Below are 141,415 nucleotides of genomic sequence, written 5' to 3'. Positions count from 1 at the left end.
CTAATAAATTGGTTAGTCTCTAAGGTGCCACAAGTACTCCTTTTCTAGATGATACAGTTTCTGCTGTTCTTCCATTGCTTTTTGGATTTCAAGCTTAAGTTTGTCCACCTTTGCCTTAGCTTAGCTGTGGTGAGCTTCTTTGGCTCTTTCTGCAGCTTGCTTGGCTTGGCATATCTCACCCCTGCACTAGTATGATTTGAAACCCAACGCTGTCTGAAATGGATCATTTTGAAAAAGCAGCTCCATCAGGCTGCGCGTCCAGGCAGAGCCGGCATGTCTGTGCAAACTCAGGCTGCTCTTGAAGTCCTTTCCCCCAACTCATCAATAGATGTCAGGGCAGAGCCCATTCAGGCTGGCTGACACCTGCCTGCACGCCCTCAGGTGAGACCGGAGCAATCCATGCCTATGGACTGAGCCCTCCTGAGCAAGTCCTCTGTGTCTGTGACATTGGGGTGTGTGTGTGTGTGTCTGGGGGGTTGCCAATTTTGGTTGGACCTATTCCTGGAGGTTTCATCACATGACAATTTTTAATTAAAGAGTAATCTTGAATTCCTGGAGACTCCAGGCCAATCCTGGAGGCTTGGCAACCCCCAATTGGGGGTGCAGTTCAGCCCCATGTTCTCCCCCGACCCGGCGCAGGTGCCTCTGAGGAGATGGGTCACAGGGGGAAGGGCAGAGCAGCTCCCTGCACAGTGTTAGGTAAGAATAATTAAACATGAGGCAGTTATGCCAGCTGAACCGAAGTCAGGCCAATAAAGGTTGCTGGGAAAGTCCCTGAAGGAGATAAGCAGAATGACAGAATACTTGTTTAAGTTGCCGGGAGTGAGATGGGGGAGACCTGCATTCCTGCTTTTTTGTACCAGATGAGAACGGGTTTGTTCCTGCCTTTCTGTTCTTAACTCCTTGTCTCCTGTTGGACACCCACACCGATAAGGAATTTGGTGAGGCATTAGGACTTGCTGAGAGCTACATGCAACCGGGGGCTAGGAATGCATGGCTACCAGAGAAAGAGAACTTTTAACTAGCATAGGGGGAGGGGTGGGCTGCTGTGTGAATAATCTGGGAGGCCACGGACCTGTCTCTAAAAACCTACCACTTTTACCTAAAGGAGCAGCTGGCTCTCCTTGGAGAGGGGCCGCTCTCTACTGTTGTGTGCGCTCCTCAAGGAAGAGCTTGTGCTTGGCCCTTGCCGGTCTCTCTCCGGTCAGACAAGGAACCCTGCCCTCCGGGCTTCCAGGCCTCCACGACGGGATGAATCAAAGCGCACAGAGGTAGGGGATTGCGGGCAGCGGCCATTAAAGGGGGAGGGGGAAGAGGGAGGCGGGCGCTGTGGTAGATACAGTGAGGGGGAGGCGGATGCCAGAGCCGTTCCACAGCGGGCCATGGAGAGGTGGGCGCCGTGGCGGTTACTGAGGGGAGCGGTGGGGGCGGGCGCGGCGGCCGTTGCGGGGGAGGGGCAGGCGGGCGCGGCGGCCGTTACGGGGGGAGGGGCACGCGGGCGCGGTGGCCGTTGGGGGGGAGGGGCAGGCGGGCGCGGCGGCCGTTACGGGGGCGCTGTGGCCGTTAGGGGGGGAGGGGCACGCGGGCGCGGCGGCCGTTAGGGGGACGCTGTGGCCGTTACGGGGCAGGCGGGCGCCCCGCTCCCCTCAGCAGCCGGTTTCCCGTCGCACGCCGCGGCCAGACTCACGGCGCTGCCCGGCCGGTTCCGTCTTGCTCCGCCTAAGAGCCGGGCGCCCCGAGTAACCCCGGCTGCGGCCGCTGCCCGGCCTGGGGTGACCCCGCGCCCGGCTGGGCTGGGGGGGCCGGGGCGCTCCCTGCCAGTGGCCGAGGGGACCCCCGCGCGAGGGCGGGGCGACTAGCAGGTCGCCGGGGGAGGGGGAACATCTGCCCTGGCCGCAGTCCCAGGGCGTGGGGGGCAGAGGGGCTCCCCCCCCCTTTCCGGGGGGGCGCAGCTCAGCACCCGCTCCCCGAGAAGCGCCCCCCGCGCTGGGCCGGGGCAGGTTGTCCCCAGCTGCTAAGGGAGACCTGCCCCCCTGCAACATCCACCCCCCCCCCCGCCCCCGAGGCGCTACTGCTGCGCCCTGGGTTCCGTGTTTAAAACAATCCGGATTCGGTTCCTGTGTCTACACAAAGCCTCCGAGCCCGCCCCAAGTGCCCCCTCCCTGCTGCTCTGACTTGCCCTGCCCGAGCCCCCCGCCGTACGCGGCCTTTCCCGCCTTTCGCCGATTTGTCCGGTGTTTGCCGGCTCTGAGCATCCCCTCATTTACCTTCCTGAACGTCGTGCAGGTGGACGGCCTGCAAAGAAACAGTGAAAATAGGGCTGTCAAGCGATTAAAAAAAACAATCGCAATTAAAAAAATTAATTGCGATTAATCACAGTGTTATACAAAAAATGGAATACCATTTATTTAAATATTTTTGGATGCAGTCTACATTTTCAAATGTATTGATTTCCGTTACAAGGTAGGACACGAAGTGTACGGTGCTGACTTTATATTTATTTTTGATTACAAGTATTTGCAGTGTAAAAAACCAAAAGAAATAGTATTTTTACATTCACCTAATACAAGTACTGTAGTGCAATCTCTTTGTCATGAAAGTTGAACTTACAAATGTAGAGTTGTGTACAAAAAAAAAAACTGCATTCAAAAATAAAACGATGTAAAATTGTAGAGCCTGCAAGTCCATTTAGTCCTACTTCTTGTTGAGCCAATTGTTCAGAAAAGCAAGGTTGTTTACATTTGCAGGAGATAATGCTGCCCACTTCTTGCTTACAATAAAAAGAAAGGGAGTACTTGTGGCACCTTAGAGACTAACAAATTTATTTGAGCACAAGCTTTCGTGAGCTACAGCTCACTTCATCGGATGTAGGCAGTGGAAAATACAGTGGGGAGATTTATATACACAGAGAACATGAAACAATGGGTGTTACCATACACACTGTAACAAGAGTGATCAGGTAAGGTGAGCTATTACCAGCAGGAGAGCGCAGGGGACGGACGGACGGACCTTTTGTAGTGATAATCAAGGTGGGCCATTTCCAGCAGTTGACAAGAACATGTGAGGAATAGTGGGCGGGGCGGGGGGGAATAAACATGGGGAAATAATTTTACTTTGTGTAATGACACATCCATTCCCAGTCTTTATTCAAGCTTAAGTTAATTGTATCCAGTTTGCAAATTAATTCCAATTCAGCAGTCTCTCTTTGGAGTCTGTTTTTGAAGTTTTTTTCTTGAAGAATTGCCACTTTTAGGTCTGTAATTGAGTGACTAAAGAGATTGACGTGTTCTCCGACTGGTTTTTGAATGTTATAATTCTTGATGTCTGATTTGTGTCCATTAATTTTTTTATGTAGAGACTGTCTAGTTTGGCCAATGTACATGGCAGAGGGGCACTGCTGGCACATGATGGCATATATCACATTGGTCGATGTGCAGGTGAACGAGCCTCTGATAGTGCGGCTGATGTGATTAGGCCCTATGATGGTGTCCCCTGAACTCAGAAGTTACCTACTACAGGACAGGCCCAACAAAGAAAATAACAGAACGCCACTAGCCATTACCTTCAGCCCCCAACTAAAACCTCTCCAGCGCATCATCAAGGATCTACAACCTATCCTGAAGGATGATCCCTCACTCTCACAGATCTTGGGAGTCAGGCCAGTCCTTGCTTACAGACAGCCCCCCAACCTGAAGCAAATACTCATCAGCAACCACACAACAAAACCACTAACCCAGGAACCTATCCTTGCAACAAAGCCCGTTGCCAACTGTGTCCACATATCTATTCAGGGGACACCATCATAGGGATACAGACTAACATGGCTGCTACTCTGATTCTTGTTTACAATGTCACCTGAAAGTGAGAATAGGCGTTCTCATTGCACTATTGTAGCCAGCGTCACAAGATATTTTCATGCCAGATGCGCTAAATATTCATATGTCCCTTCATGCTTCAACCACCATTCATGCTGTTGACGGGTTCTGCTTGATAACAATATAAAGCGATGCGGACCGATACATGTTCATTTTCATGATCTGAGTCAGATGCCACCAGCAGAAGGTTAATTTTCTTTTTGGTGGTTCAGGTTCTGTAGTTTTCACATCAGAGTGTTGCTTTTTTAAGACTTCTGAAAGAATGCTCCACACCTCGTCTCTCAGATTTTTGGAAGGCATTTCAGATTCTTAAACCTTGGGTTGAGTGCTGTAGCTATGTTTAGAAATATCACGTTGGTACCTTCTTTGCGTTTTTGTCAAATCTGCTGTGAAAGTGTTCTTAAAATGAACAACATGTGCTGGGTCATCATCTGAGACTGCTATAACATGAAATATATGCCAGAATGCAGGTAAAACAGAGCAGGGGACATACAATTCTCCCCTAAGGAGTTCAGTGACAAATTTAATTAACATATTTTTTTTTAAATGAGCATCATCAGCAGGGAGGCATGTCCTCTGGAATGGTGGCTGAAGCATGAATGGGCATATGAATGTTTAGCATATCTGGCACGTAAATACCTTGCAATGCTGGCTACAAAAGTGCCATGCAAATGCCTGTTCTCCCTTTCTGGTGATATTATAAATAAGAGGGCAGCATTATCTCCTGTAAATGTAAACAAACTTGTTTGTCTTAGTGATTTGCTGAACAAGAAGTAGGACTGGTGGACTTGTAGGCTCTAAAGTTTTGCATTGTTTTGTTTTTGAGTGCAGTTATGTAATAAAAAAATCATCTACATTTGTAAATTGCACTTTCACAACAAAGAGATTGTACTACAGTACTTGTATGGGGTGAATTGAAAAATACTATTTCTTTTATCGTTTTAACAGTGCAAATATTTGTAATAAAAATAATATACACTTTGATTTCAATTACAACACAGAATACAGTATATATGAAAATGTAGAAAAACATCCAAAATATTTAATAAATTGCTATTGGTATTCTATTGTTCAACAGTGCGATTAAAACTGATTAGTCAAGATTAATTTTTTTTCGGTTAATCATGTGAGTTAACTGCAATTAATTGACAGTTGAAAATATTAGTTGAAAATATTAATAGTTGTTAGTAGCTTTAGCAGTCATGTCTCACAGTATTTCTAGTATAGCGCTTCCTGTTTGTATTGCCATATTAGTTTTTAATGCTAAGTGCTTGTTTTTATCTTACCTACTATTCTGTGGGAACATATGACTTCAAGGTGGACTGATTTTCATCATCCTGCAAATACTGAATCCATCATCCTGTAATCCATCATCCTGCAAATACTGAAGTTCACACTTTCCTCTTCTATTAATTCGTTGCATACACAGATGTTGATTTTTGTACTGAATTGTTTATACATCTAATTGCATATTTTAATTTCATAGCCTTTTATGTATGCTATATATTTTGTTATGGCACATTTCAGTGATGTTCTTCATTCTGACAAATTTATTGTTCTTTACTGCTAAAGTCAAGGATTTTTTTTTTTTTAATGAATATACTATTACCCCTTTGCATTGGTTGTGGGGTGGGCATAGTGATGATATTATTTAACATCTTCAAGTAATGTCCCTGTGGGTGGTCCACTTTAGTTGTCGGTGTGTCCCTGTGCTATTGATGGGAGAATTTCAGCAGCAGACCTGACCCCCACTATTCCTTCTTAACCGTCCTCGGCCAGAGATGGAGCATGGAGTTCCCAGCGGTGCCCCAACTCAAGCTCATTTTAGGTTTAAAAGTAGTTAGAAATAGTTAAAAACAGTTCATAGTTATTTAGTTACTTTTCTCCTTCTTCTGTTCTAGTTAAAAAAAAAATTCTTTCTGAGAGACTGTTAGGGTCTATACCTGGGGCTAACTGTCCCTTTTTCAACTATGCCTGGTTCACCAGGATTTAAACGCTGTATCCTATGCCAGGATGCTATCCACGTGTCAGGTAGCCATTCATACTGTGTCCGCTGCCTTGGTGAGTCGCACATTCCCCAAAAGTGCGCTCACTGCAGTAACCTGTAGGCTAGGCGAGACAGAGATCTGTGCCTCAAGCTCATTCTTATGGAATAATCTCTCTGCCTGGCCTTTGACCCCAGGCAGCAAACCCCCTCTGGACGAAGATCCCTGGAGACTTCACCCTCTGCTCAGAGGAAGGCTCACTCCTCAAAAAAATCATTGAGGAAATAAGTGACAACTTCTCAGAGAGAGCTGACCAAAAATAAATGTTTCCCAGCCAGGTCGCTCTCCTTAGTACTGACTGCACTGTGGCTAAGTACCTTTGATGCATCAGGATCCTCTGGCACCACGCATAGCCTCTCCATCCTCCAGTGAGGAAGAGGATGATGAGGAAGAGGGCATCTTCTCCTCACACCACTCTTCACCTATCTGAACAATGCCAACCTCTGGAACCCTAAGATCAAGGTCCCAATATTGACAGTGGTATGGGCATCCATGGATGGGCCCACTCATAACTTTCCCCATGCAATGGCCTCACTGGGACCCTTGGGCCGCCTATAGAAGACATTATAGCAGACCACCCAGTCCCTATAGGGTGAGGATTAGATAGCTGGCACCGAAGGTGGAGGCAATGTCAGAACCCCCAGAGGAAACAATGGTAGACAGGGAGGAGACGATAGAGTAGGACACCATACCACCTACTCATAACTCCTTGTCCTCACCAGATGAGGCCACAATGCCCCCACCTCCTATGACTGCTGATGATTTCAAGCAATTTCAGAAACTATTCAAATGGGTAGTGGAAGGTCTAGAGGTCCCACTTGAGGAGGTATCTGAAACCCAACCCAAACTCCTGGAGATTCTCCAAACTTCGTTCACTTCAAAATTAGCACTGCCTATCAATGATGCGCTAATGGAACCAGCCAAAAATATGTGGAAAACCCTGGCAACCATTCTGCCCACAGGCAAGAGGACTGATACAAAATATTGCATACCCTCTATGGGCATGGACTTTCTTTTTTCCAACCCTCTGCCAAACTGTCTTGTGGTGGAGGCTGTGAATCAACATGGGAAACAACTTCAATATAAGTCTACTCCCCAGGACAAGGAACAGAAGAGACTTGACTTTTTTTGGCTGCAAAGTTTACTTGTCGGCAACCTTGCAATTTTGAGTGGCCAACTACGTGGCACTATTGACAAAGTATGACTATGACAATTCCATTAAGACAATTAAATTTATTAATGACATCCCAGAGGACAAAAGGGACCAATTCAGATCCCTGGTGAATGAAGGTCAACTAGTTGCCAGAACTGTGCTCCAAGCATCCCTAGATGTGGTGGACACAGTCGCAAGATCTACAGCCACTGCAATTGTCATCCACAGGGCATCCTGGCTCCACTCCGCGGGCCACTCAAAGGAGTTACAGTCCACGGTGGAGGATCTCCCCTTTGACAGAGAGAAACACTTTGCTGCAAAGATGGACAAGGTCTTCCACACCATGAAGGAATCACAAGCGACCCTCAGCACGCTGGGCATTTACACACCTGCAACGAAGAGGAGACAACACAGATCTCAACCATACCAACGTAACAGATATAAACAATTTGCCCAGTAATGACAGTACGAGTCACAATGCCAGAGACAAAGACATCAGAGACGACCACCACCTCAGCCACAATCCTCAACATCGCAATTGTCATCTGCGAAACAACAGTTTTGAGGGTTGGTGGAGGGTCTAAACAACCTCCCCTACCCAACAGTGCTGACAACACCTACCACATCGCACTTTGGCCTCCGTTTATGCCCCTTCTACCTGGTGTGGGCGTCCATCTCTAGACAAGTGGGTCTTAGAGATTATGCGTTCTGGCTACTCCATCCCATTTACTTCCATTCCCTCCCATCCAAGCCCCCTCCCTGTCTCTCTTCAGGGACCCTTCTCACAAGCACCTTCTACAACAAGAAGTAAACCACCTTCGAGATCTAGGTGCCCTGGGACAAGTTCCTCCACAAAACAGGAGGAAGGATTTCTACTCCCACTACCTTTTAACCCAGAAGAAAAATGGAGTATGGAGACCCACTGTAGATCTCAGAAAGCTCAACAAGTTTGTGAGGGTCCAATGATTCAGGATGGTCACACTGGCAAAGATAATACCAACACTGAAATGGGGGGACTGGTTTTCAGTCCTCGACCTTCAAGATGCCTACTTCCACGTAAGAATTTATCCCACTCCCAGGAGGTTTCTCAGATTTACCCTGGGAACGGATCATTATCAATACAGGGTCCTACCTTTTGGTCTTTCCACAACATTGTGAGTATTCTCCAACATTCTCGCAGTAGTGTTGGCACATTTCCACAAACAAGGGGTAATAATATTCCCCTACCTGGATGATTGTTTACTAAAAGGCCATACTTGGGCAGAGTCATTTGATATCACTCAACGGACAATCATTCTCTTTCTGAATCTAGGAATACAGATAAACAAAAATCAACCCTAATTCCTGTACAACAATTGGACTTCATTTGGGCCCACCTTGACTCTACAGAAGCCAAAGCATCAATACCAACAAAGAGATTTTTGACCATAACCAGCCTCATCTCTTCAGTGATGAATAGTCCACCTATCAGCACGTACCTGCCTCCAACTATGAGGTTGTTGGAGACCCCAGGGCATGGCCACTAGTTAAGTCGAGGGGATGGAAGGCCATAAGGGTCGAGGAAGTCTCCCTGCTGAAGGCCTAAGGGCTTCTTGTCAACCCCCCTTAATAGAACTCAGGCCTGGCTGGTTTGAGTAAGCTCTTTTGCTCTTAAAACAATGTTGCAGTTGTAGATAATGCCACATAGTGTAAGGTTTGCTGACGCCAAGTTAAAGATAACAGGAGAGACAGCTACAAGGCCAGACAGGATGTGCTGGTTGTTTAAGTTGCTAGGAATGCTTGTTAGAGGTTGCAGGAAATAAACATTGTTGTAACCCATATAAGGAAGGCAGAGTATTTGTGCAAAGCTTTGATTGGCCGATGTGTAGTGCAGTAGCATTAAGGAATATACAAGTGTGTGTAATGACTTGCTCTGGTGTGCAGGATTTGAGATTTCTCTCCCTGTACCTTTCTTTGGAATTCCAAATAAACTTTTCTGCTTCTCCATCCTGTTGTGTTTATTGGGTGACGCACACCGGGCAATGAACCACTGCTGTTGTTTTGCTTCTGGGCACTGGGTGCCGGCAACAAGGTCATATGGCGACAACCACATATGTGGTATGGCATGCGCATCTCTACATGTGCTACATTCAGGGTTGGCTCAGAACTTTATACATACCACACAAACACAGCCTAAACAGACGCCTGACAATGCCGACCAAAGACAAAGACACTCTACCTTGGTGAACACAACCCAACAATGCATGCTCATGGATTCCCTTCACTCAGGACCTACTTTTCATGATGTTCACAACCGCTACCTCCTTGATTGACTGGGGAGCTCACCTGGAATGTTAATAAATTCAAGGGCAGTGATCTCCCCTAGAAACACAATTACACATAAATCTACTAGAACTCTGTGTGGTTTTCAACCAATGTCTCCACTTCTTCCCCTTGATAAGGAACGAGATGGTACAAGTAATGACCAACAACATTGCCTGCATGTTCTATATAAATCATCAGGGAGGAGCCCAATCCCACCCCCTATGCACACATGCCATAAAACTGTGGAACTGGTGCATTTGATACAACATCAGCATCTCAGCCTCCTATCTTCCAGGCTGTCAGAACACAATAGTGGACACATTGAGCAGACAATTCTCCCAGAACATGAATGGGAACTGAACGATGTAGTCCCACAAAACATATTTCAACAATGGGGCAACCTATCCATCAACGTATTCACGACATCACAAAATCACAAATGACCACAATTTTGATCAAGAGCAGGTCTGGGACTGCGATTGCTAGGGGATGCCTTCCTCCTCAAATGGGATACAATACTTCACTACATGTTCCCACCAATACCACTTCTATCGAAGGTTATTCACAAAATACATACCGACAAAGTGAAGGTCATACTGATAGCCCCAACATGGCCACAACAGATTTGTTATGCTTACCTACTGTGGATGGCTGTCTGTACACCATGCACTTTCCCACTTTGGACGGACCTCCTCTCACAGGATGCCGGCCAGGTTCACCACCCAAACCTGGAGAGACTTCAGTTGAAGGTGTGGCTCCTACATGGTTCCCTCATGGGGAACTAGCCTGCTCGGAACAGGTTAAACATTTATTACTATACAGTAGGAGGACAACCACGCATAAGACTTACCTTCAGAAATGGAAGAGATTTTCCATATGGTGTCAGGTCAAACATGTTACTGCAATTTCTGCACTTGTGCCCTTGATCTTGGATTATCTCTTGGAGCTAAAACACTTGGGACTATCTACTACCACAATCAAAGTGCATTTTGCAGCAATTACTGTGTTCCACCACAAGATCGATGGAGCATCGTTATCTGCACATTCAATCACTAAATGTTTTCTAACGTGCATACAGAACATTTACCCTGAGGTACGCGCACCCTCGTCAACTTGAGATTTGAACCTGGTACTACGCTGCCTTACTGGGCTTCCATTCAAACCCTTAAGGATGTGTTCATTGACTCAACTATCCGTGAATGTAGCATTTTTAGTCACTGTCACTTCGGCCTGTCACCCCTCGGGTGAGACAGCGGCTCTTATGGCACATCCACCATATTCTACAAGGACAAGGTCACCTTGAGACCATATCCAGAATTTGTACCCAAAATATCATCCTCCTTCCATATAAACCAACCAGTCCATCTTTCTGTATTCTTTCCCAAACCTCACGGGGAGTACACATGATGCTGTACTACATACCCTGGATGTACCATGGACTAGCGTTCTACCTTGATAGAACTAAGCCATTCAGAAGATCCCCGGTTTTTTCATTTCTGTCACAGAATGCTCTAAAGGATTGGCTATTTACACACAAAGACTATCAATATGGATCTCAGGGTGCATTCACCTCTGCTACCAACAAAACAATTTACAACAATCCCCAGCAGGGTTCAGAACTCATTCTACCAGATCTATAGCAACCTCAATAGCCTTTCTGAACAATGAACCACTCAAAGACATATGCAAAGCTGCTGCCTTGGCCTCTGAACATACATTCATAAAACATTACACAATTGACCAGACCTCAGGCTCAGATACACTTCTAGGCCTAGCAGTACTATCTTCAATCACCCCTTCCATCCACAGAGGGCACTGCTCTATGGTCACCTTAAGTGGAGCACCCACAGGGACAAACATCTCGAAGAACCTCAGTTACTGCAGCAGGTGAGTAACCTTCTCTTACTGTTTTCAAACTCTTATTAAAGTAAAGGGGGGAATGCGTAATAATCAGTGCAGATAGCAACTCTGCCAAAAGCGGATGCATCTTTATCTTAGTATTAAGTTGTTGTCTTGTTTTCAAATTATGTGTTGTCCTTTCTTGGAAGGGCATGGTTAAGGGTAGGAAGGCCTCTCATCCTGAATTAAACCAGATGGTTATCTTTTTGAGAGGTTTGTTCCCTGTTCAGTCCTGGGAACAAAACCAGATCTGATTTTGTCTGGTATTGGGTGGGGGACGACGGACTGCTCTCTCTGGATTTTAAAAATGGCACCCCTCTGCGCTGTGTTACCTCACATGTGGGGCAGGGCACTCTTAAAAATAGTGGCCCCCCATGCGGCATGATCTCGTACGCACCATGCATATGAGGTCATGTTGGCGGGGCAGGTGGTGTGATCGTAAAGATGATGGCCCCCCATGCGGCATGACCTCACACGCATGCTGCCCCAACTCTTCTTGGAAGTACCAGAGTGTCCAAGAATTCCGAGAATAGTGTCCATGGGAGGTGTTAGTTGCAGTGTCCTAGTAAATCCTGTGATTTCTATGAGTGAGTATTACAGTATGTCTGGTGAATGAGAAGAAATAACCATAGAGGTGGTTCAATAAAAGATATTACCACACACCCCTGTCTCTAATAACCATAGAGCTACACAGTTCTAGAGAGGACCAGGCTATGCTGTAAGGGGAACTAAATAAAAAAGGAACTTCCTGTTCTCAGCTGTTTCCTCATTTGGAAAACCCAATGAGGTCTGAGTCTCATTGTGTACTGAGGGATTAAATCCTTGATCTCTTCTGGTAAAACCCTGAGGAGATCATGTTCTCCTCCCCCTCATGTGCTGGCAAGAGCGGTGAGTAGGGGTGTCTGGGATAAGAGGAAGGAGATGCCCCTGCAGCGGCAAGAGATCTCTGTCAGGAGGAAGTTGTGCCAGTGACAAAGGGATCAGAGCCTGAACCCTGCATAGGGGAGGTCTGTGCAGCTGAGTCCAGCATAGTTCCCCCAGCCCAGCCAGCTCCAGGGCAGCATTCTGGTGGGTGGGAAGGACCTGTGCACCTGAGTCCTGCAGGCTCCTCCCCACTCAGCCAGCTTCTAGAATGTAAAGAGGGGAGGTCTGTGCAGCCAGAGCCCAGGAGGGGCCCCTCCAACCCAGCCAGCAACTGTTCTGCAAAACATTTTTTTAAAAAGCCTTGTGAAACGCAAAAGGCCTTAAGTATCAGAGGGGTAGCCATGTTAGTCTGTATCCACAAAAACAATGAGGAGTCCGGTGGCACCTTAAAGACTAACACATTTATTTGAGCATAAGCTTTCGTAAAGTGGGTTTTTTACCCACGAAAGCTTATGTTCAAATAAATGTGTTAGTCTTTAAGGTGCCACTGGACTCCTCGTTGTTTTTACAAAAGGCCTTGTCCACACACACAAGGTGTAGTGCTTTAACAATACCAATACCAATATAAAGTGGTACAGCCCCACACCCTCCCCTCCACCCCCAGTCATTATTTTGTTACAAAAGTGCTTGTTCTTATGTAGGAAAGATGTACCAGTATAGTTATACTAGTGTAAGGAAGCTATATACTGGTATAACTGTCTCCATATTAGGAGATAACTACATTGGTAAGAAATAACACCACCAACTGAAATAGGTATAAAAGTACGGTATCTGTGTGTAGACTAGGCTTACGATCATGTCTACACTAGAAAACGTTTGCAGAAACTGGCAAAGCCTCCTAAAGTGCTTTTGCCACTATAGCTCAGACTAATTTTCCTCATGAAATAAACTATCTCAAACCAAATGGCAATTAACCAGGATGTTCAATGAAATAATTATAAAACTTTAAAACCATCACAACACAAAAAACGAAAAGCAAAGAATCAATCCTTCTCAATTCAATTTAAGCTTTTTTTTTTTTTTTTTTTTTTAAAAGCCTGTAAAACAATATATAGAAATAAAATGAGAAAAGGTAGGACGAAATTGATCCATTTAGGCCATAAAGAACATTAATTTCACAAAATTAATTTTTATTTCTGCTGCTGACCAGGCGAATAGAGCAACTACTCTTATAACTGAAATATTGAGATTGTCTCCACCAGAGAGCCTTGGCCAGTGAGCCTATGAGTGGAGACACAGCGTACACCAACAGAAGGAGTTTTTCCGCAACCATGTCTACCGCACCGCCTCAAATAACACTAGCTACACTATCAGAACCACTGTTCTGTCGGTGTTGGGGTGCCATTTCACCCATGTTGGCTGGGTGTGTGTGATTTTTTCCACTCACTCCTAGCCAGTATAGCTATGCTGGCAAAACTTTGCAGTGTAGACTAAGCCATCAGCACTACACATGAAATATTTGGCCCAGCTTATTAAACTCTACACTCAACTTGATGGCTTTTCTCTGTCTGTAATGTGATAGCTTTTGAACACCACATCTGATTAATTCGACAATATCAGGGAATGTTCTCTGCCTTGATACATTTTGGTGAAAATCAGAAAAATAGAAGGAGGAATATGGGTACACATGGAGCCCCTGGCATATGCTTAGCAGGCCCATTAACTTTTAAAAACTCTGAAATTATCTATAGATCAAAGAACCAGTTAATGGTTGCCATTAACCACTTCGGGCATAACAACACTCCCATTAGTATGTCCCAATGGAGTTTAAATATTGACACCCTGAATGACTTATCACCCAGACAAAGGAAAAGAAAGAATGGTGGGGCAGAATTGGAAGGCATGGAGGGGACAAAGAGCCCTGGACATGCGGGGGACAATGTGGGACCCTGGTATGGGGAATGGAGGCACACCGACCCCCAGGCATGTGGAAGTGAGGTGGCACGCTGGGCCCCTGATATGAGCGAAGGATTGGGGAAGGTTTATAGGGAGTCCCTGAAATAGAGTGGGATGGGAGGGGGGCACAAAGGAAGCTTGGGAAAAGGAGTGGAGGGATGTGTGTGCAGTGAGCTTGGCCAACAGAAGCAATGGAGTGTACCTTTGAGCCAATGAGGCAAAAGGCTTCTAAGCCTAGCTTGAAGGTGGCCCCTTAGTTCTCAGATCATAGAATCATAGAAATGTAGGGCTGGAAAGGACCTCAAGAGGTTATCTAATCCCATTTTTCTCAACCTTTTTTCATTTAAAGTTGCCTTTGGAAATTTCTAATGGAGGTGCAGACCCTTTTGGAAATCTATTGTCTCTATATATAGTTGATTTCTGTTTTCAGTCTAAGTCTTTTGCAGACCCCTTACACATAGTCTGAGGATCACCAGGAGTCCATAGACCGCAGGTGGAAAGCCACTGATCTAATCCATCCCTCATGCTGAGGCAGGACCAAGTAAACTTAGACCATCCCTGACTGGTGTTTGTGCAATCTGTTCTTTAAAACCTCCAATGATGGGGATTCCACAACTTCAGTAGTAACCTGTTTTGGGCCTTAACTATCCTTGTAGCTGGAAAGTTTTTTCTAATATCAAATCTAAATCTCCCTTGTAGAGTAAGCCAATTGCTTCTTCTCCTGTTTTCAGTGGACATGGAGAACAATTGATCACCATCCTCTTTATAGGAGTCCTTAGCATATTTGAAGACTATTATCAAGTTCACCTTCAGTTTCTTTTCTCAAGGCTAAACGTTCCAGATTTTTTAGCCTTTCCTCATAGGTCAGGTTTTCTGAATCTCTTACCATGTTATTTATTTATTTTGCTGTCCTCTGGCCCCTTTCCAATTTGTCTTAAAGTTTGGTACCTAAAACTGGACACTTTAAGAAAGTGACAGTAAATGAAAAAAATGTAAAATATAACACTGTAGAAATGACAAAGTTTCAAAAAAGAGTAGCTAATAAGGCAAATCTTTAATCCACATGAACAAAAAATGGATTGTCTCTTTCTCAGTGTCAGTGTATCTCCCTTCCACACTAGCCAACCGCATCCTTTGAAAAGGAAAAGCTGGAAAGCTGTAGAGGCCCTCCATATCTCATCATTGCTTATTACTGAAAAAGAGTTAGTAACTCAGAGCTCTTCACTGGGTGGGGTGGGGGGAAAGGGAAGTTCCTTATTCCAGCATGTTCCTGTTGTAACAAGCAGACTCCAGGTGGTAGAGTTTGCTTTAAATGAAAAGCTTCCTGCTGAGAACGTCTTCAACAGAATAATTTCTTCAGTGTGACTGGTTGAAAATGGAGACGAGCTATAAAGTACCCTCCTCATTTGATGATCATTTTTTACTGAAAAAGGGGAAGTAGCTCAGGGCTCTGATGTGAATGAAGTAGGAACTTCTTTCCTCCAGCTGCAGACACAGAGCAGTAGAGTTTGCTTTAAGCTCAAAGCTTCCTGTGAAAGCTTCTAAAAAATTAATTTATTTGGTGCAATTGGTTGAAAACCAACTATATTTGAAAAGCGGTGGGTCCCTTGTAGAAAAGGTGTTTCCTGAGTTATGGAAGATTTTTACCCTACTAGAATCTCTTTGTTCCCCAGTCTCTAGAAACCATCAAGAAGAAACTCCATCAACTCAGAGACTCAGCGACAGTAAGAGGAACCGTCGGAGTTCATAGCTAGAGAAATAAAACTGTACGGACTAATCTCCTTTTAGTCACCATTCCGCCTAGTGATATTTACATCCAGACTTGCATTTCACACTGCTGTGCCTAGCAGAATGGGATCATGGTCCATGAGTAAACCTCCGAGGCACTGTGGTAATAAAAACTGCATTACATGTACACTTGTTGTAATAACTGGGGCCAGACAGGCCTACACCAACTGTGGGAAAATGGCTAAAATTTTTATAAAATATTCTAGGCACCTATAACAAATGCTAATGGGAAACAGTTTGAAAGGGAGACAGACAGATTGGGTTACTCAAAAGAAACAGGCCTTCTGATCTAACTCAAAGAGCGTGTAAAGATCATGTCTGGTAAACAAGAGGAATGTGGGATCAGTGGGGAAGCTTTTCCACGCAGCCACAGTTTTAAGTTTGTTTTAGCTACAAATGAAGTGAGTTGTAAATTCTTAGCTTTATTAACCTGTGAAGGGTTTAACTGTTATTTTGATAGCATCTAATCAAACAAGATTTGTAAATCCTATAACTCTAGGATTCTGTTAAGATTGTGTTTGGTAAACTGGAAGAGTGTGGGATCAGAAATCAATGGACCAAAATTAGTTAAGATTAATGTACATACTCAGTAGCTGAAAACTCTGGCAAACTAGCTATTGTTGTCCAAGTGTGTTTGACCTTGTTTTGGTTGGGCATGCAAAGCCATCTGCTAATGTTCTTATTTGAAAAATCAGAGGCTTTTATAATTTTGCTTGATAATTATTACTGGTTTTGAAATCTTTTTACAAATGCTTTGTTTCTCATTTTCTTTTGTGTATTTTAAGGTTTGTAGTTTCTCTAACTGGTAATAACTTTGAACCTTCAACATAAAGGCATTTTTAAGCAAAATGCAAAAGTGATAAAATAAAGTGTTTTCAATTGTTAAAGGTTAAGTTGCTAAAGCAAACTTCTGCTCAGACAACATCATGAGTAGCTCTTTTTTAACTGAATGCCAGCTGAATTCAAAGCTACTACTGCATTGACTATACATTGAGATTCAAACCTTTGGAAAGGGCTGTTGCAGCCCCCAAGATTTTTGTGATTGGAAAAACAAAACATATCGGTGGTTGTTTTTGTGTATGTGAATCAGCACAGTTCTAGTGATTCAGATTAGATCTCGGGGCGGGGTGGGGGGCTAAATTGCCTCAGTTGCCGTGAAATGTTGGTGGGCAAGGTCTATCATAGACTAAAATGTTGGTGTATTTTAACTATCTTTGGGTGTAGCAAATGGCTCATGGATGTACATGTGGCTAAGGAACATTAGCTGGCTGCTTCTTTTTAAAAGGAGGAAATATATAGGGGTAAAAATGCCACTAGGGCTAAAATTTCTGCAAGTCAGGAAATTTTACCACTTGTGCATGACATTTTCACGGTTCATGACATGTGCAGCTTTAAATATGGAAGAGGTGGGGGATGGGATTGGGAGAGTTTTTTGATCTTTACCCAATCTGGGCATTCAGTCAAAATGTGATAAGAATAGTGTGTTTCTAAACATCTCAAGACAGAGAACAGCAGCACTGCTAAAATTGTTTTAGGTGTAAATAAAGTGAGTTGTCAGTTCTTATCTTTATTAACATGAGAAAAGTTCATATGTCATCTAATCAAAGAAGATTTGAAAATCCCAATTTTGGGATGAGGAATTTGCAAACCTTACAATACAACCAAGTACCTTTTCCTTTTTTCTGTTTCTCCAAGAGCTGGGTTGCAAGTAAGAGTCAGCATGTGAGACAGAACTGCATTTTCTATCTTTGTTGTTCTTTCCTCTTCCTTTTTCTGTGCGTTTATCTTGTTCTGTCTTCAAGGAAGCAAGATCAGACTTTAACAATAGAAACAACAGCTCCAGCCCATTTAATCTAACTTCTTCTCCTTTCCCCCCCCCCCCAAAAGGAATGTTGTTACCATCCATAACACCATCCAAAGGACTTCTGAACAGAGTTTCCTCCTCCCCCCTTTTCTAAAAACATTCTACAGCTAAAGGAAAAATGGAATAAGGGATACAGTTGAAACGAAAGCCTTGCTTAATACTTTATATTTCAAATGGCTTAACTGTTTTTTTCTTTTTTTTTCTGTTCTTTTCGTAAAAGGTTAAAAAACTTTTAATGCTGGTTATTGCCATGGCACTTAGCAGGCTGAAGGTTACTGGCCTAGTGGATAAAGGGGAAGCACTAGACATGACATATCTCAGTTTTAATTGGGCTTCTGACACAGTCCCAGATAACATTATCATGTGTAAACGAGTGAAATGTGGTTTGGATGAAATTACTATAAGGTGGATGAAAAAATTATTCAAAGAGTAAAAATTACTCAGAGTAAATGTCAATGGTTTGCTATCAAACTGGGAGGGTGCATCAAGTGGGGTTCTGCAGGGGTCAGTCCTGGGTCCAATACTGTTAAGAAAAGCTTCCTAGCTAGAAGGGTAGTTTAGCTGTGAAATAATCTTCCATGGGAAGCTGTGGAATCCCCATCATCATAGGCTTGTAAAAACAGGTTGGACAAACACCTGTCACGGGTGTTCTAGGAGGTTTATTTGGTCCTTCTTCAGTGCAGGGGACTGGACTGGATGACCCTTTGAGGCCCCTTCCCGCCCTACATGTCTATGATTCTGTGAAATGCAAGTGAGAAATTAAAGCATCCTATGTTATGCTTAGGTAGTTTTATCTTTGGCATGTATAACCTTGCGATTCCAGTTGTGAATGCAAAGTCAGTCTAACCTCCTTACAACTGGAGTATTAATTAGATTCAACAAGGAATTTTGGGGTTATTTACTAGAACTACCCCTTTAAGTTATTGCTTCTGTAAAGTTTAGTTTAAGGTAAAAATCTTCCAGGCAAAAGAAACAGTGAAAAAGCAAGAGCACCAGCTATACTTCTTGGTGCGCAGCTAAGAGCTTATTGTACTCTAAAAGAGGAACTAAGGCCTTGTCTCCACTTAAAACTTATGCCGGCATCAGTATGTCAGTCAGGGCTGAAAAACCATACACCCTCAGCAACATGGCTATGCTGACAAAACCCTCAGTGTGAACACAGCTATGCTGAAAGAAAAATGCTGCTAATGGCATAGCTAATGCTGTTTGGGGAGGTGTTCACTTGCCATCAGAAAAACTTCTGTCAGTGTACATTGTGTCTACACTAGGGGGCCATCCTGGCTCCAGCATAGACTGGAGTGTAGACAGCGCTATTTTTCTGACAGTCTCTGTGAGGCTATGGAAGTGAGAGTGACAGACAGCATTGCTTTTAAACTAGTCAGTGCAATCTAAATTTCTCCCTAGCTGAAATGGGAAATTAAAGATTGCCGCCCTCTGGCCAATGTCTTCAGACAAAAGCACCAAGGGAATTCGTAAAGATTTACTCCATACCTTGGTTATGCTAGCATGGTTTGGAAATTACTACTCACTAAGTAAGAGATGGCTTAGCAAACACGCACCCTTGTCCAAATGATCGATGTGAAATGTAAAATAAAACATGTCTTGCTTGAGTTTTGAGGGTCAAAACCTTTTAGATCTGAATGTGACAAATACATCCTGTAAGAGGAACAGTTAAATCTGCATATGGGAGAAGTTCAAACAAAAAGGTTTCCATTGAATAAAATTCTGTTAATTCAGACTCATGAGAAAATTGGATACCCCTTTGAGTGATGCCCCTCAAATATAGAGAGATTATGTTACAAGGGAAGCTCTTTGGGAATCGAATGTCATTTTTCTTTCTCTTTGTACAGCAACTAATACAATGGGATCCTGGCCCATGACTAGGACTTTTGGGCTCTAGGGTAATACCAATAAATAATAATAATGTTCATTAAAAAGCAAAAAAATAACTACCTGCAGGAGTGCAATTCTGATCTGATATTCCTAGGTGCCATGACTAGTCCAAGAAAAGGCAGAATTGAGGTAACATCACCTAAGTGTGGAAAGGGTTCACTAGGAAGAATAAAGGCGCACAGGAAGGAAGAAGGCTTGATCTGGGCAGAAGGCTACAAGCAAGAAATACAAAACTGAGGGCTCTGCTCTAGTCATCAATGGGCAGAACCCAACTGATACTGGTGAAAACTGGAAGATGGAAATGTGGGAGGACACAGAGCCCCTTTCATGTGTGTGGCAGGCCCATCAGCTTTCAATAACTCTGTTTAGTAGGGAATCTGAGAGCTACTTGTCACTGCCCCCCAGTAAATACCTTTGTCCCTCACACAGAGCTATAAACAAATATGTTTCCCAGGTCTCCGTTTGTGTGATCGGAAGAGAAGGGATTTCTTAGATGATGGAGCCCCTGTCCAGTGCAAGGTTACAGAGGTTCCACCACCAGGACCACAGCTGAACTGTGACCTCAGAGAGAAGCTGCAGTATTCACGGCAACTAGGTAAGTTGTGTGTGGGGATGCATGTGGTGTTGGGGAGCATGGATAGCACAGTAGGGAGGGGAGTCCCTGAGGCAACCTGTATGAAATCATCAGCACAGCATTTGGTTGTCTAGTGGTGTGTGAAGGGTGTGTGGTTCCCTGTTCCTAGTAGAGTCGTGAGGTCCAGGTGTGTCTGTGTCTGTGTGGATCCCTCTAACGGTATCTTTATCATCCTTTAGACCTACCTGGACCTCATCTTTCTGCTCCTCATGATAAGGGGAATGAAGGAGACTAGGATATAGTGGTCTTGCTCCATAGGTTTGGCTTTACGGTGAGTGGTGAAATGATCTGCACTGTTCTTCCTGCCGGGCTGTGCTGTTTCCTTGTCTGTCCTCGCTCATTCCTCCCACTTCCTCCCGCTCCTCCATCGTTCACCAGCCTTTCCAACTTTCCTTCTTCCCCATCAATAAAATAACCACACCGCTTTTTTGGGAGGTGCCTTGTGCATGTGCAGCTCCTTCCACATCCTGGATAGCTCACTTCATGCCCCTCCAGGTAGCCAGGCTTTGCCCCTGGCTGTTCATTCCGTTACTGAGCGGTGAGGCTATCGCAGGAACAGCATGTGCTGAGTGGGGCTCCCTTGTGGATCCAGGGGCTTGCTTCAGTGGCCTGGGTTGGGGCTAAGAGCCCTGTAGGGATGGGGAGCTTTAAGGGCAGGCTGAGTCTGGCATCTCTTGCTGTGTGGAGGAGGTTGGGATAGTGGGAAAATGGGGTTCCTCCCCCCAGAATGCTGCATTGACAGTGATGGCTTTGCCCTTTGCTGCTCAGCTTATGTTTGAGTGGTGAGATTGTGGCCAGAGCAGGCAGGTGCTGAGTGGAGGACACGTGTCATTTCAGATGCCAGTGACGTTTGAGGAGGTGGCCGTGTACTTCTCTGAAGATGAATGGGCTCTTTTGGGTGAAAAGCAGAGGGAACTCTACAGAGATGTCATGCAGGAGAATTACGAGACTCTCCTCTCATTGGGTGAGCAGTTGCTATAATCCCCATAGTGTAGACATGACTTAAATCTTCTATGAGGAACATAGCCCATTTCCCACCAGACAATACGCTTGCCAAAAGATGATACTGAATGTTTGACAACCTATATGGATTATGTCTTTCCTCTTCATTCCAAGATTTTCTTTGCTGTTCTTTGTTGTTAAGTGATCAATGTAGGATTCATACAAGGTTCATGCGCTTGGCAACATTCAGGGCACACCCGGAGTGTTGGTATAGGAGCTGTGCACACACAGCTCTTCTCAAGGGCATGAACCTTGGAATCTCGCCCAGATGACATGAACCGTGGGAAGCCTCCCAGGACTGGGCTCAAGGCCCGAGAGCAAGGAATGCGGTAGATAGAAATTGGTAAATAAGAATGTTAAACAAAGCCAGTGTATTCCTTTTATCTGTTGGAGAATGTAATGCGCAGGGGGAGAGAAAGAATAAAGGGGAAGGTGGAAAGCTGACAGGCAGAAGTCGGTTGGCAGACCAGCTCGCTTGCTTGCTAAAAGCTCTGTGCTGTCTTGTATTTGAACTGCAACAGATCGACAAATACTTGACAAGTTGTGTTGCATGTACCTCTTTCCAATAAGCAGGGTTTCCTGTTGCTAAACCAGATGTGCTGTCCCAGATGGAGCAAGGGGAAGAGCCATTGTTCCCAGATCTCCAGGGCTCTGAGGAAAGGGAGAACCCAAGAGGCACTAGCACTGGTGAGGAATGAGTGACACCAACCGGGAAACCATCTGGGGCTGAGGGAAAAGCTGGGATCCCAGCAAACCCACTAAGGACTGCTCCTGTTCTGTCTTATCTCATCTCACTCCCTATTGTGTCCTGTCCTCAGGGAAGGAGTCACCCCTGGCTCCCACTTGTCCTGCCTGACCCCTGGCAGAAGCCTTTTCCTCCCCCAGCCTTTTTCTTAAGGTTCAGATGGGACTTTGAGCCAAAACTGGCCCCTCCTCATTCCTCTAGGGAAACATTAGGGAAATTTGCTTCCTGTCCATCAGGTTTTCTGATCAGTGACAAATCCCTTTGCTGCCCCCTCTGCACCCAGCACAGGCAATGAATCACATCTGGATTCTCTCTCTCTCTCCCACCAGGTGCTGGGACGGTGAGTGAGAAGGAGAAAAAAGCCCCAAAAGTAGTATCTACAGGAGCAGAACCACAAAGGTTGTTCTCAGGGAGACTCTGTTGCCTTGAATGGGGAGATGCCAGTGAGAGTCAGGGCAGGACAGGGAGGCACTGGGAAGACCCTCCAGGCAGGAGTAAATCCACTCATAGCAAAAGAAGTTTAGAGAAATCCAAAGACACCAGCACCCACCAGACAGCCTGCACGGGGAAGAGCCCAAACACAGGTACTGAACCTGGTGAAAGTTTCAATAAATGCTCACTCCTCGTTAAGCATTGTCAGCAAACTTGTGCAGAAAAGAGTGCCTACAAGTGTAATGAATGTGTCCAAAGCTTTTCTCAACAACAGTGCCTTCAGATACATCTGAGAATTCATACAGAGGAGAGACCCTATAAATGTAATGAATGCGGGAAAAGCTTCAGACACAAGACAAGCCTTGTTCTTCACCGTTACACAGTTCACAAGTTGGAGAGACCCCGTAAGTGTCCAGTGTGCGGCCAGCTCTTTATCCTGAGAGAGAGATTTATTCAGCATCAGAGAATCCACAACGAAGAGATGCATAGGAGGTTTAATGATGGGATTGTGAGTGAGAACAAGGATGAGCATCCTCAACAGAAAAAGCCAGTGGGAGCGAAGACTCATGAGGCATCTCAGAGATGTGAACTGGCAGATGCTGGTAAGAGTCGGGGCAGGAGAGGACAGCAGCGAGCTTACCCTGCAGGGGGGAAAGACTGTGAATCCGCTGTATGTGAAGGAAGTTCTAAGAAATTGAACCGCACCATTGCCTACCAGGGAACTAAGGTGGGAGCACAGCTGAATACACAAAGTAATAGTAAGAGAAGCTTTAGTAGCTGCACAGCCCCTGACCTGCATCAGAAAATCCACCCAGATGAGAAACGACACAGCTGTGCTGAGTGTGGGAAAAGCTACCGCCGGAACTCACACCTCCGAAGGCATCAAAAAAGCCACACGGGAGAGAAACCTTATGTATGTGCTGACTGTGGGAAGAGCTTTGGACGGAAGTCGATACTCAGTAAACACCTACGGACGCACAAAGAGGAGAAACCCTATAGCTGTGCTGGCTGTGAAAAAAGGTTCAGTGAGAGCTCATACCTTGCTCTGCATCAGAGAATCCACACAGGAGAGAAACCCTATCAGTGTCCTGACTGTGACAAAAGCTTCAGGCTGAAAGGGGACCTTTCCAGTCACTGTAGAACCCACACGGGGGAAAAACCCCATAAATGCACTGAATGTGGGCAAGGCTTTGGGCGGAAATCAACCCTGACTAAGCACCTGAGGATCCATACTGGGGAGAGGCCCTATAAATGTCCTTATTGTGAAAAAAGCTTTCGTCAGAAGTTCACCCTTTCCCAGCATCAGTTAGTGCATCTTGAAGAGAGACCTCACAAATGAACTGAATGTGGGAAAAGCTTTCATCAGAAATTCACCCTTAGCCAGCCACAGTCAGTGCACCAGGGATAGAGACCTCACAAATGTACCGAATGTGGGAAAAGCGTCAATCAAAAACAAAAGCTTGTTATACCCTTGGTAAACCTCCATGTGAAAAAGAAACCCAATAGAGCAAGTGTAACTTCAGATTACATTATCTGTAGCAGCGCAATAGGGACTCCACATGTGATATAAAACAGTGGTGTGGTACTTTCTTTGCTTGGAGAGCGGCACTTAAGTACAAGATGTAAGAAGGATGGGCAAGAAGTATTGGCTTATTTATGATGACAGATATGAGATTCAGATGGGGAAAGGAGCTGGTGAAGGTAGGAACAGATCCTTTGGCGGGGTGTGGGGGTTAGTTGGAATTGCAAGGTAATGGAGTTGAATCTTGTGGGAGGACTGATCATAAGGGCACAGTGGCAGGAACCAAGAGCAGAGAGTGGCTGGTAACGGAGATACGGATCATTTAAAAACTGGGATGTTGCACAAGGAGGAATACTTGTACACGCGTGTGTGCGCATTTGTGTATCTTTTAGGGCTTGTCTATATGAGGAGTTCTACCAGTATAATTATGCCACTCTGGTTATACTGGTACAATTTCCCATGTGGACACTTTTATTCTGGAATAAGTATATCCATATGGGGAGTGAGAGATATATAATTACAGTTGTATATGGCCTGTAAAATTCCCCATGCAGACAAACCGTTAATGAGGGAAGATTAAAGGTGACTGCTGAGCAGAAGTAAGTCAGTCATGCTCCACCCCCACAGCAGCCTACCATGCCACTGTGGGTCTGTCTACACAGCAAGTAGCAGTAAGTGTCAGAACCTAGGTCAATGGACTCGGGCTCACTCTACAGCTTTAACAATAGCTGTGAGATGTTTTAGCTCGGGCTGGAGCTTGGGCTCCGTGGGTCTCAGCGCCCGGGTTGACACACTTGGGCTTGAGGAGCTCACGCTATGGTGCTAAAAATAGCGGCGAGACCTGGCTAATCAGCCTAGGGTCCCAGCCCAAGCTGCAATGTCTACACAGCTCTTTTTAGCACAGTAATTCAAGGTCAAGTCTGTTGACCCACACTCTGAGACTTGCTGCTGCTGGCTGCTCCTCACTGTGTAGACATACCCTAGCTGGCTAGTAGCACTATTGGCTAAAAATAAACTCCCTTTCACAAAACATATGGTTAATAATAACAACAGGATTCCAGGGGGAGCCAACAGGGGAGGTATGCTGCCTGAGCTCCAAGCTTCTTGCTCCTTGTTATACCCCACAGAATGTGTTCAAAATAATAGAAATCCTACTATAAATGTAGTTAATTTAGGTTGATATCAATGCACCATCTGCTAAGGGATCCCTGGATAAGAGTTTGGACCTCTCCTCTTCTCCAGTAATGGAGCAGGCCTGCAAAAAGTAAAAGCTATCTGAGAGCCCATGTCAGGCAGAGATGGAGATGCAGGAAGAAGCTCCAGATAGAATCCTGAGCAAACCTTGCAGGTGCTTCAGTAGATCTCTGAAGAACAACGTCAGCTGATATTGCTGATGTGAAAAAGACCACTGCAGCTCATCAAACAAGCCTATGAAGGCTCTCAAGGAGAGTGGGGCAAGTTGAGGCCCATGTGTCTGCACTGGAAGACTCTGTAACAGCCAGTAACTCCTCCTCAAATCAGCAAATGCAGAGAATTAGAGCCCTACAGGAGAGAGTCAACTATCAGGAGGCAGATCAAGATATAATAATTTGCATTTGGTTGCCTTTCTGGAGGGCTTTAAAAAAGGTAAGTCTAGAAATTCCTAAATAAGGCTACCCCAGAATTCTTAAAACCCCCTTTGGGAACTGATTTTGAAATTGAGAGGGAGCACCGTTCCGTTGTTAGCCCCGAAGCCCCCAGCAGATGCGAGACCAAGACCTTTCCTCATTTTTTAATGATGAAGTTTTTAAAATGTGGCACCAGACAGTTATCCTGCATAAGGCTTGGGAATTGAAATGGGGCAGCAAGAGCATCATGGTGTTCTGTCTACACTCAGCAGGTGGCAGGGGGAAGGGCCCAGTTCAATAAGGCCATGAACAAGCATACAAGGCCGATGACATACTACATTTCATTTCCGGCCAGATTTCAGACTAAGACTGAAGGATAATGCCACAGTTTTGGCACAGCAACAGAAGCTAAGAAATGTATGGATTCTCTGTGAGGGACTCTCTTCTGATCAGCACCCCAGAGACTGATCCTCTCTTTTACACTTCAAGGCATAGACTAGTCCTTATTCTGCTCCACCCCCAATGTCTGTATTTAAGATAGAAGGAAGGTATTCTTTGCTTGGTCTGTTTTACTGGAAACAATTTTTGAGGCTGCTTTTTTCTTTAAGACTTCTGCCTCCCCCACTGAGTATATAAGAAGTCGGGGTCTATAAAACTGTACCTGGAATTACCAATGCCAGTGGTATGTGATTATCCAGATCCACAGTGAAACCAATGACCCCATCTGCTAGGAAGGACTATGAAGGTGAAACATTTACTTGATGCATAATAATTTATACCTGCCTTGGACTGGGACTGAATCTTATGATAGTGAGCATCTGTGTAATGTGGACAGTACATGCTGGTTCATGCTGCTTGCTTTTGCTTAACAGTTACCCTGTGAGACATGAGAAGGGAATTGCAGCTCTCTGTACAGCAATTTGCTGAATCCTTCTTTCTCACTGAAACACGCCCTTCCCCAATCTGGATCTGTATAAATGGCCTCACTCTCCTCTGCAGATTTATTTCCCTCTCCCATGCCCCCTACCCCATTTTGTAAATTATTGTTAGCTGGCCTCACCTCTTGATTTTCCATCCCTTTTGCCATATCACCTCAATTTAGGTTATTGTTGATTGTTAATGATTCAAGTTACATCTATTGTGTTTATACTCTGAGCCCTGGTCTACACTAGGAGTTGAGGTCGAATTTAGCAGCGTTAAATCGATTTAACCCTGCACCCGTCCACATGACGAAGCCCTTTTTTTCGACTTAAAGGGCTCTTAAAATCTATTTCCTTACTCCACACCCAACAAGGGGATTAGCACTTAAATCGGCCTTGCCAGGTCGAATTTGAGGTATTGTGGATGCAATTAGATGGTATTGGCCTCCAGGAGCTATCCCAGAGTGCTCTATTGTGACCACTCTGGCCAGCACTCTCAACTCAGATACACTGGCCAGGTAGACAGGAAAAGGCCTGCGAACTTTTGAATTTCAATTTCCTGTTTGCATGGTCACCTGCAGCTTACCACGCTGGCCAGAGCTCATCAGCAGAGGTGACCATGCAGAGCTCATTGGCAGAGGTGACCATGATGGAGTCCCAGAATCGCAAAAGAGCTCCAGCATGAACCGAACGGGAGGTACGGGATCTGATTGCTGTATGGGGAGAAGAATCCGTGCTATCAGAACTCCGTTCCAGTTTTCGAAATGCCAGAACATTTGTCAAAATCTCCCAGGGAATGAAGGACAGAGGCCATAACAGGGACCCAAAGCAATGCCGCGTGAAACTTAAGGAGCTGAGGCAAGCCTACCAGAAAACCAGAGAGGCAAATGGCCGCTCCGGGTCAGAGCCCCAAACATGCCGCTTTATGATGAGCTGCGTGCCATTTTAGGGGGTTCAGCCACCACTACCCCAGCCGTGTTGTTTGACTCCTTCAATGGAGATGGAGGCAACACAGAAGCAGGCTTTGGGGATAAGGAAGATGATGATGATGAAGTTGTAGATAGCTCACAGCAAGCAAGCGGAGAAACCGGTTTTCCCGACAGCCAGGAACTGTTTCTCACCCAGGACCTGGAGCCAGTACCCCCCGAACCCACCCAAGGCTGCCTCCCGGACCCGCCAGGCGGAGAAGGGACCTCTGGTGAGTGTACCTTTTAAAATACTATACGTGGTTTAAAAGCACGCATGTTTAATGATTAATTTGCCCTGGCATTTCCGGCTCTCCTGGATGTACTCCCAAAGCCTTTGCAAAAGTTTCTGGGGAGGGCAGCCTTATTCCACCCACCATGGTAGGACACTTTACCACACCAGGCCAGTAGCACGTACTTGGGAATCATTGTAGAACAAAGCATTGCAGTGTATGTTTGCTGGCGTTCAAACAACATTCGTTCTTTATCTCTCTGTGTTATCCTCAGGAGAGTGATATCATTCATAGTCACCTGGTTGAAATAGGGTGCTTTTCTTAAGGGAACATTCAGAGGTGCCTGTTTCTCCTGGGCTGTTTGCCTATGGCTGAACAGAAATATTCCCCACTGTTAGCCACGGGGAGGGGGGAGGGGCTAGTCACGTGGTGGGGGAAGGCAAAATGCGACCTTGGAACGAAAGCACATGTGCTGTGTATGTAATGTTAACAGCAAGGTTTACCCTGAAAGAGCATACCCATTGTTCTATAAAATGTGTCTTTTTAAATACCACTGTCTCTTTTTTTTTTCCTCCACCAGCTGCATGTTTCAAGGATCACAGGATCTTCTCCTTCCCAGAGGCTAGTGAAGGTTAGAAGGCGAAAGAAACGCACTCATGATGAAATGTTCTCTGAGCTCATGCTGTCCTCCCACACTGACAGAGCACAGACGAATGCGTGGAGGCAGACAATGTCAGAGTGCAGGAAAGCACAAAATGACCGGGAGGAGAGGTGGCGGGCTGAAGAGAGTAAGTGGAGGGCTAAAGAGAGGGCTGAAGCTGAAAGGTGGCGGCAGCATGATGAGAGGAGGCAGGATTCAATGCTGAGGCTGCTGGAGGATCAAACCAATATGCTCCAGCGTATGGTTGAGCTGCAGGAAAGGCAGCAGGAGCACAGGCCGCCGCTACAGCCCCTGTGTAACCAACCGCCCTCCTCCCCAAGTTCCATAGCCTCCTCACCCAGACGCCCAAGAACGTGGTGCGGGGGCCTCTGGCCACCCGACCACTCCACCCCAGAGGATTGCCCAAGCAAGCAACAGAAGGCTAGCATTCAATAAGTTTTAAAGTTTTAAACTTTTAAAGTGCTGTGTGGCCTTGTCTTTCCCTCCTCCACCACCCCTCCTGGGCTACCTTGGTAGTTATCCCCCTGTTTCTGTGATGAATGAATAAAGAATGCATGAATGTGAAGCAACAATGACTTTATTGCCTCTGCAAGTGGTGATCGAAGGGAGGAGGGGAGGGTGGTCAGCTTACAGAGAAGTAGAGTGAACCAAGGGGCGGAGGGTTTCATCAAGGAGAAACAAACAGAATTTTCACACCGTAGCCTGTCCAGTCATGAAACTGGTTTTCAAAGCTTCTCTGATGCGCACCGCACCTCCTGTGCTCTTCTAACCGCCCTGGTGCCTGGCTGTGCGAAACCAGCAGCCAGGCGATTTGCCTCAACCTCCCACCCCACCATAAACGTCTCCCCCTTACTCTCACAGATATTGTGGAGCCCACAGCAAGCAGTAATAACAGTGGGAATATTGGTTTTGCTGAGGTCTAAGCAAGTCAGTAAACTGCACCAGCACGCCTTTAAACGTCCAAATGCACATTCTACCACCATTCTGCACTTGCTTAGCCTGTAGTTGAACAGCTCCTGACTACTGTCCAGGCTGCCTGTGTATGGCTTCATGAGCCATGGCATCAAGGGGTAGGCTGGGTCCCCAAGGATAACTATAGGCATTTCAACATCCCCAAACGGTTATTTTCTGGTCTGGGAAGAAAGTCCCTTCCTGCAGCTTTTGAAACAGACCAGAGTTCCTGAAGATGCGAGCGTCATGTACCTTTCCCGGCCATCCCACGTTGATGTTGGTGAAACGTCCCTTGTGACCCACCAGAGCTTGCAGCACTATTGAAAAGTACCCCTTGCGGTTTATGTACTCGCCGGCTTGGTGCTCCGGTGCCAAGATAGGGATATGGGTTCCGTCTATGGCCCCACCACAGTTAGGGAATCCCATTGCAGCAAAGCCATCCACTATGACCTGCACATTTCCCAGGGTCACTACCCTTGATATCAGCAGATCTTTGATTGCGTTGGCTACTTGCATCACAGCAGCCCCCACAGTAGATTTGCCCACTCCAAATTGATTCCCAACTGACCGGTAGCTGTCTGGCGTTGCAAGCTTCCACAGGGCTATTGCCACTCGCTTCTCAATTGTGAGGGCTGCTCTCATCTTGGTATTCTTGTGCCTCAGGGCAGGGGAAAGCAAGTCACAAAGTTCCATGAAAGTGCCCTTATGCATGCAAAAGTTTCGCAACCACTTGGAATTGTCCCAGACCTGCAGCACTATGTGGTCTCACCAGTCTGTGCTTGTTTCCCGAGCCCAGAATTGGCATTCCACAGCATGAACCTGCCCCATTAGCAGCATGATGCCCACATTGCCAGGGCCCGTGCTTTGAGAGAAGTCTGTGTCCATGTCCTCATCACTCACGTCACCGCACTGACATCGCCTACTCGCCCGGTATCGCTTTGCCAGGTTCTGGTGCTGCATATACTGCTGGATAATGCGCATGGTGTTTAATGTGCTCCTAATTGCCCAAGTGATCTGAGCGGGCTCCATGCTTGCCGTGGTATGGCGTCCGCTCAGAAAAAAGGCGCGGAATGATTGTCTGCCATTGCCCTGATGAGGGAGGGGCGACTGACGACATGGCTTACAGGGAATTAAAATCAACAAAGGGGGTGGCTTTGCGAGAAACTGAATGGCCCCCTCAAGGATAGAACTCAAAACCTCAAGGATAGAACTCAAAACTGAGTTTAGCAGGCTGCTGATTTCACAGAGGGAGGGAGGGAGGAGAAAATGAATATAAAACAAATCTGGTCTATTTCTTGTTTTGAGCCACTTCATCTATCTTTATACATCTTGCTGGTAGCAGACTGTGCAGTACGACCGCTAGCCATCATCATCTCCTGTGTGCTCAGCAGAAGACGGTGCAGTATGACTACTAGCCATCATCTTCTGCTAGCTGGAGGTTAAAAGACAGTGCACTGCCGGTCAGACTCAATCGCCACGAGACGAAACTTAAAAGAGAAATGACCTGGCTGAGTCACTCCCATGTTTGCCCAGGCACCCAGTTAAAAGAGCACCCAGGACTATGTCGATGATGGCTACTAGTCATACTGCACTGTCTGCTGCCAAAAGGCAATTAACTGCTGCTGTGTAGCAATGCAGTACCACATCTGCCAGCACCCAGGAGACATACGGTGACGGTTAGCTGAGCGGGCTCCATGCTTGCTGTGGTATGGCATCTGCACAGGTAACTCAAGAAAAAAGGTGCAAAGTGATTGTCTGCCCTTGGTTTCATGGAGGGAGGGAGGGAACGGGGGCCTGACGATATGTACCCAGAACCACCCGCAACAATGTTTTAGCCCCATCAGGCACTGGGATTTCTACCCAGAATTCGAATGGGCGGCGGAGACTGCGGGCACTGTGGGATAGCCGCCCACAGTGCAACGCTCTGGAAGTTGACGGTTGCCTCAGTACTGTGGACACACTCTGCCGACAACATGCAGTTAGAGCATTTGTGTGAGGACACACACAATCAACTGTATAAAAACACTTTCTACAAAACCGACTTCTATAAATTCGATCTAATTTCGTAGTGTAAACATACCCTGATAGTTATTGGCGATAATGATGAAGAAACATGGCCTTGCTACATGTTAGGTTCCTTTTCCCTCCCCTCTTCTGTGGATGTGTGGATCATTAGAGGACTGCCAATCTTTGCCGTGTATGTAGGATGTAATACCTCACTTAATGTGGTAACCCTACTAACTGTTAAGGTGAAATAGTATATATTATATCAATCTCAATTTGTTACATATGCTGTTTAAATGTTAATGAGCACCTATATAGGTTATGTTATAATAAATTGGGTGTGGGCATGGGGGAAGTAGGGGAGGGTTTTTTTCTTCCTCCTCCTCAAATGGCTCTTCCCATGGTACATGTGACACAGAGGCATTGGTGCCAACTCGTAAAAGGGTCACTGTTCTTTACAAGCAATTCCTGTCTCAACAAACCTGACAAACTCCCTGCACCTAATACACCACTTTCATGGTATTTATCTATGAAGGGTAGCATGTGAGGTCTCTACTGAAAGCTTGTAACTTATTGGTACTCATAGTCATTGTGAGGTGTGGATATGGGTAATTTTTAAGAAATAGTGTAACTATATTGAAAATTATGCCCTTCTGGTCTTGGAGTGAAAGTGAGTCACCAGGGAATAACATGTCTCAATGGAGGCCCACTGAAATGGGAGGGAGTTGCCACCCCTCCCTGGTTAGCTGATTATGTAATATAGTGCTCAGTTGTCTACCATTCTACCAACCCAGAAAAGTCTATGGAAAACCATCAAACTATAAACATTGAAACCATATGGAAATGAAAAGGAACTCTATGACAGTGAGGGGATCACACTGTTTGTGAATGAAAATGCTACAGTGACACAGCTGCACTTCTGTGTAGACACTACCTGCACTGACGGGAGGAGTTCTCCCATCAGCATAGGTAATCCACCTCCCCGAGAGGCAGTAGCTAGGTCGACAGTAGAATTCCATAGCGCTGCCTACACCAGGGCTTGATTGGCTTAACTAGACTGCTCAGCGGTGTGGATTTTTTCATACCCCTCAGCAATATGCTTGAGCCGACTTAATTTTGTAACATAGACCAGGCCTGATTCAGTATATCACAGGGTGGAGAAAGATAGTCTGGATCCATTCATTGAGGAGATACCTTGATGAGCAGGGTACTTTGTGAAAGACTGGGTCCTAGCTCCTAACTTTGGGGTGAGAATCTATTTTATTACATAGGAAAGGTAACTATTAATAAGGGTAGGTCCTAGTTCACATTTTGTGATTTTGCTTTGGATGTAACCATTTGATGCCATCACTTACGCTTGTTTCTCTTTGAATCTCTATTCTTTCTTAAAATAAAATTCCTTTTGTTTTACTATGCTGGAACTCAACAGCTGTGAACTCAACAGCTGTGTGTGGTACAAGACCAGTGGTCCAAGGTGCAACTGATAAACTGGGGTACACTGTTCCCTTGGGAATGGAGGTATCCAGTGATCATAAGAACAAATGAACATAAGAATGGCCTACTGCATCAGACCAATGGTCCACTGTGACAGCCTGTACCCCATGTTCACCTCTTTTATGTGGTTATGATACATTGTGTACAAAGCATGCCTTGTGAGGTATTATTTGAAAACTCACAATTTACTGAATATTATTATCATGTTGAAATGTGTGTAACAACACTACATGTAAATTTACAAGATTTTGCTATATTTTTTAATGAAATATGTTGTAATTTTGGGTAAAACCCACAAACTAATTTCCCAGAGACAAAGACACACTGGCACACCAGCAGAATGCTAAAGAGTCATTACCTGTTTAACCAGACATTCATCAGCGTGGGGGGCGGGGGGGAGATAAAAACAAAGTATTTACAATTCATCTGAAGGACAATTTGTAGCTCGCATATGCAACAGACCTACCCCATGACCCAGCAAGGATTTTTCCAGTACAAAGGGTTGGAGTATAAGAAGGAGGAAAAAAGGCCTCTGGCCACCTCTCCTCTCCACCTCCCTTCTCTCTACTTGAGATTAATGAATATCTTAAAGACACTGAAGCAAGGAGAGATGTCCCAGGCTAACAGGAAATCCAGCCTGTGAAGTGAGAGCTGTGAATTCTGAACTGCCTGAAGCATCTGCTGTGGTGAGAAAGATGTTTGCTTCAAATCTCATTTAGCTTGGTAAAGTTTAGGAATAGTTTGTGGTTTTATTTTATTTGTTTTGTGACCAATTCTAACCTTTATGCTTTATCACTTAAAATCTATCTTTCTCCAGTTAATAAACTTGTTTTATTGTTTTATCTAAACCAGTGTGTTTGATTGAAGTGTTTGGGAAACCTCTACTTGAGATAACAAAGGCTGGTGCATAAACATAGCCTGATATTCCAACAATAGGTAATCTATGAGCTTATACTGTCCAGGGGGTCTACTGAGCAGTATAAGACACTCATTTCTGGGGAGCCAAGGTTGGGGCTGGGGATATTCAGGTGTCTCCATGTATATAATTAGTGGGTGTCTGGGCATAGCATTCATGGATTCAGGTGGGAGTGATTTTATATGCTAGTGGCTGTGTGAGCAGAGCCTGGAGGGGTTGCTGTTCTCCAGCAAAGCAGTGTAAAAGGCATCTCAGATTGCAGAGTTAAGGGGACCCAGCAGTCCAGATTGTACCTTGGGGAATGTCTAATCCATCTAGCCCAGAATCCTGTCTTCCAACAGTGGCTGGTGCCAGATACTTCAGAGAGAATCAACAGAACAGGGCAATTTATCAAGTGATCCATCCTCTAGTGTCAAGGCCTAGCTTCTGGCAGTCAGAGATTCAGGGACATCCAGAACAGGGGATTGCATCCCTGACCATGTTGGCTAATAGCCACTGATGGACCTTGAAGTTTATCTTCCATTTTCTTGCACAATTATCCAGTTTTATGAGATTCCTTTGTAAATCTTCACAGTCAGCGTGGACTTTACTATCTTGAGTAACTTAGTATCATCTGCAAACTTTGCCACCTCACTGTTTACCTTGTTTTCCAGATCATTTATGAAAATGTTGAATAGCACTGGTATATATCTTTGGGGGAACCTCACTATTAACAACTCTCAATTGTAAAAACTGACCATTTATTCCTATCTTTTAACCAGTTACTAATCTGTGAGAGGACCTTCCCTCTTATCCAATGACTGCATACTTTGCTGAAGAGCCTTTGGTGAGGGACCTTGCAAGAGATGTTAAGAGTAACAAGAAGGGTTTCTTCAGGTATGTTAGCAACAAGAAGAAAGTCAAGGAAAGTGTGGGCCCCTTACTGAATGAGGGAAGCAACCTAGTGACAGAGGATGTGGAAAAAGCTAATGTACTCAATGCTTTTTTTGCCTCTGTTTTCACAAACAAGGTCAGCTCCCAGACTACTGCACTGGGCAGCACAGCATGGGGAGAAGGTGACCAGCCCTCTGTGGAGAAAGAAGTGGTTCGGGATTATTTAGAAAAGCTGGACGAGCACAAGTCCATGGGGCCGGATGCGTGGCATCCGAGAGTGCTAAAGGAGTTGGTGGATGTGATTGCAGAGCCATTGGCCATTATCTTTGAAAACTCATGGCGATTGCGGGAGGTCCCAGATGACTGGAAAAAGGCTAATGTAGTGCCCATCTTTAAAAAAGGGAAGAAGGAGGATCCAGGGAACTACAGGCCAGTCAGCCTCACCTCAGTCCCTGGAAAAATCATGGAGGAGGTCCTCAAGGAATCAATTCTGAAGCACTTAGAGGAGAGGAAAGTGATCAGGAACAGTCAGCGTGAATTCACCAAGGGCAAGTCATGTCTGACTAATCTAATTGCCTTCTATGATGAGATAACTGGCTCTGTGGATGAGGGGAAAACAGTGCACGTGTTCAGTTCCTTGACTTTAGCAAAGCTTTTGACATGGTCTCCCACAGTATTCTTGCCAGCAAGTTAAAGAAGTATGGGCTGGATGAATGGACTATAAGGTGGATAGAAAGCTGGCTAGATTGTCGGTCTCAACGGGTAGTGATCAATGGCTCCATGTCTAGTTGGCAGCCGGTATCAAGTGGAGTGCCCCAGGGGTCGGTCCTGGGGCTGGTTTTGTTCAATATCTTCATAAATGATCTGGAGGATGGTGTGGATTGCACCCTCAGCAAGTTTGCAGATGACACTAAACTGGGAGGAGTCGTAGATACGCTGGAGGGTAGGGATAGGATACAGAGGGACCTAGACAAATTGGAGGATTGGGCCAAAAGAAATCTGATGAGGTTCAATAAGGATAAGTGCAGGGTCCTGCACTTAGGATGGAAGAATCCAATGCACTGCTACAGACTAGGGACCGAATGGCTCGGCAGCAGTTCTGCAGAAAAGGACCTAGGGGTTACAGTGGACGAGAAGTTGGATATGAGTCAACAGTGTGCCCTTGTTGCCAAGAAGGCCAATGGCATTTTGGGATGTATAAGTAGGGGCATTGCCAGCAGATCGAGGGACGTGATCGTTCCCCTCTATTCGACATTGGTGAGGCCTCATCTGGAGTACTGTGTCCAGTTTTGGGCCCCACACTACAAGAAGGATGTGGAAAAAATTGGAAAGAGTCCAGCGGAGGGCAGCAAAAATGATTAGGGGACTGGAACACATGACTTATGAGGAGAGGCTGAGGGAACTGGGGATGTTTAGTCTACGGAAGAGAAGAATGAGGGGGATTTGATAGCTGCTTTCAACTACCTGAAAGGGGGTTCCAAAGAGGATGGCTCTAGACTGTTCTCAGTGATAGCAAATGACAGAACAAGGAGTAATGTCTCAAGTTGCAGTGGGGGAGATTTAGGTTGGATATTAGGAAAAACTTTTTCACTAGGAGGGTGGTGAAACACTGGAATGCGTTACCTAGGGAGGTGGTGGAATCTCCTTCCCTAGAAGTTTTTAAGGTCAGGCTTGACAAAGCCCTGCCTGGGATGATTTAGTCGGGGATCGGTCCTGCTTTGAGCAGGGGGTTGGACTAGATGACCTCCTGAGGTCCCTTCCAACCCTGATATTCTAGGATTCTATGATTCTTGCCAAAGGCTTTCTGAAAGTCCAAGTAAATTCTATCAACTGGATCACCTTTGTTCACATGCTTGTTGACACCCTCAGAGAATTCTAGTAGATTGGTGAGACTTGATTTCCCTTTTCAAAAGCTGTGATGACTCTTCCCCAACATATCGTGTTCATCCATGTGTCTGATCATTCTGTTCTTTACTATCGTTTCAGTCAAATTGCCTGGTACTGAAGTTAGGCTTATGGGCCTGTAAGTGCCAGGATCGCCTCTGGAACCATTTTAAAAAATTGGCTTTAAATGAGCTATCTGCCAGTCATGTTGTACAGAGACTGATTTAACTGATAGGTTCCATACCACAGTTAATAGTTCTGCAGTTTCACATCTGAAGTCCTTCAGAACTCTTGGGTGAATGCCATCTGGTCCTGGTGACTTCTTATTGATTTGTTGCACAACCACCTATATAGACACCTCAATCTTGGACAGTTCCTCAGATTTGTCACCTAAAAAGAATGGCTCAGGTGTGGGAATCTCCCTAACATCCTCTGCAATGAAGACTGATGCAAAAAATTCATTTAGCTTCTTCTCAGTGACCTGGTCTTCCTTGAGTGCTCCTTTAGCACCTCGATTGTCCAGTGACCTCACTGATTGTTTGGCAGGCTTCCAGCTTCTGATGTACTTTTAAAAAATGCTGTAATTTTTTTGTGTCATTTGCTAGTTCCTCTTCATTTTTGGCCTGCCTAATTATACTTTTACACTTGGCTTGCAATGCTCCTTTACATTTTCCTCAGTAGGATGTGACTTCCAATTTTTAAAAGATGTCTTCCTTTGTCTCTGCCTCTTTTACTCTGTTGTTTAGTCCTGGTGGCACTTTTTTGGTCCTTGTCACAGAGGAAGAGTGTCCCATCCCCTTTTGGGGCAGGGTGAGGGTTATTTCCCCGTGGCTGAGTCTGTGAGACCGCCCTTTGTCTCTGGCTAGCGTGGCCTAGGGGCAAAAGTCAATATAGCTGCCTTCTCTCAGGTCTGTGTTGCCCAATGGCCTGAATCAACTGAGGCTTCCCTCTCCCTCAGGCCTGCTTGGCCTACTGACCAGAGTCAATATAACTGCCCTCTCCCCCATGGCTGTGTGGCCTAATGGCCAGAGTCAATATGGCTGTCCTCTCCTTCAGGGCTGCGTAGCCCAATGGCTCAAGTCAGTAGGGCTGCCCTCTTCAGCAGGGCCATGTGGCCTAATGGCCTGAGTCAATATGGCTGCATGGTCTAGTGGCCAGTCGGGGAAGCGGGCTGCCACTTATGGGTGGGTGGCGGCCGGGATAGGGGGACCCGGGCCCTCCCTGCTCCAGCAGTCCCAGCTCAGGGCCCTGGCAGTGGCAAGTGTGCTTACCACTGGGTCAGCAGGGCGTCCGTCTGAAACATGGTGACACCGCCCCTGCACAATGACTAATCCCCCTGAGCCACTTCCTACCCTGTCCCTGGTGCGGTGGTCTGGGTGTCGCCAGGGTCTCTGGGCCCCTCAGCCTGTGCAACTCTCAGCAGCTCTGTCTCTTCTTGGGCATCTGCAGGAGCTTGGGCATTCATCACCACCTGCAGCCTCAGCAGTTCCTGGGCGGAGTCTGCAACATGCATCCTCCTTCCTTGGCGGTCAGCCCTGAATGAGCTGGGCTGCTCCCTTTTATGCCTGGTCTAGCTGGAGCATGCCCAGCAGGGCCAAAAGAGCATGGCCTCCTCGGCCCAAAGGGTGGAGTTAACCCTTGCAGTACCAGTGCGGGGCAAGCGTACCCCATCACAGTCCTCTTACCTTTTTTTCTTTTTATTTGGGGTGGACATGTAGTTTGAGCCTCTATTATGTTTTTAAAAAGTTTCCATGCAGATTGCAGGTTTTTATGTGTGTGTTTCAAACTAGGAAGAGCACCTCCAGCCTCTGATGAGGGGGGGAGGGGCGGATGGAGAAATCTAATTGGAAAGTTAATGTGTAGAACTGGTTGACAAAATTTTGACTCAACTAGTTTCTGTTGAAAAACACCAGTCAGTCTAAACTGCAATGTTTCTTGGAAACATATTGGTTTGACAAACTTTTTTGTCATATGTGACTCAAAGGTGGATGTTCCCATTCTGTCACCATTCCTGCTGCTTTTTGAAAAATGCCCCGAGGCCACATTTAATTCAGGTATCATTTTATGTGTCTGTTTTATAAAAAGGAACTGCTAATCTTGAATGACATTCATACCATCTATCTTTGAATGCCCTCCCAAGCTTTCCTTCTGCACCGACATGAGCAAGGTCTCCTGTCAAGGTTCCTTCCCCACTCTGAACTCTAGGGTACAGATGTGGGGACCTGCATGAAAGACCCCCTAAGCTTATTCTTACCAGCTTAGGTTAAAAACTTCCCCAAGGTACAAACTTTGCCTTGTCCTTGAACCCTATGCTGCCACCACCAAGCGTTTTAAACAAAGAACAGGGAAAGATCCCACTTGGAGATGTCTTCCCCCAAAATATCCCCCCCAAGCCCTACACCCCCTTTCCTGGGGAAGGCTTGATAAAAATCCTCACCAATGTGTACAGGTGAACACAGACCCAAACCCTTGGATCTTAAGAACAATGAAAAATCAATCCAGTTCTTAAGAGAATTTTAAAGAAAAGGTAAAAGAATCACCTCTGTAAAATCAGGATGGTAAATACCTTTCAGGGTAATTAGATTCAAAACATAGAGAATCCCTCTAGGCAAAACCTTAAGTTACAAAAAGACACAAAAACAGGAATATACATTCCATTCAGCACAGCTTATTTACCAGCCATTAAACCAAAGGAAATCTAACGCATTTCTAGCTAGATTACTTACTAACTTAACAGGAGTTGGAAGGCTTGCATTTCTGATCTGTTCCCAGCAAAAGTATCACACAGACAGACAGAACGCTTTGTCCTCCCCAGCCTCCCCACTCCAGATTTGAAAGTATCTTGTCCTCTCATTGGTCATTTTGGGTCAGAGGTTACCTTAGCTTCTTAACCCTTTACAGGTGAAAGGGTTTTGCCTCTGGCCAGGAGGGATTTTATAGCACTGTAAACAGAAAGGTGGTTACCCTTCCCATTATACAAATGACACTCCATATTTCTCTCTATGAGCAGTGATCTCTGGTGAGATGCTAATGCCGACAGTAACGCTCTTTATTCCCTGTGTTTACAGGTGAGGGGAAACTGCTGGGGAAAGTTGCCTCTGATCAGAGGAGAGCCTCTTAGCCCAGAGAGCGCAGACCACGGCCCTCGAGGAAAAGGGGGCAGGGAAACTCAGTGCTGGGAGGGGACAACACAGGGTAACAACCCCAAAAAGGGTCATTGTGCTCTGGGAGTGGGCGCCTGTTAATGGTGGCGTCTAATACTGAGAACCACCCCCCACTGAAGTCAGGATCTGACCCTAGCTACCCAACTGGTGACATCCTACAAGCTTTGTGTCCTTCCCCTGTGGTCCCTGCTCCTGCCCTCATGATGGGTTTTGTCCCTCCACGTGTCTCAATAGCTCCATTCCTGACCCCTCACCAGTTGGCAGCCCCGTGGGTGGGCTGATTTCCCTGGGCTGGGGGACAGAGCCGGGCTCTGAGATAAAGCAGCCAATTTCCCTGGCACTTTTGTTCTCTTCGCCTCTCCCTGAATTAGGGAGATGAGTGTAATTCATCATCTAAGCTGGGGTCGGTCTCAGAGGAGGGGGCTTCTTTCTGTAGGGTCCCATTGCCTAGCAAGGGGGGCCCCCAAAGCAGGGGCCTTGTTTCTATTGGGGTCCCTCTGCCCCGCTTCAGTTGGTCTAAAAGAAGAGGCCTTAGTTGTAAAGGCGTCCCAATGGCCAGCTGGAGCTAGTCTCCAAGGGGCTTGCTTCTATGGTGTCCCATTGTCCAGCTGGGTTTCTTACCCCTCTTCTGCAGTAGGATGCTGTACAGCCAATAAACCCCACCCCTGGCTTGCCCGCTGATGTCGTTGGCTGGGTCTCATATGTAGAGACCCAGCTGCAGCACAAAGTCGCCTGCCTTGGGGAAGTCGGAGGAGCTCTGGTGGAAGGAGGAGGAGAGGGGAATCGATCAACATTCTCCCTTCAGCTCTCCAGCTCCCCTGGGCCAGAGCTCTGCTCCCATCCATCTGTAGGAGGCGCTGGGGGAGCTTGGAGGAACGGGACCAGGGCAAGGGCCCTGTATGAGCTCTCGCTGCCGAGCTGCTCCAGAATAAAGAGGGCCCTGAGGCCAGGCACAGCCCTGCCAGCCAGTGGCCTATGGAACGCGACTGTCCCTTACGGACCCAGGGGGAACCACGTAGCTAGGGGATGAGGAACTTGACTCAAGCATAGTTGGGGCTCAGTTCTGACTCTGCCTCCCCACGGGGGCCCTCTCTACAATCCCTGCAGTGGCACGTCCCACAGCCTGTCAGCGCCAGCCCTGCCTATGCAAGTGGTCAAAGGTCACTTACATCAAATCTGGGGAGGGTGGTGGTGAATCGGAGCAGGGCAGCACTGCTCCGTATGACCCTAGCTCTCTCCTGGGTCTTTTCGGAGTGGAGCTAGAAATGGACGTGCTGCGGGAGAAGGAGGAAGGGGAGGGTCAGCGGGCAGGCCTACATGCTCTACAAATGAGCCTCTCCCCCTCCCCAAGGGGCTGAGACCTTGTGCTCAGGAGGGAATAGCTGACCCCTGGCTGCAGAGCTTGAAAAAGGGGGTTCGTGACACTGCCAACGTCTTGCTGGGCACAAGCTGTCATTGTCTCTCCAGGCTGGGACAATGTTCGGTCTTGGGGCTGGTCTATTTGCTCTGACCCCTTGATCCAGCACATCAGAATCAAGGCACATGCCCTGGACCCCCAGACCCCAGCTGCAGAGGCCTTGGTAGGATGGATGAAGGGGCCATGAGGACAATCCCTCCGGAAACTGCCGTGTCCCTAGGACAGAAGAGCTGATTCCCTGAGGCTCCTCCTGTATCTCAGGGTCTCCCTAGAAAGGAGCCAGTGACTTTTCTCAGAGGCCCATGTCCTGCATCTCACAGGGCTTTCAGTCTCTCAGTCCCCAGCCAGGACTGTTAGTGCTTAATGCAACCGTGCAGAGCTCTGGCTGACAGTCCCAGCTCTGCACTGACGGCTCTGGGAACGTGCGGCCAGCAGGGTCCAAGCTGGGAGGACACAATGGAAACATGGCTCTTCTAGTCTCTCCTTTGCAACCCTCCCACAGGGTTCAGGAGAAATTTCGCCCCAGACCCTCCCATTCTGCTCACCTCCAAGAGGTGCTGCAGCTTGTCCGTGGTGGGGGTCTCTGTCAGCAGGTCCCCGAGCATGGTGTCCAGGCTCTGTAAATAGGTCTTGTGCAGAGCCTGCAAGAAGAGGGGAGCACCCGTCAGTCATAGGATCTGGGGCTACCCCAGTCAGGGGAATATTAGGGGGGGGTTCTCTGGGGAGCCCTGGCAAGAGCCAAAAGGCACATCCTGGCCTCTACCATTCACATCACTCCAGGGACACTTAGCAAGAGTTCATGGCCGAATGCCTGCTGGCTCCTCAATCCTTGCCCTTAGCTGTTTTCTGTGCAGAGCCTGGTACCCAGCAGAGTATGGAGCAGCCAAACCGCAATGGGTGGGAGCTAGGATCCCCAGGTGGGAGAGTCCGGGCAGCAGAGCAGAGAGTGAAGAGAAGAGGGAAGCCTGGGATCAGCCAGAAGGGCTAACGCAATCCCCTCTGGAGGGAAGGGGCCCTCCCTGACAGTTTGTGTCCGCCCCCCTCCCCCGTGCCTCCTGGGCCTGTTCCCAGCTCTGCTCACCTCTCCCCTATTCTCAGCAGCTCCATCAAACCGAGGGAGCAGGGACCAGAGGCCGCTCTTGCTCCTGGGACAGAGAAGTAGGATCAGGACCTACCCGGAAGTGGGTGGTGCCCTGTCCTGTGCCCGTGGTGAAGACGCCTGGAGAACAGCCTGCAGGAGGCAGGATTCCAGCTGCAGGGCAAGTGGTGGCTTCAGTTTGCTGGCGGGAGAGAGGAGCCCGTGTTACACCTTGCAGGACGAGAGGGGTGCTGGCACTGCCATGGACACGACCCCCCTCCCCTGCAGTGATCCCCTCCCTACGGCCACTCGAACGTTACTGGAGTGAAATCACCCCCCAGCCAGGAAAGAGGGGACGTTCCCACCTCCTCTGCTGGGGGATGCGAACAGCCAGAGCTTGGGGTAACGCAGGCCGGGGAGGATCTGTGACTCCCAGCTCTGGGCCCGATCAGCACCAGGGTTAGGGCAGCTGGAAGGGAGGGTCCTGGTACCTGAGGCTGCAAACCGCGGCCATGGAGCTGGAGACGATGGAGGTTGGCTCGGACTCCATGGGGAGATTTTCAGTCAGCTCCTGGGAGACCCCAAGGAGACAAAACTGCATGTGAGATTCAGGCCCTGCAGACCCACAGGCGCTTCTCAGGGAGGAGGCCAAAGTGCTCTGCAGAAACAGCCAGTGTCACCTCCACCCCCAACCAGCTGGGCCCCCGATTCCTCCCATCCATCAAACTTCCTCCTTCCTTCCCCCTTTTCCACCCAATTCCTCCCTCCCCTCAGCCGCCCCTCTGGCCTCACAATTCCCCCACTGCCAGCTCCCCATCAGTGTCAGAATTTCCCCCTTCCCTGTTCCCCAGCCTGCAGCCCCAGGAAGCCCTGTCCTCTGCTCCCCCCTCCGGCCCCACTAACTTGTCCTGCCATGTCTGGCTCCCTCGCCCCAGGGGCCGGGCACGGGGTCCCACTCACCGCAATGCTCTCCATGAGGGCCGCTTTGGAGAATTGGGGCTCCAGGGTGTCCCACCTCTGCCTCTGTGCTGAGTAGCACAGACTCGAGACAGCATGGAGGAAACGGAGCTGTTTGGCCCTGTCCTGCACCCACTAGGAGTGGGTTGGGGGAAGAGAGAGAGAGAGAGAGATGGTTAGGTAGGGACCACCCCGCCCCACCTAAACCAGCTCCAGGGCTCAGGATCTCCATGGGGTTGGACAGGGAAAGCCGCCCCTCTTCCCGAAACCACAGTGTCGCCCTGCACAGACAGGGGTTGTAACTGGGACTGTGTCTGCGGGGAGCGGACACCTTGGCCTGTGTGGGACAAACGCCCCCACTTTGGGGTGCAGGATAACAGAGGAGAAGTGCCCCCCATTGGGGGTGATGGATTCTCTGGTACTAGACCCCACTGTGTGGGTGGGGATGGAACAAGGGGCAGGACAGACTCGGTGGCTGCACAGCTGGGGGAGTTTTGTACCTCAGCTCTGCCCCGGAGGTGCTGCTGGATGAACCTGACGGTGGCTTGTTCAGGGGACACATCCTCTTCCTCCACCTCCTCCAGCTGGGCACTGGGGGGTCTCTGCACCGGGGAGGGAAGGAGAAAGGGTCATTTATGCTGCTGCGGGGGGGGATGCAGTGGAGAGAAAAGGCTCCATGTTCCTCCTCCTCTGTAAGGAGCCCCATGGCATTGAGGGCCCCACCCTGCCCCTCTCAGAGATGCCCTCAGCCCCAGGGCCCAGTGGGAGTCAGCCCCCACAAACAAAGTAATCAGGGGAGGCTGGAGCTCCCCCGACTCCGCCCAGAAGCCCGCGAGCCCCCAACCGCCCCCGTCCTCCTCCCGTTTCCCTGGGTCTCCCCTCACCTGCACAGAGGGAGCCTTCAGCCTCAGGGCTGTCAGACCCCACGGAGGGGCTGCTGGCCCTTTGGGAGTAGGCAGAGCAGCTGGTGTTCGTGCCAGAGTCGCCCAGCTCCTGCTCTGGGCCGGCTGGGGGCTGCTCAGTGGCCAGGCTGGTGGGTGGCTCCTGCTGGGCCCAGGGGTGTGGCTCCTGGCTCCTCTGCTTCCTGTGAAGGAAGCCCCAGAGCCGTCTTGCCCGGCTCCCGCCGGCTCCTGGGTCCCTCCGGCATAGCATCACCCTGGGCCACCTCCGTTTGGGCCCCGAAGGGGCCTCAGGGCCTGTTATGGAAGCTGGTGTCTTCCTCCTCCTTCAGAAAGCCAGGGAGCTCCTCCTCCTCGCCTGGCCACTGGCCTCTTCCCCGCCCGCGGGGACAGAGGGGCCACTCTCCTCCTGGGCAAGCCGGCCACTTCTTCCCACTGGCTCCAGAGCCACCTGCCCGGCCTTCCTCCTCAGCATCCGCTTCAGCCGCTGCATCCTGGGACTGAGTGGGGAGCAGCCATGAGTCTGGGCTCAAGGCAGCTGCTCATTAACAGGCCGGCCTGATCCCGTGCCCACGTCCCCTCCGCTGAGGCAATTCCTCCTCACCACACACCCCACCCCAGGGCACGGGGGCTGCCGTCCACACCCACTGGCAGCAGCTCACAGCACAGGCTGCTCCCAACGTTCCCCCTCACCACTGGGGCCCTGTGACACCGGGGGAGTCTCGTCCTTTCAGAGCAGTGGGGCTCTCCGTTAGTTTGGACAAGCAGCTCCCTCCACCCCTCCAGGCCCCGCTCCCTCCTCGGCCAGGGAAAGAGCAGCACCTGGATAGTCCCCAGCAAAAGTTTACAAGGTGCGAATCCCAGGAGGCAGGAGTTGCCCTGAGTTCCCACTGATTGGGGGTGGGCGTATTCAGCATGTGGCAGGTTCTGCCCTCTCCAAAGACTCTCAACATGGGGAACAATCTCCGACAAGGGAAGGGCTGGGAGCCCTGTTGCTGAGCCATTCCCCCCACACTGGGGATGGCTCTGGAGAACTCCACTCACTTGTTCTAGATGGGATGGAGCTGGATGGCAGATGCTCACTGATGGTCCATGATTTGCCCTCCTCCTCAATCTCCCGCCCCCAGATGGGATGGAAAGGGTGCTGCACAATGCCCTGCCAGCAGAGCAGGGGGTAGAAGCCAGGAGATCGAAAGGGGCTGTGAAAACAAGATGATGTTTTATTGCCAGGGGATGGATAAACCCAGGCTAGCAGCCGGGGCTTCACAACACTGACCTACGGCCAGCAGCACACCTCCATCTCCAGGTCTCCTTGTACCTCACGCACATTCCTGAAGCTTGATGACCCACGGGCTCTAGGGGAGTGTCCCCAGCCCCACTGATGGAAACAGAGGCCTGGGCAGGAGAAGCCACTGCCTCAGGGTCGCACTGGGAGTCAGGGATAGAGCCGGGGATGGAGCCCAGGAGTCCTTTGTCCAGGTTCCCACACTAACCACTAGAGGATCACTCCCTTCCAGTGCTGGGACGTGCCAGCGGTCCTCGATTCCCAGGCTCCTTGGCTCTGAGTGTGACCTGTTGTAGTGACTGAGGCAGGGGGTTGGGAGTCAGGACTCTTTCATTGGTGGTTTTCCTATTGACCTAAGGGACCTTGGGCCAGCCATTCCCCTGCTCTATGTTTCAGTCCCCAGCAATAAAATACTTACCCATTATTGTAAATTGCTGTGAGATTTACCCAGAAAGAGCCACTCTGTAAGTGCTATGCAGCATTGGACCATCAAAGATCAGATCCAAATTCCTGCCCTGGAATGGGTTACCTAGGGAGGTGGTGGAATCTCCATCCTTAGAGATTTTTAAGGCCCAGCTTGACAAAGCCCTGGCTGGGATGTTTTAGTTGCAGTTGGTCCTGACAAAATTGCCTCCGGAGGCCTTTTCCAACCCTAACCTTCTATGATTCTATGATCCTAGAGTGAGGAGTGTTTGGATCCTGGCTTTCAGTTCAGCCCAGTACAGGGAGAGGAGCTCAGCCTTGAGTTTGGATAGAGGAGGATCAGCCCTTCCTGGGTTGGGAGATGAGCTAAGAGGCCCTTTCATCCCTAGTGGGGTGGGAAAAAGTTGATTATTTTTAAAAAGATATTAACTGGATTTGTAATTAAATTAACAATAGGCTTGTTTATTAAAAATCATCTACTTAAAATGAATGATGTGATAGCTAAGCCCCTGGAACCAAAGTTAGCTGAAATGCTAACCCAGCTCTGGACAGCAGTAGCTTCCTTGAAAGGTGCAGAAAATATTTTCTTAATTTCAGTTTATTCAAATAGTTCAGTTCACTTGACTAGTTCGTTGAAATTGAAGAAAGCCTTTGGGAGTTCACTAAACAGGCAACCTTGTTTTCCTCCCTCAATCTATGGATAATCTATGGATCTACTAGTTCATAAATCAGGAAACACGTGGCGACCAGAATGTATCATTTCAATTCACTAACCACACATCACATTTCCTTTGTTTAAGAAATCAGTTAGTTTTAAATGAAAAACATTTTTGATACAACTCTTTTCTTATGCTTCTTTTTCTAGCTCTGACATGACCTTGCTGTGTGACCAAAGAGAGGTCACTTCCTTTCTCTTTACCTCTGTGTCATGGGGATGGAGAAAATTCTCTAAATCCTAGCAGGAAACAGATTTGAGCACGTCAGGAGTTTCAAAGCCCTTGTGCTCAGAAGGACAATGGGTGACTGTTGTTTGGGGCAAGAATCCCGACGGATTTACTACCTCTCTGTGTTTGCCAATCATGAGTTAGAAATTCTCAGTGCCTCTCTGTCTCTGGCTGAATATTTCAACAAACTCTGGACCCAGGTGCTTAGGCAACGACTTCCAACAGTTCAGTGGTTTGACTTCCTCTGAAAATTGGCAGCAAACGTGGACTTCTTCATATATTTATTCAATTTAAATTAGTTTAATAGGTTATAGCAACTATAGGCCTTAACATAGCTTGTCATAGTTTCAAACGTTATCCCTGATAGGTTTGGTTTTTAAAACAAATAAAACTGGTTTTAAATTTATATGTAGAAATCCAATTCAAATGCTTAAAAATGCCTTTTTGGGATTTTTTGGTTTTGAAACAGCCATTGATTGGTATTCACGTTGATTTTAGAAGAACTACGTCATCTGAGAGACTCATCAACTGCTCGTATTCTATGAAAGGAGAGGAGGCAGCAAAATTCATCGTATCGATAATTTGTTGTGAATTATTTGCTCAGTCTGAAAAGAGATGAACTAGAGTTTTCGGACACTTGTTTATATAGGTCCAGCTCAGAGGTTGTGGGAGGGGCAGGAATGCTGTCTCTCTCCCTGAACCAGCAGCAATTGCACGGGATGATGCACAAAACCTACATTTTACTGCCAAATCGTCTCAGCCATTCATTCCTCTTCTGCGCTTACCGTTTTAAAGGTTTCAAATCTACAAAACCTTCCCCTTGACAGTCACTGCCCAGGAGTTGCTGCAGGCAGAGGAACCTGAGCTGTAACACTGTGACCTCAGTGGTAACTCGGCCACCTGTCGCTCACTGACTCCACTAACGCTGAGCGTAGACCCTGACCCTGCGGCCTGCCTTGGGCATCGCTTCCACTGAAACCTGCAGACTTATTTGCTGACTTATGCAAATCGCCCATGGAGAGTCAGCACTGACTGGCTGAATTAACTCCCAAGTCACAACGCCCTTCAGCTTCCAGCACCAATGTAAGGGGCACAGAGTGGAAATCAGGCTTTTCTGGCGGTGTTGTTTTCCAACTGTCACTAAAATCAAGAAGGTTCTTCCCACTGATGCCTAGAAATTCCCTGAAATGTTGGAATCAATTGGACGAAGTCCCAAAAATTATTGTGTTACAGACAGACAAAGAAATGCCGTTGAATTGAGCCTTAGGCCTCACTGCACTCAGCCAAGAGTGCCTGAGTCTCCTCCCTATTAACTCAGCAATAACCCCCCACTTGGCCGATCAGTGTGGAGACTCTCAGGCCTGGAGGCCGAGCATTCTCAACTAGTCACCACAGGGGATCACTATAGTGGAGATCACCATCAGCGTACAATTCCAGCCCCACCTCTTTGTGAGGGCCTCCTACAATGACAGCTGGAGCACAGCCCCACCCTCCCCAGGAAGAAGAGCAGCAGAGAAAAGAGAAGAAGAGACAAGAGGGAAGGAGGAAGAGAGAAGCAAAAAGGGACAAATTTCAAACGACCCCAGCGAGTCTCAGATTCATAAATTCCAAGCCCAGATGGAACCTCTCTGCTCTGACTTTCTGTTTCACATCGGCCATAGAACGTCCCTCAAAATAATTCCCACAGAAATTAGAGCGGATTTTTTTAGAAAAACACCTAATTTTGATTTTAAAACAAGCCAGTTGTGGAGGATCCAGCACAACCCTTGGTGAATTGCTCCAAACCCTGGCATTAAAAATGCTCTTCTTATTTCCAGTGTAAATTGGTCTAGCTTCAGCCATTGTGTGCTCATAACCTTTATCTGCTAAAGTGAAGAGCCCATTAGTAAATATTTGTTCTCTTAGGTTCACGCTTAACCTTGTCTTTGATTGAGCTCCTGTAGTCTGTCAGCACAAGGCATGTGTTCTAATCCTTTCATCGTTCATGTGGCTCTTCTGAGGACCCTCTCCAACTGATCAGCATCTGTCTCAAATTGTGGACACCAGAAATGGACACAATATTCCAGGAGTGGCTGCACCAGTGCCCAGTACCGAGAGATATGGAACCTCTCTGCTTCTACCTGAGAAGCTGCTAGGATAGAGTCCCCCATCTTTACAGAGAGCCTGTATTTTTTCTTACCTTCTACACAGATGATGATTTCTTTCAACAAAATCCACAGGGAAATGCAAAAACTCCCAAAGAATCTCCTCCACCCCAATCCGCTCCTGGTCCTCACCGAGAGACCGCGAGATGGAGGCTTGCTGCAGCAAGGCTACAGGGGTCTCTGAGGTTCCCCCTGCCCCGCATCCCTGTCCTGCCGGGCTGTTGTCAAGGGAGCTCTGTGAGGTCACAGCCGCCTCATCGCTTTTGCCCAATAGGCTGAGTTCCTGCCAAAGGCCTTTGTGAAGTCACTGCCACGCTCACCTTTCCCTTGCAGGCCTGATGTCTGCCCCTGGCCAGCCCGGCTGGATGTTTGAGCTGCACCCTGGATCACCCCACTTCCTCCTTATTGATTCTGGGGAGCAAGCAGGCCACCCAGTAAAACAGCAGAGTCTGTTCCTCACCCCACCCCGAGTTTTTCATAGAGGCATCGGTTGTGAAACTATTTGATCTCCTAATCCGGCCTCTATTTCACGGGCTATGAAAAATTTCATACACTTACCACCATATTAAGCCCAATTGCTTGAAATTCACTAAAAGGCATCTTCCAGAACAGGGCCATCCCTAGCTATTCTGGGGTCCTACACAGCCCCCCTCCATGGGTGGGTGTGGCGGGGGCCCCAGGTCTCCACGGGGGCGGGAGGGGGCTGGCTTGGGGGGCAGGCTGGGGCCGGGTCGCTTCACTTCCCACTGCTGGTGAGCGCAGGCCTGGCCCTGCCGCAGTCCTCACGGATGTGGGGGCGGGGCTGGGGCAGAGCAGGGCAGGGGCTTTGGGGAAGGGGTGGAGTGGGGGCGGGGCTGGGGTGGAGCAGGGGTAGGGGCCATGGGGAAGAGGCAGGGCAGGGGCTGGAGCTGCATAGGGCACCAGGAAATTTGGTGCCCTACACAGCTGCGTACTTTGCGTATGACTAGGGATGGCCCTTCTTCCAGAATGACAACCAGTTGTGATGTGACGACAGCAGGAAACAGAGAATCCACCTCTTCCCTGGGTTTGCACTCCCAGTTCTCCTGAAAGACCATTGAGAATTCATGCAGCCTGAGAAACTTCCCAGAATAAGCTACCAGGCGTGGGGGGAAATGAAGGAAACCAACCAAAGCCTGAGCTAGGCTGGAGAGCATCGATCCAAGCGGTGTTTGAACCCCTCCGCCCCCACCTGCCTGCCTGCAGTGAAGTGGACAGAAGGGCACTGATTTCTATTTGTGAACTTGCTAAAGACCGTGGGCTTCAGCACAAGCGATACAGCCCATTCTCCAACCTCTTGGAAAAACAGCCAAGTTGGCTTTTCAGAAACCTTTCCCCACAGTGCTCTGCGTCCACTTGGGATTGTGCCCAGCAGAGGCTGGTGGAGGGGAGGGGAAGGTAGAGGAGGCTTTGCAAGTGTCATTTGCACAACACCACAGACACACACACAGCAATGCAGGGCATGTTACCCAGGACAGTAAATTATTTGGCCATAACTTACAAAGTCCTCAGTGTTGAAAGTACAATTTATCCAGAAAGCAAAGGGAGGGAGGGGAGGGAGAGTTGCAGTAACCAGCCTGGATACTGTACATCCCCCTCGCCAGGCACATCCCCCTCACCAGGGTTTTCACTGACTTTTCCTAGCAATGGGGGTGGAAGGGCCCTCATGTAGTCAAGTCAGGGTCCCTGTGCTGGGGCAAGACCAAGTAACACACCAAGTAAACATCCCAATGGGTGTTTCTCCAGCCTGTTCTGAAACACCTCCAATGCTGAGGATTCCACATGTTGAACTGTCTAGCTGAAGTTCCTCATGCTCCCTTTCTCCTTTATGGAGTATGGGCATTCGGAGTATGGGCCAGTCTTACTGGTTTGATAACATCTCCCAGTTGCTCCATTTCAAAACCAAAATACCTCACACTTCAGCCAAAATATACCAGTGCCAAAGTAGTTTGGATCTGGGGATTTGTTCCTGAAAGCTCTAAAATTTCCAAGGGGGTAGGTGGGAATTTTGACCAGCTCTACATAAAAGGTCTCTATTAACAGTGAGGGTAATTAACCCTTGGAACGATTTTCCAAGGGTTGTGGTGGATACTTAGTTCATGGACAATTTTTGCATTCAAGATTGGATGATTTTTTAAAAGATATGCTCTAGTTTACAATGAAAAATACAGGGAAAAAATGATGACCTGTGTTATATAAGCAATTAGATGAGATTGAGGGGTTTGAATTTGTTGTCTGCAAACACCTTGGGGTCCACAGTCTATATCTAAGGGGTCCTCAAAAGGTTGTTGTTACCATAGAATGCTAGTTTTTGGCCTGTGGTCCGTGGACTTCCAAAATTTTTGATTGGTCCACAAATGAAAAAAACCCCACTGGACTAGATAATCAAAATGGTTCCTTTGGGCTTTGGAATCTCTGACTACATTAAATGTCCGTTGTTTAGGCATCTCTTAAGAGAGAACATGAGTCTCCACTGGACGTCAGATTTATTTTTGTGGTACCCATTGCTTCTATCCCCTCCTCTGTCTCTTCTCTGGCATAGAGTACAGTGACAGGAGAAATGGCTCCTGGGAACTGCCCCACAGTGACTGGCTTCATTTTCCGGGCAATAACAGAAAGTCCAAAGCTGCAAAAACATCCTCTTTGTGTTCTTCTTCGCCATTTATTTCTGCACCCTGGTGGGGAATGTCGGGATGATTGTGCTGATTAGGGTTGACTCCCAACTCCACAGCTCCATGTACTTTTTCCTCAGCAATTTGTCACTCTTAGATGTTATCTCCTCCGCTGTGATTGCCCCCAAGGCGATGGTCAGTTCCTAGTGATGAGTAAAGACATTTCTTTCCCTGGGGGTGTGGTTCAGTTTTTCCTCTTCTCCTTCTGTGCCAACAATGAGCTTTGCCTCCTGGCTGTGATGGCCTATGATCGCTTTGTGGCCATCTGCAACTCACGGCTTTATAATGTCATCATGTCCAAGAGAGTCTGCCTCCAGCCATTGGCTGGCTCTTACCTGTGCCCGTGTCAATGCCACTGTGCATAGGTGTACTGTATTCAGTCTGTCCTTCGGTCACTCCAGCGTCCTCGATCATGTCTTCTGCGATATTTGCCCACTCCAAGAAATCTCCTGCTCTGACTTTCGCATCAATAAGCTAGTGCATTTCACCTTTGCAGCCATAGAAACGATAGGCACCGTTCTCATCATCCTCATCTCCTACATTTACATCATCTTTGCCATCCTGAGGATCCGCTCCATTGCAGGAAGGCACAAAGCCTTCTCCACCTGCGCCTCCCACCTGCCTGTCGCTTCCATCTTATATGGGACCCTGATCTTTACATATTTATGACCCTCATCTGGCAGCTCTGTGGACTCTGAGAAAACGTTGGCTGTGTTCTATACCCTTGCGATCCCGACACTGAACCCCCTGATCTACAGCCTGAGGAACAAGGAGGTGAAGGACACCCTGAGGAGGACAATATACCAAAAAACTATTTCTCGCTGTATGTAAACATGGGGACTGGTTTTTACTGATCAGTACTGGAGTGCAAATATGAGCTAGTTCTCACTCATTAAGTCAATGTGCAGAATTTTCTGTCATCATGGAATTTACAGGAGAAAACAAGAAGGAAATGGAACTTGAGCCAGATAATGAGGAAAGGTGCCATTTCCTTTGAAAACCAATATCCAGTAACAGTGTGATAGCTTCTCCTTTATGCATTGATATGTGATTTCTGCAATATAGGCACCTCCCCCTGTTTGTTCCACTGCCTTTTGAACTATATTGGTTAATTCAGCAGATGATATAAAGAGGAGGTACTCGGACTGTAACTGTTTTTGTTTGCCACTGCTCTTATCTCAGTTCCCACAGCCACCATGTGAAATCACTATACAATTAAATAAAGGGAGGTGTACATGGAGAGGTGTTTTTATAGATAGATAGACAGAGAGATGGTCATGTATGGGGACAGATAGATAGAAACACGTGATTATACACACACACGAGAAAGGAAGGATGGTCCGGAAGTTATCACACTCGCCTAAGACTTGAGGGGGTCTGAGTTTAAACTCCTCCTCCACAGTAGACTTCCTTTGTGACCTTGAGCAAATCACCTAGGGCTAGATTTTCTTAAAGGAATTTCAGTTCCTAATTCCCATTGAAATAAATGGGATTTAGCTGCCTAAGTACCTTTAATAATCCTGGGTTTAGTCTCCCTTTGCCTCTGTTTGTCACTTGTAATATGAAGGTAAGAGCACCTTTAAACCCTCTCTGATTGGTCCATGCTTATAGGCCTATCCAGTGATGAGCTGCCAAAATCTTAACAACCGGTTCCCTCCTCACCCCACAAGGGGGTTGTCAAGGTTCCTCCCCCACTCTGAACTCTAGGGTACAGATGTGGGGACCTGCATGAAAAACCTCCTAAGCTTATCTTTACCAGCTTAGGTCAAAACTTCCCCAAGGTACAAAATATTCCACCCTTTGTCCTTGGATTGGCCGCTACCACCACCAAACTAATACTGGTTACTGCGGAAGAGCTGTTTGGACGTGTCTTTCCCCCCAAAATACTTCCCAAAACCTTGCACCCCACTTCCTGGACAAGGTTTGGTAAAAAGCCTCACCAATTTGCCTAGGTGACTACAGACCCAGACCCTTGGATTTTAAGAACAATGAACAATCCTCCCAACACTTGCACCCCCCTTTCCTGGGAAATGTTGGATAAAAAGCCTCACCAATTTGCATAGGTGACCACAGACCCAAACCCTTGGATCTGAGAACAATGAAAAAGCATTCAGTTTTCTTACAAGAAGACTTTTAATAAAAATAGAAGTAAATAGAAATGAAGAAATCCCCCCTGTAAAATCAGGATGGTAGATATCTTACAGGGTAATTAGATTCAAAAACATAGAGAACCCCTCTAGGCAAAACCTTAAGTTACAAAAAAGATACACAGACAGAAATAGTTATTCTATTCAGCACAATTCTTTTCTCAGTCATTTAAAGAAATCATAATCTAACACATACCTAGCTAGATTACTTACTAAAAGTTCTAAGACTCCATTCCTGGTCTATCCCCGGCAGAAACCAGCATAAGACAGACACACAGACCCTCTGTTTCTCTCCCTCCTCCCAGCTTTTGAAAGTATCTTGTCTCTTCATTGGTCATTTTGGTCAGGTGCCAGCAAGGTTACCTTTAGCTTCTTAACCCTTTACAGGTGAGAGGAGCTTTCTCCTGGCCAGGAGGGATTTCAAAGGGGTTTACCCTTCCCTTTATATTTATGACAGGGGTCGTTGCCCATCCTCGCCCCCCGGAACCCCCGCCCCATCCACCCCTCCCCTGTCCCCTGACTGCCCCCAGAACTGGGCAGGAGGGTCTTGTGGGCCACCGTAGTGGGTGCCCACCCCACCCCTAAGAGCCAGAGGGACCTGCCGGGGGGTGAGGTGGGGAGTCCCGGTGCGGCTTACTTGGGGCGGCTCCCAGGAAGCATCCGGTAGGTCCCTCTGGCTCCTAGGGGCGGGGTAGCGTAGCTGGGGGGGAGCAGGGGGAGCGACTGCTCCCCCCTCTGATCACATCAAAAGTGACGCCTTAGGCGCCGACTCCCTGGGTGCTCCGGGGCTGGAGCACCCACAGGGAGAATTTGGTGGGTGCAGAGCACCCACTGGCAGCTCCCCGCCCCGTGCCCAGCCCCAGCTCACCTTACCTCCGCTCCACCTCCATCCCTGAACACGCCGCCCCGCTCTGCTTCTCCGTCCCTTACCCCGGCTTCCCGCGAATCAGCTGTTCATGCGGGAAGCCGGGGAGGGCTGAGAAGCAGGCGGCAGCTTTGCGCTCAGGCCCAGGGAGGCGGAGGCGAGCTGGGGTGGGGAAAGGTTCCCCTGTGCGCCCCCCGGGTTACCTGCTGCAGCGCGGGCGGCCCTCCTCGCAACCCCCCCCGCCCCAGCTCACCTCGGCTCCGCCTCCTCGGGCTTGAGTGCGAAGCCGCTGCCTGCTTCTCAACCCGCCCTGGCTTCCCGCGCCAACAGCTGATTCGCGGGAAGCCAGGGTGGGAGGCGGAGAAGCAGAGCAGGGCAGCGTGTTCAGGGGAGGAGGCGGAGGTGGAGCGGAGATGAGCTGGGGCCGGGCGTGGGGCGGGGCAGGGAGATGCCGGTGGGTGCTCTGCACCCACCAAACTTTTCCCTTGGGTGCTCCAGCCCAGGAGCACCCATGGAGTCGGTGCCTAAGGCGCCACTTTTGGCCGGTTGTTAAATTTAGAAGCCCTTTTGGAACTGGTTGTTCCTCGCAGAACAACCGGTTCTAAAAGGGCTTCTAAATTTAACAGCTGGTTCCAGAGAACCGGTGCGAACTGGCTCCAGCTCACCACTGGTCCTATCACAACTGCTAAATCTGGCTGTTAATCAAAGCTGTTACATAACAAGTCTTATGGTCTGTTTAGTATTATGGTCTGTTTAGTATTATGGTCTGCAAAAAGAAAGGAGGACTTGTGGCACCTTAGAGACTAACCAATTTATTAGAGCATAAGCTTTCGTGAGCTACAGCTCACTTCATCGGATGCAGCTCACGAAAGCTCATGCTCTAATAAACTGGTTAGTCTCTAAAGGGCCACAAGTCCTCCTTTTCTTTTTGCGGACACAGACTAACACGGCTGCTACTCTGAAACCTGTTATTATGGTCTGGTGACCCTCACCTAGTTTTGGACTGAGCCTGCCTGCCTGACCCCTCCCTGCAGTGCTGGAGTGACTTTTACTTGGCCCCAGTCTACATTTGTCTGCCTGCCAACCTAGGCTGACCTGAAACTGCTATCTCCTACCCGATCACCAAACTATTCAACTGTAAACAATTACCTCATCCTTTTCAATAGGTATCCAATCGTTAATTTATGCCTCTTAATGTTAAAACCCCGTTTTTTTTTTTAACCCATTTAGTTAATTTTATTGTAGCTCTTCCCCTATTTTCGGTTAATGGCAGCAAAGGCCCATCTTCAGTGCTGTGCTGAGGAAACAGAATAGAGCAGCCTCCCAAACTCTTGCAGGAACGCAGGATTGTGCCCACTTGTGCATTTATTAGGATTTGGTCCAGGCCCGTTTTAAACGTCCCAAGCAATAGGCCTTCCACCGTTTCCCAGAGAGCGCTCGCTGAGGACATTAAGAGCTATGTTAAATTGTTCTGCAGCATCCAGCCAAAGCATGATGGCTTATGACAACACAGCTGTTAGATTGCATTGTCTAGCTCTCAAGGGTAGGAGCCACGAAGTAGGTGCTGAAGCTGCCTGATTCCAGGTGGTGAGTTCCTGTTTGGGGCTCGCTAAACTGACATAGGGGCGTCAGTGCAGCTTGGATATAGGCGCCTATCTCTGAGAAAGGGGGCAGGGCTTTCACACATGCCTGTTGGCCTCTCTCCCATTGCCGAGGGAGCAGCAGCGCTGGCTTTTGGGGACGGCCTTCTTAGGCACTTCTCTCTGCTCACACACAGGGAGCTTAGGGACCCACCTGAGCTTTGTGGATCATGGTGTGTTCCTGTGATTTTTCTAGGCGCTGTGACACTCAGCATTGCAACGCCTCAGTCCCTTGGTGCGTTCCACCCATAGGCGCCGACTCTGTGGATGGTCCAGGGCTGGAGCACCCTTGGGAAAAAAATGGTAGGTGCTTAGCACTCACTGGCAGCCCATCAGTTCCTCTCTCTCCTCCTGTGCCTGCTGGCAGGCCCCACCAATCAGCACCTCCCACCTGCCACAGATCAGCTGTTTTGCGGCATGCAGGAGGTGCGAGGGGGGTGTGTGCTCGAGTTAGGGGGAGGAGCAGGGACAGGAAGAGGTGGGGTGGGGGCTTGGGGAAGGGGTGGGGCGGGGCGTTGAGCACCCCCCAGCAAAGAAGAAAGTCGGCGCAGGTGGTCCCACCCAAAGTACTTTACAAAAAGGAAGTAGCATCATTATCACCATTTTACAGCTGGGGAAATTGACCAGGCAGAGTGACTTGCTGCAGCGATTAGGCCAAGGAGGCAGGTCTGATTCCCAGACTTGTGCCCAGCCCAGTAGACCTTAGTTGCTATCAATGCTCATGCTACGCTTTGCGCCATTACCTGGGAATTCTGCTGTGGGAAATGCCAGGTATTAATTATTACTACTCTTTGGGTGTCACTGTTTCCACTCACGGTTCCTATCCCGCAGCCCTGTGCCTTTGCTGATGGACAATCGTGTCTTGCTCCTTTGACATTTCGACACTGGGGGGACATGGCTTTCTAATTTCATTAGAAAAACAAAACAGTTCAAAGCTGTTCCTTTTTGTTTCCTTTCCCCCCAGGTCTCGTCCTCCTCTTGATTTGCTGGTAAAACACAGGTGGCTTAGATAAGTGTGAGGGGCTTTAAACTACGTACTTCAGACAATACAATGAGGAGAATAATAGAGCCTGTGAAAGAAGATGTCTACTTTATCTGAGACGTGTTTTAAAAGGGCTGGGTGTGTGGTGGGAGCTGGACTAGCCATAGTCTGCTGTAGAGAATCACATTTCCTTTCAATGCCCCAGGATGAAAAGGTGATGCTGGCTAATTTGAACCTGGTCATTCAGATCCCACTTCAAAACGCAGAGTCAATTAAGCTCTGTTCTCCCCCACAGCTGTGGGCCTGGGTTTGTTGTTGCTAATCAGGACACAGGGAAATTGCTTTCACCAGAAAACTTGCACTTTCTTTGCTGGCAGCAAAACACTGCTCAGATCTGGCCTGATGGAGGAGGTTTTTATGTCAGCTGGAGATAAGTGCGGAAAGGAGGGAGGGATAGCTCAGTGGTTTGAGCATTGGCCTGCTTAAACCCAGGCTTGTGAGTTCAATCCTTGAGGGGGCCATTTAGGGATGTGGGGCAAAAATTGGGGATTGGTCCTGCTTTGAGCAGGGGGTTGGACTAGATGACCTCCTGAGGTCCCTTCCAACCCTGATATACTATGATTCTAATGCCTCTCAGAAGAGAGCAGTTTAGCACAGCTCCTGTGGGCTAGGGAGGGACAGGCAGATTAGTGACAGAGTAGGAGGGGCCTAGCTACAGTGGTGCATCCCATTCCCTGGGACATGTGTTAACAAGCAGGATTCTCTCTCTGAGGAAGCCACACGTGGGCATGGGTTTTTGTGGTGGGGAGGATGACGTTCCAGAGAGGCATATTTGAAATCTTTATAAAACAGAGACTACAGAACGGGTCCCAAATGCTGTAGCGGCTCCATTGTATACTCTAGCCCTAGAGGCCATTATTGCAGAGCACAGCAATATTTCTTTCTGTAAGGGCTCCTAACTTGTGATCTCTGATTTATGGGGGAAGCTTCCCATTTTTTCCATGTACACATTCTGGAGGGATGAACTACTCTAGTTTGCATTCTTCTAATGCCTTTAATTTCGCCCGTGAATTCTACCTCCCCACCACTCCGCTGTAAGAATCATTATCCCCTTTTTAATAAGGGGAAACTGAGGCACAAAACCACATGATCAGCCCAAGAATACTCAGGAGGTGAGTTGCAGAGCTGTAACCAGGGTGGGGCGAACAGGGCAACCGTCCAGGGTGCCAAGCTGTGGGGGCGGAAGGATGGGGAGGAAAAATGACGAAAAAAATGGTACAGGTGCAAATATGCTTGCTTGCTTGCCCCGAGCGCTAAAATGCCTAGTTACGGCTCTGCTCCTCTGAGCCACCTCTCACTACTTCTCCTCTGCGCTTGGCGCTCCCACTCTCCGCTGAACCAGGGCGATTTCCCTGGGGCTATAGGTGGGAACTCATCCCTGGGAGCACATGGGGGCTGGGGGAAGTTGGACTGTGACCCAGGTGTTGGGAGCTGGGACAGGAAGTTCCCTACACTATTTCAGCCTCATATAAGGCAGCACCAGCCTTATATGAGAAGCTGGGGTTGAAATTTTCTGTTATATCAACACTAAAATCTCCAGTCAGCAGAAAATTATTTTTCTTAAGTTCCTTCCATCCCTGTTTCCTAAATGAAGCCCAGAAGAATTAAGTTACTTGTCTGAGGAGATCTGGCGATAGAACTCAGGAGTACTGACTCCCACGCCTCTGCTCTACCCCACTCCTCTCCCAGAGGCAAGAGAAAAGCCAGGAGTCCCAACTCCTAGCCCTGCCCCATTGTAACTAACTAGACTTTACTCCCAGAGGGCAGGCTAGCACCAGGGAGTTCTGACTTTAAGACTGCTCTGTCCACTAGACTCCACTCACCTCACAGAGGTGAGATCAGAACCCAGGAGTTCTGAGCTTTAGCCATTGCGTCATGCTGGCTCCCCATATTTATCTACAGGGAGAATTTAGGCCAAAATGAGTGTGACTGCCTGAACCGCTATGGTCACTTTTATAAAACTATGATAAAACTTGTACAATGTATGCCTTATGAAACTCATTTGAAAACTCATAATTTGCTCATCATTATTGTCCCGGTAAAATGTCTGTGGCAACATTGTATGTAAACTTCTAAGAGTCCACTCTATGATATTATTAAGCCATGTTCCAAGTCTGGAGAGCAGTCACAAACCAGTTTGCCAGAGACAAAAAGCTAGCAGATGCTTCAGCCAGCTATCAACAAAATCAAATGGACCATCACCTGGTTAAGTGGCCATTCTTTGGCAGGAAAGAGGTTGTGGGCGAAAATCTACATCCTGACAAAGAAACAGCTGGGCGTTCCCATCCACACAGACTTTCTGTCTCCTGAACCTCAGCTGGAGATGATTATCAAAGAAGAGAAAGAGCTATAAGAAGGGAAAGCAAATGCCCCAAATTATTCCTCCCTTTCTCTCTACCCAGGGCATCTACAACACCTGTAGATAGGGCCCTATCAAACTCATGGCCATGAAAAACATGTCAGACTGTGAAATCTGGTCTCCTCCAGTGAAATCTGTTTTTTTGGGGGTCTGCTTTTACCCTATAGTATACAGATTTCATGGGGGAAACCAGTGTTTCTCAAATTGGGGGTCCTGACCCAAAAGGTGGTCCGGGGCGGGGAGCAAGGTTATTTTAGGGCTGTCACGGTATTGCCACCCTTACTGCTGGGCGGCAGGAGAGCGGCAGCTGTTGGCCAGGCGTCCCGCTCTGAAGACAGCGCCCCGCCAGCAGCAGCACAGAACTAAGGGTGGCAAAACCATACCATGCCAGCCCCACTTCTGCGCTGTTGCCTTCAGAGCTGGGCGGTCGGAGAGCGGCGGCTGCTGACTGAGGGCCCAGCTCTGCAGGAAGAAGTGCAGACGGAAGGGGGGCAATACCAGACCAGGCCATCCTGACTTCTGCACTGCTGCTGGCAGCCGCTCTGCCTTCAGACCTGGGATCCTGACCAGCAGCCGCTGCTGTCCAGGTGCCCAGCTCTGAAGGCAGGGCCGCCACCAGCAGCTGCACAGAAGTAAGGGCAGCAGGACCGCAACCCCCCCTACAATAACCTTGTGACCCCTCCCCACAACTCCTTTCTGGGTCAGGACCCCTACATTGACACCACCGTGAAATTGCAGATTTAAATAGCCGAAATCATGATATTTTTGATTTTTAAAATCCTATGACTGTGAAATTGACCAAAATGGACCGGGAAGTCAGTAGGGCCCTACCTGTAGAACAAAAGAAACAGCTTTGCACTGGGGGAGGGATCCTGACTGAAAGCCATTCAGCCAGGAAGACGGCTAAAACGTGCTGAGAGAGACTTTGCTTTGAATTCACATAGCTGGTTAAGATAGGTATTAGTTGCATTTTACTCTTATTTTCTTGTAACCAATTCTGACTCTTTCATATTCACTTAAAAGTTATCTTCTGTAGTTAAAAAAACTTGTGTTATCTAAACCACTGTGTTTGGATTGAAGTGTTTGGGAAACTCCGTTTGGGGATAATAGGATTTGTACCTATCATTTCCTATTAATAAAATGATGGACTTTATACGAGCTTGTGTTGTCCAGGAGAGGGCTGGGCAGTACAAGACGTACATCACTGGGGGCAAGTCTGGGACTACGAATTTGCTGGTGGTGTTCTGCAGTGTAATTAAAGAGTGGCTGGCTATTGCATTCAGACAATATAACTAGGAGTAACTTACATGCTGGAGGCTGTGTCTGAGCAGACCAGGAGCGGTAGCTCAGTGAAGCAGTGTAAAAGGCACCCCAGGCTGGAGAATTGAGGGAACACCGCTGTTTATCAGTCCAGATTGTACCCTGAGAAATGTAACAATGGGGAAAAAGTTTCTCCCCTCAACTGGTTTCGGCAGCAGATGCTCCTTCAGTCATAGAATATCAAGGTTGGAAGGGACCTCAGGAGGTCATCTAGTCCAACCCCCTGCTCAAAGCAGGACCAATCCCCAATTTTTGCTCCAGATCCCTAAGTGGCCCCCTCAAGGATTGAACTCACAATTTTGGGTTTAGCAGGCCAATGCTCAAACCACTGAGCTCTTCCCTGATCTAAATACTATGTAAACATAAGTTTAAAATCACTGGGCTGGATTCTGCTCTTAGTGACCATGGCGTAAATCTAGAATGACCTCACTTATGTGAATGGAGTCAGGGTTGGATTCTGCTCTCAGCCACAGTGGTTTATATCCACAATAATCCTTTTGGGTTTACTGGGGTCACTCTGCATTTATTCTAGTATGAGAACAGAATCGGGTCCTTTGAATTACTGTGTTTATATGTGAGAAACCCACTGTTAAGGATTGAGAGTAACTCAATAGCAGCCTGGATTAAAAATATAGTTCAAAACCTTTGTGTGTTATCCAGAATCTGAATCTTAAAGGAACAAACAACAACCAGCACGCTCAAGCCTATTTGCTAATAAGAACAATCAGAATGCAGCCCTGACTCCAGAGATGTCAGGGGGGTTGCTCCGGATTTACCCGAGAGTCATGAAGAATAGAATCTGTCCCTAATGCTGATGCCATCAGGGATTACAGAAACTGAGCTATATTAAAGACTCCCCATCATTTTCTTTGTTTCCCTTTAATCTTTTCCAGGAACCAAAGCACCACCCAATGTGACTGAGAGATATGGAATGCTCCTTCAAATCCCCATCTTACCCTGCAGCAATCCAGGCACTGGGATTCAAATCCTTCATACAGGCCTCTGATCTCCCACACTCCACTTCCTGTGACCCCCTACGGAGCTCAGTTCACCCGCACAGAATCCCTACACCCAGACCTCTCACCTCCCTACAGCTGTGATTTTTCTGGACACCACACACCACAAAGAAAAAAACACATACCATCTTTTAGCTCCAAATATTTATTGTCACCTCTTAAATCTAACTACAGGAAGCTCCCGACACCGATAGAAAAATAGCATTACTAAAAAAAAAAATGGATACAGAATTAAAAAAATCAGCCCTACAGAAAAATATTAGATTAATTCAAACACCCCTCCCTTAAAAGCTACATCGTGAGAAGGCCCCGATCCTGCCACAAGCAGATTTCCTGCATTAAGTCTCTCTCAGCTCCTCATAACGTTGATTGAAATGGTTGGAGAGACAGCTCTGAACTATGACAACTCACAAAGCTGCAGGAGAGAGATTTTTGGGTTATGACAACTCATGAAGCTGTGGGAGAAAGACCTCTGGGTTATAACGTCCTGTGAGGTTGTGGGGAAAAGATCTTTCTTTTTCCTGCTAAGATGAAATCTTGCCAATCCCTTTACTTCCCCTCTCTGTGTTTATAAAAATCCTTGAAATTAAAATAGACACGTCCTCCCCTCAAAAAAAAAAAAAAAAAAGGCTAAAAAATATTACTTAAAAAGGGCATTTAAACAGCAGTCACTTCTCTAAAGCAATCTGGGTTTCCTTTTGTTTTAGAAAAGGTTTCCCACGTGAATCAAAGAAGCAAATAAGTGACTTAAGGAGAGGGTGAGGGGTGGGTGGAAGACCTGGCTAAGGAGACAGCAGGAATTCTAGCCAGCTACTTTGAAGATTCAGTGGCCACCACTGTCAAAAGCAGCGAGTGATTAGGAGTGTCTGAGTTTTTATGGGAGTCAAATTGGGGGAGACCCACTTACAAGGAAAGTGATTCCCCAGAAAGCGCAGAGTGCTCATCCTCTGATAATCAGGCTCAGACTGAACACCCCAAAATAACTAGCCAGTTTGGAAAAAATCTTAGCCATTTTCTTTCTCTCCTTCCCCCTCTCTCACTCCTTTCTTCAATCACAGCTTTTCCATGCCACATCTTGATGCTAGTTTGTTGTTCTAAAAAGCCTTGGTCTCTTCTCTCCCAAAAGTCTAGATTTCCATTCCCTCCTCTGTTCCAACCTCTAGAGCCCACTTCCCCCTGAGTGCCAGGGATAGAACCCTGGTGTCCTGGCTCCCAGGCCCCCTCGCCCACTCTAACCCACCATTCCCCTGCCAGAACTGGGAAGAAAACCCAGAAGTCCTGACTTAAAGCCCTCCTCTAACCTATTCAGCTCCAAGAACAGAAGAATCACCTTTTCTTAAGTATAAATAGTTCCACATGGCTGTTGGGTTTTTATAAAGAATTCTGCCTTGCAGACATAATGCCATCAAAGCTCCCACTGATCCCCATTGACCGCTTTGCCTGGAGAAATACAACAGGGATGGGGCAAGCTCTGGGGTTTATTCTTTAAACCTTAGCAACACCAGGAATGTATGTTCTTATTTTATTTCCCTGTGAAGCATCAGGTGAGGAGGCTCAAGAGTTTAACAGAACTCCCGAAGCAGAGGGTTGGGGAACTTTTAACAAAGAAGATTTTTCTCCAGAGTGCCTGTTATGCTGTGATGTACATGGGAAAGTTGGTAATATTTTTATGATCCAGATGCGCGTCTCAGTTTCCCTGTGCACTTTGTGTGACTACACACTGAGTAGAACAGGGAATGAGGGCTGGCAGAATGGCAGGTAGACTGTCTGAGATGGTACTAAGGTGACTTTAGGAGCAGAAAAGAATCAACACATCTGAATGAAAGATCCGGAAGACATAATGGGACCGCCAATGACTGAACAAGAATGCTTAGCTGCTGGGCCTGTAGAGAGCAGGCAACTTCCTCTGACACTCTGCAGGGAGGAAAGAGCTCAGCATCACTGCTAATACACAATGGGCTGCATTGCTCCCTGAAACGAGAATGTCTCCGCAGAAGTCTGATCTCAGTCGGACTTGCTGTAGGAGCTCCCGGTGGCAAAGGCCTGAAGGCCCAACCCTGGAGTCAGAGAGGCCGCATGGCTTATCCTGGTGGATCAGTGTGGCCCCCTGTGGTCTGCCACACTGACAGGGAGACTGTTTAAAGGCCAGCATGTAGCACAGACCTGGTAAACCCATGTCTGATGGGGTGTTCACCCCACACCACGTCTGAAGGGCTTAAGGTGGCTAGTTGGACCAATTAGCCACCAAGGTGCACCTGGACAGGGAACCAGGGAGCAGAGAGGACTAATTAAAGGATGAAGCTCTCCTGGACAGGAATAGGAAGGGCTTGTAGAAAGCCAGGTAGCTGAGGGCAGAAAGGGGCTGCAGGGAGGAGGTCTGTAGTCACTCTGTGGGGCTTGGGAGAGCAGGGAGCTTGGCCCAGAGGGAAAGGCAAGCCAAAGGAGGGTAGAGAGGAAGCTGGACAGAGACAATGTAGGAAGCAGACCAGGGAAACAGCAGTGAGGTGTGGGACAGCACAGGGTAGGGTCCCTGAGCTGGAACACAGAGAAGAGGCCAGGCCTGGGTTCCTCTACCACCCACTGGGGAAATGGCCCCATTGATGGGCAGTGAACTGGAAGACTGCCTGGGATGACTGGTACAGAGAGACTTGGGTACACAAACCCCCCCCGGAAGGGGAAAACCACATGACCTGGCCTGAGGGCCAAGCCATGAAGAGGAAGCCATTGAGTCCCAAGAGAGAGACGGAGTGAGCACCTGCAGGAAGGAGCATCAGACTGGCAGAGCTAACCCCAAGGAGGTGCTTCAGTGGCGAGTAGAGCACCCCGTGAAACAGACATTTGACCTAGATCAATATTAACACAGGCAAAGAATCTGACAGGCTCATTCTGTTGTCACTTATTGAACTCAGTTACCCAAGGAACACATTGGGAGAGAAAATCTTGATTTTTAAAGATTTGGACCAAAACTTTCAATGGTGATGGGCAGTACCCAACCTTTAATGGTTAAGGGTGCCCAATTTTCAGACAATGTTGAGCACTTCCACCCGAAAACTAGGTCTCTAAGATATCTCCTACAATGGACGTCCTCTGAGATTACTGTTGAAAACTCCTAGCCTTAACTTGTTTTAAATCCACTCTCCACGTTCAATCAGGTTTAACTGATCAGACCCAATTCTCCAGTCTTCCCAACAGACTTCCAAGTTATTTAACTCCCAAATGTCTAACGTAAAAGTCCCCAGCAGGTTGATTCAAGCTTTGTTTTGTGCATCATAAAGTAGCAAAATTGAAGGGCACAATCCCCAGATTTATTTCCCTTTCCAGGATCCCTTTACATTTCTTCTCCTGGTTGGTTGAGAGAAATGAGAGCTCAATTGTGGATCTTAATTACTGCAAACCAGACTAAGAAAAGACTTAGAGATCTATGCTCTGCAGCCAACTCAGAGCATGAACAAAGCAGGGTGAAATGAGAGTCACTTCTAGCTTATACAATTACTCATCAAATACAGAATAATAAGCACTTTTCATCTATGACTCTCAAAACACTTTAGAAAACAGCTGGGTACCATTATTCTCATTTGACAGATGAAGAAGAAACTGAGGCACAGAAAGGTAAAGTCCCAAAGCCGGGTGTAGAACCCAGGCCCCTACTCTAAACTATACACCTAAGCATAACTGCAAACAAACTCCGATTTCACCTTCTATAACCCACACATAGCTGGGAATCTAATCCATGAGTCCTGGCTTCCAGCCTCCTCTGCGATCACCCACTAGACCCTACTCCCCTCCCTGAGGACAGAACCCAGAAGTCCTGACTCCCAGGCCTAATCACTAAACCTCACTATGTTTGCTTATTTCCTCTGTACAAATCCCTGTGGCTCACATCACAGCTGGATGATTTGCCTTAGCATTTCCTGCCACTTTGGGATCCTCGCAGAGGCCACCCGCACCTTGATCCACCTTGTAAGTGGGGGAAAGGCCTTCAGATCAGACCTGCAGCTTGTTGCAGGCAAAAGGGCACTGGCATACACTGGGGGTACGAGCCACGGTTTCCGAGATGGATTGGTATGTCTTGCTGAGCAATAGGGGGGCTGGAAGAGAGGACACCAATTTACTCTCTATAAAGGTGCCCTTGTCCCCCTAGAAGGCACATCGATGTCTCGCTTTATAGAGGCCCTCGTTCCCCACGGCATGTCAATTTCACCCTCTAGAGAGACACCAGTGCCCCCCTCTCCATCTGCTGGGTATCTACTTGGTGTGAGTCCTCTGGTGCTTCATGAGGGCGGAGCTGTCTCCAAAGCCCTTCCCGCAGTCGGTGCATTTGTAGGGCCGCTCTCCGGTGTGGGTGCGCCGGTGGTTGTTGAGCTTGGAGCTGTCGATGAAGCACTTCCCGCACTCGGGGCACTTGTAGGGCCGCTCCCCGGTGTGGATGCGCTGGTGTTTCATCAGGGATGAGTTGCAGCCAAAGCTCTTCCCGCAGTCAACGCACTTGTAAGGCTTTTCGCCCCGGTGGATCCGCCGGTGCTCCACCAGATGGGAGCTGACGCTGAAGCGCTTCCCGCACTCGGTGCACTCGTAGGGCCGCTCGCCCCGGTGGATCCGCCGGTGCTGCATGAGCGACGAGCTCTGGTTGAAGGTCTTGCCGCACTCGGAGCAGCTGTAGGGTCTCTCTCCGGTGTGGATGCGCCGGTGCTTGATGAGGTTGGAGCTCTGGCTGAAGCTTTTCCCGCAGTGGCCACAGCTGTAGGGTTTCTCTCCAGTGTGGATGCGCCGATGCTGGCTCAAGTTGGAACTGCTGCTGAAACTCTTGCCGCACTCGGCACAGGTGTAGGGCTTTTCACCCGTGTGCGTGCGGACATGCTGGGCGAAGGATCCCAGGCTGAAGCTCTTCCCGCACTCGCTGCAGATGAAGGGCTGCTCCCCGATGTGGGTGTGGTAATGCTTCACCAGGGTGTAGTTGCGGTTGAAGCTCTTCCCACACTCGGTGCACTGGTAGGGCCGCTCGCCCGTGTGGATGCGCTGGTGCTGGAAGAGGTGGGAACTCTGGCTGAAGGTCTTCTCACACTGGTCGCACTTGTAGGGGCGCTCCCCGGTGTGGATGCGCTGGTGTTCCAGGAGGTTGGAGCTGAGAACAAAGCTCTTCCCGCACTCGGTGCACTTGTAGGGTTTCTGGCCTGTGTGGATGCGCTGGTGCTGGACCAGGTGGGAGCTCTGGCTGAAGCTTTTCTCGCAGTCCGAGCAGCTGTAAGGGCTCTCCCCCAGCTGGGCTCGGTTGTGCTCCATCATCATCCTGATGCCGATCTCCTCTGGAGACATCGCGTTGATCTCCTCCGGCCATCCAGCCCCGCTGGCCTCTTCTTGCTTAATGCTCTGGGACATCCAGTGTGGCTCTGCTCCCGTAGGCCCTTCCTTCTTGGGACTCTTCACCTCCATCCTGGCACCTGCTGGGAGAGAGGGAGAATCCAGCCAGGGCTCGTTGACTGTGCTAGGGAGAGAATGAGTGGCAAATCTGATGGGTAGGAGGTGAATTTCCCCAAACCCTTCCCCAGAGGGGAAGTGGCTTTGCTCCAACAATCCAGCTGAGCCCTCAGAGGAAAGCTTGGGGAGGGGAATTTGATAATGGGCTCTTCGATCTAGAAGATGAAGGACTAACAAAATACAAAGGCCGGAAGTTAAGGCTAGACAAATTCAGACTGGAAATATGGTGTAAATGTTTAATCCTGAGGGGAATTAACCATCAAAACAACTTGGCAAGGGTCAAGATGGATTCTGCATCTTTGGCAAGTTTTAAATCAAGATAGGATTCGTTCTGAAAAGATTTGCTCTAGTTCTAAAGCAATTATTCTGGGGAAGTTCAACAGCTGGCGAGACGAGATAAATCACACGCTTCTGGCCTTGGGATCTGTGAGTGTTGGGTACTGAGCGAGACAGGGCAGAACAAATTCAGGCTGGAAATTAGAAGGTTTCGAACCACCAGAGAGGTGAGGTTCTGGAACAGCCTCTCAATGGGGAGTGTGTGTGTGTGTGTGTGGGGGAGGAATAACTATTAATTTTAAGAGAACTGGACAAATTTGAGTGCAAAGGTGATGTGGGAGGGCGGGGCTCATTTCTGGTTTATGTCTGATGTTCCTAAAAACTATTACTTCAGGGTTTCAGTTGTCCTGCAGCAAGAGGCAGGGAGGGATCTTTTCCCCCCGAAGCGTGTTTTGGGAGGCTGGATTTTTTTTTGGTCTTCTTCCTCTGAAACCCTGGTGATGGCCAACGCTGGAGATGGGACACAAGCTGTGGGACAGGGCTCTGAGATGGCACCGAGCACTCTCTGGTGCTCGGCTTGCGGGGTCGAGCTCACATGCTCAGGGTCTAACTCAGTGGTTCTCAACCTTCCCAGACGACTGGACCCCTTTCAGGAGTCTGATTTGTCTTGCGTACCCACAAGTTTCACCTCCCTTCAAAACGACTTGCTTACAAAATCAGACATAAAAATATAAAAGTGTCTCAGCCACAGTAGCACTGAAAAATGGCTCTCATTTTTACCATATAATTATGAAATAAATCAACTGGAATAGAAATATTGTACTTACTTTTCAGCGTATAGAATATAGAGCCATTGTCTGTATGACATTTTAGTTTGTACTGACTTCGCTAGTGCTTTTTATGTAGCCTATTACAAAACTAGGCAAATATCTGGGTGAGTTGATGTACCCCCCAGAAGACCTCTGCGTACCCCCAGGTACCATGGTCTAACTAATCGCCATATATGGGGTGAGGAACAAATTTCTTCCCCAGGTTAGACTGGCAGAGACCTTGGGTTTTTTACATCTTCCTCTTAGTTTCGCAGCGTGTGGGTGTGGATCACTTGCTAGGATCATCTGGGGATCTCTCACTTAATCGTTTCCCTTCCACTGTGGGGGGGGGGCCTCAGGCACTGGTGCGCCTCGGTCCCTTGCAGGGAGGGACAGCTCAGTGGTTTGAGCATTGGCCTGCTAAACCCAGTGTTGTGACTCAATCCTTGGAGGGGGACATATAGGGATCTGGAGCAAAAATTGGGGATTGGCCCTGCTTTGAGCAGGGGGTTGGACTAGATGATATTCCAACCACGATATTCCATGATTCTATTCCCTGCCTGTGGCATCTCATGGCTGAGCCTCCGGTGGGCTGTGATACTTTGGTTAAAGTCCCTTGCTGGGCTTCATGTGCAGGTGGTGGGTGGCACCGCCGGCCTGGGATACACTAGAGGGCAGATTACAAATCGCCACAGCACCCTAAATAATTGGATGCCACTTTTGCCACCTCCCGGCCCTTCCCCCGCCTTTGCGGATCATTGATACTAGCCCTCCAGCGTCGGGGTGCGACTCCAGCTCCGCCCCTTCTGGCCTGCACCCTCCCCAGCTGTAGCAGGGCCTGCTGTTAACTCGTGGAGGGTCTTCCTCACCTGCGCAGGCCCCTCGGGGGATCGCCCTTTCCTCGGCGCCCTGGAGAGCCGGGGCACACGGCTCTTCCCCTCGCTGCATCCCGGAGTCAGGGCCAGGGAATCCTGCCTGCAAGCGGGGAAAGAGGGGACGGCTCTGCTTTGATAAATGATCACGAAACCCTTCAAAACTCCCCCCCCCCCACGCACACAGGCAGCCCTGGGTTGGGGGGCGGGGGGGGACCCTGGGGGCTCAGCTGCACAGACCACCCCCGCCCCCCACGTGCTGCTGGGGGGCGGCGGGGGGGGGGAATCTCTCCGTTCCCAGCCCCACTTTGGCTCCCATCCCCTTGTCCCTGCGGCCGCTTCCTCCGAGCAGCGATTGGCCGCCGCTGCCCTTTCCCTCCCCGCGGCCGCCTCTGGCTGCGTCCCCCCCGGCGCCCCCGCTCACCGCCCGGCCGGGGCGATCCAGGGGGCTGCGGACCGGGACGCGCCCAGCGCAGCAGGAGGAGTCCGGCTCCGGAGCAGACCCGCCGGGGCAGGAGGAGTTGCGGGGAGGCTGGGGGGGGGCTGGACAGGAAGGTCCCTGCGCTATTCCAGCCCCCTGATGGTGGCACCATGTGCTCTGGGAAGGGGAGGGCGGCGGGGTTAACCCTTCGCTCCCTGCACGCCGCCGCCCTGGGGAGTTTGGTTCCCACCCGGAGCCGGCAGATCAGGGGCCCAGCCCCCAGGGCACGTGTCCTGGCGCGGCTGCCTGCGGCCCCGGGACCTGGGTGCAGGGCGGGGAGCGACGGCGAGGAGACCCGCTGCCCGGCCTGATCCCCAGCCAGCTGAAAGGCTGCGCAATGGGGAGGGTGTGTGGAGTCCTTGTGAGTGTGTGTATGTGGGGGTGTAATCAGTGGGGGGTGTGTGTGTGTGTGCAGTCCTTGTGGGTGTGCAGTCCTTGGGAGTGTCTGGGGTTTGTGCGCAATGAGTGTGGGTGTGTGCAGAGCTTGTGAGGGTGTGGGTGCACAGTGGGTGTGTGTGCAATTGGTGTGGCTGTGTGCAGTCCTTGTGTGGGCTGTGTGCGGTCCTTGTGAGTGTGTGGTGTGTGTGTAATGTGTGTGCAATCCTTGTGTGTAGGTGTGGGTGCAATCAGTGTGGGTATGTGTAGTTTTTGTGTGTGACTGTGTGCAATCAATTTGGCTGTGTACCATCCTTGTGTAAGTGTGTGGGAGGTGTGTGCAATCTATGGGGGTGTGTGTCGTTTATGTGGGGCTATGCAATGCCAATCAGTGTGGTGTGTGGAGTTCTTATGTGAGTGTGGGGTGCACGTGCAATGAGTGGGGGTGCATGCAGTCCGTATGTGTGCAATCAGTGTGGGTGTGCACAGTCTGTGTGCATGCATGTGTGTGTAATCTGTGTTTGTGTGTCTGTACAGTACAGCTAGTCTGTGTGGGTCAAGTCAGGTGTGTGTCTGCAGGGTGGGAGTCTACTGGTGATCTGCAAAGAATAAACTTTGGGGTTGGTGTGTATAATTTTGCATGTATCTGATGGAGGAGGAAGGCTTTGTGTGTGTGTGTGTGTGTGAATAGGCAGAGTCTATGAGTGTTGTACAAGAGTGCAGTCAGTATGTGTGTGTGTGTATACAGCAGGGGTGTGCATAGGTGTAGCCAGCGTGTGTCTGAAATCAGTGTGTGCGCGTCCAGGGCCCGTGTGTGCAGTGTTGGTGCAGTCAATGGGTGTATGTGTGTGCGCTGTGTTGTGCAATGTGTGGCTGGAGCCCGCGGTTGTGGCGTGCGGACTGTGTGCAGGCAGCCAGTGTGTGTGCACGTGAAGACCCCCCCAGCCCGGGTTTGCCTGGCGGACGCTGCTGGCCCAGGCACTGAAGGAGCCTTAGGGGTTAAAACCACCAATTTCTTAAGCCCTCCCCTTCCCAGGCGGGGCCACAAGCGGGGCTGCAAATAGCGCAGGGACCTTCCTGTCCCCGCGGCCCCGGCTCCCGAGCCCGGCTCCGTGTGTGCCCCGGGGTCCGCAGGCGATCGGGAGCGGGGCCCCGGGGGGCGCAGAGAAGCGCAGCCGGAGGAAGCTCCCGGGGCGGGGAGAGAGGCTGCCGCAGGGGCAGGAAATCGCTGCCCGGAGAAGTGGCTGCAGCGACGGGGGGATCCGAGCCCGACCCGCAGTTGGGACCGGAGGGACCACGGCCCCAGCTCCGGGGCAGCCCGGGTGTGTGTGTGTGTAAAGCGGAGCCCTGCAGGGGCCCGCCAGCTCCGGGGTAGCCCCGGGGGGGGAGTTTTGGGGTGGCTCTTTGAAGGGTTTAATGGTAATATATCAAAGCAGGATTCCCCCTGTTTTCTCCCCTGCAGGCAGGATTCCTGGTCCCTGACCCCGGGATCTCCGGGATGAAGCGTGGGGATGAGCCATGTGTCCGGGATCTCCAGGGTGCCGAGGAAAGGGAGACCCTGGCTGTCACTTGCACAGGTGAAAAAGGAGTGAGGCTGGCTTGGGGACCCTCCACGAATTAGCAGCCAGGACCCCGGGGTGCCATGCTAGAGCCATAGATGGGGAAGGCCAGAAGGGGCCGTTCTGGTCGGCTACTCTGACGTCCTGCCAAACCCACACCAGAGAACTGCACCCCAAACCCGTAGGGCTGGCATCAGTGATCCACAAAGCTGGGGGACCTTGGAAGTAGTAAAACTGTCATCAAATTACATAGGTTAGTTTGGCAATTCAGGGGAGTGAAGGGATCCCCGCAAAGCCGCCTGGAGCCCTCCGGGTTCTGTCTGGTCTTGCTCAGTATCCTCTCCCGCAGGTCCCTGTCCTCCACGTCTCACTCCCAGCTCCCACCTCTGGTAGGAGCCCTCCCCTTCCCCACCCTTTCTCTGAGGGCTTTGAGGAGGGGCCGGTTCTGCTGGGGAAGAGCCTCGTCTGGATACTCTCTATTTCCCAGCAGGTGCAGGAGCGGAGGAGAATCTGCAGCAGGAAGGGTGTGTGGGAGCGAACCCACACGGGATGCCCCAGAGCCCCAAGCGGAGAGATGCTGGCAGGCCAGGATGGCATCAGGGAGACCCCCTAGAGGAGAGACCTGATGAGTGTGAAGCTTATGGGATCCCTGAAAACATCATTATTCTGGAAACCACCTACATGGGAGAGAGACCCTATAAATGCCTTGTCTGTGGGAAATCCTTCAGCCAGAGCTCTCACCTTGTCCAACATCAACGGATCCACACGGGGGAGCGACCCTACAACTGCCCTGACTGTGGGAAGAGCTTTAGTCAGAGCTCCCACCTCGCCCAGCACCAGCGCATCCACACCGGGGAGAGGCCCTACCCATGCGTTGAATGTGGGAAGAGCTTCAACCGCAGCCACACGCTGGCCAAGCACGTCCGCACCCACATGGGCTCGCAGCCCTACATCTGCCCTGAGTGCGGGAAGAGCTTCAGCCTCAGCTCCCTCCCTCAGCACCTGCGATCCCACCTGCCGGGGAAGCTGTACAACTGCTCCGATTGTGGGAAGGACTTCAGCAGCAGCTCCAACCTGGCCCAGCACCAGCGCACCCACACGGGCGAGCGGCCCTACAAATGCTCGGACTGCGGGAAAGGCTTCAGCCAGAGCTCCAACCTGGTGAAGCACCAGCGCACCCACACGGGGGAGAAGCCTTACAAATGCACCGAGTGTGGGAAGTGCTTCACCCAGAGCTCCACCCTCATCCAGCACAGGCGGATCCACCGGGGCGAGCGCCCCTACAAGTGTCCCGAGTGCGGGAAGAGCTTTGGCCTCAACTCGTCGCTGGGGAAGCACCTGCGCATCCACACCGGGGAGCGGCCCTACGAGTGCATGGAGTGCGGGAAGAGCTTCAACCTGAGTGCCAACCTCATCCAGCACCAGAGGATCCATCGTGGGGAGCGGCCCTACAAATGCCCCGAGTGTGGGAAGTGCTTCAATCTGAAGTCCACCCTGGTCAAACACCTGCGCACCCACACAGGAGAGAGACCCTATAAATGCACCCAGTGCGGGAGGAGTTTCATCGACAGCTCAAAGCTCAGCAAACATGCCAGGACCCACGTGGCAGAGAAGTCTCCCCAGGAGGTGCAGTAAGATCCTGCATAGCAGAATCTGCAAAGGGGCTCTGTCTTGGCCCTGGTGCGACTGCTGCTGGAATAGTGGTACTGATTCTGGTGCCCACAGTTCAAGAGGGATATTAATAAATTGGAGAGGGGTTAGAGAAGAAGGATTATGAGGGGTCACTAGAATGATGAAAGGATTGGAAAACCTGCCTTATAATGAGATTAAGCTCCTTGACTCTATTTAGCTTAACAAGGAGCTCGTTAAGAGGTGACTTGGTTACAGTTGAGAAGTATCTCCATGGGGAACAAATCACTCTTCAGTCGAGCAGTGTGGCGGTTCAGTGATGAGACAGAACACAGCTTTATGCAAGCAAACAGGCTGGTCAGCGGAGATGGGCTGTTCTGCCCCCCCGCCTTCCACCTTCTCCTTTTATTATATTTCTCCCCCTAAGCATTACACATTGCTACACAAAGGAATGTATGATGTTGATTCATATGCTTATTTACCATCCTCTATCTACTACAATCCTGGTTCTCAGGCCTTGAGCCCAGGCTAAAAAAGCCTCCCACAGTTGCTGTCCAAACAATCAAGTTCTCATGGTTCATATCTAGCCCTTGTCCTTGGATAGAGCAATGTGTGCATTGCTTCTAGGAAACAGTCAGGGTGTGCCCCGCCTGCTTCCAGGTGGAATAGCTAAACATTAACCCTTCAGAGCAGCAAAAGGTTTGACTCGATCCAATGGCTGGAAGTTGAAGCTAGACAAATTCCGACTAGAAACAAGGCACAATTTTTTAACACTGAGGGCAATTAACCATTGGAACAATTTGCCAAGTGTCATGGTGGATTCTCTATCACCAGCACATTTAAAATCATGATTGGATGTTTTTCTAAAAGATCTGATCTAGTTCAAACAGGGATTAATTCAGGGATGTTCTCTGGCCTATGAGACACAGGTGGTCAGAGTAGATGATCACAATGGTCCCTTCTGGCCTTGGGATCTGGGATTCTGTAATGGACAACTTTTCCCACGGTGAGGCCAGAAATTAGATGCCCCGAATGAATCTATGGCTCTTGAGTTGCCCTGTGTAGATCCATAGATTTCAAGGCCAGAAGAGGCCATTAGATCATTCTAGTCTGACTTCCTGTATTACACAGACCAGAAAAACCTCACCCGGTGTTTCCTGCATCCAGCCAAGAGGCCCATGGTTCCACTTGAATGAGGCCAAGATTTTTCAAAAGCGACTAGTCATTTAAACAAAAAATATTTTTTTGGAACTTCTTTTTGGTTGATCACCTTGAGACCCCTTTTATAGGGGGCTGGTTTTCAAAAGGTGCTGAGTGCCCACCCTCTGAAAACCAGCCCCTTTAATATGTTTCTAAGAAACTTAGAACTGGAAGGGCCTTCCAGGGTCACTGAGTCAACTCTGTGCTGTTGCAGGCCATCATGGAATCCTACTCAGAGACTTACCCAGATCCATCTTCAAACCAGTTAGGGTGTTTGCTCCTAGTGGGAGGCTGTTCCACAACCTCCCTCCTGTGATGGTCAGGAACCTTCTCATTTCCAGCCTATGTTGATTCCTAGCCAGTGTGTCCCCATCTGTTCTTGTGCCAACGTTGTCCTTTAGCTTCAATAGCTCTTCTCCCTCCCTGGTGTTTTCCGCATGGTATATTTAGAGAGAGCAGTCAGATCCCCTCTCAGCCTGCATTTTAGGTAGGCTTGGAAGGATTAGATGTTTATTGGTAAATGTCAGTTTCACCACACACACAAACCATCAACAGAATATTTCTATCAATATTAATTGAAATTTACAAATAGGCAAAGTAAGGAAAATGCTGCTTGAGAACTTATTAGAGTCAAAATCCAGTGATTTAGATTATTGAATTGGGCTTTTTACAAATGGACCGACGAATGAACAGTAAAACCAGGTATGATCTGTTGATTTAAGGATATTTACTTTGTATATTGTGATGTGATGTTGACAATTTGTGTTTGAATGGTGTATAAAACTTTTAACTTTTTGAATCTCAGTGGCTTTTGTCATTAAATAATTGTCTGACACCCCCCAATATTTTCCATACAACTGTGAAAATTTAAATAGATAATCTCAAATAATGCTTAAAAATAGGGCTGTCAAGCGATTAAATAAATTAATTGTGATTAATTGCACGATTAAAAAAATTTATCGTGCTGTTAAACAATAATAGAATACTATTTATATAAATATTTGTGGATGTTTTCCACATTTTCAAATATATTGATTTCAATTACAACACAGAATACAAAGTGTACAGTGCTCACTTTATATTTATTTTTTATTACAAATATTTGCACTGTAAAACTAAAAGAAATAGTATTTTTCAATTCGCTTAATACAAGTACTGTAGTGCAATCTCTTTATCATGAAATTTGAGCTTAAAAATGTAGAATTATGTACAAAAAACCCTGCAAAAACAAAACAATGTAAAACTTTAGAGCCTACAAATCCACTCAGTCCTACTTCTTGTTCAGCCAATCGCTCATACAAACACGTTCGTTTACATTTGTAGGAGATAATGCTGCCTGCTTCTTGTTTACAGTGTCACCTGAAAGTGAGAACAGGCACTGTTGTAGCCGGTATTGCAAGATATTGATGTGCCAGATGCACTAAAGATTCATATGTCTCTTCATGCTTCAAGCACCATTCCAGAGGAAATGTGTCCATGCTGATGACGGGTCCTGCTTGGTAATGATCCAAAGCAATGCAGAGTACTGCATGTTCATTTTCATCATCTGAGGCAGATGCCACCAGCAGAAGATTGATTTTCTTTTTTGTTGGTTTGGGTTCTGTAGTTTCCTTATGGGAGTGTTGCTCTTTGAAGACTTCTGAAAGAATGCGCTACAACCCGTCCCAATCAGATTTTTGGAAGACACTTCAGATTCTTAAATCTTGGGTTGAGTGCTGTAGTTTTCTTTAGAAATCTCCCATTGGTACCTTCTTTGTGTTTTGTCAAATCTGCAGTGAAAGTGTTCTTAAAGTGCTGGGTCATCATCCAAGACTGCTATAACATGAAATATATGGCAGAATGCGGGTAAAACACAGAGCAGGAGACATACAATTCTCCCCCAAGGAGTTCAGTCACAAATTTAATTAATGCATTATTTTTTTTAACAAGCGTCCTCAGCATGGAAGCATGTCCTCCGGAACGGTGGCTAAAGATGAAGGGGCATATAGATGTTTAGCATATCTGGCACATGGCTTGTAATGCTGGCTACAAATGTGCCATGCAAATGTCTGTTCTCACTTTCAGGTGACATTGTAAATAAGAAGCAGGCAGCATTATCTCCTGTAAATGTAAACAACCTTGTTTCTCTTAGCGATTGGCTGAACAACAAGTAGGACTGAGTGGACCTGTAGGCTTTAAAGTTTACATTGTTTTGTTTTTGGGTGGAGTTATGTAATAAAAAAACTACCTTTGTAAGCTTTCATGAGAAAGAGATTGTACGACAGTACTTGTATGAGGTGAATTGAAAAATACTATTTCTTTTGTTTATCATTTTTACAGTGCAAATATTTGTAATAAATAATATAAAGTGAGCAGTGTACACTTTGTATTCTGTGTTGTAATTGAAATCAATATATATGAAAATGTAGAAAAACTTCCAACATTTTTAATAAATTTCAAGTGGTATTCTGTCGCTTAACAGTGCGATTAAAACTACGATTAATTTTTTAAATCATGATTAATTATTGATATTATCCAGCAAAATTATTTTAAAAAACCCCAAACTAATTCTGAAAAGCCTAGTTTTCGGCTAACTAAGTGAAGCTCTTTCCGTCTCCTCTTGTAAACTAGGTACTCCATTCCTCTTATTAGATGTTTGGCTGTGTGTGTGTGTGTTCTGCCTGTGTACTGCCCCAGCTCTGTGCAGACAGCCGGCACAGCAGACCTCGAGCGAACTGCCCAATGACCACAAGATCCATTAAGGTACGAAGGCACCAGGCCAGGTTTATTGTTGACAAAGCACGGCAATAGCACCTGGCAGACTCTATGAGGATAGGTTTCAGAGTAACAGCCGTGTTAGTCTGTATTCGCAAAAAGAAAAGAGTACTTGTGGCACCTTAGAGACTAACCAATTTATTTGAGCATGAGCTTTCGTGAGCTACAGCTCACTTCATCGGATGCATACTGTGGAAACTGCAGAAGACATTATATACACAGAGACCATGTAGCTCACGAAAGCTCATGCTCAAATAAATTGGTTAGTCTCTAAGGTGCCACAAGTCCTCCTTTTCTTTCTATGAGGATAGTAAGACACGTATGCCCGTGACAATGGATGCAGCTCTCATACAAGGGCTTATATCTCAGGCTCTCTTCCTGCTACACCTCTGATCATCCTAGCTGCCTTCTCTAAACCTGTTCCAGTTTGAATGAATCTTTCTGGACCATGTGACCAGAATTGGACACAGTAGTCCAGATGAGGTTTTACTAGTGCCTTGGTTTCTTTCCCAAATCATTAATCCCCTTTGAAAATCTTGACCACGGTATCTTTGAGAGAAGCCAGCCAGTCCAGTCTGGCTTGGAAAGTCCACCCCACCCTTTCAGGGAATTGTTCTGATGTGGTGTAATTTTACCAATGGGCAATAAAGAACCAGGGATCACAGATTTAAGGAGAGGCAAAAGAAGAGAAATCTAGTTATGATCCCGTGTCATGTGAAACTTCATGAGCAGGGAGCTGAGAATTTCCACTGTTCTTGAAGCAAGATCGGCAAAGGGCCCCAGACTGGGATTCAAACCCTTGGATCCTAGCACCACCCCCTTTTTTTTACATGCCCCACTCAGTCCCTGCTGAGCTGGCTCCTTTCATCTCCCCTTGTAAACTGGTCCCTGCAGACCTCTGATCATGTCTGTTGCTCTGCCCTTGGCTCCCTGCAATCTGTCTCTATCTCTCCAGGATTGTGGGGCCCAAAGATAAGCCCAGAAGGGGTCTCCCCAGGATTATATAGACAGGGACTATCCCCTCTGTTCTCAGGTCTGGGAATAGGACATGCAGCCTTTCCCCTCTAGGGGCTCCGAGCAGCCTCAGGGCCAGGGAGTGGGTGGCTCGGAGGGTGAGGTGGTTGTGGGGAATGGGATATGGGACCTTCCCCTCTAGGGGGCACTGGCTCTGATCCAGCCCCAGGGCAGGGGACTGGCTCGCTCAGGGGGGCAGGGAATGGGATACAGGCCAGGACCTTAGTGTGTGAATCTCATTTGCTGTGTTCATTAGGCCTAGTGTGAAATGAGTTGGGTCTCAGCCCAGATAGGAACAGACAGGTGTGCGCTTGACCACAGTCCCCACAAAACAGTGGGCTCAGTGACAGCAGGGGCCACGAATCCCTGAGACATTTCTGCCTCCTCAGCTCCTCCCAGGGTTTGTGACTGAGGTATTTACCTCACGCCTGTGACCCCCTGTCCACCTCAGGCCCCAGCCCCCCACCCAACTGCCCCAGAGACACCAAACCACGACATGCCCAACTGCCATGGAACCTCCAGAGATCAACATTCTACCCACCTGCCACAGAACCTCCAGATCCCAACACTCCCCCCCACCCCCGACTGCCACAGAACCTCCAGACCCCAGCACCCCCCACCCCACTGCCACAGAACCTCCAGATCCCAATATCCCCCTCCCCCAACTGCCACAGAACCTCCAGACCCCAACACTCCCCCCCGACTGCCACAGAACCTCCAGATCCCAACACTCCCCCCCGACTGCCACAGAACCTCCAGACCCCAGCGCCCCCCACCCAACTGCCACAGAACCTCCAGACCCCAACACTCCCCCCTGACTGCCACAGAACCTCCAGACCCCAACACTCCCCCCGACTGCCACAGAACCTACAGACCCCAACACTCCCCCCCTGACTGCCACAGAACCTCCAGACCCCAACACTCCCCCCCCGACTGCCACAGAACCTCCAGTTCCCAACATTCCACCCAACTGCCACAGAACCTCCAGACCCCAACATTCCACCCAACTGCCACAGAACCTTCAGACCCCAACATTTCACCCAACTGACATGGAATCTTCAGATCCCAGCATTCCAGCAAGTGCCATGGAACCCTCAGTCCCCAATAGTCCATCATAGATGGGCTGTGTAGCAAGGAAGCTGAAGTCCTGTTCCAGTCCAGGTGCACCGTCCTTTGGTGTAATGAGAAGGGTGGGGCTGGGCTAGGAGCTATAAAAATGAGAGCCCAAAAGCAAGCGACAATCCAGAGAGGGAGGTAGAGTCATGAATGCAGAGCTCAGGAGCAGAGCAGAGCAGAGCAGAGCAGAGCACGGCTGGGCTGGGCTGGGCTGGGCTGGGAGTCTCAGGGAGGGGATGTTTGGAAGGAGGGAGAGGTGAGAGGTCCCTGGTGAGCATGGGAGCCAAATCAGGCTGGAGAAAGCAGAGGGCCTTCAGGGGAGTCACCTACAAACTCCCCCAGGCTGGAGATCCATGGCCAGAGAGGGCTGAAGGCTGAGAGCAGCAGCAGGAGGCTCAGAACAGCTGAAGCCAGAGGGAAAGAGAGGGCTGAACTCTGGGGAAGGATGGAGGGTTGAGCCCACTGATATCTCCAGCTGGAACCAGACCTGGGAATGAAACAAGGTGGAGAAGCATCCCAGCTAGAAGGGTGCTGGAGCTGTACTGCAGAGCCTTGGTTTTGTTCATAGATCCCTAGACTCCAAGGCCAGAAGAGATCATTGTGATCATCCAGCCTGACCTCCTGTGTAACACAGGCCTGAGAACTTCCTTGAAATAATTCCTAGAGCAGAGCTTTTAGAAAAGCGTCCAATTCTGATTTTAAAACGGTCAGTGATAAAGAATCCAGTATGACCCTTTTTAAGTTGGTCTACCGGGTAATTACTCACATCTCCTTGTTAAAAATGTATGTCTTATTTCCAGTCTGAATTTGTCTAGATTCAGCTTCCAGCCATTGGATCATGTTAAACCTTTGTCTGCTAGATTGAGGAGCCCATTATAGCAGATCAAGTCACCCCTCAACCTTCTCTTTGTTAAACTGAATAGATTGAGCTCCTTGAGTATCCTTTCAATCGTTCTTGTGTCTTTTTTCTGTTCGCTCTGCAATTGATCAACATCCTTCTTGAATTTTGGCGACCAGAATTAGACACAGGATACCAGCAGAGGTCGCAGCGGTGCCAAATATAGGGGTAAAATAACCTCTCTACTCCTACTTGAGGTTTTCCTGTTTATACAGTGATGAATTGGCACAGGTTCCACCCCCGAGCCATGGCCCATGGTCTGATAAGAGTCCACAAGCTATGTGTGATGAGCAGGAACCCTCCAGATGTTCAGCCCATGCAACACTCTCCAGCCGCTCCAGATGTTCTGCAGGTGATATCATTCCTCAGCCCTCTCCAGATGTTCTGAACTTGTAATAATATCTCTTCCTCTCCCCCAGACCCTTCAGATGTTCAGGACATGTGGCATTACCCCTGAGCCACCCTCTCTTCCCCCTTCTCTGGCCATTTTTGGGAATCTTTTCCTTTGCTTTTAACAAAAGCCTGATGTTGAATGATTTTCGGAAGGCTCTGTACAGAGTACACTCCCTGATTTTAGCCCCTGGCCCCGTTCTCTGCTGGGGGCAAGATGGGGAAATGTTCCTGGAGACCCTTTGGGGGCATATGGGCTGCAGACCCTGTGGGGTGGGGGTGAGGGGTGTCAGGAGGCAGCAGCTTGGATGGCTCACAGCACAATATGAAGCCACTTGTCCATTTTTAACCCTGCAAAAGGGGACAAGTTCTGGAGCTGTCTAGCTCAACCCTCCACCTCCTCTTGTATCAGGAGAGCTCCGTCTGGCCAGGATGGCTGCTGAGGGTCCCCCGTAAACCTTCTCTTCTGAAATACTGTCCCAGTATTGCCTGCAAGATGGGAATCGGCAGAAACAGAAGCCCAGAACCTCCTTGATAGTTTACATTCCTCTAATCTCCCAGCAGAGGGCGCCCTGCCCCAAGATTGAAACAGTAAAGGACCAATAGTCATGCTGCAACCACCAGGGAAAATCAACTGCAGGGACTTCCCTGTGCTGCCTGGGAGCTGTCTGGGGAGGGGAGGGCAGGGGGGAGAAGAACCCTGCTGGGCTCAGTTGCACAGACCCCCTCCTTCGCCCCATGGTGCAGCAGAGTTAGGAGAGATCAGATCAGATATATCCAACATAGGCTCCTGCACCAGTGGGATGCGGGCCAGGAGTGGGGTGGTGGAATGTAGCCCCTCCCTGGGGACATGGTATTATGTTCTGTAGATCTTGTTGTTTAAAGGCAGGTCTCTCGGAGGCAGCATCCCTTGAGACACACTTCTCCAGCTGGGAGGTGGAAGACACTTATTGCTAGGGCCCTACCAAATTCACAGTCCATTTTCATCAATTTTGTGGCCAGAGGGTTTTAAAATTGGGCAGTTTCATGTTTTCAGATGTTTACATCTGACATTTCACAGTGCTGTAACCGTGGCAGTCCCAACCCAAAAGGTACCCTGAGATGGGTGTGATCTCCCTCTCTGCCCCCAGCAGCCGTACAGGTGAAGAGGAAGTCCTGTCCCTTCCCATCCCAGCTGGGACTCACAGCTCAGAGCTCCTGGCTGGGGCACTCCCAGAAGTATGGGGAAGATCTCATGGAAGGAGGGTCTCAGCCATGCTGGCGGAGGGCTTTGGGGGCAGCAGTACCTTGTTAGCCAAGAGGGGATTTTGTTTGTGCGCTGAAGCTCTGGACCAGGTTAGGATTTTAGGGCACCTGTCACCCATTGTGTCCTGTAGTCCTGTTTGCTGCCTGTGACTCTCTGCCCTTCGTTACACTAAGAGCGGCTGCCTCTAGAAACGACTCTAGGTGCTGTGTGTCGTGTGGAGCTGTGCACAGGGTGTAACCGGTGCGCTGGGGTGTACTGTTGCTGTGGGAACAGCAGGCTTTGTCAGGGGTGATGGAAGCTCCCTAAAAGTTTGTGTGCCAGGGGCACCATTGCCTGCACCATTAGCCCACTCCCCACGCGGCCTGTTCCCCTGAGGCCCCACCTCTGGGCTGCCTCTTTCCCTGAGGCCCTGCTCCTGAGCCACCTCTTCTCACAAAGACCCCGCCCCCCGCTTGCTCCTCTCCACCCCCCCACCACTGGCCTTTATGGTTGTAAAAAGTGATGGGGCCAAGGCCCTCTAGTCCCCCCTCTTCCAGGACCCCTGGAGCTGGTGATGCTGTGAGTGTCCAGAGGACCAGGTCTGGGCACTGCCAGGGGGTGCTCAGAGGACTGTTCCTCTCTAAGCTGCAGAGAGACAGCAGAGCCTGCGTGGGCGGAGAGGGGAACCCGTGTGTTGCCTGTAGATGGGAGTCAGGGAGCTGGCCCCCAACTGGCACAGCCATGGCTGCTTCACGCTAAGGGCGGGTGCCTCATAACCCTGGATCTTCCCAGGGAGTGTCACAAATCGGGAGTGGGACAGTGACTTCACAGGCAGAGGTGGATTGAGATCTATTCAGCTGTGTGTGTCATAGACCCTCTACCATGCTCACAATAAGATTTCCCCTCCAACTTGTGAGGCTGGGGCTGGTGATTTGGCATGAGGAAGGGACGGGATCTCCTCCTGCTGATGAGATCCACAGCAGCCCTTCCTTTCCGCCAGGGCACTGAGCTGACACACAAAGAAGAGGGTCTGGGACAGAGCCAGGAGTCAAACCCAAATCTCTTGACTCAGGGCCACACCTTAGTCTCCAGACCAGTTGGAGTCCTTTCCTCTAGGGTGGTGCTCAGCCAGTCTGGGGCACTTTGACCTCCCCGCACAGCTCCCTACATTGGGCAGTTCCCAGGATGCTCTGGACAGCTGTGTTTGTTCCAAGGTCTAGTCCCCACCTCGGATCCATTCTCCGGGGACAGAGGGAATGCGGAATCCGTGGAGAAGAATCACGGCCACCATGAAATCGTGGAGAGATCCTCTGCGTCACGGTGACCCTCACCTCAAGTGAAATCCCACTCACAATCAAAGTCTCCTCTTCTGTATGTTCTCCTGGAGGGCTCCCGGGAGGCCTCAGGGATTTGGGGCGGCAGCCAGGACCGAAGGCTCTCACATGTCACTCAGTCCAGCTCCCAAAATTACTTACATTCCATGTTAGAGGGTCTCACATCTTGTTGCTTCTGTCGGCCAAGCTCATTGCATCCACTGCCCCCCCCGGCTCCCTGTGTGCCCCTCCCATCCTCCTCTATTTCAGGAGTTACCCCACCCCTTCCCTCCCGGCAGGGGCTCTGTGTGTCCCCCATTCCCCACTGACTGACAGAGAAATGCCGTGGAGTTGAGGGGAAGATCTCGCTTTGCTCGGCCAACAGGCTTGGGTTGTGGGACCTCACTTCCCCACCAGGATAAAGCAGCCCAAGGAGGAGGCGACAGAGTCATTTGTAAATGGTGCTAAAGCTTCCTACTTCATTAGTTATTTCTATTACAGCCACACCCACAGGCCCACCCCAGATCAGGGCCCCATTGTGCCGGGCGCAGCACACACCCAGAGCAAGGACAGTCCCTATCCCAAAGGGCTTACTAGGGAAAATAGAAATGGCAGGAGGGTAAACTGAGGCACAGAGAGGGGAAGGGACTTGTCCAAGGACACAAAGCCAGTCAATAGCTGAGGCAGGAATACAACCCAGGACTGCTGACTTTGAGGACCACGTGGCCTCTTAGGCCACGTCTACACTATCCGCTGGATCGGTGGGTAGTGATCGATCTACTGGGGATTGATTTATCGTGTCTAGTGTAGACTAGATAAATCGATACCCGAGCACTCTCCTCATCGACTCTGGAACTCCACCACCACGAGAGGCGGAAGCGGAGTCGATGGGGGAGCGGCAGTGGTTGACTCGCCGCCGTGAGGACGGTGAGGTAAGTCGACCTAAGATACATCGACTTCAGCTACGCTATTCGTGTAGCTGAAGTTGCGTATCTTCAGTCAACCCCCACCCCCCGTGTAGACCTGGCCTTAGTCTTAGTTCATCCTGCCTTGATACAGATACAGCTCTACAGATATAGAGCAGGTTGCACAGAGGAGCCAAGAGACCAGTGAAGAAGCTTGGCAACATGTGACCTCCAGAAGAGGTAAGCGGAATGTCCGGGTTCCAGTAACACAGACACAGGTAACTAACCGCTTTCATGTTCTCTCCACAGGTATCGTTGCGGAGAGTGGACCAGATGATATGTCTGGGGCGAGAAAGCAGAAGGAGACTCCGCTGGTTGGAAGGCATGAGATGCGCTGTCCTGAGGTTGGGGGTTCCACGACCACCACCCCCAAGAGGAGAAGGCGGGTGGTGGTGGTCGGGGACTCTCTCCTCCGGGGGACTGAGTCATCTATCTGCCGCCCTGACCGGGAAAACCGAGAAGTCTGCTGCTTGCCAGGGGCTAAGATTCGTGATGTGACGGAGAGACTGCCGAGACTCATCAAGCCCTCGGATCGCTACCCCTTCCTGCTTCTCCACGTGGGCACCAATGATACTGCCAAGAATGACCTTGAGCGGATCACTGCGGACTATGTGGCTCTAGGAAGAAGAATAAAGGAGTTGGAGGCGCAAGTGGTGTTCTCGTCCATCCTCCCCGTGGAAGGAAAAGGCCTAGGTAGGGAAGGTCGAATCGTGGAAGTCAACGAATGGCTACGCAGATGGTGTCGGAGAGAAGGCTTTGGTTTCTTTGACCATGGGATGGTGTTCCATGAAGGAGGAGTGCTGGGTAGAGACGGGCTCCATCTTACGAAGAGAGGGAAGAGCATCTTTGCCAGCAGGCTGGCTAACCTAGTGAGGAGGGCTTTAAACTAGGTTCACCGGGGGAAGGAGACCAAAGCCCTGAGGTAAGTGGGAAAGCGGGATACTGGGAGGAAGCACAGGCAGGAATGTCTGTGAGGGGAGGGCTCCTGCCTCATACTGGCAATGAGGGGCGATCAACAGGTTATCTCAAGTGCTTATATACAAATGCACAAAGCCTTGGAAACAAGCAGGGAGAACTGGAGGTCCTGGTGATGTCAAGGAACTATGACGTGATCGGAATAACAGAGACTTGGTGGGATAACTCATATGACTGGAGTACTGTCATGGATGGTTATAAACTGTTCAGGAAGGACAGGCAGGGCAGAAAAGGTGGGGGAGTAGCACTGTATGTAAGGGAGCAGTATGACTGCTCAGAGCTCCGGTACAAAACTGCAGAAAAACCTGAGTGTCTCTGGATTAAGTTTAGAAGTGTGTGCAACAAGAGTGATGTAGTGGTGGGAGTCTGCTATAGACCACCGGACCAGGGGGATGAGGTGGATGAGGCTTTCTTCCGGCAGCTCACGGAAGCTACTAGATCGCATGCCCTGATTCTCATGGGTGACTTTAATTTTCCTGATATCTGCTGGGAGAGCAATACAGCGGTGCATAGACAATCCAGGAAGTTTTTGGAAAGCGTAGGGGACAATTTCCTGGCGCAAGTGCTAGAGGAGCCAACTAGGGGGGGTGCTTTTCTTGACCTGCTGCTCACAAACCGGGTAGAATTAGTGGGGGAAGCAAAAGTGGATGGGAATCTGGGAGGCAGTGACCATGAGTTGGTTGAGTTCAGGATCCTGACGCAGGGAACAAAGGTAAGCAGCAGGATACGGACCCTGGACTTCAGGAAAGCAGACTTCGACTCCCTCAGGGAACGGATGGCCAGGATCCCCTGGGGGACTAACTTGAAGGGGAAAGGAGTCCAGGAGAGCTGGCTGTATTTCAAGGAATCCCTGTTGAGGTTACAGGGACAAACCATCCCGATGAGTCGAAAGAATAGTAAATATGGCAGGCGACCAACTTGGCTTAATGGTGAAATCCTAGCGGATCTTAAACATAAAAAAGAAGCTTACAAGAAGTGGAAGGTTGGACATATGACCAGGGAAGAGTATAAAAATATTGCTCGGGCATGTAGGAATGTTATCAGGAGGGCCAAATCGCACCTGGAGCTGCAGCTAGCCAGAGATGTCAAGAGTAACAAGAAGGGTTTCTTCAGGTATGTTGGCAACAAGAAGAAAGCCAAGGAATGTGTGGGCCCCTTACTGAATGAGGGAGGCAACCTAGTGACAGAGGATGTGGAAAAAGCTAATGTACTCAATGCTTTTTTTGCCTCTGTTTTCACTAACAAGGTCAGCTCCCAGACTGCTGCGCTGGGCATCACAAAATGCGGAAGAGATGGCCAGCCCTCTGTGGAGATAGAGGCGGTTAGGGACTATTTAGAAAAGCTGGACGTGCACAAGTCCATGGGGCCGGACGAGTTGCATCCGAGAGTGCTGAAGGAATTGGCGGCTGTGATTGCAGAGCCACTGGCCATTATCTTTGAAAACTCGTGGCGAACCGGGGAAGTCCCGGATGACTGGAAAAAGGCTAATGTAGTGCCAATCTTTAAAAAAGGGAAGAAGGAAGATCCTGGGAACTACAGGCCAGTCAGCCTCACCTCAGTCCCTGGAAAAATCATGGAGCAGGTCCTCAAAGAATCAATCCTGAAGCACTTGCATGAGAGGAAAGTGATCAGGAACAGCCAGCATGGATTCACCAAGGGAAGGTCATGCCTGACTAATCTAATCGCCTTTTATGATGAGATTACTGGTTCTGTGGATGAAGGGAAAGCAGTGGATGTATTGTTTCTTGACTTTAGCAAAGCTTTTGACACGGTCTCCCATAGTATTCTTGTCAGCAAGTTAAGGAAGTATGGGCTGGATGAATGCACTATAAGGTGGGTAGAAAGCTGGCTAAATTGTCGGGCTCAACGGGTAGTGATCAATGGCTCCATGTCTAGTTGGCAGCCGGTATCAAGTGGAGTGCCCCAGGGGTCGGTCCTGGCGCCGGTTTTATTCAATATCTTCATAAATGATCTGGAGGATGGTGTGGATTGCACTCTCAGCAAATTTGCGGATGATACTAAACTGGGAGGAGTGGTAGATACGCTGGAGGGGAGGGATAGGATACAGAAGGACCTAGACAAATTGGAGGATTGGGCCAAAAGGAATCTGATGAGGTTCTATAAGGATAAGTGCAGGGTCCTGCACTTAGGACGGAAGAACCCAATGCACAGCTACAGACTAGGGACCGAATGGCTAGGCAGCAGTTCTGCAGAAAAGGACCTAGGGGTGACAGTGGACAAGAAGCTGGATATGAGTCAGCAGTGTGCCCTTGTTGCCAAGAAGGCCAATGGCATTTTGGGATGTATAAGTAGGGGCATAGCGAGCAGATCGAGGGACGTGATCGTTCCCCTCTATTCGACATTGGTGAGGCCTCATCTGGAGTACTGTGTCCAGTTTTGGGCCCCACACTTCAAGAAGGATGTGGATAAATTGGAGAGAGTCCAGCGAAGGGCAACAAAAATGATTAGGGGACTGGAACACATGAGTTATGAGGAGAGGCTGAGGGAGCTGGGATTGTTTAGCCTGCAGAAGAGAAGAATGAGGGGGGATTTGATAGCTGCTTTCAACTACCTGAAAGGGGGTTCCAAAGAGGATGGCTCTAGACTGTTCTCAATGGTAGCAGATGACAGAACGAGGAGTAATGGTCTCAAGTTGCAGTGGGGGAGGTTTAGATTGGATATTAGGAAAAACTTTTTCACTAAGAGGGTGGTGAAACACTGGAATGCGTTACCTAGGGAGGTGGTAGAATCTCCTTCCTTAGAGGTTTTTAAGGTCAGGCTTGACAAAGCCCTGGCTGGGATGATTTAACTGGGAATTGGTCCTGCTTTGAGCAGGGGGTTGGACTAGATGACCTTCTGGGGTCCCTTCCAACCCTGATATTCTATGATTCTATGATTCTATGATACGTTTATGTGAATCCTTCGTTTTGTGTCTCTATCACACTGTGCCTCCCACAGCTGGGCAGACAGGGGTGAGGGATTTGTAGAGTTTATAGCCAGAAGGGACCATTCTGACCACCCGGCCTGACCTCCTGCATGACCCCAGCCAACGACCCTCACCGAGTGATTCCTGCAGCCAGCCCAGAACTTCTGTTGGCTCTAGAGTGGAATTTTTACAGACAGTCGTCCAGTCTTGGTGTAAAGACTCCAAGTGATGGGGAATCCACCATATCCCTCGGTGAGTTGTTCCAGTGGTTAATTCCCCCCACTGCTAGAAATTCACACCTTATTTCCAGTCTGAATTTGTCTCCCTTCAGCTTCCATCCTTTGGATCTTGTTAGACCATCTTCTGCTCGATTTAACAACCGTCTGAGAAATCTCCCCACATGGATACCAGGGTCACGTTACCTCTTAACCTTCTCTTGGAAAAGCAAAATAGATCGAGCTTCTTTGATCTCTCAAGTTAGGGCAATTTAAGGAGCGTTGAATGTAAGACATGGAAGGTAATTATCCCATGCTACTCGCCACCGGTGAAGCCTGAGCTGGAGTGCTGTGTCCAGTTTTAGGCACTACACTTTAAGAAGGATGTGGCCAAACTGCAGAGAGTCCAGAGGAGAGCAACAAAAACGCTAAGAGGTTCAGAAAACCAGACCTGTGAGGAAAGGATGGAAGAACAGGGCATGTTTAGTCTTGAGAGGAAGGCTGTGGGGGGACTCGATAACAGTCTTCAAAGATGTTAAGGGCTGTTATAACGAGGACAGTGATCAATTGTTCTCCATGTGCATTGAGGGCAGGACAAGAAGGAACTGGCTTAGTTTGTAGCAGGGGTGTTGTAGGTTAGATATTAGGAAAAACTTTCTACCTCTAAGGCTAGTTTAGCCCTGGGACAGGTCACTGGGGAGGGTGTGGAGTCCCCATGACTGGAGGTTTTTAAGAGCAGGTTGGACAAACCCCTGTCAGGGATGGTCTAGGTTTTCTGGGTCCTGCCTCAGTGCAGGGGGCTGGACTATTTAGTCTCTGGGGTCCCTTGAAGCCTAACATTTCTATGATTTCTGAATGGTGGAGGCCAGACTTGGGCACAGTCTCCAGTCATGGTCTCCCCTAGGCCGTATATAGAGGTGACACCCCTCTCCCTGTTCCAACTCAATACTTTCCTCTTTATAGTTCATCCTGTGACCCTCTTAGCTACAGCCATGCTCTGGGATCTCTTGGTCAGGTGGTTAACCACCGTGACTAAGGCTGCAGACTTGTCATGGCACCTTTGATCCAGCATCACGGTGCAGTGGTGGGAAATGGGGTGTAGAGTCACAGGTGTGAAAATTCAACAATACTTCTTTAAATCCTATAGACATAAATTCCTTGTCCATGCCCTGCCGAGGGGCAGCCTGCAGCAGCAACCTCTGCCCTGGCAGAAAACCCCTAATCCTGGCCTGGTGTGGAGGGGGGCCCTGGGAAGGGTGGGGGGCCTGGAGAGCAAACCCACCCCACACTCACCACTCAGTGGTGGCTCCTGCCCCACCAGGTTGCAATGTCCCTCACTCCAATTTGGCTTGGCTGCCTCCCCAGTTGCGCTCAACCTGAGTGGGGCTGCGACCCCGTGAGCCAGGGTGCAATGCCCAGAGTGGGAAGCCGGGCCCAATCCATAGTCTACGAGAACTCTTGGATTCCCTGCTGATGCTGATCTCTCATATAGCAGCATCTGTGGGTAACCTTTTCTACCATTTCTGGTAGGCTAGGATGCTCCATCCCATCCTGGTGGACAAAGACCTCTCAGTTATTCACCTATTCACCACCTCTTGGCTGGACTACAGCAATGTGGTGGACCTGGGCATGAAACCAGCGGTGTTTAGAAAACACCCTATCCAGCTCTTCCCCCTGGGCCTCCCCTCTGCATCAGGTAGGACTGTCTCTCCAATCCCTCTGGCCCCTTGGACTTCCTCTCCACAGTGGGCTGGCCACCCCTCTAAAACCTTGCTGTGACCCACTGGTTGGGAAACGTTGCTTTATTAAAATCTTGGACACACTCACAAAAATATCTCAGTCACAAATCAAAATCAGGGCATCCTATGAGCTTTTTAGTACCATGACATGCCCACAGCCCTAACCACACTCCCTACGAGCTTTCCAGAGTCACTGCTTTCCAGGGTACAGGCCCCCATCAAGTAAATGTGAAAGATATTCTCATTGTTGCTGGATGTACAGCTTTGCATTTGGCCACGTTAAAACACATCTGTGACTCTGGCAGACAAGCTGCCAGCTCATGCCAAGGCCCCCATGTCTCATTGCACACTGACACATGAACAGCTGGGAACCGGTCTGGCTCACCTGTGCATTAGCATTGATACATTAGGTGTTCGATTTTGAAAAGTCTGTGTCGTGTTTAGACTTTATGAAATTCTTGTGTAAGTTGCTGTAGGCATTGATCTCACTGGAATGTCTGTACCCCACTTTATAAGATTATATTGTGGACACAGACCATGGGAAGCTTTGCCTCATAGGTTTGACAGGCAGCAGCCCCATGGCTCCTGATTGGCTCCCTGTCCCATAAATCCCAAGAGGTGGTCCAGGAAGTGTCCAGGCACTTCGGTGCCTGTTCAGTAGCTGCTACGACCATTCCTGTTCTATGCCCTGGAACTCCTGGCTTGACCTCGGCTTGATTTGAACTTACCAGGCTAAACCACCACCTCCTCCAGTACGGGTCCGAGGACACAATGAGTATGAGGTGCACGAGATACTCTACTCAGCTCCTTATAGACTGGGAGGGCTCTGGCCTGGAAGAACAATCATGGGAGTCTTCATCCCAAGACCATGCACCCAACTTTGCACCAGCCTTCCATGATTGGGGGTCCACAGTTTGTGTTGTGGTTTTGGCACAAAATTTCACAAACGCCTGCCAAACTGAGGCCAGCAGGAGGCAGCCCTAGTTGGGGTGGGGGGAGTAAATGTAAGGCCCCTGTGTGATGGGTTGGATCACAGAAACCCCCTTGGGACTGCCATCTGATGCATTGGGATGACTTCTGAGCCTGTTTTCCCTGTGTAGCTTGGGACTTCAGAACCTTGCCAGTTTGAACCAGGCATGCTAGCCTGTACAAACCCAGACCCAGGTCTGAACAACGTCCCACAAACTGCAGGCTTAACTGAAAACAGCTTAATAAGTGTTCCTCTCTCCAACACGCCGATGCCCAGCTCCCAGTAAGGTCCAAACCCTAAATAATCTGTTTTACCCTGTATAAAGCTTATAGAGGATAAACTAATAAATTGTTCACCCTCTATAACACTGATAGAGAGATATGCACAGTTTCCCCCCCCCCAGGTATTAATACATACTCTGGGTTAATTAATAAGTAAAAAGTGATTTTATTAAATACAAAAAGTGGGATTTAAGTGGTTCCAAGTAATAACAGACAAAACAAAGTGAATTACCATGCAAAATAAAATAAAACACACAAGTCTAATCCTAATACTGTAAGGCCTGGTCTACACTCTTGGGGGGAGGGGATCGATCTAAGATACACAATTTCAGCTATGAGAATAGCGTAGCCGAAGTTTACGTATCTTAGATTGACTTAGAATCACTTACTTCACGTCCTCGTGGCGCAGGATTGATGGCTGCTGCTCCCCCGTCGACTCCGCTTCCGCCTCTCGCCGTGGTGGAGTTCCGGAGTCGACGGCAGAGCGATCAGTGATCGATTTATCGTGGCTACACTAGACACGATAAATCGATCCCCGATAGATTGATCATTACCCACTGATCCGGCGGGTAGTGTAGACATGGCCTAAGAAAGTGATTACAGATGAAATCTCACCTTCAGAGATGTTTCAGTAAGCTTCTTTTACAGACTAGGCTCCTTCTAGTCTGGGTCCAGCAATTACTCACACCCCTGTGGTTACTGTCCTTTGTTCCAGTTTCTTTCAGGTATCCTTTGGGGGTGGAAAGGCTACCTCTTGAGCCAGCTGAAGACAAAATGGAGGGGTGTCCCAGGGGCTTAAATAGACTTTCTCTTATGGGTGGAGACCCCCTTCTCTCTCCTATCCAGAATTCAGCTCCAAGATGGAGTTTTGGAGTCACATGTCCATGCATGACTGAGTTCCTTACCAGCCAGGCCACATTCCTGGGAGAGCTCAGATGTGGATTGGTGTCTCCAAGTTCATTGTTAGCTTAAGTGTTTCTTGATTGGGCACTTACTGAGAATAGTCTTTTTTCTGGAAGCTGATCAACTGCTTCACTGAGGCTACTTAAACAAGTACATAGCCAATATTAATAACTTTGAATACAAAAGTTTTTGATACATGCATACAAATAGGATGAATCCATTCAGTAGATCGTAACCTTTGCAGAGATATGTTACGTGGCATATGTAGCACAAAACATATTCCAGTTATGTCATATATACATTCATAAGCATATTTCCATCAAGCATTATGGGGTGCAATGTCACACCCTCCTCCTGAACTTACTGCCAGAGACTTGGACACTGTCCATGGCAGAGGCATTTGTACCTAAAATTCCTCTTTTATGGACAGGGCATCTGCTACCCAATTCTCCTTTCCTTTAATATGCATAATCTCCATGTCAAATTCCTGTCGGACCAGGCTCAAGCATAGCAGTTTGGAGGTTGTGCCCAGAGTCTGGTGAAGCCATACCAAAGGTGAATGGTCAGTTAGAATTCTGAACCTCCTATTGAAGAGGTAAGGCCTTAGTTGTTTGACGGCCCACACAATGGCATTACATTCCTTCTCTATGACAGAGTAATTCTGTTTGGCAGGGGACAGCTTTTTGCTTAGGAAGGCAATGGGATGCTGTGACGTTATTGACTTGAACTTGGACTGTATAGAACATTGTTGCAACCAAAGTCCTATAGTGGCACCAAATCTTGTATAAAGGGGCTCAAATGAGGTGTCTAAGACAAGGTTATGGTTTGCTGGTTATAATTATGCTGTCTATATGTGTGTATCATTTTTATAGTTAAAGATATGAATATTGGCTGTCATAAATATAAAGGGAAGGGTAAACCCCTTTAAAATCCCTCCTGGCCAGAGGAAAAATCCTCTCACCTGTAAAGGGTTAAGAAGCTAAAGGTAACCTCTCTGGCACCTGACCAAAATGACCAATGAGGAGACAAGATACTTTCAAAAGCTGAGAGGAGGGAGAAAAACAAAGGGTCTGTGTCTGTCTGTATGCTGTTTTTTGCCGGAGACAGAACAGGAATGGAGTCTTAGAACTTTTAGTAAGTAATCTAGCTAGGTATGTGTTAGATTATGATTTCTTTAAATGGCTGAGAAAAGAGTTGTGCTGAATAGAATGACTATTCTTGTCTGTGTGTGCTTTTTTGTAACTTAAGGTTTTGCCTAGAGGGATTCTCTATGTTTTGAATCTAATTACCCTGTAAGGTATCTACCATCCTGATTTTACAGAGGTGATTCTTTTCTTTTTACTTCTATTAAAAGTTTTCTTGTAAGAAAACTGAATGCTTTTTCATTGTTCTAAGATCCAAGTGTTTGGGTCTGTGGTCACCTCTGCAAATTGGTGAGGATTTTTACAAAACCTTCCCCAGGAAGTGGGGTGCAAGTGTTGGGAGGATTTTGGGGGGAAAGATGTGTCCAAACTACGTTTCCTAGTAAACCCAGATAAAGTTTGGTGGTGGCAGTGGAAATCCAAGGACAAAGGGTAAAATTAATTTGTACCTTGGGGAAGTTTTAACCTAAGCTGGTAAAAGTAAGCTTAGGAGGTTTTCATGCAGGTCCCCACATCTGTACTCTAGAGTTCAGAGTGGGGAAGGAACCTTGACATTGGCTCCACACTGTCTGTATTTCAAACTTGTGCTATGCTTCTGGGGAACACTCCAGACAAGTTGGTGTCAGCTCTGCCTAGCCTGCTTGATGGCCCATTCAGGACTATCAGCGATACAACTGACCCATTGAGAGAAGACAGACATCTTGTGACTCTGCAAGGTGTGCAGGGACATGCCTATGGACAGAACTCTGAGGTTTTTCCAGGCTATGTGATGGACAGCTTGTCTTTGGGACAAAGGAAGAAAGACCACATGGCTAGAGAATATAAAAAGCTGCTCCAGCTCCTCCATCTTGTCTTCATTCCTGCTTCTTACCTCTGGAGGGAGTTGGCTACACTGAAGCTTTGAACCAAGGACTGAATGACCCATCCCAGCTGTGGATGTTCTCCAGGGACTTGATTTGAACCTGCAGTTTATTCCATCTCTGCTGCAAGCCTGAACCAAGAGCTTTGCCATTAGTGTATGTAATTGATTCCATTTAACCAATTCTAGCTCTCATCTATATTTCTTTCCTTTTATGAATAAACCTTTAGATTTTAGATTCTAAAGGATTGGCGACAGCGTGATTTATGGGTAAGATCTGATTTGTATATTGACCTGGGTCTGGGGCTTGATCCTTTGGGATCGAGAGAACCTTTTTTCTTTTACTGGGGTATTAGTTTTCATAACCATTTATCCCCATAATGAGAGGCACTGGTGGAGATACTGGGAAACTGGAGTGTCTAAGGGAATTGCTTGTGTGACTTGTGGTTAGCCAGTGGGGTGAGACCAAAGTCTGCTCTGTTTGGCTGGTTTGGTTTGCCTTAGAGGTGGAGAAACCCCAGCCTTGGGCTGTAACTGCCCTGCTTTAAGCAATGTGTCCTGAATTGGCACTCTCGGTTGCGTCCCGCCAGACCCATAGTCCGGTGAAGCCATACCAAAGGTGAATGCTCAGTTAGGATTCTGAACCTCCTATTGAAGAGGTAAGGCCTTAGTTGTTCGACGGCCCACACAATGGCATAACACTCCTTCTCTATGACAGAGTAATTCTGTTTGGCAGGGGACAGCTTTTTGCTTGGGAAGGCAACGGGATGCTTCTTGCTGTCTTCCCCATCTGCATCAACACAGCACCCAACCCTGTGTCTGATGCATCAGTACACAATTCAAAAGGCTTATTGAAGTCAGGGCTGGCCAGCACAGGCTCCGCAGACAAGAGTGCTTGTACCTTGTTGAAGCCTTTCTGGCATGCCTCTGACCAAATTACTTTATTAGGTAGATGCTTTTTACATAAGTCTGTGATTGGGGATGCAATGTCACTGAACCCCTCCACAAACCCCCTGTAATAGTTTGCCAAGCCTATGAAGGATTGGACTTGACTTTCAGTTTGGAGTACGGGCCATTTCATGATGGCTTCCACCTTAAGAGGGTCGGGGAATATTTTACGCCCCCCCAACCCAGTGTCCTTGATAAGGGACTTTGTGTGCCCCTATCTTGCACTTAGAGGGTTTCACAGTTAGCCCGGCTTCTTTGAGCTTTGATAGCACAACTTCCAGGTGCTCCTTGTGGTCATCCCAGGTGTTGCCGAATACAGCAATGTCGTCTATGTATGCTCTAGCATAATTCTGCCAACCATTTAACACTCTGTTGACCAGTCTCTGGAAGGTTGCACCAGCATTTACCAAACCAAAAGGTAACATTGTAAATTCATAGAGCCCTATATCAGTGATAAAAGTTGATTTTTGTTGTGCCCCCCCCTCCAAAGGGATTTTGCCAGTAACCTTTGGTTAGATCAGTGGTTCTCAAAGTTTTGTACTGGTGACCCCTTTCATATAGCAAGACTCTGAGTGTGACCCTCCTTATCAATTAAAAACAGTTTTTTATATATTTAACACCATTATAAATGCTGGAGGCAAAGCAGGGTTCGGGGTTGTCAGGGTTCCCTCCCCACTCTGAACTCAAGGGTACAGATGTGGGGACCTGCATGAAAGACCCCCTAAGCTTATTTCTACCAGCTTAGGTTAAAATTTCCCCAAGGCACAAATTCTTTGCCCTTAGACGGTATGCTGCCACCACCAAGTGATTTAACAAAGAATCAGGGAAAGGACCACTTGGAGTTTCTATTCCCCCAAAATATCCCCCAAGCCCTTCCACCCCCTTTCCTGGGGAGGCTTGAGACTAATATCCTAACCAATTGGTTACAAAGTGATCACAGACCCAAACCCCTGGGTCTTAGGACAATAGAGAAATCAGACAGGTTCTGAAAAGAAGGATTTTATTTTTAAATAAAGGTAAAAATCACCTCTGTAAAATCAGGATGGAAAATAACTTTACAGGGTAACAAAAGATTCAAAAACACAGCAGAACTTCCTCTAGGCTTAGTTTCAAAGTTACAAAAAACAGGAATAAACCTCCCACCAGCAAAGGAGAAATTCACAAGAATAACAAAAGATAATCTAACACGCCTTGCCTGGCTTTTACTTACAATCTTTGTAATATGAGAGACTTTTAGGATGGTTTATAGGAGAAGGAGTTTTCTGACCTGATGCTTCTCTGCTTCCCAAGAGAACACACAAAATAAAGCCTCCCCCTGCTCAAGATTTGAAAGTATCTTATTTCCCCATTGGTCCTTTTGGTCAAGTGCCAACCAGGTTATTTGAGCTTCTTAACCCCTTAGAGATAAGGAGGAATTCTAGGCTACCCTTTGCTATATGGTTATACCAGGGGTGGAGGCTGACAGCTCATGACCCCCCCATGTAAGAACCTTGCGACCCCCTGAGGGGTCCCAACCCCCAGTTTGAGAACCCCTTGGGTTAGTTCAAATGTACTGAGATACTTGGCTTGGTTCAGGACATCCAGCATGTCATCAGTTCTTGGCATGGGGTATGCATCTGTTACAGTGACAGCATTGAGTTTTCTATAGTCTACACAAAATCTAACAGTGCCATCCCTTTTGGGGTCCAAGACCACAGGGGAAGCCCACGCACTGTCAGACTCCTTAATCACCCCCAGGTCCAACATGCTTTGTATCTCAGCCAAATTTGCTCCTTCACCTTGCCGGTGGCCCTGTAAGACCTGGAATGGGGAGGCTGAGCCCCTTTTGGCAGGATTCTATGGGACAGCAAGTGTGTCCTCCCTGGTTTGTTGAAAAATACCTCACTGTACTTTTGTGGCATTGACAACACTTCCTCCCTTTCGACTGGTATCAGCTCACTACAGATTTCCATGCTTTCCTGGATTGACCCATCTTGGCATTCAGCCATCAAATCAGTGAGTGGGTGTGCCACAGTTTCCCCTTTGATACAACAGGTCATGTTTACCCCGGCCACTCCACTGTGATAGGCCTTGAGTCTGTTTACATGTACCAATTGGAGCACAGCATCATCAAGGGGCTTTTTAACTTTATAAGTGTCCTCACTCGCCACTTCCACCACTTCAAAGAGCCCCTCCCAGGAGTTTTGCATCTTGAACTTTTTTGCAGGGCTGAGAACCATGACCAAATCTCCTACATCAAAAGTGCATTTACAAGTATTTTTGTCATACCACGCCTTTTGCTTGGCCTGACTGCTCTGGAGGTTGTTTTGGACAATTTCCATCATGCCTTTCAACTCCCTCCTGAACCTCTGGACATACTCAGTCACGGGTTCCTCCCTCACCATGTTGAATCCTTCCCAGGTATCCCTGATGAGATCAAGAGGTCCCCCCACTTTGCTCCCATACATAAAGTCAAATGGGGAAAATCCTGTGGACTCTTGGGATACCTCCCTGTAGGCATACAGCAGGAAGGTCAATAACTCACCCCAACTTTGGCCCCTTTACTTGGCATACATCCCCAGCATGGATTTTAGGGTCCCATTGAACCTTTCCACCAGCCCATTGGCCAGGGGGTGGTAGGGGGCCATCTTAATCTGTTTCACTCCACACACCTTCCATAGCTCATTGAACAAATGCGACATAAAATTTGCCCCCCGATCAGACAAAATCTCCTTAGGGAAGCCCACTCTGCTGAATATGGTGAGCAGGGCTCTTGCAGCTGTCTCAACTTCTATGTTAGACAGTGCGATTGCCTCAGGATACCGAGTGGTGACGTCTACTACCACGAAGATATACTTGTTCCCCCTCTGAGTGGGGCCTGACCTAGGACCCACTATGTCCATTGTCACCCTTTGGAACACCTCTTGGATGACCGGCAAGGGACGCAGCGGAGCCTTCTGGGGTCCCCCCGGTTTCTTCCTCTCCTGATACACTGCACAAGTCCTACAATAATCCCTCACATCATTCTGTATCCCTGGCCAGTAGAAATTTCTCCTCAGCTTGTCATAAGTCCTCTGTACCCACAAGTGACCAGCAAAGGGACTGTTGTGTGCTACCAGCACTAATTCCCACCGGTGTTGGCTGGGTACAACCAACTGCTTATAGGTTTGACTGGGGCCTCAGTTTTTCCCTACAGGGTCCTCCCTATAAAGTTTCCCATCCTCTTAAAAAAACTTCTCCCCTCCTTCCCTTCTTGGAGTTCTCTCCGAGATACACTTTCTTATGTTCTCAAGGGAGGGGTCAGCCCTTTGTTTAGCTGCAAATTCCTGACAGACAACCCTTGAGATAGTGTCTCTGTCTCTAGGCACTGACTGCATCTCTCCGGCCCCCGGCGCCTGTTGTCTTCAGTTGCGTAGAGGCCTGGCTCTGCCTCTCTTGTACTTGGAAGCACCCCGCCTCCCACATTGTTGTGTCAAGGGGACCCTCCCCCACCTCCTCTGTGGGTTCCAAGGTCCAAGGGACTCCCTCCGAGTCACCCACCCCTGTGTTCCCTGGGGCAGGACGTGTTAACTGACCTACAGTCATCAGCTGGAACAGCCTCCTCACGGACAGGCCATTCTCTCTCCTCCCACCCTGGGAGCCCCTCACAGCCTTTCTTCATGCTGTGAGTTACCACATGAACAGGCCTAGTTTTGCTGAAAAAATCATATCCCAGCAACATGTCCGGGGGGATGTCCTCGAGCATTCCCTCCAGTAAATCACCTTCCATACCTTCCCACTCCACATGAACCTTTGCCAGGGGTACAGGGAACCTTTGCGGCCCCACCCTCTTAATGTGGGTCATCTGCCCTGTCAAAACACTAGCGTCTGGAACCACACTTGGTCGAACCAGAGAGAACTGAGCTGCAGTATCCCTCTACCCCAGTCACTCCATGCCATCAATTTTGATAACCTTGATGTGTTCCATGGGGCTTCACCAGCCCCATGTCCACCAAGCTGGTGTGATAAGAGGTAGGAGTACCCTCTGGGGTCTCAGGGCTGAGGGTAACTAAGCTAACATGGGACAAGGGAGGTTTACTCTCCTTTAATTTGGGACAGCTGCTTTTCAGCTGTCCTGGGGAATTGCAGTGAAAGCACCTTCTGGGATCCCCTGGTTGTCCAGGAGTCCTGAGGCGAGTAACAGGGGAATGGGGAGGTGAATGCCCAGCCTCCTTTTCCCCAGGGGCAAAATGGTGATTTTGCTTTTCCCCAACCCTGTACCCCCCTGCCAGTGGTTTACGTTTAATTGCAGCTTGTATTTGCTCATAAAAGTCTGCAGACCCAGCTAATTCACCCACTGCATTTACCTTTTTGTCCCACAAATACTGTTTTACATCATTGCTGGACATATTCAGGAATTGTTCCTGAGTAACCAAATCACACATTTCTTCCAAGCTTGTAATGCCTTTTCCCCTCATCCACTTATCTAACAAATCTCTCATTTCATTTACTTAAGCCACATTACTCAATCCAGATCCCCTCTTAAGACTCCTGAATTTAACCCTGTAGGTTTCAGGTGTAATCTGAAACTGTTTCAAAACCAGTTCCTCAAGTTTACCACAGTTTGAAGCATCATCAATAGGCATCTTACTGAATATGTCCAGAGCTCTGCCAGTCAATTTTGCTATCAATATGGTCATCTTTTCATCTTCAGGGATTGCATGGGGGGTGCACAGTCTCTCAAAGGTCATAAAATGTTCAGCAATATCACTGGATCCATCATACTGTGGATACAGTCACTCCCATTTGTGGATTTTTGGGGACGTGGAACAAGCAGCTGGAGGGTTTTGTCTCTTCCACTCCATAACAGCCAGTTCATGCTTCTGGGCCTCAATCTGGGCCTGTATTTCTCGATCTCTCAACTCCAGGGCTCTTTTTTCCCTGGCTGCCTCTGCATTAATTTCCATTTGTTTTAATTCCATCTGTCCTTTATGTTCATTTTCTTTCTCAGCCATTTGCAACCTGTGCAGTTCTAGCTTTTTCTGAGTCTCACTCTCGCTCATGCTGCTGATTTTCCTGCTTCTATTCCCTTCCCCGAAATAAGCTAACAGAAAATAACAAACCAGTAACCAGTTTGTCTGTTCTCCAGCCACCACACCCAAAACTCACTTAAAATCACTACCAGTATCTCAGAGCAATCAGCTGTGCACAGATCCTGCTCGACTATGCCACTGTGACAGGTTGGATCGCAGAAACCTCATGGGAATCGCTGCCTGATGTGCTGAAACTACCTCTGAGCCCGTTTTCCTTGGCAGCTTGGGACTTCAGCGCCCTGCCTGATTGTGCCAGGCATGCTAGCCTGCTACAAACACAGACCCAGGTCTGAACAACATCCCCCAAAAGCTGCAGGCTTAACTGAAAACAGCTTAAGAAGTGTTCCTGTCTCCAGCACTCAGGTGCCCAGCTCCGAATGGGGTCCAAACCCCAAATAAATGCATTTTGCCCTGTATAAAGCTTATAGAGGGTAAACTCATAAATTGTTCACCCTCTATAACACTGATAGAAAGATATGCACAACTGTTTGCCCCTGAAGGTATTAATACATACTCTGGGTTCATTAATAAGTAAAAAGTGATTTTATTAAATACAAAAAGTAGGATTTAAGTGGTTCCAAGTAATAACAGACAAAACAAAGTGAATTACCATGCAAAATGAAATAAAACACGCAAGTCTAATCCTAATACTGTAAGGAAGTGATTACAGAAGGTTTCAGAGTAACAGCCGTGTTAGTCTGTATTTGCAAAAAGAAAAGGAGCACTTGTGGCACCTTAGAGACTAACCAATTTATTTGAGCATAAGCTTTCGTGAGCTCACGAAAGCTTATGCTCAGATAAATTGGTTAGTCTCTAAGGTGCCACAAGTGCTCCTTTTCTTTTTGTGATTACAGAAGAAATCTCACCCTCAATGATGTTCAAGTAAGCTTCTTTTACAGACTAGCCTCCATCTAGTCTGGGTCTAGTAGTCACTCACACCCCTGTGGTTACTGTTCTTTGTTCCAGTTTCTTTCAGGTATCCTTTGGGGATGGAGAGGCTATCTCTTAAGCCAGCTGAAGACAAAATGGAGGGATCTCCCAGGTGCTTAAATAGACTTTCTCTTGTGGGTGGAGACCCCCTCCTCTCTCCTATCCAGAATTCAGCTCCAAGATGGAGTTTTGGAGTCACATGGGCAAGTCACATGTCCGTGCATGACTCAGAACTTTACAGGTGGCAGCCATTGTTCACATGCTACCTTGAACGCCCCCAGGTAGACTCCTTATGTAGATTGGAGTCTTCTAAGGTTCCATTGTCCATTAAGTGTTTCTTGATTGGGCACTTAACTCGCAAATTCCTTTCTTAAGAAGCTGACCAAATGCCTTACTAAGGCTACTCAAAATCAAACAAGTATTCATAGTTTCAAATACAAAAATGATACATGCATACAAATAGGATGAATATACTCAGTAGATCATAACCATTGCAGAGATATGTTACATGGCATATGTAGCATAAAACATATTCCAGTTATGTCATTGTAGCGGGGTGGACACCCACTCAACGCCAGAGAGGTTAAAACAGCCCTGAGAGAGGGCTGCTGCAGAAGAAAGGCAGCAGGGCTGATTGGGGAAGCAGCCTCAGCTGGGGGGGCCATGCCCCAATCAGGGCCCAGCTGACTCTATAAAGGCTGTAAGCCAGAAGCCCAGAGAGACTCTCTCTAGCTTCTGAGAAGGAGGGACCTGGCTGCGGCGACCTAAGCAGAGTACCCAGATTAGAGCAGGGCTGGGGAAGGGCCTGAGGAGCTGAGGAGCTCCAGCCAGGAAAGCCCCAGTCTGCGGCCTAGCATTAGGCCCAACAGGTACTGGAGTTGCAGGGGACAGCCCAAGGTTAGACAGAGGCAGCAGGTCCAAACCCAACCTGGCCTGTGATGAGTGGCTCATACTGCAGTCTGCCCCAGGGCGTGGAGGCTAACTGGTGACTGGAAGGAGCCTACAACTGAGGCGAGGTAGGGATAGTGGGTGGGGGGTTCCCCTGGGAGAGGGAGACCCAGAACTGTGGGGTACTGCCAAGGGGAAGCACACAGTGAAAGGGGCACCGGGGTCCTGGGAGGGACACGGGAGCCAGCAGTAAGGCGAGACACTGGCCTGAAGAAGGTCCTCTTGAGGCTGGTGAGCTAATTCCTGGAGATGACCAGCAGGGGCCGCCGCCGGTGAGTCTGTGCCTGGTTACAGTCATATATACATTCGTAAGCATATTTCCGTAAAGCATTATGGGGTGCAATGTCACATGGTGGTTGTGATTACAACTTGAATACATTTCATTCAGACTGTAAAAGGAAACCCTGGGCAGACTAGGAAGTGACTAAAGACCAGGAACTGAGAATTTATCCAAGGATATTTCAGTCACTGTCATTTTCCCAAGGGGAATCAAGTTCATCCTCCTGCCCTGCCCCAACACACAATCATCCGGCTAGGCTGAATGCACAAGAGCAGTTTGGGTGCTCTAAAACCCGTCTCACTGTACTTTTGTACACTAAGTATTCCCTAAAATGTATCCCAAAAGCCTCCAGCCCCAGACAGAACTTTGATTTAGAAAACTCACAAGGCTCTGTACTAGGTGCACCAGGGAAGACACATCAGCAGGATGGGAAATGGGGGAGAAGGGCAGTTTCCAACATTATTCTTGGGCATCCTTTTTCATTTTACATAGTTCTAGAAAGAGAAGGAGAGAACAATCCCTGTGGACTAAAACTAATGACGATTTACTATATGGAGCACTTTATGAATGCTTGTCACGGCCCTCCAAGGTCTTTGTTATGGTGCAAGGAGACCAGAGGCCAAGTGACCAGCTCAGCTTTACAGAGGGGGAAGCAGAGGTGTCGAGTGCGGCTGGAAGACTTGCTATTTAAAAAAACAAGAGCTGCTTTGAAAAAAATGTCGTGATATTTTATCATTAAGGAGGCACAAAATGAACCCACCAGCCCTCTACCAAGAGGATGGATGGGAATTTAGGAACTTTAATGAGACTAACTGGGAAACACACTTCTCTAGGACCTGAAAGCCCATAGTAGGCTTGAGGAATGACTGTGGGTGAGCATACACCATGGGCTGCTTAGATTAATTACGTCACGGCAGTGATGACATAGGCCTTATAGCACTGAAGTGCCTGAACTTCTTGTCTTTCCTGAATGGCACAGACATTATGTCACACTGCTTAGTGGACACAGCATTCCGACAGCGGTCACGCCAGTGCCAAACACCGAGAGAATAGAACCCCTTTATTCCCATGTGAGAGTCCTGTTTACACATCTCTGGCATGCCAGGGTACAATCCAGGCTAATGAGCAGCTCTGTCACCCCCCGGCCCTGCAGCCTTGGGTGTCTTACAAAGTCTCGCCAAAATAATTCCCACCTGGGCCACTCACAAATAGCCTAAGAGCATGCAAGCCAGCCCTGAGTGTCAGTGTGTAACTGCAGCCTGTCAACCACACCTGGGTTACACTCTGGCTCTCACCAGCCTGGGTTATACAGCAGGGTGACCCCAACACACACCCAGTCTTAGATTTTCTCCCAGAAATCTATGTCCTGTACTGCCCAGCCCTCTCCTGGACACTACAAATTATATTAAGTCCATTATTCCTGTAAGATTATTCCTGTGCACACAATTTACCACCTCAAAACAGAGTTACCCAGATACTTCAATTCAAACACACTAAACTAGATAAAACAATAAAACAAGTTTATTAACTACAATGAGAGATTTTAAGTGAATCCAACTAATGAGGAATAAAAGTCAGAAATGGTTACAAAGAAAATAAAGATGAAACATTTACTAGTGCCTAACTTAAACTATATCCTCTTCAAGCAAAGTTTCTCACCACATGCTTTCAGCTGCCTTCCAGATCAAACTGTGTACATCAGACCCTCTTCCTCAGCATCTAGTGAATACTTCCTTTCTCTCTTCAGGTGTAGTGAATGCCATGGACAGGGAAGGAGGGGTTGTCCCTCCTTTTTATAGTTTCAGTTCCACTGTTGAAAAACATTTCCAGCTGTGGACTAGGACACACAGAGTTTATGTGGAAGGATGTTCACAGCTGGCTTTTCCTCACACCTTTGAGCTTCCTTTGTTTCCCTTCCTTCTTGATGACGGTTTACTGATTAAATGCAAATTCAGGCAGGCACATTCCTTTCTCGATACCACACCTGGTTGCCAACTTCTGCATGAGCAAGGCTGTGGGGTTGGGAACACGGGTCAGTAACATAATACAGGGAAATCTTATAAAACTTTACATACAATGTTGAGACACATATCTTATCAGGACAATACTGATCAACAACTTGTGAGTTTTCAAATTATAACTCTCACAAGGCATACTTTGTACAAAGATTATTACAATAGTACGTAGGGTGTGAATACAGGAATGTATTTGGTCCCAGCCTCATTACTGCATGTGGCAGGGAGTTCCTCAGGCTAAACCTGCAGGACAGAGACATTTATTTTTTCCTTTTCAATCAGTTTTAAAAGTGATTTCATTTCCTTGTGTGGTGTGGAAGCTTGGACAGCACAGCCCCTTTCACTCCCACAAACACACACACACACTATTTAGAGACAGTTTGAAGTGACCTGAGACTTCAGACAAGACAGGTGAATGACTCTGAGAGCTTGGATTTATTGGAAGTAACCCAGTAGCACCTCAAGGCCCCGCTGAGATCAGGGCCCCGTTGTGCCAAGTGTGGCTCAGACGCCGGCCAAGAACCGGCCACCATTGTGCCGAGCGTGGCTCAGATGCCAGCCGAGAGTGGGCCTCCTGCCCTAACCCACTAGATCCCACTCCCTTCCACAGCTCCTGGGATAGAATCCAGGAGTCCGGGCTCCCAGCCCTGCCAGGGATGCTCTGGGTGGGAGATTTCAAGTTCAGCAAGGGGCATCAGGATATGGATCCGGAGTGTCCCACATAATGCTGCCCCCTGGATGATTTTTAATTGGCCTGCCCAGTTTTTGTCCTGCCTTGCCTGTTGCCAGTGAAAAGATTTAATGTATTGGGGTTTGATGTCCCTCCGCCGGACGTGAGTATGGACAGCCACCCGTGCAGTGAATTTGTATCTACCATGCAAGACATGTGGCTGGGAGCGCAGCTGGCCCTACTTAGCCTGCCGAACCACGGCAGCTCCTCTCAGCGCCAGGTAGTGAGCTTCACTCACAGCTCACCAACAGGGAGGGGTAGGTGCAGGGTGGGAGAGGCAGGGTCTCCTGGGAGGGGACGCTGGGGGGAAAGCTCCCTCCCGGGCTGTAGCTCCTGTGAGGCGCCAGGTGTGGGGGCTCATGATGGGCAAGGCAAGGGCTCCCTGAGTTACGTGTCAGAAAGAACAGCTGTGGTCACAGCTGTGGGGAAAAGGGCCAGAGCCTCACCCCTGTTCACCATTGAACATCTCTTCTATTCCCCAAAGTGAAGTGCCATTCATCCTTTATGCATTTGTTAGTTTCTCTCCAGGGCAGGAGAATGCCGCTCTGAGGATCTGTCATTCCCTAAGAGAACATAGGAAAACCTATGCAGAGGTTTGGGGGTTTTGGGGTCGTTTTTGTTGCCCGCTCACTCCGTGTTTTAGCTTGGGACAATGAGATTTTTAGTGGTAATTGTCAGCAATCATCAGTTTCACCGCGCACTCCCCAAAACCAAGGGAAAACATTTCTGTCAATCACAATCAAAACACGCAGCTAGACAAAGAAAGAAAACTGTTCCTGGAGAATTTTCTAATGTCCCACCTTATTGTCGAGAAAACTTGTGGCCGTGTGGGTGTCACTGGGGCTGCTTTCAGGATAATTACATTGTACAATTTGACATGTGATGTTGACAATTTGTGTTTTTAAAGGTTATAAATAGGCTTGGCAGAATTCTTTTTTAAAATAGTTTCCATGGACAGTACTGTTTATTTCTGATCAAAATTTTTTGATTTTTATTCATTTAAATTTTTAGTTGTGGAAAATTACTGGGGGCGGGGTGGGGGGAATCAAACCCAAATTCTGTAAAGACAACAAATGTTGATTTTAAAAAGTCACATTTTATAACTTTTCAAACACAAATTATCAACATCTTGTGTCAAAATACACAAAGTAAATAGCCTTAACTCCGATATGTTCTCAAGAGGAAAATTTCGATTATTAGCAATGGAAATATTTTGCCCCCAGTTTGCCTGTGTGTGATGAATTCAACATTTACCAGTAAAAATCCAGTCCTTCCAAGCATTGTTATAAAGCTTTACCTTTCTGAATGTCAACCTCGACTGCTACTAAATAACAATCTGACCGTCACATATGGCCTGACCCCAAACACACACGAATTCCCACAACCGTGATCATTTAAATTGATAAAAATGGGGGTGGGAAGCTTAAACCCCACAAATTTCCACATCAAAATGTAAATCAATAGAGTTCTAAAAAAATGCCTGTGAACGTATCCTCAGTGTGCGCCACTAAAATGATAAAAAGGTTTATAGAATTCTGCCCAGCCTAATTTGAATAACAATTAGCTCGAGTTGGCACTCGGACCTCTTTTGTTGGTTGGGGATGGGTAGTGGCCGGTCTTTCTGCGTCTTGGAGGTGGCAAACATAAGGGGGTGGGGGTGGATCTGGAGTAACCCAGAGGGAGGCAAAGCTGGGGGTGGGTGTGCCAACATTGGCAACTCGTGCCTGTGGGGGAGGGGGACAAGGAGGGGGGCAGAGTGAGGGTGCCCAGCTTCAGCAATTAAAATTTGGGGGTTCTGTGACCCATCTAGGGGAGCGCATGGGGGAGGGGCTATTTTTTTGGGGCATCGGAAGCAGGGGGGTTGCCAGCGGTTGCAATCTGGGTCAGGCGAGACCCCTCGCCCTCCACAGCGTCCTCCATCATCTGCTTGTACTGGCGCTTGAAGAAGCCGAACTGGAAGGAGACAGCCGGGGGAAATGGTGAGAGCCAGACACACACAGGCCCATGGTCGAGGAGGAGGAGGGACAGGCTGTGGGAACCTCTGAAGGAAAGACCCTTGCCGCTTCTCCACCAGCTGGGAGAACCACAGGCCCCACCCCCAGGGTGATGGGCTGTGGGGGAAGGGGTCCAAGCCCTGCACCCTCACCTTCTAGAGGGCTGCAGTGATGAGAGCCAGCAGGATCAGGCCCCCACGCTGCTGCCCACGATGATGGGCAGGTTGTTATAGACCTCGGAGCGCTCCACCAACGTCTGCACCTGGAGGAGAGGAGGTGTGAGATGGGGACCCAGGAGTCCTGGCACCATCATCCACCCCTGCTCTAAATCCCCAGACCTCACTTCCTCCCAGAGCAGGGACAGGACCCAGGAGTCCTGGCTCCCAGCTCTAACCACTTGCCAATGCTCTCTGTAACCCGGGCGCAGTCACTCTGGTACCTGGCGCTGGACGAATCCCTCCTTCTGGGTGTATTTCTTCTCCTCGTATTCAATCCGGGCCTCGCTCACCAGACTCACTTTCTGCTGCTGAGTCTGGAACAGAGAAATTCACCGTCCCTGACCAGAAATGACACAAACCAGCCCAGAGCATTGTCCCAGGGGGACCCAGAGCAATTTACAGGCTGTTCACATCGGAGCAATCACTTGCCCGGCACTGAGATGCAGCCAGCTCTGGGGAGGGGCTCAGGGGCTGTTCACATGTGGGGGATTCCTCGCCTGTTGCTGAGAGGCAGAGGCACCTCTCGTACCTGGGAGACCCACTGGAAGCTGACGTTCCCTTTGATCACAAACTCCAGCGGTTGCCGCATTTCCAGGGAGGCGATTCTGCACCGGATCTTCTTACAGGTGGCCACGGAGCAGTCCTGGGGGCGGAAGGATATCACCGGGTAGGGCAGGGGGTGTGCAGGGGCTCAGCATAGCCATGCGGGTCTGGGTCTATCTATAGTACTTGCTGTCTGAGCTAGTGCAGAGGGAGAAGAGTGGCTGGGATCCGCACCGGTCCATACTCACCAGCAGGGGGTGCTCGCTCATCTGCTTCACAAAGTCCTTCGAACCCGGCATTTCAGCCTCACTGGTGCACTGAGCCAGCTCGGGCTGGGGAGGGAGACAGACACGGTGTTAATGGGGGTGGGAATGGGACATGGGGCCTTTCCCCTCTAGGGGGCACCAGCACCAATCTGGCACCAGGGCACAGGACTGGCTGGCTCAGGGGCTGGGGAAGGACCTGGGGAAGGTCGTTCTCCCCCAGGCAGCCTGTCCCAGCAGGGGCGCTGTAGGGCCGAGCAGGTGTCACTGGGCCCATCTCACACACACAAGGGCAGGGAGAGGCAGGTACCTTGGAGGGGACGACCTCAGAGGCGTCCCACACCCGGACCCCGCTCAGCTCCACGGGGAACTGGAACGTGACCGAGATGGGGACGCTTCGCTGCCGCAGGTTCTTGACCTGAAAGAAACAGACTCGCTACAGGGCACTGCAGGAAGAGAACCCAGGAGCTCTGATCCCCAGCCCCCGCTCTGACCCTCAGATCCCACTCCCCTGCCAGAGCTGGGGGTAGAACCCAGGAGTCCTGGCTCCCTGCTCACCCCCACCTTCATCTCTCCGTGCTCTAACCCACTAGATCCCATTCAACCGCTTCCACTCCCTCCCTCTTGCCCGGTCTCCCCCCTCACACTCTGTGCCGCCGGCCTCACCTCGTACCCATGTGTCACTGGCATACTTGTCCCTGCGTCCTCGACAGAGAAGTTGACGTACTTGGTCGACTCCTCGAGGCTGGGGGAGGAAAAGGACGGAAGGAAGGAGAGAGACGGGAGTGTGCTGGATGGGGCTGGAGAGTGGCGGTGGGTGGGGACGCTGTGCTGCAGGGGGCGGGGATGGGGGCTCAGTAGGGGGCACTCTCCCCTCTGTCTCTGCACGGACCTACCTGGTGAGGATGACGAAGATGCCGTACTTGACTGGCAGCTCCGCCCGGTGAATCATGCGCTCGGTGATGGGGCCGCCATTGTCACTGTGGGGAGGGGAGGGCAAAGGGGAGAGATGTGAGGAGATGGAGCCAGTTAACTGTGCAGGGAGGCTGCACCACAGGCCTCTGCATCGTCCTGCTCCATGCACGGCCCATTCCCACTGCCCCCCCACCGCACCCCTGGCCTGCACGGCCCCCTCACCTGCTGGCAGTGGCCGTGATCTGCAGCCTGTCCCCCAGGTCGGCCTCAGAGGAGACAGCGAAAGTGGCGACAAAGATGGCCTGGAAAACACACCGGGGTGGGGAGGTGAGAGAGCCAGTGGACTCAGGGCCTGGGGAACTGCCAGAGACTGTGGGGGCGGGGCAGGCACGGAGGACGGTGGGGGGCTTTTGTATGAACTTAGAACAAATGGTCCCAGAGCGGCAAATGGTGTTAACATGACCCTGTCCCTGTCCAACATTAAACAGCGTTAACCTGGTTTGGGGTCCAGAGATCTCAGCCGGCTCCATGCCATGGCAACACCCCATTCACCGTCATTTTAAGGACCCCAAATGAGGAAGGCAACAGCCCCGCTCTTTGTTTTTTTCTCCACCAGTGAAGCCTGATTTCCAGCCCCCCAAGTCTGGCCCTTGGCTTCCAGCCCCGGCAGGGCCGGACCCCAGCCCTGGAGTGATTTCAGGGCTCTATTTGCACTGATTCTCTGGGCTCCCCCAGGCACTTCCCCAGCACATCGTTTGTCACGGGCTGGGCTGACTCCTGGGAACTGCCCCTCTCTGCTCCCAGCTGGGCTCACCCCTGGGGAGTACACAGGCCAGGGCCCATCCCTACCTCGGCCCCGCTCCAGAAGATGGGGAGGTTGATGTGGCAGGTGCTGTTCCTTTGAGATTGTTCCTCTGAGCCCTCCGCCAAGCTGCACTTAATGGCCAGGGGCCTCCTGTTAGACTGAGCACAGGGGACCAGCCAGTGAGACAGAGGGCCACAGACCCCTGCTGAGTCCCCCATCTCCTCCCTGGAGCACAGAACCCCGTGCTGAGCCCCCTACCCGCTCCCTGCGGCACAGCGCCCCCTGCTGATGCCCTGACCACTCCCTGCAGCACAGTGCCCGCTGCTGAGCCCCCTGCCCTCTCCTTGCATCACGACACCACCTGCCAAGCCCTCACCCACTCCCTGCAGCACGACACTCCAGACTGAGTTCCCAGCCCACTCCCTCCTGCACGGTGCCCCCTGCGGAGCCCCCCACCTGCTCCCTGCAGAGCAGCATCCCCTGCCAAGTCCCCTGCCCACTCTCTGCAGCACGGCTCCCCACTGCAGAGCCTGCCCCTCATGCCTGGTGTGTTGGGGTACCTGGAGCAGCAGGACCCGGCGGTAGGACAGTGCGGCCGGGTAGAAGAACCGCACCATGGTGCTGTAGGAATTCTCCCCGCGGTTCTCGATGGAGACGGTGATGTTGAGTTCAGGGCTGATGCCCACCACCAGGGTGCTCAAGCTAAGGGGGAGACAAAGGGGTGAGCTTCCTCAGGGCAGTGCCCTGGCTGCTCTGTGAACTTCCTCTAGCAGTGCCCAGCCAGGGACCCCAGTGCTGCGAGCTTTCTGAAACAGTGCCCAGCCAGGGACCCCAGTGCTGCAATCTTCGCCACAGCAGTGCCCCCTACCCAGGATCCATCAGCACTGGAAATCCAAACTGTGATCAAGCTGGACGAGTCCCCCCATGGCGGGTGTTTTTGTGGAGAGGATTTGGTGACTTACCCAGAGAAATTGAAGGAGACTCCTAACTGGTCATCGCAGTGGCCATCCATGTCACAGTCCTTCTGAAATGGGAGCTGGGGGGAGGGCAGGAGGGCAGGGGTCAATGGGGAGAGGGCTGCAGCACCATCTGCCAGAGCGACACTGCAGGGACCCAGGGGCCCTCCAGTTACCCCAGCACCTCCCAGTCCCCTACACAGGGGACAGCTGAACCCATCATCTGCCCTGCCCTTGCTACCCACCCACTCACCCAAACCCCTCCTCCCCCTTCCCCTCCCGGCTCTGGCCAGAAAAAGTATCACAGTTCTAGGGGTGCCAGGGCAGGGGGCCTGCCTGGCTGGCGGAGGGATGGGGAACAGAGCGTGGGGCCTTTCCCCTCTAAGGGGCTCTGGCCAAAATAAGTTTTGAAAAATTTTCAGCAAAAATCATGTTTTTAGCCAAAAATATTTTGGTTTTTGGACAGAAATTTTGGGAACTTTGAGGAGAAGTTGGAATGTTCCCACCCAGCGGAGACAGGTCCGTAGCCAAGGCAAACTCAGCCTCCGTCTCTGTCGCCCTCCAGTGCCTGCACTCTGGAAGGGGTTTAGGAAGCTGCTGCTGGCTCTGAACTTTGCAGTCTCTCGCTTTGGAATGCCAACGTCACTGGTTCGATCCCTGCAGCAGACCCACCGCGAGGCCCGGCTCTGGCACCTTACCAAGCCTGCAGACACCAGTGCAGAGTCCTCGCTCAGGATGGGTTTGAGGTGGCTGGCAGCAGTGATGGGATCCCCCGTCAGGGTGTAGTTGAGATGCAGGGTGATGGGGGTCAGGGTGTCCTCTGGGCAGAGCTGGGGAGACAGAGAGACATGTCGGGCCCCTGAAGGGTAATGGAGGGCTGGGCGCTGGGTGGGACCCGGAGAGAGGTTTGTTCTCTGGGTGATTTGGATGCGAGGGGCAGAGTTGGAGGGGCAGACACAGTGGGAGGGGAAGAAATTAGGACTCCCCCACACTCACAGGAAACGTTATCCGGTATGTCTCACATCTCGTCTCAATGCCGAGCCGCAGCTCCCTGCTCAGGACAGGGCTGGTGAAGTCGAAGGTGACTCGGATATTAGTCCTCCCGGGGTCCAGGGCCAGGCTGTACTGGATGGTGCTGGAGATCCTGTCACCTACGGGGGAGGGGAAATGAGGGACAGAGAGAGACAGAGTGGGAACCTAAAGGGGAAATGGGACATGGGGCCTTTCCCCTCTACGGGGCACTAGCTCCAGTCCAGTTCCAGGGCAGGGAACTGGCTGGCTCAGAGTGCAAGGGAATGGGGGGTGGGGGGGTATGGCCTGACCTAGGCTGTCCATGGTGCTCTTAGTGATGGTAAAGCAGACCTCTGCCCTGCTGGCCTCTGTGTTGAGCTGCTCCTGCCCCTGGCAGTCGAAGGCCGAGGTTGGGATCGTGGGGGGCTGGAAGCTGATGGAGACCCTGACTCTGAGCACCGGCCGGGACCTGCCATGGGGGGAACAGAACCATCACCCAGCTGCTCTCTGCAATGGGGCCAGGACCCCTCCCTCCCCTGAGCCTCCCACCCAGCCTGGAGGTGCTCACAGCACCCCATGGAGACAAGTTATGGATATAGAGCTCTACTAGAGGAGATGCTGGGGGGCAGAGAAGGGAGCAGCCAAGCAGGGGCAGCAGGTTTGTATAATTTTTGGTGGTGCCCAGAACAGGTCCAAGTCCTGTCCTCCCCCACCCCCACCCCGCCACACACACATACCGGCCTAAGGCTCTGGAAGGGAGTTTGGGTGCTGGGTGTGGGCTCTGGGCTGGGGCAGAGCGTATGAGTTCAGGAGGGGATGCCAGTTCTGGGAGGGAGTTTGGGTGCTGGGTGTGGGCTCTGGGCTGGGGCAGAGCGTATGAGTTCAGGAGGGGGTGCCAGTTCTGGGAGGGAGTTTGGGAGTAGGAGGGGGTTTGGGGTGCCACACAGCCCCCCACCACCACACTCCCCGGACATGTGATGTCCTGCACCCTCATGCACAAATCCACAGTGCCCTGAACACCACCACCCCTGCACCAGCACTCCCCTGCCCTCAGCCCCACCTCAGCCAAGAGGAGCAAGGGCGGGGGAGGAACCGGGGAGGTGTGTGGGGCCAGCGGTGGAACTCGGACCCAAACTTTAGTGGAGCCGGGCCCCCAGGCCCGGAATATTCCTGGAGCTCGAGCACCACGGGCTCATGCAACTCGCTGGCCCTGCAGCAAAGCGATCATTGTGCCTTTCTCCAGTACAGAGACACACACACACACACAATGTATTGCTACTGTGTGCATCCTTGTCTAAACTACAGATAATTGAGCTTAATGAAGCGTGGCAGATTACTGGTTCTCATTCTCAAAATGTTGCTTCAAAGCCTCCCTGCTTCGATATAGCCCTCATTGTGCCCCTCCAATAGCCATGGTATCTGGCTGCTCAAAATCAGCCGCCAGGTGATCTGGCTCAGCACTCCACCCCAGGCAAGCTTTTCATCCTTAGCCCCACAGGCAGCTCTGACCATTGGAATGTTTTCCTCACTAAGATCTAACCTTCCCTATAGGCATCGCCAGCCTGCTTTTAATGTGTCAAAGGCACATTCCACAGTCACTCTGCATCTACTCAGCCTGCTGTTGAAGAGCTCCTTGCTGCGGTCCAGGCTTCCCATTTAAGGCTCCATGAGCCATGGGAGTAAGGGATATGCTGGGTCTAGCAGGATCATGATGGGCATTTTAACATCCCCCACTGGAATCTTTTGGTCTGGAAAGAAAGTCCCTGCTTGCAGCTTTCTGTGCAGTCCGGTGCTCCTGAAGATGCGTACGTCTTGCACCTTCCCAGACCACCCCACATTGATGTCAGCAAAACACCCACAGTGATCTACAGGTGCCTGAAATAACATGGAGAAGTGCCCCTTTCTGTTGATATACTCCTTCACAAGATGGTCCATGGCCAAAATTGGAATATGCGTTCCATCTATTACCCTGCCGCAGTTAGGGAATCCCATTTCTACAAAGCCATTCACTATTTCACGTACATTGCCAAGAGTCGTGGTCCTTCATAGCAAGATTCAATTAATGGCCGTGCATACTTGCATTAACACAGCCCCTGCAATCGACTTCACAACTTCAAACTGATTCACAACCAACTGGTAGCAGTCCAGGGTCACCAGCTTCCACACTGCAATTGCCATGCACTTCTCCACCAAGAGGGCAGCTCTCACTTTGGTGTCCTTGCACTGCAGGGCTGGAGTGAGCTCCGTACACAGTCCCAGGAAGGTGGTTTTCTGCCTCCGAAAGTTCTGCACCCACTGCTCGTCATCTCAGAGCTGCATAACAGTGTGATCCCACCAATCAGTGCTTGTTTCCCAAGCTCAAAAGCGACAGTCCACTGTGTTCAGCTGCTCCATGAATGCCAAAAGTAATCTGTGTTGTTTCTTTCCATGGCACACAGCATGTCAGGCATCTCTAGTTCCTGTTCAGATTGGGAGCTCATGATATACTGCATGACCATCCACGATTTGTTCACAATAGTTATCACAACAGTACAGATCAGTGCAGGATCCATCTTTTCAGACGGAGATGGCAGGCTCACAGTAAACAAGAACCATTGAAAAATGCCACAGAATGCAGTCAAAAGCCCATAGACTGCTGTGACGGAAAGAACTGCATCATGGGACATTGATTCCATACCCATGATGCACTGCGATCCACTCCACCATCACACAACACCCAGCTGTGGAATGTGGCGAGTCGCACACTGAGATAGGTACCCGCAGTGCACTGCTCTCACTCTCAGTGCGACTGTACCAAGTGTGGATGCACTCTGCTGACACGAGGACCGCAGTGTGGACATGGAATAGGGATGAAATTGTTACACTTTCAGATTGTTGGAATAATTTATATCAAAAATATGCTTTAGTGTAGACAAGGCCTGAGATGGTTGTTTGGAGCAGTGCAACATTATTTACCTCAGCAGCAGGACCTGCCCTTGTGCCCCCACCGCGATGTCCGGCAGTCCATCCCCCGTCAGATCTGTCCCACCACTGACGGCCTGGCCAAAGTAGTGCAGCCTGCTGGGAAACCGTGACCCCTCGATGCGCTGTAGGGCAGAGAGAGCAATAAGGGATGCAGAAGGGGTGAGTACACTGTATAATGGGCACTAAGGGGCTGTGGGCCCCATGGTGTCCCTTCAGGGCTGTGTACTGACCTGACCCCGCAGGAGCTGGGCTCACCTGTCTGTACTGGGGACTGAAACCTCCCTTTTCCCCATGGAAGATGTACAAGGCCCCACGATTGTCATTCTCCATGGGAGCCCCAATGGCCACATCTGTGTGTCCGTCCCCGCTGATGTCCCCGATTTCAGACATGCTGGCCCCGAAGCGCCCAGACACTTCCCCCGTCTGCCCATGTAGTGTCTTGTTGCAGAACATCGTCGTCCCCTGCAGGCCCAATCCAAAAAGACACATGGAGAAAGGATCAGCACTTGCTGTCATCAGAGAGTGATCCCTAGCAAGCTCCTTTTCCTCTCTCTGCAGCACAGTGTGCCCTACCCCCAACTCTGGGGCACTGGGGCCAGAACTGACTGGGAGGGAAGAGCGCCCCCTACTGAGCCTCTACCCCGCTTCCTGGAGCGCCATGCCCACCACTGCAATACTAATTGTCACAGCATCACGGCAGTCCAGGCAAACAAGAACCCCAGGCCACCCATCTTCCCCAGTGCTGCGCTCCTCTTTCTTACCAGCAAGTCGATCGGGCAGATATAGACCCGTCCTCCATTCAGGGGTGTATGGTACATGGGGGCTCCAATTAGAACCAGGTCCGTGTTCCCATCTCTGTTGAGGTCCACAGTGCACAGTGTACACCCGAAATATGAGCCAATCTGGAGAGGCAGATAAGCCACCCCCTCAATTTAGTCAACTCCTGCTTCTTCTCCCACTGAGACCCTTCCCACCCTCTGGGGATAAGGATTCAGTCCCAATGTCCATTCCATCTTTAGCCTCACCCTCCCAAAGTGCAGCCGGTGGGGCTATCTCTGTAAGTGTTCTTGAACAGACAGGCAGCTAGATCTTGAAGGGATGGGGATGCTGAATGCTAACTGTGGTGCAATTCTTTTAAGAGGCTGGGCTATCACAAGTCAAGTTCATCAGTGACTGAGCCACTGTAGTAAGTTTTGTTTAGGTGGCACAAATAGGCAATTGGATTTTAGAGAAATTCACTTTGTTAGTGTAGTGTGATCTTTTTCAGACACTGTTAATATCACTAGTAATGTTATTTCCTTGCCTGAGTCTCTCTAGTCTAGATCCACAAAGGTACGTATGTGCTTAACCCCCCGGACTTAACTGCCTCTGTGAGCCGCAAAACCTCTGCCTGGCTACTGCTGACCCCTGTAGGTTCCTAAACTAACTTGGTGCCTATGTTTTTGCAGCAGAAGCTCCTTTGTTGCTGTCTCAATGGCAGGGCTTGTGCCTTACTGTCTTACTCTAAACATGCAGTTGCACGGTGCCCATTTCCCCCTCCCCCCGCCATTCCAGCATGGTCCACAAACTCGGGGAAGACAGGCTCTCCTCCATCTAACTCCTCCTCTGGTAGGTGTCATCAGAGGAGAAGGAATTGAATAGGACCCTGCTATTTCTCAGTTCCGTTCTCAGTTCAGTGCTCTAACCCCTAAGCTATGGGATAGTCTGATGTGGACTCCCTCAGTCTCCCCTGTTAATTGAGTAATTAAGTATCAGTTGGGCCACAGAACATATGCAAATCACAACCACCCTACAGCCTGAGAGAGGACAGCTACATGGTTAAATCCTTCTTCTTAATCAGGCAAAGCAGGGATTTGAACCATGGGTCACCCGTGTCCTAGGTGAGGACTCTAACCCCCAGGCTATAAGGGAAACCTCTCTTTGTCTCCTCCAGCTGGTTTGTGAATATCTTGGCAGCTCTGAGCATGCCTATTGGATGAGACCCCACATGTGGGGTAGGTGAAGAGGGCCCGTGTCTCTCTCTCCCCTCCCCCCATTCATCGATCATGGGCAGAGGCAGGTGCCTCCATGCAGCATCACAATGCCTAAGTCCCTTGGTGGGTCTGGGCCACCTTATGAGTTCCGTCTAAACTGTAAGTGAAGGTAACAGAAGTGGATTATTGGAGAGATGCTGAATGTCAGCTGTGGTGCAGTTCTCTAAACCAGTCAAGTTTATCCTTTCCTGAGGCTCTCTGACCGAATCGTTCCTGAAGGTGAAGCCAAACACAAATATTGCACGATGCCAAAAGCTTACAGGCTTCCCCAGTGCTCTCTTTCTTTCACACCCACAATCCACATTACCTGTAACACTCCCCATACCTGCTCTCCCGACAGCTCTGATCTGGGTGTCCATTCCCCACCCTTGGTATCTTGGCTGAACAGGATGACTTTGCCGGTGCGTTGGCAGTGAGGGATCCCGACCATGTAGGTGCTCTGCCCATTGGCTGTGATGACCTGAGATGAATAACCTCAAAGGAAAAGAGAGACATGAGGAGGTGACATGGAAAACAGCCATTCAACAGTGTGATGGGTTGGACCACCCTGTCTGGGATGCCACTTGAAGTATTGGGTTTTCACTGAGCCTCTCCTGCTCCACCAGCCTGGATTCCCTCTCCCTGTTATGCTGAATTAGGCTCTGCAGTCTCGTGCAGCACACACACACAGAAAGGGCCACACCCAGCTGCAGACTCAGAAAGAAGTCAGCTTTATGTGAGAGGACTCACCTGGAACTCACGTACACATCCTTTTGGACAATAAACTCGAAACAATACTGTCTTACACTGTACAGAGAGATCTGCACAGTGCAAGCTCCTAAAAATTCACCCTCTCCCTCAATGTGGAGAGAGATGTGCACAGCTTCTTTCACCCCCCCCACCCCCCTGGTATGAATTGCTATCTCTGAGAGGTTTGTATTGTACCCAGTTGCTGGGGTAATCCATGTGCTTATGTGCATTTCCTCAGTAAGCCATTAACACTCTTTGGCCTTCTTACTGTTGTACCTGAAAGGCTGCTTGTGGGTGTTGTGAACCTCGCCACACGTTTCAGTAGCACATATGTAGCCGAACTTCATAACTTCACATAGAACGATAACACATATAATCCAATGAGATTAATGTTTAGCAGACCAAGACTTTTAGAATAATCCCTCACAAGACATACTTTGTACAAAAAATATCCTAATTACATGACAGTGGTGAATATTGGGGTGTCAGGGTGTCATAAACAGTGCTACACAGAGATCCCTTTCCCAGAAAGAAGAGGCAGCCACCTCTGGGGTGAGGAGCAGGGGCTGTTTAAATAGGGAAGGGGAAATCTTTGGGTTTGTTCTTACCGTGGGAAGCATCATTCATGTCCCCAGAGGTTCTGGGTATGTTGATGAAACTCAGCTTCCCACTGCTCCCGTATAAGTATATCCCATCGCACTACTCATAGGCTCTCACCACTCCCAGCTCTGGATTCCCAGCAGCTCCCCGTGCCACAGAATCATAGAAGATTAGGGTTGGAAGAGACCTCAGGAGGTCATCTAGTCCAACGCCCTGCTCAAAGCAGGACCAATACCTAACTAAATCATCCCAGCCAGGGATTTGTCAAGCCGGGCCTTACAAACCTCTAAGCATGGAGATTACACCACCTCCCTAGGTAACCCATTCCAGTGCTTCACCTCCCTCCTAGTGAAAGAGTGCTTCCTAATATCCAACCTAGACCTCCCGCACTGCAACTTGAGACCATTGGTCCTTGTTCTGTCATCTGCCACCACTGAGAACAGCCGAGCTCCATCCTCTTTGGAATCCGCTTCAGGTAGTTGAAGGCCGCTATCAAATCCCCCCTCACTCTTCTCTTCTGCAGATTAAATAACCCCAGTCCCCTCAGCCTCTCCTCATAAATCATGTGCCCCTAATCATTTTTGTTGACCTCCGCTGGACTCTTTCCAATTTGCCCACGTCCTTTCTGTAGTGGGGGCCCCAAAATTGGATGCAATACTCCAGATGTGGCCTCACTAGTGCCAAATAGAGGGGAATAATTAGTTCCCTCGATCTGCTGCCAATGCTCCTACTAATGCAGCCCAATATGCCGGCCATCTTGACCTTGAAAACCCATTCTCAAGCCCCAGGGCCCCTGTGGCCCCTGTCCCACCTCTGTTACCTTTGCAGGTGAAGATCTTCTCCTGCAGCTGGCTCTGGATGCTCTGGAGGGTGTCGAAATTGTCCACCCGGAAGACATGCTCGTTGGTGGGCTCAGAGGCGATCTCCTGGAGCTCCTGTTGGGTAGTATCACTGGAGAAGGCCTCGCCGACCTTCACGGAGTAGAGGGAGGTACAGGGGAGACCAGGGCATTGGCATCAGTCACAGCCTGAAGCCATGAACCAACACCCAACCGCCCCGAGCTATGCTGGGCCTTCTAGAGGCACGGCTCAGCCAGCGCCATGTGCTCCTCCGGTGAGTGGGGGGCCGCTGGAGCCTGGAGTTATAGACCCTGCCTCATTTCAGCACTGAGTTGTGTCTGTTGTCCCAGCAGCAGGGCACAGGGGTCTCCTTGCCATGGGGACTGTCAGCACTCTGGGGACCTGCATGGCTCAATCTCCAGGGCGTAGTGAGGGGTGAGTGCTGCAATGTCTCCGGGGGACACCTCAGGGCAAGGGGTGAAGGGCTGGGACCACCGCACTAGTCCGGGTGGGTTGTGTGCAGCCGGTTCAGTGGTGGAGTCAGACACCTCCCCGTCGCTGGGCCTGACGTAAACAGCAGACAAAGGTCGAACAAGATCCAATGGCTGGAAGTGGAATTTACACCCATTCCTTTTGGAAATAAGGTGTCAGGTTTAACCATGAGGAGAATTAACCCTTGGAGCAGCTCACCACAGGCCGTGGTGGATTCTCCATCCCTAGCAATTATTATCTCAAGGCTGGCAGGTTTTCTAAAGGATTTGCTCTGGTTCCAACAGGGATTATTGGGGTCAGTTCTCTGGCCTGTGCTACACAGCAGCTCAAACTAGATCATCGCAAAAGTCCCTTCTGGCCTGGGAATCTATGACCTGAGTTTGTTGATGTAGGACTTACGTCGACCTAACTCTGTAAGTGGCTACAGTAAAATGTAGCTCCCACCCATGAAACTCGCCCGCTACACCAACTTCATAGCTCCACTTCCACAAGAAGCATTGTTTTTAGGTCAATGTAGTTAGGTTGATGCAGTGTCCATAAAGGCACTGTGTGGCTTACATAGCCTGAGGCTCCAGCTGTTGGCCCCAGGCGGTGGGGCTTCAGCCTCACAACGCCCCGCACTGACAGTTAAATAAGTGAAAAGTCCCCGGTGAAGATGCGCACCGCCGACAGGAGACTAATGTGGATACGAAAAAACCGATTTAATTACTGCGGTGGCTGTGTGACAACGTAACTTAATTCGACTTGAGTGTATCGTGTAAACTTGCTCTTCGCTTTGCTGCTGCTGCCCATTTCAATCTCTTTTGCTCAGCAGTTTAACAGAGAGAATCGTCAAGTGACTGAGATCAGTTTGGGGAGGATCAGAGCTGTTGTTTGAGCCCAAGGCGGGTGCAAAAAAGACTTTATAAGAACCGGGTGACTTTGCTGTTTAAGGGAGGGGGGCTATATCTCAGAAACCCTTTGTTCAAATGATCCCAAATTTAGACCATTGATCTTAACCTGCATCCCCATGAGGCAAACCAAATGTTATGACAATCTGAGTCAGCATGTTTATCGTAGGGCAGTCAGAAAACCCAACCTTTAACTAGAAAACTCTGCTCAACCTGAACAACAGGGAGGCTCCAGGTCTCCTATAATGTCACACATTGACCCAGTTACAACCCAGGGTCAGTTCTTCTCCCTTATCTGGTGGGAAACTGGACAGGGGCTCAGATCCCTACTAGTTCTCTGCACAGCCACGGCTCACCCCAATGGCGTAGCGGATGATTCCAGCTCTCTCAGCCTCGGGGATGGTGTCTGAATAAGAAAGCGGGTCTCCGTATTTATTCCCATCTGTGATCACAATGAGAACCTTGGTGGCCTCATCCCGAGTGCCTCTCCCAGAGGTGAATAGCTCCCACCTGGAAAAGGGGGGTGGGGAATGCATGGGAGGGTTATTGGTATGTAATAACGCGTAACGCTCATCCACTGCTTTGGCATTGCAGATCTCAAAGTCCTTTAAAAGGAGGTCACCGTCATGTCCCCATTTTACTGATGGGGAAACTGAGGCATAGGGCAGGAGTGTGACTTGCTTAAAGTCACAACACAACAGATGCTCAGAGTTGGCAATCGAACCCCAAAGTCCTGGCTCCCAGCATCCCCACCCCACTTTAATCTACTAGTCCCCAGTCCCCTCCCACAGCTGGGGAGAGAACCCAGGAGTCCTGAGTCCCTATCCCTTAGCTTGCATGTCCTTGTAGCCCATTCCCTGTGGAGTCAGCACGGGGAGGAAGGAATACCTACACGACTTTCCGGATGGCTGTGGCCGTGTACGTCGTTCCATGAAGCTGCTCAATCCTCCAGACTAGGTGATCGGGGTCATGACTTCTCCTGTACTCCATGAAGTCGAAGTGCAATTGAAATTTATTGGAGTACTGCATGAGGACGAACTGCAAGGGGAGGCGGGGAGAAGAGAGAAAAACAACCCCAGGGGTGGAGGGTAAGAAAAGCAGGCATCAGACTCAGTTAAGGGCTGAGGCAGTCGGGACGTAGTGGTTCTGTTGGAATTTTTTCCTGGTTTTGGATGCAAAATCCTTTACTGCTCCCCCTGCAGCACAGCGCCCCCTAGCGCCGCACTGGGGTACTGGGGTCAGCACTGACTGTGAGAGGCAGGGTACGTAGTCAGGGTTCAGCTTCTGCCCATTACCTGCGTGTCGGTGCTGCGGAAACGCTTCATGATCTCAGCGAGAAACGCCTTCATTTTTCCAAAGTCCACAGGTGCTATGCTGCCCGAGCCGTCAACGAGGAGCGCTATGTCTGTGACATGTCTGGGGCACTCTGAGGGGGATAGGAATGAAGTACGTCCTGACTCAACTCCACAAACATGGGAAACCCAACAGAAAGAGCTAGACCAGACCAATGGGCGCATCTAAGCTGATATCCCGCCCCCTGCTGGCCACCCCGATCAGACCCCTTCGGCCCCTCTGTTGCAATATCATCCCGTCCCTGCCATGAAGGGGTCCTGAGAGTAGACCATGACATGCACTGGCATGAAAAAAATACACCCTTCCCCCTCCCAGAGCTGGGACAGAACTCAGGAGTCCTGACTCCCAGCTCCTACTGACATCCTGAATCAAACCAATGGGCCCACCTAGCCTGGTATCCCAACCCACATCAGACCCTGGGCCCCTCTAGACCCATCTCCCCTCCACCTCCCCACAGCCCTTGTACCAGGAACCCAGGGTGTAAGTCCTCCCCATACACACCCCCGGGTCACCGCTTACCTGGCTGGGTGTCCAGGATGCGCTGGAGTTGCCAGAAGATCTGCTGCAGAGGGAAGCAGCAGTGACTGACGTACATGTTCTCCCCACAGGCCCGGTGCACCACGGGTCACGAAAAGGCAGCGGGTCAGTAGGTTCCCCTCTCAACAGAGCAGTGAGGGTGGGGAAGAGAGCCTGGGGCCTGATCCCTTCCCCCTCCCATGTATATGCAGGGAAAGGCCCTGCCAGGGCAGGGACCCCCATGGGGCAGACAGGACGTCGGCACCCCAGGTCCCAGCACTTAACTCTGAGAGGAGACAGGAGAGACACACAGGCGCATCATCTGCTTACCACACTCCCTGCTATGGCAGTGTCCAATCACTGTTGCCATGGCTTGTCGTGCTCCCTGCTATGTCCATGCACAGTCACTATCGCCATGGCGGCAACCCAGTTACAAGATTTCCTGCTACCTCAGCACACAGTCACTGTCACCATGGCAACATCAGCCAGTTGCCTCCATCCCTCACATCACCACCTCACGATCACTTTAGCCAAAGTGAGGATACCTGGCTACCACCATTCCCCACTGCATCGTTGTACCACCCCAGTTACAGGAATTACCAACAGCCCTCACACAGTTATCATGTAGTCATGGGGACGTCACCCAGTTGTCACCTCTGCACCATTCCTCCAGCCACACTGACACCGCCCAGTTACTAACATCCATGAGTATTGGGGTTTGGGGAGGGAGCTTTCCCCTGGAATGATGAGGGAGAAAATGTCAGACCCCAGTCCCAGCACCCATCTCCCCTGGGTGTGGTACCTACCAGGAACTGGGAGCCTTGGGCAGCCAGAGAGAAACCAAGGGACATGTTCATGGCATCAGGGGGTCCTGACAGGGGAGAGATGCACATCAGGCTGAGCAAATAAACTCCATTCCTGTCCCAGAGTGGAGGATAGAGCCGAGAATTCCTGACTCCCAACTCTAACCACTAGCCAATCCCTCTAGCCTGGGACCAGCACTTCCCACAGTTCAGTCCTTGCCCCTCAGATATTTCCAGGTGTAATGTTGTAGGGAGAGTGATGTCCCCCATGATATCATTGTCCACTTTTTATATCTTCTTCCCACTCGCTGGAAAGCTCTTTTTCTGTGACCTGGGACAAACAGTTCCCATTGTGTAGTGCTATCTCTGAGAGGTTTGTATTGTACCCAGTTCCTGGGGTAATCCATGTGCTTATATGCATTTCCTCAATAAGCCATTAAAACCCTTTGGCCTTCTTACTGTTGTACCTGAAAGGCTGCTTGTGGGTGTTGTGAACCTCGCCACATGTTTCAGTAGCACATATGTAGCCGAACTTCATAACTTCACATAGACCGATAACACATACAATCCAATGAGATTAATGTTTAGCAGACCAAGACTTTTAGAATAATCCCTCACAAGACATACTTTGTACAAAAAATATCCTAATTACATGACAGTGGTGAATATTGGGGTGTCAGGGTGTCATAAACAGTGCTACACAGAGATCCCTTTCCCAGAACGAAGAGGCAGCCACCTCTGGGGTGAGGAGCAGGGGCTGTTTAAATAGGGAAGGGGAAATCTTTGGGTTTGTTCTTACCGAGGGAAGCATCATTCATGTCCCCAGAGGTTCTGGGTATGTTGATGAAACTAAGCTTCCCACTGCTCACGTATAGGTATATCCCATCGCACTACTCATAGGCTCTCACCACTCCTAGCTCTGGATTCCCAGCAGCTCCCCGTGCCACAGAATCATAGAAGATTAGGGTTGGAAGAGACCTCAGGAGGTCATCTAGTCCAACGCCCTGCTCAAAGCAGGACCAATACCTAACTAAATCATCCCAGCCAGGGATTTGTCAAGCCGGGCCTTACAAACCTCTAAGCATGGAGATTACACCACCTCCCTAGGTAACCCATTCCAGTGCTTCACCTCCCTCCTAGTGAAAGAGTGTTTCCTAATATCCAACCTAGACCTCCCGCACTGCAACTTGAGATCATTGGTCCTTGTTCTGTCATCTGCCACCACTGAGAACAGCCGAGCTCCATCCTCTTTGGAATCCGCTTCAGGTAGTTGAAGGCCGCTATCAAATCCCCCCTCACTCTTCTCTTCTGCAGATTAAATAACCCCAGTCCCCTCAGCCTCTCCTCATAAATCATGTGCCCCTAATCATTTTTGTTGACCTCCGCTGGACTCTTTCCAATTTGCCCACGACCTTTCTGTAGTGGGGGGCCCAAAATTGGATGCAATACTCCAGATGTGGCCTCACCAGTGCCAAATAGAGGGGAATAATTAGTTCCCTCGATCTGCTGCCAATGCTCCTACTAATGCAGCCCAATATGCCGGCCATCTCAACCTTGAAAACCCATTCTCAAGCCCCAGGGCCCCTGTGGCCCCTGCCCCACCTCTGTTACCTTTGCAGGTGAAGATCTTCTCCTGCAGCTGGCTCTGGATGCTCTGGAGGGTGTCGAAATTGTCCACCCGGAAGACATGCTCGTTGGTGGGCTCAGAGGCGATCTCCTGGAGCTCCTGTTGGGCAGTATCACTGGAGAAGGCCTTGCCGACCTTCACAGAGTAGAGGGAGGTACAGGGGAGACCAGGGCATTGGCATCAGTCACAGCCGGGAGCCCTGGACCAACACCCACCCGCCCCGAGCTCTGCTGGGCCTTCTAGAGGCACGGCTCAGCCAGTGCCATGTGCTTCTCCGGTGAGTGGGGGGCCGCTGGAGCCTGGAGTTATGGACCCTGCCTCATTTCAGCACTGAGTTGTGTTGGTTGTCCAAGCAGCAGGGCACAGGGGTCTCCTTGCCATGGGGATTGTCAGCATTCTGGGGACCTGCATGGCTCAATCTCCAGGGCGTAGTGAGGGGTGAGTGCTGCAATGTCTCCAGGGGACACCTCAGGGCAAGGGGTGAAGGGATGGGACCACCGCACTAGTCCGGGTGGGTTGTGTGAAGTCGGTTCAGTGGTGGAGTCAGACACCTCCCCGTCGCTGGGCCTGACGTAAACAGCAGACATAGGTCGAACAAGATCCAATGGCTGGAAGTGGAATTTACACCCATTCCTTTTGGAAATAAGGTGTCAGGTTTAACCATGAGGGGAATTAACCCTTGGAGCAGCTCACCACAGGCCGTGGTGGATTCTCCATCCCTAGCAATTATTATCTCAAGGCTGGCAGGTTTTCTGAAAGATTTGCTCTGGTTCCAACAGGGATTATTGGGGTCAGTTCTCTGGCCTGTGCTACACACCAACTCAAACTAGATCATCGCAAAAGTCCCTTCTGGCCTGGGAATCTATGACCTGAGTTTGTTGATGTAGGACTTACGTCGACCTAACTCTGTAAGTGGCTACAGTAAAATGTAGCTCCCACCCATGAAACTCACCCGCTACACCAACTTCATAGCTCCACTTCCACAAGAGGCATTGTTTTTACGTCAATGTAGTTAGGTTGATGCAGTGTCCGTATAGGCACTGTGTGGCTTACATAGCCTGAGGCTCCAGCTGTTGGCCCCAGGCGGTGGGGCTTCAGCCTCACAACGCCCCGCACTGACAGTTAAATAAGTGAAAAGTCCCCGGTGAAGATGCGCACCGCTGACAGGAGAGTAACGTGGACATGAAAAACCAATTTAATTAATGCGGTGGCTGTGTGACGACGTAACTTAATTCGACTTAAGTGTATCGTGTAAACTTGCCCTTCGCTTTGCTGCTGCTGCCCATTTCAATCTCTTTGGCTCAGCAGTTTAACAGAGAGAAACGTCAAGTGACTGAGATCAGTTTGGGGAGGATCAGAGCTGTTGTTTGAGCCCAAGGCGGGTGCAAAAAAGACTTTATAAGAACCGGGTGACTTTGCTGTTTAAGGGAGGGGGGCTATTTCTCAGAAACCCTTTGTTCAAATGATCCCAAATTTAGACCACTAATCTTAACCTGCATCCCCATGAGGCAAACCAAATGTTATGACAATCTGAGTCAGCACGTGTATCGTAGGGCAGTCAGAAAACCCAACCTTTAACTAGAAAGCTCGGCTCAATCTGAACAACAGAGGAGCTCCAGCTCTCCTATAACGTCACATGTTGACCCAGTTACAACCCAGGGTCAGTTCTTCTCCCTTATCTGGTGGGAACCTGGACAGGGGCTCAGATCCCTACTAGTTCTCCGCACAGCCACGGCTCACCCCGATGGCATAGCGGATGATCCCAGCTCTCTCAGCCTCGGGGATGGCGTCTGAATAAGAAAGCGGGTCGTTGTATTTCTGCCCATCTGTGATCACAATGAGAACCTTGGTGGCCTCATCCCGAGCGCCTCTCCCAGAGGTGAACAGCTGCCGCCTGGAAAAGGGGGGTGGGGAATGCATGGGAGGGTTATTGGTATGTAATAACACGTAATGCTCATCCACTGCTTTGGCATTGCAGATCTCAAAGTCCTTTACAAGGAGGTCACCGTCATGTCCCCATTTTACTGATGGGGAAACTGAGGCATAGGGCAGGGGCATGACTTGCTTAAAGTCACAACACAACAGAGGCTCAGAGTTGGCAATCGAACCCCAAAGTCCTGGCTCCCAGCATCCCCACCCCACTTTAATCTACTAGACCCCAGTCCCCTCCCACAGTCCCTATCCCTTAGCTTGCACGTCCTTGTAGCCCATTCCATGTGGAGTCAGCATGGGGAGGAAGGCAATACCTACACGACTTTCCGGATAGCTGTGGCCGTGTACGTCGTTCCATGAAGCTGCTCAATCCTCCAGACTAGGTGATCGGGGTCATGACTTCTCCTGTACTCCATGAAGTCGAAGTGCAATTCATATTTATTGGAGTACTGCATGAGGGCGAACTGCAAGGGGAGGCGGGGAGAAGAGAGAAAAACAACCCCAGGGGTGGAGGGTAAGAAAAGCAGGCATCAGACTCAGTTAAGGGCTGAGGCAGTCGGGACGTAGTGGTTCTGTTGGAATTTTTTCCTGGTTTTGGATGCAAAATCCTTTACTGCTCCCCCTGCAGCACAGCGCCCGCTAGCGCCGCACTGGGGTACTGGGGTCAGCACTGACTGTGAGAGGCAGGGTACGTAGTCAGGGTTCAGCTTCTGCCCATTACCTGCGTGTCGGTGCTGCGGAAACGCTTCATGATCTCAGCGAGAAACGCCTTCATTTTTCCAAAGTCCACAGGTGCAATGCTGCCCGAGCCGTCAACGAGGAGCGCTATGTCTGTGACATGTCTGGGGCACTCTGAGGGGGATAGGAATGAAGTACGTCCTGACTCAACTCCACAAACATGGGAAACCCAACAGAAAGAGCTAGACCAGACCAATGGGCGCATCTAACCTGATACCCCGCCCCCTGCTGGCCACCCCAATCAGACCCCTCGGCCCCTCTGTCGCAATATCATCCTGTCCCTGCCATGGAGGTGTCCTGAGAGTAGACCATGACATGCACTGGGATGCAAAAAATACACCCCTCCCCCTCCCAGAGCTGGGACAGAACTCAGGAGTCCTGACTCCCAGCTCCTACTGACATCCTGAATCAAACCAATGGGCCCACCTAGCCTGGTATCCCAACCCACACCAGACCCTGGGACCCTCTAGACCCATCTCCCCTCCACCTCCCCATGGCCCTTGTACCCACCCGGGAACCGAGGGTGTAAGTCCTCCCCATACACACCCCCGGGTCACCCCTTACCTGGCTGGGTGTCCAGGATGCGCTGGAGTTGCCAGAAGCTCTGCTGCAGAGGGAAGCAGCAGTGACTGACGTACATGTTCTCCCCGCAGGCCCGGTGCACCACGGGGCACGAAAAGGCAGCGGGTCAGTAGGTTCCCCTCTCAACAGAGCAGTGAGGGTGGGGAAGAGAGCCTGGGCCTGATCCCTTCCCCTCCGCCCCCGGGATATGCAGGGAAAGGCCCTGCCAGGGCAGGGACCCCCTTGGGGCAGACAGGACGTCGGGACCTAACTCTGAGAGGAGACAGGGGAGACGCACGGGGGCATCATCTGCTTACCACACTCCCTGCTATAGCAGTGTCCAGTCACTGTTGCCATGGCAATGTCAACCACTTGCCATGCTCCCTGCTATGTCCACGTACAGTCACTGTCGCCATGACAGAAACCCGGTTACAACGTTTCCTGATACCTCAGCACACAGTCACTGTCACCATGGCAACATCAGCCAGTTGCCTCCATCCCTCATAACATCACCTCACGATCACTGTAGCCAAAGTGAGGATACCTGGCTACCACCATTCCCCACTGCATCGTTGTACCACCCCTCCAGTTACAGCAATTACCAACAGCCCTCACACAGTTATCATGTAGTCATGGGGACGTCACCCAGTTGTCACCTCTGCACCGTTGCTGCAGTCATGCTGACACCGCCCAGTTACTACCATCCATGAGTAGTGGGGTTTCGGGGGGGGGGAGGGAACCTGTCCCCTGGAATGATGAGGGAGAAAATGTCGGACCCCACTCCCACCACCCATTTCCCCTAGGTGTGCTACCTACCAGGAACTGGGAGCCTTGGACAGCCAGAGACAAACTGAGGGACATGTTCATGGCATCTAGGGACCCTGACAGGGGAGAGATGCACACCAGGCTGAGCAAATAAACTCCATTCCTGTCCCAGAACGGAGGAAAGAACTGAGAATTCCTGACTCTCAGCTCTAACCACTAGACCCCCCCACATTTGGTATAGAAACCAGGAGTCCTAGCTCCCAGCCCCCCTTTTCCCCCGCTTTAACCCACTAGACCCCCCTTCCCTCTCAGAGCTGGTGACAGAACCCAAGAGTCCTGGCTCCCACCCCAATCCTATTGCTGCACCCCACAACACAGGGTGCCCCTACTCTGGATGGGGATCTCCTGGCAGCGTCCGGATCCAGGGTTGCACTTGTAGACTTTGCCGGTTTCGTTCACGTTTCCTGTCTGCAGCAGGCCCCCAACAATCAGCCTGCAGGGAAAAGGTATGGGGGGGTCAGGGGATGCCCCACACACCCAGGGGACTGAGGCCCAGGGGAGGCAGCCCAGCCGGACATGCCCCTCAGTGTTGGGCACAAGTCACGTGGGGTCCCATGTCCAGCCCTTACCCCCCGGCACTGGCATTCCCGAACTGCACCACGCTCTGCCCAAACCCCTCAGCTGCCTCCTGGAAGGTGATGGGTCCCTCCACGTCCACGCTGAATCCATGGCTCGGGGCCAGCACTGCAGGGGTTAAACAGTCTCCAGTTACAGCTTCCCCGATGGAGACCAGGCCAGTGCCTGGGGCTTTCTGGCTATGGGACTGAATTCTAGCCCGCTACTCTAACCCACCAAATCCCACTCCTCTCCCAAAGCCAGGGATAGAACGCAGGCCTCCTGACTCCCAGCTCCTCACCACCTGCTCCCGGCTGTCTAGCCCTCAAGGGCTATTTTATGCAAATCATTCCCCACATTCATTGCATAGTGCCAGACACTCCCATTTAAATATAAATTTCATTAGTAGAGCGCTACCAAATTCAGAGTCCATTTTGGTCAATTTCATGGTCACAGGATTTTAAAAACCATAAATCTCATGATTTCAGTTCTTTAAATCTGAAATTTCACAGTGTTGTAATTGGAGGGGTCCTCACGCAAAAGGAGCCGTGGGAGTGGGGGATCAAAAGGTTATTGGGGGAGGGCTATGGCACTGTACCCTTACTCCTGCTCTGCTGCCGGCGGGGCACTGCCTTCATAGCTGGGTGCTTGGCCAACAGCCATTCCTCTCTGGCCGCCCAGCTCTGAAGGCAGCACAGAAGTAAGGGTGGCACTACTGTGACCCCCCTAAAATAACCCTGTGACTCCCCTGCAACACCCTTTTGGGTCAGGACCCCCAGTTTGAGAAATACTGGTCTCCCCTGTGAAATCTGTATAGGATTAGGTAAAAGCACATAAAAGACCAGATTTCACAGTCTGTGATATGTTTTTCATGACGGTGAATTTGGCAGGGCCTAATCATGAGTGGATTCAGCGCTGGCGAAGGAAGTCCTAGATTTATCTCCATCCGCTTTCCTGATGCTGATCCATAGCGGATGTACTTCCTGTAGGGACAGAAGGGACAGATCAGTCTTCATAGATTGATAGACTAATGGCCATGTAGCCAGTGGTTTTAGTTATTATTCATTTATTGTACGACATTGTGATTATGTTATATCATAGATATATTCATTAACTAGAGTTAATTTGTAGGATTATAAAAGTATAATTCCTCTAAATACCGAACCAAGTACTAGTGATGACTAAGACAAGCTGAAATGTAAGAACCTGTAGGTTAAAGCCTGAAAGACTTTAGTTTATCTAGTTTAGGCCTTGGAGACAAGAAATGATGACATAAGTGACTGAAAAATAATCCAGTGCCATAAGATTATGGGAAAAGAGGCACCAAGTGACAGTATTGTGCAAAATTACCCAGAAGATTAATATTAGATCATAAAAATACCATAAAGGCGCATCTGTCTCAGACATGTGTCTTAACCATGGGATACAGCTTGTGCGCTAATGCTAATGAGAATAAAGGGAACTTACCTAGCCTATAGAAAATTGGGGTTCATTAAGTTTCCAGGGGAGACAGACCAATAAGGGAAAAGAGGGTGGACACTTTTATGGACACACGCAGAATGTAGGTGTAGACAGAATCACAGTATAAAAAGGGGATGCCCAGAATGAGAAAACTGAGCTCCCTCTGGGAGACTCCAGCAGGAACCATCCCTCTACTGATGATCAAGCCATGAGAGACCCATCAGACCCTAACACTATTGTCAAGGATGTGAGTATAACTATATTTTTAAATTGTGCATAGGTCTGTATAGAATTTCTATATGCGTGGGTAATCATAACTAACTTTAATAAAACTTAAAAATAGACTAGACCTTGTACTGGTGAATTATAGATGGTCATTACCTTTGGTCTCTATGTGTTCCTAGAGGCTCTCAGTTTGAAGCAAGTAACAGAGGTGACTTTCACTCTGTTAAGCTTGAAACTGTAGCCACCAGAGCCGAACCCAAGATGGTGTCACACCACAATATAAAATGTACTTTAAATAAAATAAAAGGCTACATCCAGAAGGGACCATTGTGATCATCTAGTCTGACCTCCTGCATAACACAAGCCAGAGAACTTCCCCTGCATTTATTCCTGATTGAACCAGAGCAGATCTTCCAGAAAAATGTCCAGTCTTGATTTAAAATGTCCAGTGATGAAAAATCCACCACAACTCTTTGCAAATTGTTCCAATGGTGAATAACACTTGCTGTTAAAAATGTCAGCTTTATTTTCATAGGCCATGTCTACACTACCACTTATGTCTTCAAAACTTATGAAAAAACCACACCCCTGAGCGACATAAGTTTCGCCTGCATCAGTGGTAATGTGCAGAATGCGATGGTGGCAGAAGAGCATCTCCCACTGATATAGCTACTCCCACTTGTTGGGATTGTTTAATTATTTTGACCGGAGAGCTCTTGCCCGTCAGCATAGAGTGGCTACACAAGTGATCTTACATTGGCACAGCTGCATCGATACAGCTGTGCTTCTGTAAGATCGCTATTGTAGACATGGCCTTAGTTTGTCTAGTGTCAACTTTCAGCCATTTGATCATGTTAGACCTTTATCTGCTAGAGTAAAGAGACCAGTATTAAATATTTGTCCTCCTCATAGCTACTCAGACTGGGATTAAATCAGCCCTTAACCTTCCTTAACTAGACTGATCTCCTTGAGTCTATCACTATGAGGCAGGTTTTCCAATCCTTTCGTTAGTCTCATGGCACTTCTCTGACCCCTCTCCAATTTATCAACATCCTTTGTGACTTCTACCTGAAAGGCACCTGAACTGGATACACTATTCCAGCAGCAGTCACCCCAAGGCCATGTACAGAAGTAAAAAACCGCTCTGCTCCTGCTCGAGGGTCCCCTGTTCATGCACACAGAGAACGCATTAGCCCTTTTGGTCACAGCGTTGCATTGGTAAGTTTGTGTCGCAGGAGCCAGAGCTGAGACCCTCCAAACTCATGTCACACACAAAACACCAAACAGCTAGTGGCTGGCTACACTGAACCCCAAACACACAGGGTAGCTAACTCCCCTGATGCAAAGCTCCCCCGATGGGACTGGCTGGGAGAAGTGGATGAGTGGGGAAACCCCTCCTTGAATGGCTGTCTTTCCCCACATCCCCCACCTCCTGGAGAAAGGCAGCCAATCAGGGCTTCTGCACTGGGCAAGCAAGGCCAAGAGTAATTGTGGGAGAGAAGTAGGGAGTGTAATAATCTGTCAGGGTGGCTCTGCTCTCCTCCCCCTTGCCCCTGCCTACTCCATCCCTGCAAACCCAGACCTGGGAAACAGAGTCCGCTGCTTGGAGCTGCCCCCTTTAGGCTTGGAGGCGGTAAAGACCCTCCAGATTTGCAGGAGGAGCAAATGTGGGGCAAGGTTGGGTGCAGAATTGTGGGGCTGGTGGGTGGGGTTGGAAAATTGTGGGGCTGGCTGGACAAAAGGGGGTGCTGGGAGAGCGGGGGCAGGCTCCCCCAATTTCCCCTTCTTAGGCCTCGTCTCCCAGTGTGCCTCAAAACCCCAAGTCTGTCATCCTTATTCTCAACCACCACAAAGTCTGCCCTCCCCCATGCCCTGCGAGGTCCCAGCCTCACAGACAGAGCTGACATGACTTGGAAGGAGGAGGAACCTCTGGTAACCTTATAGCAGGTCCGTGCCAACCACGTCCACTTCCTGTCCACCAACCCCATCCCTGGCCCACATCCTACCAAGCACACATGCTGCACAGAGAGGGAGAGTCATACATACCCCAATGCCCTCCCAAAGAGACCCAACAAATGGCCACATCTCAGTGCCGGGTGAGCGAATCACTGTACAAACAGCTCCTATGCCCCACCCCAGAAGTGGCTGCATCCCAGAGCCAAATAATTTCAGGGATTCCATGCCAGCAAAATATGGATTTCATGTGCATTGTAACGTGTTTTGATGTGGTATTTTCTAATAAACAACCTTCAGTGAATGAGAATTATAATCCAGTGTCAAAACATAGTCTTCACCTGTGTATGCAAATAGATCCACACCAACTTTAGACCACGCCCTGAACTGGTCATCGCTTATCAACATAGCCTCTTTTACTCTGTTTAGGTTGGCACTGGGGGCCTGTTTCACACATTTTAACAATTTTTCTCTATCATTGTTCATTTGTGGCCAGTACCATATCTCTCCGGCTCTGCACTTACATTTCCCCATGTCCAAGGGTCCTTCATGTCCTCTTGTGAGCATGTCATCTTGGAACGTCTTGATATGTAATGTCTTGGCCATCTGACGTTAATAGCCTCGAATACCCTCTGTAAACTCTTGTCATTAGCTGTAGCCTCAGCAAATTCACTCCAAAACCTTTCTGAGACTGAGCACTAGACTCCACATCCCTCTCAGAGCTGGGGATAGAGCCCAGGAGTCCTGACTCCCAGATCCTTCAAGCTTCCCTTTTCTCTAGTCCTTAAGGGCCATTTTACGTGCATCGTACCCTGCATTCATTTGCATAGCAGCAGAAACTCCCAAGTGAAGACTAACCATCATGAACGGATTTAGCACAGGTGAATGAAGCCCTTGATTTATCTCTTGCTGACCCAGATTCATAAGAGGAGGCGGGGAACACTTTCTGTAGGGTAGCAGGGGCAGAGCAGCCTTCATAGAATTACAGACCATAACTCCAGAAGGAACTGCTTTGAGCATCTAGTCTGACCTCCTATGTAACACAAGCCAGAGAACGTCTCTGAATGAATGCCTGTTTGAACCAGACTGGAACATTTAGGGAAAGATCCAGTCTTGATTTAAAATTTCCAGTTCAGGGTGTTAGACCCTCAGCAGGGGCCTTTTTACGGGATGGGGGAGCAGGCAGATACTGGACACAGTGTTGCTATATATAAATACTTTTTATGCTTTACAAAATGGATCTTATTTACTTTACATTTATACCCCAAACATACTACACCATAGCCCAGTAGTTAGACATTTTGATGTTTAGTTGGGGTTTAGTTTAGTTACAAGGTGCGGGGAGTTTACAAGTACCACACCATACATAAACTGGGCTTTGGATTATTGAAAGACTATAAATTGCAGATGTGTGAAGCTTTTATTTATAATTTACTTTGTGACATTATTAGATTTTTGTTTTTGTTGTTTTGGGCCTTTACCCTTTGTTTTAAAGCGACAATTTTGGGCAGGCTGACACAATCCAAGGCATTTATACATTTTTATAGCAGTTCCACTGGTGTTATTTCCTTATCTGCTGATTCTTCATTTTTTCCAAGGACATAACAAAGTTGTTTGTTACAAATAGGTTTTGACAGCTTGTCCTTTAAGTTCTTGCTTTGGTTGCCAAAATGCAGGACATGCACTCCGGTTTCAAACACACAACAGCCACACTCGGCCCCATAGCATATATCATCTTACATATTATATCCCAACAAGGGAATCCACCACAAACCTTGGTAAATTGTTGCAGTGGTTAATTACTCTCGCTGTTAAAAATGTTACGCCTTATTTCCAGTCTGAATTTGTCGAGCTTCAACTTCCAAGGCATTGGATTGTGTTAGTCCTTTGTCTGCTAGACCAGGGGTTCTCAGCCTTTTTCTCTCTGAGGCCCCCCTCGACATGCTATAAAAATTGCAGGGCCCAGGGGGACAGAGGTGTAGTTTGGGCATAGGTGTAGTTTGACTTCTATTTGGGGGGGTCAGGGGACAGTGGGGTTCAAGCCCCACATAGCAGTTTCCAGGAAGGGAGTGCTACCTCCACCTTCTGACTCACCTCAGCAGGCCACCCAGTCTGTCTGGGTTGGGGGGGCAACCAAAAATTACAACTCAAAGCTGGGGGGCTTAGCTCAAAAAGTTTGAAAACAGCTTAGGGTGCAGGGAGAGGGTAAGTAGGGTCCGTATGTGGGCAGGGGGGTGGGTAGCTCAGGGTGAAGGGAGGGGGTAGCTGGGGCTGTGTGTGGGCAGGGGGGGTAGCTCAGGATTCAGGGAGGACATAGCTCAGGGTGTAAGGAGAGGGGTATTAGGGACTGTGCTGGGAGGACTCCCCTGTGGTCCCTGTTCCCGGAGGGGTCCGCCAGCCACGGAGCTGGGGGGCTCTTACCGGCTGCCACTGCGGGAGCAGAGGAGGCTGGGAGCTTCAATCTAGGGCACCAGCAGGAGAGGCAGGACAGCTGCTGCTGCCTGCTCCATGCACCAGCCAGAGCAGCAGTTATCCCACATTGCCGGGCTCTGGCTTCCCGCCTCTGACCTGGCCAGGCGGCGGGGACTGGGGAGGGATCGCGCCTCCCCCAGCTTCAGCCCCACAGTGGGGCACCGGGGATTGGGGCTTCTGCCGCAGGGCCCAGCAGCCTCCTTGAAAGGGCTCGCGGACGCCCTGTGGGCCGTGGACCCCTAGTTGAGAACCGCTGGGCTACACTGTCCATCATCAAACATTTTTCCCCAGGTAGGTATTTAGAGACGGAGATAAGCACTCCTTAGTCTTCACTTCGTTAATCTAAATAGTGATAGATTGAGCTCCTTGAGTCTATCGGGCAGGTTTTCTAATGTTTCAGTCATTCTCATGGCTGTTCTCTGAACCCTCTCGAATTTATCAACATCCTTCTTGAAGTGTGGGCTCCAGAACTGGCCACAGGAGTCCAGCAGTGGTCGCACCAGGACCAAATACAGAGGGAAAATAACCTCTCTAGTCCTTCCCGAGATTCCCCTGCTTATGTATCCAAGGATTGGCCACAGCATTGCACCGGTAGCAACTTGGCCCAGGCAGATCTTGGTCTCTGCCGAGTCTGTCAATTAGTGCAGGGTGGCCTGGCAAGCTTGTGCCATGGGAGCCACAGCTGAGACCCACCAAACTCTTGTCACACAAGAAACATCAAACAGCCAATCAGTGGCAAAAGTGAATCCCTAATGCAGAGCTCTCCTCCCTTCTGCCCTCACCCTCCCTGCAAGGCCAGGCCTGGGAAGGAGAATCCCCTTGGAGTTGCCCCCTCCAGGCCTGGGAGGTGGTAAAGGCCCTCCAGCGCTATAGGAGGAGCAGATACGGGGCAAATTGGGGCTGGGTGGGTGGGGTCTGGGGGCAAAGGAGCTGAGGGTGGGGGAGGAGCTGAGGTGGCCTCTCCCATTCTTCCCTTCCTCCCTTTTCAAGCCCCATCTCCCAGTCTTTCCCCACTTCCCAACCCATCCCCCTCATCCTCAGCCACCCCAAAGTCTGCCCCCCTCCATTCCCTGATGGGTCCAGGCCTCACAGACAGCAGAGATGTGACCTTGAAGCGGGGGGAAGCGACTGTGGTTTTACACAAGGACTGAGCCATTGCAAACACTGCATCCACTACAGACCTGCTGGACTCTCCCCAAACCTGCCTCCCCCACACCCCCCACATCCTACCGAGCACACACGTCCCACAGAGAAAGGGAGTCGCACCTGTGACCCACTCCCATCCCAGAGAGTCTGGGGGGAACAGAACAGAGAGGGAAGTGAACCCAGGAGTCCTGATTACCAGCCCTCCCCCACACAAGTCACGAGAGCCCCATTCCCTTCCCAGAGCTGAGGAGAGAACCCAGGAGTCCTGATGCACAGGCCTCCTGCTGTAACCCACCGACCCCACTCCTCTCCCAGAGCCAGCCAGGGATAGGACCCAGGAGTCCCGACCGTCCAGCTGCTCCCATCCCCCTGCCAGAGGGGTACTCGCTGGGCACCCATGTGGAGGAGCCCAGCGTTTCCCAGGCCCTCTGGCTGGCACTTACCTGTGCACAGGTAGAGGAGCAGAGCCAAGGGGTCCATCCTGTGCTGGGTGAGGGCTGTCTATGGAACGGGGATGCTCCTGTAGGAGGTGTGAGGTTCAAGGGCGGTGTCTGGAGAGGAGGCAGCAGAATGCAGAGGAAAGAGAAGTGCTCGCTGAAAAGAGAGAAAAACTGTCAGGGTGGAGGGGGGACTCAGGGTGTTATAGGGAGGGAGCAGAATGGAGAAGACAGGGAAAAAAGTCAGCGACACTGGTACACTCAGCTCGTCAGACACACAGACAGCTGTATGGAGACAGATGAAAAACAAATAAAACGGCCAAACTCCGCCCCCCTGAACTCTCCCCTCCTGCTTCCCCTCCATGCTAGTGGTCAGCTAGTCATTTTCCACCCTCCCCTCCCCCTCTGCCCTTTGTAAATTCAAACCCCCCTAGTTTCAAAACTTGGGGAAAACACTGCACACACACACCTATCCTGAAACAAACACACACGCAACCAGACAGACAGACAACTGGTCAGACACACACAGCTACACTGAGACAGAAAACAGATACACAATTAGAAAACCAACTGCAGTGAGACATTCACACAGCTAAACAGACACACTCACAAACTCAGGGCCGTCCTTGGGCACACACAGACTATTCAGCTGTATAGGGCGGGGCACCTGAAAATTTGGAGCACCCCGGGTCTTAATATCCACCCATCCGCCTCCTCCTATGCCTGTTTTATGGATGCTGCAGCCTGGTGAGTTTTCCTCTGGAGAGGATCTAGGTCTTGTCTACACTAGCAAGTTGGAGCTCATTAAATCGTCCCCGGGCGCCATAACGCCTGAGGTGTCCACACTGGCAAGGCACGTAGCGCGCTCGCACCCCGCGGCTGGAGCGCCCTGGGAATCCACCTGCCCAAGAGGCATAGAGCTTGCTGCACCCGGGCTGGAGCACTGCGATGCCAGTGTGGACGCCCTGGTCTATTACTGTGCTCTGACTGACCTCCGGGAGACGTCCCACAATGCCTGTTCTAGCCACTCTGGTCATCACTTTGAACTCTACTGCCCTGGCCTCAGGTGACCAACCAGCTCTGGGAAATTTGAAAGTCCCCTTCCGTGGAGTGCTCTCAGCAAATCTTTCCAGGTGACCATGTCTCCACCCGGCAGGCGATTCCTGGCATGGAGCGATGCCGAGGTGCTGGACCTCATCAGCGTTTGGGGAGAGGAGGCTGTCCAGTCCCAGCTGTGCTCCAGCCACAGGAATTACGTTACCTATGGGCAGATATCAAGGGCCATGACCGAAAGGGGCCATGACCGGGACGCAGTGCAGTGCAGGGTTAAAGTGAAGGAGCTGCGGAACGCCTACCACAAGGTGCAGGAGGCAAACCGCCGCTCCGGTGCTCCCCCACGACCTGCCAGTTCTACAAAGAGCTGGTCGCGATACTTGGGGGCGACCCCACTTCCATTCCGAAAAGCACCATGGACACTTCAGAGGCCGTTCCAGTCCAGAGTGCAATGAGCCAGGATGAGGAGGAAAGTGGGAGCGAGGGTGCTGAGGAGGAGGGGTGCCCAGAGCCAGAGGACGACTCGCCATCCCTAGATGCATGCAGCCAGGAGCTGTTTTCAAGCCAGGAGGAAGGTAGCCAGTGGCAGCATCCAGTGCTTGGGGAAGAGGAAATAGCAGAGGAGGCGCCCGGTAAGCGGCTTTGATTTTGTGAAGAGATTTGTTGGGTGTGGGCTGTTGGGGTGAGGAGGGTTGCAGAAAGAAGGGTTAGGGCTGTGTGCATGCCTAGATGCGGAATAGGGCGTGGATGTGCTGTCTCACATCGCGGTAATTGGCCTCAGTGATCTCATCGAAGGTCTCATGGAGAAGCTGGGCAATCTGCTTACACAGGTTCCTTGGCAGAGCTACTGTGCTCCTTGTCCCAGTCAGGCTAACGTATCCGCGCCACTGTGCCGTGCGGGGCGGGGAGACTATTGCTGCACACAGGCAAACCGCATAAGGGCCAGGGCAGAAGCTGCATTCTTGCTATTTAAAGGGCTGGGGCAGTAGAAGCAGGGGAGCCCTGGGCCCTTTAAATAGCCACCGGAGCCCGGCAGCCGCTACCCCAGGGCTCCAGCAGCGGGGCTCTGGAGGCATTTTAAAGGGCCTGGGGCTCCAGCCACTGCTGGGAGCCCCATGCCCTTTAAATTGCCCCCTGGAGAAGCTGGGCTGCCCCCGTATGGTGCATCGGCTCTTGGTGGTATGCCATACCAGGGCGAACCAGTTTACTTTCACCTCTGACGTGGTTACTCACCATTTCGGGGCTCTTGTGGGTTGTGTGCGCTTGCCTTGGGACAGGCAGTTTGTGCTATTGTGTGAACTGTGCTTCTCTGTAAGATTGGCCAAATCATTGCTCTGTCTGGTGTGAACAATGCTGCCTCTGTAAAATGTCGCAGATGCAACCTTGACATCCCAGCCGTCCATGTTATCAATGGCCGAACGGCTACGCAGCCTCAGGAAATGGCTACGAAGAAGCAAGGAGGACCTTCTGCATGAAGTCATGCCGCAGTCCCTTGCTGAAAATCAAAAATTCCAGGAGTGGTGGGAGAGCGAAAGGAGGCTCCGCCAGGAGAATGCAAATCACCGGCAAGAAACCACGGAGTGGCTCCTAAGCATTATGGAGCACCAAGCAGACTCGATGCAGGCGCTCATAGCGCTGCAGACAGAGCAGATCTGCACCCGCTCCCCGCTGCAGCCCTTGTTCCAAAACTTTTTCCCTTGTGCCCCCATGTTACCTCCAACCTGCTTTACCCAACATCTGGTTTCTTATTGCCACCAGCTGCCTCCATCACCTTTACCTTCACTGTCTACCCCTGCAAACTCCAACCCCTAACCACTGCACTCAACCCCCATCCCCATGCAGTTTAGCCAGCCTGAAGTGCAGCACCCATTGCAGGGCACTCCAGACAGGAAGGCTGAATATGATACCTGGACATATGCAAATCTGTGATTGTCCCGTTCCCACCTCCACCCTTCCCTCCTCCCACACAGCACAGATGTGTCATGTCATGTAAGTTTCTCCAGCAGTTGTGTTTCTTTGCAATACATGAATTTTTTTGTTTTGGAACCGTTTTTTATTGCATTAAGTAAAAGCTAGCATAGCCCAGGAAAGCAACAGGCAGCCCTATTTAGGGACAGCACTGCTTTCTTTGAAAGAAGAGCGGGAGAGAAAACAATCCCTAAACACAGCTTGTTCCTGTTGACTCCTGTCAGTTGGTCGCGACCAACTTGATATCCAGTTTTGCGGTCATAAGAGAAAACCAACATCTAAACAGAAACTACGCTTTGTGTGCTGGTACGTATGGACACTTCTTGACAGCGATGGTCACCATGAACGCAGGTCAGCAATTATTGGTAGAGAACTTGCACATTATAACATGGATGTTGCCGCATTAAGCGAAACACACATCTCTGGTATCGTCCAGTTTACAGGGGTTGGAGGAGGTTATTCATATGATTGTGTGGGCCATCCTGAGGGGTGTCCAAGACAAGCGGGAGTTGGCTTCACCATCAAGACGTTACTAGTTCCCCAGCTTGAACCCCAGCCACACGCCATCAGTCCTCACTTCATGACTGCACAGCTTAGACTGACTGAAGCATGGACAGGGCCTTGTACTTGTTAGCGTGTACGCACCTACATTGCCTGCTGCAGACAATGACAAGGAGACTTTCTACGAGAGCCTGAATTCGGTGATCTCTTCATTACCTTTTAATTCCAAGCTCTATACACTCGGCTATTTTAATGCTACAGTTAGTCAAGACTCCACCACATGGCACAAGGTGCTTGGACATCATGGTATTGGAAGGGAGAACTCAAATGGCACCCTCCTTCAGATACAATGCAACTTGAATGCACCCTCGGTCTAAGCATTGGCATATGATTTCATTTCATTACAAAACAAAGAGACATCTCTGATGTTAAGCTGACTTGTGCAATGTGAGTCACTGGCTCCTGATCTGACCATTGTATGGTATGCAGTGTCATCTCCTTGAGCCTCTTTCCACCAAAACATCATCATTCTGCTGTGTGCCAGAAGGAGTTGGATGTAGGTAAACTTGAAATGCCTGAGACATGAGCATTGTTTCAACTCAGTCTTGATGCCTCCTTAGCCATCAACAATGAAGGTCCAGAGCAGCCAGTCACTTTTGAAGGGGACTGGATCAACATCAAGAACACAACCTATAAAACTGTTGTCGAAGTACAGGGTTTCCGAACACGCAAACACAAGGACTGGTTTGATAATGGAGAGACATTGGTACCTTTTGAAATTTCAAATAGTACAAAGCAAGGATGTGTCCTTGCTCCTCTCCTGTTCGGCATCGACTTTTCGAAGAGGCTTTTGCTTTCAAGGATTGCAAGTTGGGCATACCCATTCTGTTTCAAACTGAT

At 49.6% G+C, this 141,415-nt stretch overlaps 3 protein-coding genes and 2 pseudogenes across 10 annotated transcripts; 3 read left to right on the top strand and 2 right to left on the bottom strand.

Annotated features, from left to right (window-relative positions):
- The first annotated feature begins 926 nt into the window (after nucleotides 1-926).
- Nucleotides 927-33,619, top strand: LOC311522109 (uncharacterized protein). Of its 6 annotated transcripts, XM_084631069.1 has the most exons (8): nucleotides 927-941; nucleotides 1,109-1,271; nucleotides 20,096-20,236; nucleotides 20,455-20,546; nucleotides 21,113-21,239; nucleotides 21,848-21,964; nucleotides 22,352-27,701; nucleotides 28,282-33,619. In XM_084631069.1, the coding sequence occupies exons 5-7, from the start codon at nucleotides 21,113-21,115 to the stop codon at nucleotides 23,791-23,793; spliced, it is 1,686 nt and encodes a 561-aa protein (XP_084487195.1). In that variant the 5' UTR covers nucleotides 927-941; nucleotides 1,109-1,271; nucleotides 20,096-20,236; nucleotides 20,455-20,546; the 3' UTR covers nucleotides 23,794-27,701; nucleotides 28,282-33,619. The 6 variants fall into 6 exon arrangements, with proteins under 6 accessions (XP_084487195.1, XP_084487194.1, XP_084487198.1 ...); XM_084631068.1 differs by lacking the exon at nucleotides 927-941 and having other exon boundaries at nucleotides 1,030-1,271; XM_084631072.1 differs by lacking the exons at nucleotides 927-941; nucleotides 1,109-1,271 and adding an exon at nucleotides 1,347-1,390 and having other exon boundaries at nucleotides 21,851-21,964.
- Nucleotides 33,620-51,373: 17,754 nt separating this feature from the next.
- On the top strand, nucleotides 51,374-52,316 carry LOC311523079 (olfactory receptor 5J3-like; annotated as a pseudogene). The gene has a single exon. The product of its transcript is annotated as an olfactory receptor 5J3-like (transcript).
- A 10,168-nt stretch (nucleotides 52,317-62,484) lies between these two features.
- Nucleotides 62,485-69,852, bottom strand: LOC311522131 (uncharacterized protein). The gene is made up of 3 exons (XM_084631116.1): nucleotides 69,731-69,852; nucleotides 69,304-69,409; nucleotides 62,485-67,312 (listed from the first exon to the last, which is right to left on the bottom strand). Exons 2-3 carry the CDS (start codon nucleotides 69,380-69,382, stop codon nucleotides 66,120-66,122), a joined length of 1,272 nt encoding a protein of 423 aa, XP_084487242.1. The 5' UTR covers nucleotides 69,383-69,409; nucleotides 69,731-69,852; the 3' UTR covers nucleotides 62,485-66,119.
- A 56-nt stretch (nucleotides 69,853-69,908) lies between these two features.
- On the top strand, nucleotides 69,909-75,320 carry LOC311522130 (uncharacterized protein). Its single transcript, XM_084631115.1, has 3 exons — nucleotides 69,909-70,148; nucleotides 71,625-71,739; nucleotides 72,212-75,320. Exons 1-3 carry the CDS (start codon nucleotides 70,125-70,127, stop codon nucleotides 73,354-73,356), a joined length of 1,284 nt encoding a protein of 427 aa, XP_084487241.1. The 5' UTR covers nucleotides 69,909-70,124; the 3' UTR covers nucleotides 73,357-75,320.
- Nucleotides 75,321-103,991: 28,671 nt separating this feature from the next.
- LOC311522572 (integrin alpha-D-like) lies at nucleotides 103,992-137,099 on the bottom strand (annotated as a pseudogene). The gene is made up of 28 exons (XR_014714695.1): nucleotides 137,000-137,099; nucleotides 129,314-129,428; nucleotides 129,074-129,177; nucleotides 128,736-128,800; nucleotides 127,923-127,965; nucleotides 127,342-127,472; nucleotides 126,939-127,084; nucleotides 126,429-126,582; nucleotides 124,673-124,823; nucleotides 117,165-117,313; nucleotides 115,568-115,708; nucleotides 115,062-115,268; nucleotides 114,798-114,928; nucleotides 112,154-112,311; nucleotides 111,828-111,982; nucleotides 111,530-111,661; nucleotides 110,838-110,911; nucleotides 110,436-110,577; nucleotides 109,920-110,033; nucleotides 109,293-109,372; nucleotides 109,052-109,135; nucleotides 108,822-108,900; nucleotides 108,466-108,573; nucleotides 108,141-108,224; nucleotides 107,879-107,992; nucleotides 107,571-107,663; nucleotides 107,284-107,393; nucleotides 103,992-104,404 (listed from the first exon to the last, which is right to left on the bottom strand). The product of XR_014714695.1 is annotated as an integrin alpha-D-like (transcript).
- Nucleotides 137,100-141,415: the final 4,316 nt, after the last annotated feature.

Source organism: Lepidochelys olivacea (genome assembly GCF_965140295.1).
Source record: "Lepidochelys olivacea isolate rLepOli2 genome assembly, chromosome: 6".
Lineage (NCBI taxonomy): Eukaryota > Metazoa > Chordata > Testudines > Cheloniidae > Lepidochelys > Lepidochelys olivacea.
This window is presented reverse-complemented; position numbering and strand designations above follow the sequence as displayed.

Excerpts from the sequence above, each read along its gene's own strand:
- LOC311522131 (XM_084631116.1), bottom strand. The coding sequence starts at position 69,382 with ATGCAGCGAGGGGAAGAGCCGTGTGCCCCGGCTCTCCAGGGCGCCGAG. Across the intron at positions 67,313-69,303 it reads CCCCCGAGGGGCCTGCGCAG|GTGCCAGGATGGAGGTGAAG; the intron begins GTGAGGAAGACC and ends CTCTCCCAGCAG.
- LOC311522130 (XM_084631115.1), top strand. The coding sequence starts at position 70,125 with ATGGGGAGGGTGTGTGGAGTCCTT. Across the intron at positions 70,149-71,624 it reads GGAGGGTGTGTGGAGTCCTT|GCAGGATTCCTGGTCCCTGA; the intron begins GTGAGTGTGTGT and ends TCTCCCCTGCAG. Across the intron at positions 71,740-72,211 it reads CCTGGCTGTCACTTGCACAG|GTGCAGGAGCGGAGGAGAAT; the intron begins GTGAAAAAGGAG and ends ATTTCCCAGCAG.
- LOC311522109 (XM_084631069.1), top strand. The coding sequence starts at position 21,113 with ATGCCAGTGACGTTTGAGGAGGTGGCCGTGTACTTCTCTGAAGATGAA. Across the intron at positions 21,240-21,847 it reads CGAGACTCTCCTCTCATTGG|CAGGGTTTCCTGTTGCTAAA; the intron begins GTGAGCAGTTGC and ends CTTTCCAATAAG. Across the intron at positions 21,965-22,351 it reads CCCAAGAGGCACTAGCACTG|GTGCTGGGACGGTGAGTGAG; the intron begins GTGAGGAATGAG and ends CTCTCCCACCAG.